This window comes from Sebastes fasciatus, chromosome 9 (genome assembly GCF_043250625.1).
Source record: "Sebastes fasciatus isolate fSebFas1 chromosome 9, fSebFas1.pri, whole genome shotgun sequence".
Classification (NCBI taxonomy): Eukaryota; Metazoa; Chordata; class Actinopteri; order Perciformes; family Sebastidae; genus Sebastes; species Sebastes fasciatus.
In genome coordinates, this window is record NC_133803.1 from 14,248,986 (window position 1) to 14,393,164 (window position 144,179).

The 144,179-nt window shown below is 40.7% G+C and overlaps 3 protein-coding genes and 1 long non-coding RNA gene across 19 annotated transcripts; 3 read left to right on the forward strand and 1 right to left on the reverse strand.

The window, feature by feature from the left end:
• The first annotated feature begins 4,744 nt into the window (after positions 1–4,744).
• LOC141773964 (pleckstrin homology domain-containing family A member 1-like) lies at positions 4,745–31,086 on the forward strand. Of its 16 annotated transcripts, none has more exons than XM_074646184.1 (14): positions 4,745–4,907; positions 10,303–10,523; positions 12,204–12,260; positions 12,393–12,438; positions 17,718–17,815; positions 18,328–18,459; positions 18,834–18,974; positions 20,068–20,136; positions 20,695–20,759; positions 20,912–20,975; positions 21,803–21,892; positions 23,869–23,942; positions 25,871–25,945; positions 27,474–31,086. In XM_074646184.1, the coding sequence occupies exons 2-14, from the start codon at positions 10,383–10,385 to the stop codon at positions 27,703–27,705; spliced, it is 1,284 nt and encodes a 427-aa protein (XP_074502285.1). In that variant the 5' UTR covers positions 4,745–4,907; positions 10,303–10,382; the 3' UTR covers positions 27,706–31,086. The 16 variants fall into 16 exon arrangements, 15 of the variants coding, with proteins under 15 accessions (XP_074502285.1, XP_074502291.1, XP_074502288.1 ...); XM_074646181.1 differs by lacking the exon at positions 4,745–4,907 and adding an exon at positions 5,636–5,742; XM_074646179.1 differs by lacking the exon at positions 4,745–4,907 and adding an exon at positions 9,853–9,994.
• A 6,729-nt stretch (positions 31,087–37,815) lies between these two features.
• On the forward strand, positions 37,816–71,023 carry LOC141773966 (serine protease HTRA1A-like). Its single transcript, XM_074646195.1, has 9 exons — positions 37,816–38,428; positions 49,160–49,259; positions 49,942–50,146; positions 65,292–65,486; positions 65,568–65,600; positions 65,952–66,066; positions 66,780–66,837; positions 66,992–67,087; positions 70,343–71,023. Exons 1-9 carry the CDS (start codon positions 37,966–37,968, stop codon positions 70,509–70,511), a joined length of 1,434 nt encoding a protein of 477 aa, XP_074502296.1. The 5' UTR covers positions 37,816–37,965; the 3' UTR covers positions 70,512–71,023.
• A 5,619-nt stretch (positions 71,024–76,642) lies between these two features.
• Positions 76,643–102,897, forward strand: wapla (WAPL cohesin release factor a). The gene is made up of 20 exons (XM_074646198.1): positions 76,643–76,959; positions 79,220–79,630; positions 79,832–80,549; positions 82,967–83,274; positions 83,467–83,597; positions 84,572–84,667; positions 86,182–86,343; positions 87,515–87,651; positions 88,941–89,052; positions 90,255–90,485; positions 91,831–91,942; positions 92,109–92,206; positions 92,508–92,584; positions 94,333–94,508; positions 95,009–95,124; positions 95,257–95,490; positions 96,068–96,284; positions 98,019–98,107; positions 98,237–98,332; positions 99,950–102,897. The coding sequence occupies exons 2-20, from the start codon at positions 79,249–79,251 to the stop codon at positions 100,013–100,015; spliced, it is 3,558 nt and encodes a 1,185-aa protein (XP_074502299.1). The 5' UTR covers positions 76,643–76,959; positions 79,220–79,248; the 3' UTR covers positions 100,016–102,897.
• LOC141773497 (uncharacterized) lies at positions 77,732–78,555 on the reverse strand. The gene is made up of 3 exons (XR_012595133.1): positions 78,318–78,555; positions 78,163–78,260; positions 77,732–77,799 (listed from the first exon to the last, which is right to left on the reverse strand). It is a non-coding gene; the product is annotated as an uncharacterized LOC141773497 (long non-coding RNA).
• Positions 102,898–144,179: the final 41,282 nt, after the last annotated feature.

The window sequence follows — 144,179 nt, forward strand, 5'->3', positions numbered from 1 at the left end:
AGCGGAACCTGGGGCGAGGCCACGGCAGAGAAAAGGGCTTCATCTCCTGGTGGGAGTCCTTGCCCTCCTCCTCCATGGTGGCTTCCTCTGTCAGCCCGCAGGGCTGGGGTAGCAGATTCACAAGGTGACGAGGTAAACCTCACATGAACCTCAGTAACATCAGCAGCAGCAGTCTGCATAGCACTCCTCCTCCACCCGCTCTAACTTTACTTCTGCAGCAGACAAACCCTGTGTGTGTGCGTGTGTGTGTGTGTGTGTGTGTGTGTGTGTGTGTGTGTGTGTGTGTGTGTGTGTGTGTTTCTGTGTTTCTGTGTTTGTTACCGCCCATCGGCTCTAAAAGACAGGTTGCTTATACAATGACCGTTTGAAATGTGATCTGACTACTAAGTGAAAGGTAATGCTGGCTGCACGCCCATTAGCCGACTGACTGCTAAACCTGTTCTTTTAAAATTTTCTAAGTTTGAGAGAAGGCTAAATTTCACATATTGGCTATAGCATAAAAATAAATGTAAGGTAAGGTCATGTAAGGTTGACCTCAGCTGTAGGCTATAATGTTTCTGTAACTACGGTCACTTTTGGCTCCCAAATTTAAAAAATCAACCTCTATGAATTTTAATCATCAGAGTATGTAATACATATAAACAGGTACACAAATTATATTGTTTTTGTTTATTTTTTATGGTTTTCATCGCTTGCTCTTAAACTAAATATCCTTACCGCAACAATACAATAATGTTAATTGGGCTTTTGTTCATTTCTATAATATTTTTAAGACATTTAAATTAATTGTCATCAAGCTTTGTGCATCATTGTAAATATTAATACAAAAACTTTTTTTTTCTAAATAAGGGATTTCATGATTTTTTTTTACACCCTGAAACAATTAGACAGTAACCATAGATGTCAGTCGTCATACACAAAAAATATAAAATATAGGGCTGTCAATCGATTCAAATATTTAATCACGATAAATCGCAAATTAATCGCACATTTTATATCTGTTCAAAATGTACCTTAAAGGAAGATTTGACAAGTATTTAATACTATTATCAACATGGGAGTGGGCAAATATGCTGCTTTATGCAAATGTATCTATATATTTATTATTGGAAATCACTTAACAACACAAAACAATGAAAAATATTGTCCAGAAACCCTCACAGGTACTGCATTTAGCATAAAAAAAATATGCTCAAATCATAACATGGCAAACTCAAGCCCAACAGGCAACAACAGCTGTAAGTGTGTCAGTGTGCTCACTTGGCTATGACTTGCCCCAAACTACATGTGATTATCATAAAGTGGGCATGTCTGTAAAGGGGAGACTCGTGGGTACCCATAGAACCCATTTTCATTCACATATCTTGAGGTCAGAGGTCAAGGGACGCCTTTGGAAATGGCAACATAAATTTGGAGCATTATTTAGCTTCCTTTGCAACAAGCTAGTATGACATGGTCGGTACCAATGGATCCTTTAGGTTTTTTAGTTTCATTTGATACCAGTATCTTCACTCTAGCTCTAAAACAGCCATCCTCCACCAGCCAAACAAAGCATTTATTTAAGCATCTGGATGCAGGGCCTATATTCTCTGTAGTCCTTGAAATGAAACAGATACAGAGGAACAGCAGCATTAACAGGATGATCTTCTTGCCATCATGTAGACAAAATAAAGTGTGTTTGCTTGAGAGTTCCTTTGTTGCGATGACAAAATGTCAATTATAACATTGAAAATAGACAGACCTAAGTGGCTGCAGCTTTTAAACGCTAGATGTCACTAAATCACCACTCCGGCAGAGATATTCTGCTCTCCCTATGTTCACACCCAATGCTTAAAACATCATGGAGCTCTCACTCTGATCTCATTTTCCAGGCACCAGAAATGTTGACGCTTGAAAGGAGCAGCTTACAATCATTAATGAACAAATGTTAACATCCTGAAGAGAAAAAAAGTTGTAATATTATGAGAATAAAGTCACAAGTTTAAGAGGAAAAAAAGTCGTAGTATAATGAGAATAAAGTCATAATATTGTAAAGTAGTAATTTGACATGTTATTTAAAAGGGGAAATAGAGCAACGTGCCGCCTGTGTGAAAATGAGGAACGTGGAGCATTTTGTGAAGTCATATTTTAGTATAGGTTTCACAAATAACGAAATACCTAATCTTTTGGCACATCAGTACCACATTATAATAAGTATCAGGACCTTGAAAAGATTGTGCAAGAAACTGCTTTTATTTCGAAGAAAGAACCACATGGTTCTAGGGGAAATTGCCTCTTTAGTGGAGGAGTAAATTACTTTATTTCTTGTTAAGTTATGACTTTATTCTCATAGTATTATGACTTTTTATTTTTAATACTCTGTCGTAACATCCAGACTATTATTATTATTATTTTTATATTGGCTAACAGGCCTTATCCATCTGGCTTCACACCACACTGATGCGTCACACATGCTGGCAGTTATCTACACTGCTTTGTGGTCATGGTCACCTTACATAATAATGTGGCTCAGTCTGTAGCACAGCTGCTGCTTGTAAGGATTGATCTGCAGTAGTGACTGTTGTTTCAGCTAGGGGAACTGAACAATGTGGTCAATTTCATGTGAAAATAAAAGCATCAAAATGCCCAAAACACTTCTGCAGCATAATTGACACTAAGCATGCTTGCTCAATACAGTGTGTTCCACATAGTCATGTTGTCAGTTGCAGAACTGGGAACTGTTTTTTCAAAAAGGTTTATGCATACATACATGTATGCATCATACTGCCATTAACGGCAGAATTTGTTTGTTCACACTAAGCCTACTGTGAAAAAGGAGATACTTAATTGTCATCCATCTGTATACAGTACAGTACATAGAGGAATGAAATTGTATTGTTCCTGGTCCCTAGTGGAAAACAAAAAGAATGAATGATGCAACATTCAGTGGGAGTGAAGCAAACATTCACACTACACATAAATTGCAAATGACACATTGGGTGGTGGCCCCGTTTATTATTTGCCATATAGTCATCAATGCATTGTCCTTTAAGGGCATGTGCTAATTGTTGTAGGGTTGTGCCTAGCAGCAGAACAAGAGCTGTGAGAAATCCGCTCCTGCTTCAAACGCTCCACTATCATCCTGGTCCACAAGAAACCCTCCATCACAGGATTAAATGACTACAGGCCCGTCGCCCTGACGTCTGTGATCATGGAATCCTTTGAGAAACTGGTGTTGACCCACCTGAAGGACATCACAGAATGCCCCTACAGGGAAAACAGGTCGGTGGATGATGCAGTCAACATGAGACTGCATATAAGAAGTGGACATTGTCACTGGGGTGTCACCCAGGTTATAAACAACTTTCATGAACTGAAAACACACTTGTTAAAGTTGTAAGACAAAAACGCAGACAACTCCCAGAACAGATAACGCCGTGGTAGCGACCTGTCAATCACAAAGTACCCACGCCCTAAAGCATACCCTGCTTTATGGTCTATTTAACTCTAAATGGGACCATAATTTACTAAATGAACATCATGGTACCGGTACGAGGCAGCAGCGGGGGGGGAGCAGCAGCAGGCCGATGACCCACTGTACGAAGCCGGGAATGAAGATTGGAGTGCAGCTAGCTGGCTAGCTTATAGTCGATCTATTATCTGCACTCTGACCAATATGCTCTGACCCCATGACACACGTTGAGTGACAACCCCCTCATTTGCATAATGAGGCAGAAATGCATACAGAAATGTAAAAATAAATGAATAAAGAAATGTATAAAGAAAGGAATATATAAATAAATAAGTTTGGGGAAATAAATAAGGGGTGAAATGCAAAGGGAAAATCGCGCAGAAATAAACAAATAAATGCATAAATACATATATTTAAAAATTACGACAGAGTGTTAGGGCCACATTGAGGAAAAAAAATTAATCTGAGATTTCCAAAATAAAGTCATAATATTACGAGAATAGTCACAGGTTTACAAAAAAAAGTCGTAATATTATGAGAATAAAGTCATAACTTTAAGAGAAAAAAGTTGTAGTATTATGAAAATAAAGTCATAATATTATAGAGTAGTAATTAATTTGTATGTGTTATTTTAGAGGGGAAATGGAGCAGCGTATATTATTCTCATTAAATTACGACTTTTTTCTTGTAATATGACATTTTTTTTTCGAAATCTCCGATTTTTTTTCCTCACGGGGATAAATAAGGTGCTATCCTATCCTATCCTATCCTATCCTATCCTATATTTATTTATTTATGCAGAAATGCATACAGAAATGTAAAAAGAAATGAGTAAAGAAATGTATAAAGAAAGGATTATATAAATAAATAAGTTTGGGGAAATAAATAAGGGGTGAAATGCAAAGGGAAAATCGTGCGGAAATAAATAAATAAATGCATCAATACATACATCTAAAAATTACGACAGAGTATTAAGGCCACATTGAGGAAAAAAAATTAATCTGAGATTTCCAAAATAAAGTCATAATATTACGAGAATAGTCACAGGTTTACGAGAAAAAAAGTCGTAATATTATGAGAATAAAGTCATAAATTTAAGAGAAAAAAGTTGTAGTATTATATATATATATATATATATTATTATTTTGTACGTGTTATTTTAGAGGGGAAATACATTATTCTCATTAAATTATTTATTGATTGATTTAATTTTGGCATGTTCCGTCCTCCATACAAAGACATGCTACCAACCAACCAACCACCTCTTTGTTTTTTTTTTCACCACAGAGTGATCATCTTCATTATATACAATCTCCGCTCCACTCTCACCAGCAGCAGCAGCAGCAGCTCTGATCAGCGGAGATGGGCTGAAAGCTCAGAGAGGACAGACAGACAGACAGACAGACACAACAACACCGACAGAAAGAGAGCAGCAGCACAAGAAGGGACGACTCGGGTAAGCTGACCCGTTGACGTTTAACTGAACTAGTTAACACTAATAAACTCTGTTGTTTCGTACAGCTAAAGTTAACAGCTATATGTATACGGGACTAGCTGTGACGAGTCGACAGCTAGGTAGCTGTGACGTTAGCGCCCTAGCTGTTTGGGATTGAAACGTGTGCTAAATGTTATTTTACTGTTTTCCAGCGTGGTATTTGAAAGGTGAAGTTGTTTGTTTAAGTGACTCAAGACACAGTCAGTCTCACTGGTTATTATTATCATCATTATCTAGTGAGCAGCTACATAATGTCCTGCTCTGGAGATACTAGCATGTTGCTATGGCAAACAGGACCCTGTCTAACGTTAGGACTGTGAAGGCCTGTCAAACCTGCTGCTGGCCTTTATGTGTGCTGCTTTCAAAGGAGTCTGACTACAGACATTACTCTGTTCAGGTGAACCAGAATGACCTGTCTCACCTTTGACCCTGTGGAGAGCCTTATAGTTAAAGCTGCAGTAGGCAGATGATTTTCTGGCATCATTGGGCAAAAGAATATCCATAACCTTTCAGTATATTGTAATTCAAGTGTTCTGAGAGAAGACTTCTGCTCCTCCTCATGGCTCTGGTTTCAGGCTTTAGAAAATCTAGCCCTTGATGGGAGGCTTTGGCCAATCACAGGTCATTTTAGAGCGAGAGCGTTCCTATTGGCTGTTCGTTCAACGGAGACAGCTGTCAATCACTCGCGAACTGTGATGCTTGATTTGTTCTCTCTGAGCACATAAATAGACGTCTGCCACTCAGTTTCCAGGGACATTAGTGGACTCTCCCTTTTGAATGGGAATAAGGCGTGCAGGTGGGTGTACTTTGATTATAGGCTCTCAAATACAGCCACTTTGTAGGTGAAGCAGTCTGCGAGAGACCTTTTCTGCACTGCTTTTTTCAATATCTGCCGCCAGGAGATAATGAGATCAGTTATGTGTGAGTGTGCGTGTGTGCATGTGTGCATCACTGTGTCTGTCCACGGCTAATCTCGCATGCACTAAACCGTTTAAAGCAGGGGTAGGCAGAACGTTTTTGGCATCATTGGGCAAAAAATCCATAATAACCATTCAGCATATTGTAATTCAAGCGTTCTGTGAGAAAACTTCACTTCTGCACCTCCTCATGGCTCTGTTTTAAGGCTTTAAGAAATCTAGCTCGTGATGGGAGGCTTTGGCCAATCACAGGTCCTTTCAGAGAGAGAGTTCCTATTGGCTGTTCATTCAATGGGGACAGCCTGTCAATCACTTGCAAACTCTGATGAAATGGTTAAACTAGGCAGCGCTGATCAAATATTAATTAATATTCTGTTACTGTAATGCCTATTGTTCGTGTAAAATGTTTTCAGAAAACATCTTGTAGTGTACTGTTTAGCTGTAAAAATGAGAAAGTTTGCTGCGGCTGATCAGCTGATCTCAAAAATGGCAGCCGGGGGTGACAAACTTTCTCATTTTACAACTAAACAGTACACTACAAGATGTTTCTGACAAACATTTTATGCAAGAAATAGGTATTACAGTAACAGAATATTAAGGCTGTCCCGAATACCATTTTTTTGTGCTTCAAAGCTTCGGTGAGAAATTTTAGAAGGTATTCGAAGCTTTGGGACAGTGCAGTGCTGCTGCATTACTGTACACACAAGCACCTCTACACATAAAAAAACGCGATATCCGTCTGAGAATAACTAATGATAATTACTGTTGAATATGAACAATGTTGTGGGATTATTCCTTATTTCATGGGCTAATTTGAGATTTATACATTATTATTATTATTATTACATACTTGTTACTGATTTGGAGGTCGATTACCATGGCAAAGGTCAAAGCATTCGGGTCAGCCCACCAGAATATTGATTCATATTTGATCAGCGCTGCCTAGTTTGACCGTTTGATCGGAGTTTGCGAGTGATTGACAGCTGCTCAGAGATGGCAAGGCTCCAGCTCGACTCTGATTGGTTGTTTTTCTCTGGTCTGTGAAATCTTGCAGAATAATGATTTTAATCACATTTGCTCCAATTCTACCCACTGCTGCTTTAAGTCCCTAAATTGCCTCTGGTCCGCTTGCACGTGTACCTCAATAAATGATTTCTGTCATTGGTCTTTCTGAAACTCAATGCAGAACTAGCGTTACCACTGTAGTGCACAATGAAATGTGATCTCCTAAACACCTAGATTAGTGATTTGGTAGGTAGGCATTAAAAACAACACAAGTGTTCTGCTCCAGTCGTTTACAGCTGTCGTGTGGCTGTCAGTGACACAGCAGTAGTCTAGCTAAATCATGGAAAGAAAATATTGACCCTCTGCCGGGGCAGTCCAGCTGGTCCTTACTGTTGTTTTATGACTTGTCCTCCTGTGTGACCAGTTGGCCGCCATGTGATGTGGACAAAGCCTTGCAGATAATGTAAAGAGTGAGTTTAACGTAGGAATGTTTGACCTATAAAGAAGTCAACCACAGTTATATCTCACGCCTTTGTCCTTCTTCAGAGTCAGACATTTAAACTTTCTTGTCATCTGGTTCTTACTTTGCATATTTTCATTTATTTTGTTAGTGTGTCCCTCTCACTTTCTCTTGTTCACTGTCACTCAGTCTTTTTACAGTATTACTTGCATCGAACAGGAAGACCTGCTCTCTAACCTCCCACTTGTCACCAGACAGAATGAGCGCATTTGTACATGCACACTAGTATCCTGGCAATGACCAGTTTTTCAAGTATCCTGGTTATGTGTTTGAGCATTTAAACATCATATCCTGGCTTTAGAAACCCAGATATGCTACCTAGACTACTCAAATAGAGGGGGTGCTGTGTGTTTGTCCTCAACACAATGGATGGGTTACACAAGTGATAAGTCTGTAAAAAGTGAAACAAATGTGATCATAAATAATCTGATGGTAATCTATACACTAAAATAAATGTAAAAGTCCAACAGTGTTATGCAAGTAAATAGTGTTGTCAGATACGATTGCAATAAATTGTATTTTCAGTTTCTTATTTAATTACTGGTGAAAAGCCAAATCCAGCACAGTGGTACATGCTAGGGGTGGGGGAAAATGGATACAGCATAGTACAGCAATATTTTGCATGGCAATATTGTATCAATACACGGACGTCAAGTATCTATCTTTTACTATATAAACTATTAACATCTTAACAATCTGGCTAGAGCTGACGATGCGGGACACACTGCAAAAAGTAGGCCGACAGACGCTCACCAACGGCCCCAAACTGTCCGACAGCCGACCGTCGGCTTGGTGTGTTAGGACCTTAAGGAATCCATTGGTATCAACCATGTCATGTCATGTGTTAGCTTGCGGGAAGAATGCTAAATAACGGAGAGAAAAGAACAAAGAATAAACTAGGGAGGTCAAAGTTAACGCGATAACACATTAATGCAAATTTGTTTTAACGCCACAATTTCTTTAACGTACTAACCCAACTTGCGATTTTACGATTGTAGCGAGCTCTATTGGTTCCAACCATGTCATACTATCTTGTCAAGAAGGAGGCTAAATAATGCTCCAAACTACCGCACAACTTTGGCGAGGCATGGACCTTTTCAAAGGGGTCCCTTGACCTCTGACCTCAAGATATGTGAATGAAAATGGGTTCTATGGGTACCCACGAGTCTCCCTTTTACAGACATGCCCACTTTGTGATAATCACATGCAGTTTTGGGAAAGTCATAGTCAAGTCAGCACACTGACACACTGACAGCTGTTGTTGCCTGTTGGGCTGCAGTTTGCCATTTTATGATTTTGATTTTGCTAAATGCAGTACCTGTGAGGGTTTCTGGACAATATTTGTCATTGTTTTGTGATGTTAGTTGATTTCCAATAATAAATATATACATATATTTGTATAAAGCAAGCATATTTGCCCTCTCCCATGTTGATAAGAGTATTAAATACTTGACAAATCTCCCTTTAAGGTACATTTTGAACTGATAAAAACTGTGCGATTAATTTGTGATTAATCGTGGTTAACTATTGACAATCATGCAATTAATTGCGATTAAATATTTTAATTGATGGACAGCCCTAGTTAAAAAAGAAGAATACCGGCCCATACATTATATATTTCCATCAGATTTTTAAAACTCAAATATCAGTATTGCTATCAACCTCAAAAATCCAATATCGGTCTCACTATAGTTAGAATATGTATTTTTCCACAAGAATGAAGTCATTGTATTAGAAGCATACATGATTGCCTGTTCACCTTGTTGGGATGTTGCTGTTTTGCATTATCTCTAACATCTTTTCTGCATCACTGAAATACATGATCATGCACGCAGATGAACTCGTGCGCATCACCTCATTTACAGGATCACTAAACTCAACAGAGACGTCTCTCACTCTCACATAACAATCACTATTTGTGTAGTGTTCAGATAGTCGCCTCTTGACAGTGTTGCTCCTTTTCTCGTGCCTGTGATGACTCGGGTAGATGCAGGGGCTAACTGAGATGCTCTCAGCTCGGAGTCCAGGCACAACAACCAGGCCTTTTGTCCCTGCTTTGCCCCCCATCCGCCCACACAGTGCTCATAATGTCCCGGAGAAAGAGCGTCTTTATCTTTGCTTTTCAAAGACTCATCTCAATCACATATTTTAGGCCCGGTCCAAAAAGACAGCAGCTTAAACAGGCTAATGCGACAATATGCCTACAGTAATGCTGCACCCGCCCACACAGGGTTTGACATTGACATGCGTGCATTCACGCTCGTCGGACTGAACAGATGTAATCATTTACTTTTTTTGATGATTTTCAGAGCGCTGTAGGTTTCAGGGACGTGTCAGGTTAAATATTGCACATTCTCTCCCGCGCCGCTCCTGAGGGTGTTTGTTGTTTCTTTGTGTCGAACATGGCTGAGCTCAGCGGCATTTTTTTTTTTTTTTTTTCGACCATGCTGAAGTGGGTGCTCAGCTGTGGAGGGAGGGAGGGAGGGGATAAAAGGGGCTGGCCAGAGGCTTGCCAAATCGGATGAGAGAGCAGTTGGGAGGAGATGGCACAGAAAGTGAGAGAGGAGAGGACTGCAAAAGAAGAGGGAGAAAGAGAGCAAGCCAGGGTGGGTGGAGAAGAGAGAGTGACAGTGTGTGTTGTGAGTGTTACAAGAGGAAAAAAAAGAGGGACTCGGCGAGAGAGTGGGTGAGGCTGATATAAAGGCGGGGTTGTGGTTTGTGTCACATGATCCCCTGGCAGGCTGTAGCCTAGTGAGCTCCAGGTGGCAGAGAGACCAGAGATACAGTAGATACAGAGAGAAAGAAAAGGAGGGAGTGGGTCACGCTAGCGAGGGCTCGCCACAAAGACAACCAAAATTCTTCACTACCTCCCGCCCTCCTCACACATCTCTCTTTTTTCCTCTCTGTCCTTCAGGAATTTTTTCCAGGTCCCGCTCGCCCCCTGCTCCTCTCCACTCCCGGCCCCAGCAGGCCAGGGAATGTCCCGGCGGCGAGATGCCTTACGTGGACCGACAGAACCGCATCTGTGGCTTCCTGGACATAGAAGAGACCGAGAGCAGCGGCAAGTTCCTGCGTCGGTACTTCATACTGGACACGCAGCAGGGAAGCTTGGTGTGGTTCATGGACAACCCACAGGTAATTACACAGGGCCACGTTAGCTTAGCTCTTAGCTTTATGTTCCATAAACAATTCCCCCAGGTAGCTGCACGGGCTAATGTTTAATTTGTTGATGGAAAATTTAGTGGACAATTTACAGGCAACTGCATGCAAGTGAGCTAACATTAGTTAGTGAACAGTGTAGATGATCAGCTCTCATGCAACCGCAGGGTAACTGCAGGCCACTTCCAGCGAAGCTGTCGTCATTCATTATGAACACAAAACTAAGTACAGGCTAAAATGTTTCCATCGCCAGACAGTCATACAGGGATGGGAGAACTTGTATTATGTAATTCTAGCTGACGGCAATTAGGTCCATATTACAGGCACAGGAGTAGGTCAGGGCTAGTGGTGTGCTGGTATTTTAGCTACCGGCAGACATTTGTGTTTGAGTTTATCTCTAAATCTCGGATTAGTTTTCTTGTCTTCTAGTCGTCATGTAGTGAGCACTCGTATATGCATTGACCTCAGTGGTCACGATTTTCGGCTCTGTGACCCTCGGTGTCACTGATATTACAGTGTAACTCTCTCCTCTTGGTTTGTACATCATGCTGGTTTGGAGATGCTGTATTTTTAAGTGCACTGTTACATGAAGTATTCATAAATCATGTAGTGCAGGAGAAATTTTAAATAATTCAGCGAGTCTCTTTCTTTTTATAGATTGAAAAAGCTTAAATTTTAATGATGTTAAATCTGGATCCGGTAGTTTTAAGAAGCACAGCAAGAAAACTGAAATAAACTATCATGGAGTGCATAAAGCATACCGTACTTACTCTGTAATATTGACTTGGCTCTGCAGAACTCTTCACCACATTATTTTCAGTCATTAATCCACAGAAAGGCTGGCCCACACTAAAAGATTTTTCAAATATTAACAGATTTTGAAAATGTGAGAGACCCCACACATGTTAAATTTAACAGTTTTGTTCCTATAGTGTGTGGTGTGCAACGATTTGGCCAAAACAGCACATCACACACTAACAGATTCATTCATGAACAACAAGAGTCCCGACTAAAAAAACGTAAATCTCGCTACTAAAAAAACGGAAATCTCGCTAAGTCTCTTGCGATCAAATGTGACTTCAGTGTAAAGAAACTTGGCGGACGATGCAATGTTAGTTTTTGCACTACTTTGTACTGAAAATTCACGAAGGATGGATGGATGAAGTCATGGAAACATGTTAAATAAACACTTGTGTTGTTGCCATAAATGAACAAGTTGGTCCTCCATTTCTGAGGTCCATGACGGCGGTGGTTGTCCTTCCTTCGTCAGTCAGCTTGATTCCCAATTGGCTATCGTTCTTTCTCATGTCACTACGTCATCAGTTGTCCTTGGGGTTCCCCACACACAACAGGATATCCAATTGTAAATATTGAACATGTTTAATATTTAGGACGGACTTCAGAGCCGATCGTGGGATGTAAAAATCACTCTTAACACACCTCACACCACAGGAATATCTGGAAAGATAATCTGTAGAACCATAAAAAAAATCAGGGCTTTGCTGATGATTGTCGGAAGGGGGGAATTGGCCCTAAAATCATCTTGATTCTTGTGTATTGTGTACCCGGCATAAGGCTCCTGCCTTAACAGAATGGGTGAATGGTTAGTTTTGGCTTTCACTTTTTGCATACAATATTGTTGTTTTTCTTCCACAGAACCTGCCTACTGGTACAGAATGTGTTGGCTCCCTCAAGCTCACCTACATCTCTAAGGTAAGAAGAAATCTTAACCACCGAAGCTTAACTGACACTAAAATGATACGGTTATGCATGTATGAATAGAATTTATTTACAGAATGTGGTTGAAATGGGAAGCTAACAATTGTGAGCTTTGTCTTCCTATAGGTCAGCGATGCCACTAAGCTGAGGCCCAAGGCAGAATTCTGCTTCGGTAAGAAACGGATCATCACAATCTTTCTGTCTGTTTTGAATTTCTCACTATTAGGAATACTAATTTGATAGCTTACTGGAGGAGTGGAAAAATCTAAACTTATTTATAAAGAATTCAGTGATTTCTCTACCCTTTTTACAGTTTAAATCCTTTTTTATGTACTGGCATTGAGTAGCTAATGTGTCTTGGACAGTATTATTGACAGTATGAATCCGAGTAAACGGTAACCCAACTTGTCAAATAAACTTAAATCTTGTTAGAGTATAGAACTTGCCTGCAGTGCTTTGCAAACATGAGCAGTGATGGTGTGATTAATAGCATGTTGACTAAGCTGAGTACACTTAATATAACCTAAGGGAGGAATGTTTGCTGTCCTTGTCTGCCCTTAACACATGGTCAAGCGCTGCTCTCCACATACTTTCTCCACCATTGACCAGGCAGCCTCGTTCAACATTGTCTGTTTAGCCAACACACAAAGATGCAGGAAGCCACAGCAGTTAATGATCCGAGTTTGTTTTGAGCAGGCTGTTTGTGCCTTTTTCAGATTTCATAACCATAATCAACCTGTGTTTAAATTTAATAAATTCAGAGACTCCGCAATTAGACATATCTCCCATCAGTCCTGTTGTTATAGTTGTCGTCCGTATTGTACTACAGAATAGCAAAATTAGTTTTTAAAGTTTTAAACCTTCATTGTTTACATGAAATCCGCTGTTATACTGGTTCATCACTAGCTCTTATCCCTCTGAGACCCACAATAGACCCATTTTTGTCTTTTTTAGGCGGGTACTTTAGGGGGAGATAGCAGGTTAACAGTAGATGTCACATAGCAGTGGTGTACATCATCTGAAAGCTGAGAACCCAAATATTAATTTTAGATTTAATTAAAATAAATTGTGAAAGTGTATAAGGGTTTAGAACATTATGATAGTAGTATATGATGGCCATTCTCATGCTCACTTATGTCTCATAAGTTGTTGCAACAATCTTTGGGTTGATACCATTTGTTACACAGATTTGGTGCTAAATTTAACAGTGTTTTACCACTTGAGAATTGATAAAAATTATCAATAATCTCTCCAAAATACCACATTAAGACACCAAGACCTTGAGGAACACTATAGAAAAAGCCAGGCTGTAATTTGGTTTCAAAAGCGTTTGACATTTGCAGATTTCTGCAAGAATTTCATTTTTCGGCAATTGGATGGCGAGCACTTCTGTTCTGGAAACTGTTCAGAAACCCCCTTATTGTCAATCTACCTATGAAAGCCGCACATCCCTCTGAATGCCCTTACTAGGTGTTTAGTTTGTGGTTGTAAAGTTTCATGAGACTGTGATTTTCCTAGAGGTCACCACAGGTCATTATATACAGCAAGGTCAAATTACAAAAAAATATGGGGACTAACACCATCACACATGAATACAATTGGGCTCATTGGATCCACAAGAGTCTCAGCTTTAGAGTGATACACCATGTATGTAATTCCAAGACTGTTTACGGACCCCAGTATGCAGAAATATTCACACATAATTTTTACAATAGGCGGAAATAACTTTAGGCGCAAATAATTTTTGCCCCAAACTGCATGTGATTATCATAAAGTGGGCATGTCTGTAAAGGGGAGACTCGTGGGTACCCATAGAACCCATTTTCATTCACATATCTTGAGGTCAGAGGTCAAGGGACCCTTTTGAAAATGGCCGTGACAGTTTTTCCTCGCCAAAAGTTAACTTAACTTTGGAGTGTTATTCGTTCCCGACAAGATAACATAACAGCATTGGTACCAATGGATTCCTTAGGTTTTCTAGTATTTTGTAGGCATGCCGAGATGAAATTTAGGTGTGCTTGAGCCCCCCTGAAAAGAGTCTCAAATCGCCTCTGTAGGCTGAACTATAGCCTACTGTAGGCTGGTATCAAACAGTACTGAAGTGGTACATTTGTATTAACAACTTTGGAGCGTTATTTAGCCTCCTTCCTGACAAGCTAGCATGACATGGTTGTTACCAATTGATTCCTTTCTAGTTTCATATGATATTTGTACCTTCACTCTAGCTTTAAAACTGAATCCGCTACAGCCTCTCAAAGATAGTAAAGTTAGTCTGGATCACCCGTGATCCTGTGGGTCTCAGGGGGTTAAGGCACATTACTGTCAACTAATGTTGATACACATATGCTCTACAAATTACTGAACCATAGGGTCGGGTTTTGCTTGAAGTTTGTGTCAGTTTGGGAAAGTTACAGAAATGGTCGGACAGAGTCCTCCCGGTTCCGACATCAGAGTGCGGGGAGAGGGAGTTTCTTAAGCTATAATTCAACCATCCAAGTCAAGTGGTTCTGATGAAGCATTATCTGACCATGCACCCTGATCCTACTAGTGAATTCTCTGCAACAAAGATATTGTTTTATCTTGACATTTGTACTTGTCTTCTCGCCCTGTGTGGTCAAGACAGGGATGAAATTGTTGCATAAATATGAGCCATCAGGTTATTTAGGAGTAAACCTCCATTCCATGTTATTACTATCCCTTCTCCTCCTCTTCCATGTGCTTCAATAGCAGGAAATACTAGTGTGTTGACTACCGTGATGGTGAGTGTGTCTGGCTGTGTGTGCGCACCATATGCGTTGTTGAGGTTTTCGACAGGATGCCGGCATCCTAATCGGAACCTGATTCAGAAATGTTTGAGAGTATTTTTAATCTGCCGTTTGTGTGACACATGTTTTGCTAATATCTACGAATCCTGCCGCTCCCACTCTTCCTGCATCTAGAAACATTGGGTGATGAAGTATTTAGAAAAGTTAAGTAATGGATGTCACACTTACAGATCTATTTACATTAAGAAAGTAGAGGTGAGTCAAAGTAGAGTTGATTGCGGTCTGTAATTGATGGTGGATGTATGGGTCGGTTCCTTGTGGTGAAAGAGATCAAGAGTGGTGCAATCGTGTGAACTTTAGTGCTTGGCTGCTTTTCTCAGCAGCACACATTGTTTCATTATGTGTAACTATGAGTCAGATCTGATACCCCTCCTCCCAGATTAGTCTTCCCAGGGCCCAAGAGACCACTACACTTTCACCACTTCCAAGCGGTTTGAAGACCGGTGAACACATTTGAAGGTTAAAGGGTGACTTTGTAATTCCTCAACCTGGACTCTATTTTCCCATGTTTTTGTGACTAAGGGGGCTTTCACAAGGCATAGTCCGTTTGGTTAGTCCAAATCAGAGTTAAATTGATACTTTTGGTTTGTTTTCTATTAGTCTGTACGGAGCGAATTTGTCTTTTTCGTCTCGAGAGCTGCCACTTCTATGCAGGGAATGGCGGACTTTGATGCTGTCAAAGTTTTTTCTCTTTGACTCGGCACTGATCGGCTCCGCACGAATCCCTTCTCCTCCAGTTTATGACATCATAATCATCACTGTTTTTATGAACTTTATTTAGCATATTCTGTGTCTTCTTTGGCCCAGATGTCAAGAAAACATCAGACTTCTGCAGACGTAGGTCAGTCCTCTCCCACTCATGTTAACCTGTCCTTTACCTGTTACCATCTGCGTTCATCAAGCCAGCGAGTTTTGGTTCGCTTGGAAACAGTCCAAGACCACCTCTGGCGAGCGGTCACAACTGCCCAAAGGAACCGCACCAGAGTTCAATTAAAACCGACTAAATGTTGGCTTGTGAAAGTGCCCTAAGTGACTAATGGGGACCACAATTTCTGAAATGGGTCCAGTATTGAGCTGTAACCGGCAGCCTGCGAAACGAGCTGCGAGGGCAAGTGAGCAGCGTCAATGTAACGTTACATTCACTAAAAGTTCCTTATTTTGCTACTGACAGACTCAGATTGTTATTATAAGTGTCTGACAACTTTATGGAAAGGACCCTAAAGAGAAATAAAACATTTTTCTTACCTTCCGCTTGATCCAGTCTGTCTCCATGTCCCGCTCAAGGAGAAGTCTTGTTGTGAAATCTGAATATCTGTATACTCTGGCTCAAATAAATAAGGGCAGCCATTGAATTTAAAGACCTCATCCACATCGTCAAAATCATCTAAATATTCAGCCATGACATTGAGAATCTTTTAGATAACACTAAGCTACGCTTTCTGTACTCCAACACAACAAATTCTGCCCGGCTACCACTCGCGTTTCCACCTTGGATGTATTCCACTAATCCACCGTTGTCTTCCGGCAACACGCCACCTCCCCAGATTTCAGGACGAGACTTCTCCTTGAGCGAGACTCTTTCCATAATGTCAGACAGTTATAATAACAATCAGAGCCTGTCATGGCAAAAACAAGCACTTTTAGTGGGTGTAAATGATGATGCCAGCTTGCCCCAATAGCACCATATTGCAGCTCGTGAGCAGCTGCCGTCTACAGCGCTCTCCCTCAATACTGACCAATTTTATAAATTGTTGTCCCTATTAGTCAGTTAGACACAAAAACATGGGAAAATAGGGTCCAGGTTGAAAAATCCCGAAATGATCCTTTAAATGAGACCAAACAGACAGATTTATTTACAGGGACGTGGAAAAAAAGAGCGAGATCTTGCATGTGTCTAAGAGCTGGACCAAACACACATTAAAAGGAAGAATGCTCCTCATTGTGCCAGAGAGTTTGAGCTCCCAGTGCCTTTTACAGCTCGCCCCCGCCAGATTTACCAGTCCAGCTTTAATGTAATTCATTCCCATGGTGTCGAAAGGAAATAGAGGAGACACAAGGATGGTTTGAGCCGCAGAAATTGAAGGATTTATGGCCGAGCGAGAGAGACAGAATGAGAGACTTGAGTTCTTTCAGCTCTTAAATCCTGATCCATAGCTAATCAGCATTTGACCCAAAAAAATTCTTTGTGATTAAAAAATGGGGTTTGCTCATGTTCACATGGGTGTGAAAATGTGCGAGAATATTTGGCGGTTGGTAGCCACGGGTTTTTTTTTTCCCTCCGTCATGGTGAGAAGTGGGTAGGTGGTGGCAGACTGAGGCAGCTGGGTCATCATGCTGCTGGTAGTGTGTGGGAGAGTCCCTTGGCCCAGATGTTTTTCACTTCCAGAGAAATCCGTGGCCGTGCTGACACTCAATCATATTTTCTGTACACAAAAGGCCAACAGCGCAATTAGTCAACACCACTTCACAGTACTTCTTTGTACTTTTAGTGCTTATTTGCGTGCGAATTTCATATTAAACTTCGAAGGAATTGGATGATGTAGTGCGGAGGATGTAGTCTGACTGTGGTCTGAATAAACTTACACTCTTTGTGTTGTTCCCACTGCTCTTTTATATCATCCATTAGTCATCAACGCTGGGATGAGGAAGTTCTTCCTGCAGGCCAATGATCAGCAGGACCTCGTGGACTGGGTCACCGCTCTCAATAAAGCCACCAAGATCACTGTAAGACACACACACACACAAACACACACACACGCACACAGCTTGCCTTGTGCAGATAAACACAAGACATACAGTCCATCCCTGAGTCAGCTGTACTAATCTGTTTCTTTTTAGCTCATGTTTTATCACTTAGAGAGAAACTTTGATTTCTTCCTCTTCTTTAACAATGAATGAATGGACTGTCAAGAAACTAGATAGGAGTGAGTCAGAGCATGACTAACAGGATGCTGTATTTTGTTGTATTGAGTGCTGGGATAAAGGACTGTTTCCATTGTTCTCCATGAGGCCTTAACCATCCAGAAAGGAAATGGATATCAAAAGTGTTAAACTGCTGCATACATAGAAGTTACATAATGTATTTTAACTGTGGAGAAAAGGAGTAGTTTCCATCCTTCAGCTGAATTCCACAAAATCCTTATTTCTGTTAAGTATTTGTGCGTTTCATTAAAAATTGTCCTCAAACTTCTCAAGTCTGATGTGTGTGTGTGTGTGTGTCTGTGTGTTTGCCCAAGGTGCCAAAGTTGTCCGATGGGCAGCAGAATGCAGAGAACCAGAAGGCTTTGCCGGATGTCGTAGGGCCCAAGAAACAAGTCTCCTATAAGACAGAGATCATTGGAGGAGTCCCCATCGTCACCCAGACACAGGTAAACATAACACACACATACTGCACCACATACTGTGTTTACATGCATGCACATGTTATTTCTTAAAGAGGACCTATTATTCTCATGTTAAGGTTAATACTTGTATTTTGGGTTTCTACTAGAACATGTTTACATGCTTTAATGTTCAAAAAACGCTTTACTTTTTTCATACTTGCTGTGCTGCAGCATCTCTTTTCGCCCTCTGACTGAAATGCTCTGTTTGAGGTCCTGAATTCTAACATGGATTGTGGTGGATGGATTTTGTGCTCAGAGAATCTACAACATAAATTAGCCCTTGGATCGTCCAAAATCTGTTTTTTGAAATGTTGTTGGAACTTGTAATTACAATATTTCCGGTGTCCTTTACCCTCAAGCATGACGGTGGTGACGGTGCAGACAGAGCGGAGCGCGAGGCCATGCATCGCTCCCACAGCCAGCTGCCGTACTTCCTGGGCAGGCCGACTCAGGAGCACACCGTCATCAAGTCAGGCTACTGCGTCAAGCAGGGAGCTGTGGTGGGTACCTGCCGCTCAGCTGGGTCGAGTTGATTTCACTTGGCCTTCTGGTCCCGTTCAGAAAAGTTCATGAATACAAGAGGAATTGTGACTCTTAAAACATCTTACAAATTAGGCATGGGGCGGTGGCCGGCATCACGTGCTGCATACAGTGCCACACACTTTTCTCCACTGCAATCCAAAGCCTCAACATGGCAATGCAACACCATTTCTGATTAATGGCACCGTTACAATTAAAGTGACATCCACTAAAATAAATCGCACCTTCATGCGGGAGGGAATATAAAGTCTTATGACTTGTGGAATGTCAGGTGATGAGATTTCTGCTCGATTATGATAAAGAGTTGCCTCTAAAGAAATGCAACTTTTCCAGTGTGTTCATTTCTTTACTTTGTAAATGCCTAAGGATAATTAACTTCCCCTTCTACGTATATAGTAGGGCTGTCCTCGACCAAAGAAATTTTTAGTCGACAAATACTATCACTATATATATATATATATATATATATATATATATATATTATATATATATATATATTATATATATATATATTTATTTATTTATTTATTATTGGAAATCAATTAACAACACAAAACAATGAGAAATCCAGAAACCAGGTACTGCATTTTGATAGAGAGAACCCATTTTCATTCACATATCTTGAGGTCAGAGGTCAAGGGACCCCTTTGAAACTGGCCATGCCAGTTTTTCTTTCACGATGAGCTAGTATGACATGATTGGTACCAATGGATTCCTTAGGTTTTCTAGTTTTATATGATGCCAGTATCTTCACTCCAGCTTTAAAATCGAGCCAGCTGGAATCTCTGAAAGACCCGTCAGATTTTTAAGAGGTTAATCAAAAATCGCAAGTTACCATAATGCGTTAAAGAAATTAGTGGCGTTAAACCAAATTTGCGTTAACGCGTTAGTATCGCGTTAACTTGGACAACCCTAATATAGACATTGTAAAATGTGTAGGGACTACAATTAAAATTGTGCTTTCAGTATTGTAGCAATTTGGCAAATGTGGCATCTTGTTTGCATTGAAATTATACAAAAGGTGTGAACATCTTTTCTCTTTTTTTTCCCCAGATGAGGAACTGGAAACGGCGATACTTCCTACTGGAAGAAAACTCAATGAGTTACTTCAAGTCAGATTTGGTAATTAACTTTGATTAACTTGTGTGAAGCCTTTTAAGGAATGTTTTTATTGATGAGGCATGTGGATTGGATTCACCCCCACAGTCTGAGGCAGAGCAACAGAAAACACACAGTCCCGAGTTCTAACATGTTTTATCTGCTGTCTGTGGAATTCAATGCTTTCACTTCACATGTCCTATCATGCCTTGTTCCCCCCTGGCCGTTCTTACATACACTCACACACACTTACACACAGACTGTCCTCAGGATAATACTGCACGTCCCATACCCCGTCCTTGTCCGGGTCTGCCCTTATTTGACAGCTCTATCTGTCTATTTGGCTATCAACAGGCCCCAAGGACACAGACTCTTTGGCTGCTGTAGCAAATGGCCGGGCCAAGAAAGTTCCCAACCATCAGGGTTTTTAGTTTACAGTCTGATACTTCTAGGAAAGTTCATGGTCTTCTGTTCCTATGAAAACAGAAAAACTTGTTTTTTGACAACATATTAGAAAAAGCAAATGGTAACATTTATCTGTTGTTAAGTTTTGGCTTATGAATATTATTCTCTTGGCTTTAGGAGAAAGAGCCTCTGAGAATGATCCCACTGAAGGAAGTTCACAAAGTCCAGGAGTGCAAACAGAGGTATTTAACATGTCCCAGCATTTTCCCGTTGCACAAAAAAAAAGTCTTTTGTCCAGGAGGATGGTGTTTACTGTACCTTTCCTGATTCAGATACAGATATACTGTATATCAGATAAATATGATCTGACTTGTTTTCCACTATTTTGTTGTAGTGACATCATGATGAGAGATAATCTGTTTGAAGTCGTCACCACATCAAGGACGTTTTACATACAGGTAGGATGTTTTCTGTGGTATGAACAGTCATACAATGTTCACGAACACTGTGTTTGCTCTCTTACTTGTCTCCATGTCTACCAACCGTCCGTATCGTCTCACTCTCCTCTCTTTGGCGCTGTTCAGACATGGCATTAACATGCGTCATGGGCGATCCGATCACAACTGGACAGCTTTAAGTACATCTGTTCACACCTGGCATTAGAATGCGTCTCCACATGCGTCTCGAGTGACCACTTGTGATCGGATCTCACTTCCCTGGCAAGGCTCGCGTCTGCCTGTCTATTCACATCAGAGATGTTCCGATACCATTTTTTCCTTCCCGATTTCGATACTTGAACTTACGGTATCGGCCAATACCAAGTACCGAGAAATAGACTGGCGTACTTGCTGATACCCAATACAAAATTTTGGGCAGTATCGGACGCATTTTCGATAGTGGTATCGGAACAACTCTAATTCACATGAGGAGCGCAGTGAGACCCTGCGGATCCAAGCGGGACGTCGGTTGAGTAGGCGGTCCTTAATGTGGCCCAGGACAGGGCATTCAGGTGGTGCACAGGGCATTTAGGTGATGCACAGACACCTATTAGGAAAGGGACTACATGATTACATAATAGGAATCATCTGTGGATGCATATGTGGCCCAGACCACCTCCGAATGTGGTCTGAGCGATCGGATCTCAGTGCGTCCTCAATGCATCAGTGCGTTCACACCTGTACTAAGAGCTGTCCACTTGTGATTGGATCACCCAGGACGCATGTTAATGACAGGTCTGAACAGCGCCTTTGTCACTCACTGTCCTTTTCTTTTATGTCTCTACCAGGCGGACAGCCCGGAGGAGATGCACAGCTGGATCAAGGCCGTCTCAGGGGCCATTGTGGCCCAGCGGGGGCCTGGGAGGTCTGCTGCAACAGTATGTATCTTGCACTACACTACGCCATAATGCTACCATAGTATGGATTCAAGTCATTATAAGTAGACCTTATATTATATTATTAAAGACCTCAAATGTACCTCTGAACGGGGGAAATTACTTCAGACTCGACTTGCATGTGCAGAACTTGAAACTTATTTACTGAGTGACATCTGGTGCGACGAGGAGTGAAGTCAAAACCGTTTACAAGACTTGTTTGTGTTGTTTTACTCGTGTCATTTATTGCTCTCTCAAGATCTCATACAGCAGCAACCTACAGAGATGCAGAGAAACTCCTTATTTGATTCCATCTTAAACAGATGCAGAATAGCAGAAACGGTAGTTTGGCAGTATGTTTCAGTTGAGTTTGCCCCATCACCTTATTATTGTACATTATTGTTACATCCAAAAACAAGACTGACGAAGCTAAATTCTGCTTTGTGTAGTCTACACCAGTGGTTCTGAGCTCCTAAGCAGCAGATTGGTAGAGGGCCTTGGGGCCATTGCTACCAGGCCTCAAGGAAATTATATTCATTATTACTAGGGCTGTCAATTGATTAAATATGTAAACGCAAATTAATCGCACATTTTTTATCTGTTCAAAATGTACCTTAAAGGGAGATTTGTAGTATTTGATACTTTTATCAACATGGGAGCGGACAAATATGCTTGCTTAATGCAAATGTATGCATATATTTATCATTGGAAATTAATGAACAACACAAAACAATGACAAATATTGTCCATAAACCCTCACAGGTACTGCATTTAGCATAGACAATAATGCTCCAATCATACAATGGCAAACTCAAGCCCAACAGACAACAACAGCTGTCAGTGTGTCAGTGTGCTGACTTGACTATGACTTGCCTCGAACTACATGTGATTATCATAAAGTGGGCATGTCTGTAAAGGGGAGACTCGTGGGTACCCATAGAACCCATTTTCATTCACATATCTTGATGTCAGAGGTCAAGGGACCCCTTTGAAAATGGCCATGCCAGTTTTTCCTCACCAAAGTTTAGCACAAGTTTGGAGCGTTATTTAGCCTCCTTTGCGACAAGCCAGTATGACATGGTTGGTACCAATAGATTCCTTAGGTTTTTATAGTTTCATATGATACCAGTATCTTCACTTCAGCTTTAAAACTGAACCTGCTACAAAATAAAATTTGCAAGTTGCGTTAATGCAGAAATCAGTGGTGTTAACTTTGACAGCCCTAATTATTAAATAACTTTATAGGATATTTTCACAGTATATACGTTGAACTTGGCACAGCCTGTTCTGCATTTTCTTCATTTCTCCATGTCACTTCCCAACAAAGCAAAATACAGATTTAATTTTTTATTGTTTTGGGCCATGTTGTGCCTTTTTATTAGACAGATGACCGGAAATGAGGGGGGGGGATGAGACAAAGGTCCCCAGCTGGACGCAAAGTGCGGATGTAGCGGTTCATGTTTAGCGCCTTAACCCCTGAGCCACCAGGCGCCACTCTACTGATTTTGAAGTGAAGTAGTTAATCACTGGACTGACACGTGGACTGTTTGTACTCCCACAGATCCCCAAATCTGTGTGAGAACGCTGCCTGAGTTTTAGTTCAGTCAGCAGCCTACAAGCATAGAGACAGGCAGCCAGACTTGAGCAGGCGAGGAGAGAGAAGTAAACCAGTTCCATAGTCCTGACTGCAGAGGAGAGAGTGTCCTCTGACGCAGTTGGTCCCTTCTGGTTAGACTGGAATTATTCTCAACACCTCTGCGCTGTCTGTTTCTCTACAGTTCCCTCTTTCTTCCCTCCTGTCTTTCTCTCTCTCTTCTTGCTTGTTTTCCCTCTCACCCCCCTTTTCCTCTCCTGTGATTCTTCTCTCTCTCTCCTCTTTCCCCCCCCCCCTTTCTTTGTCACATTCTCTCCACCTCCTCCTCTCCCTGTGGGCAGACAGCCCATCTGCTCTAATACTGCTTTGCACTGTGTTGTTGCAGATGCGGCAGGCCAGACGGCTGTCGAACCCCTGTATACAGAGGTATACGTCTCGAATCGGGGAGTGCAGCAGCACGTATGTCAGCTCGTCTAAATCCCCCCTTTTTAAACTTATAAGTTCAACTTTTTTTAATACTGTTTTCCACTCACTGGCTGGCCACTCTGTGGTTGTAGACATGATGAGAGCAGATCCGATCTGACGGCACATCTGATGCTCAAAGAAGCAACCACATCCTATGTCTGGCTGTGATAACCCAACAAGCGCTCCTCCCTTCACGCCCTCGTGCTCCGCTGCTTCTCTCATCCACTCCTCCTCCTCCTCCTTTGCTTTCCGTTTTCTTTTTTGCCGCACTGTCACTTTTAAGCTCAGCTCAAAGTTTGAGTCCATTTCATTCAGTGCGCTCAGACAGAGCCCGGTTAAAAAAAAAATCTTGTTTCAGGAATTTTAAGTCTTGAGGTGTGCTTGATTTAGCTTCTCTCGCATGTGATGCCTGTCGCCACGAGCATGGCAACTGAAATCAAGAACAACTCAAGCCGTTCAAATGCTGATTAGTAATATTTTTGTACAGAATGACTCCAAACAGCTGGAATATGACCATCTATCCATCGGAAAGACCTGCAGTCACTGCCTCCCTCCCTCCCTTATAGCTTCACCTGCACAGCTTACACCTGTCTACACCATTATTGATGATGCTTCAGTATAAAAAAATAGAAATATACATCATTTCATGTACAATCCATTAGGGCTGGGACGATACACCTCAGGATTCGATTCTATCACGATACTTGGGTGCCAGTTCGATATGTATTGCGATGTTTAAGTATTGCGATTCGATATTACGATTTATTTTGCGATTTTTTTGTTCACTTTTTTAACACTAGACCAAGGGGAACAAGCTGAATCATACACTTCCAGGACTTTCACTTGGGAAAATCTCTAAATTGATACAGTAAAAATGTTTGATTTTCAGCATGTATGTAGTCAGAGATATCCTGAAGTCAAATAAATTAGTCATTGTCAGGCATTATTTATTCATTTTTTTCCCAGCAACCCAAAAATAAAAAAAATAAAGACATTTCCCTCTCAATTTAGTGGTATTTTCTTTTTAATTTATAAGGGACATGTAATGTTTTATACTTCTGGTGAATATAATCCAATCAATCTTATTTCCATAGATGTATTTTGTATATACAGTTCCCTTTTGTTAACCGGACGTAGTCACACGTGTATACTAGTCCGTCTCTAGCTCTCCCGTCAGCTCCGTTCTCTTTATACATCCATGGTCAGCTCCATCGGGGCCGTTTGAATGCATTTAACATAAATGTCAGTATATGGGTGCTCTACAGTTGTAGCGTCGGCCGATTTGACCACGGTGATGAGAGTGACGGCTGGCTCGACCGCACGTTACCGCAATACGATAACGTTTCCTGTCCATGACAGAGTTAGCATGCAGCTTTAGCTGTGATGTCTAGCTCTGCTTTTCCTGGCAATGTGTGAAACCCAAAGTGTTTCCATACTTTACTGTATGTATAGTGTTTACCACTTTGGATTTAAAATGTGAGGGTGCAGGTCGTATCAACGCAGACCCTCCCCCGTTTTCTACTTTCTCGTTTCGGCTAGCTGCGGTTTGTTTTGGTTGAAGGATACGGAACGGATATGACGTCACGTTACTCAGACTACAACAATAAAAGCGGTTACTTCCTTCTACCTCCGCATAGACTCAAATAAAGCAAATACCTGTATTTATCCATGCTGGCATTAAAAGAAAAAATATTTTAAATTAATAAAAGAAAATAAAAAAATCGCAATACATAGGTGAATCGATTTTTATTTTTTTTTCCATCCCTACAATCCATGCACAAAGACACACTCACTGCATGACCTACCTGAGCAGTTTAGCTATGAATACCTTGAGCCTGTGTCTATCTCTGTCTTTATTACTGGGTACATGTGTCTTTCACACCTTGTGTTTCTCTTCCCTTCGTGCTCTGTTATCTCTGCAGTCTGCTGCAGCTGTGTACCTGTCTTAGATGTGTGACATCCTGCTTGTCTCTCCTCTTCCCTCCTGTTCGCTGCCTGTATGTTTTTTTCTCTTTCTCGTACACACGATAATAAGACACTTGATTCCATGTTCTTGTACCTTTGTGTGTGTGCTAAATGTTTTTTTTAACAGCTTTGAAATAAGGACTCACCAAATGCTGAATCCACATGTCCAGAGTCGCAAAACTATTGGTTTTCATAGTGGAGTGTTGATTTACATGTAAATATTTGGGTTAAGAGCTATTTAAGCATACAAGAGGCTAATGAGACATGTGCTCAGTAGGGCTGTGAATTGGTAAGAAGCTGGCGATACGATATGACACTATTTTTACTGCATGTTTTTGCCCCAAACTGTATGGGATTATCATAAAGTGGGCATGTCTGTAAAGGTGAGACTCGTGGGTACCCATAGAACATTCACATAGCTTGAGGTCAGAGGTCAAGGGACCCCTTTGAAAACGGCCATGCCAGTTTTTCCTCGCCAAAATTTAGCGCAACTTAGGAGCATTAATTAGCCTCCTTCGCCACAAGCTAGTATGACATGGTTGGTACCAATGGATTCCTTAGGGTTTTTTATGATACCAGTATCTTCACTCTAGCTTTAAAACTGAGCCCAATACATCCTAGAAATCACAAGTTGCGTTAATGCGTTAAAGAAATTAGTGGCGTTAACACGTTATTATCTTTGACATCCCTAGTTAAGAGCTATTTAAAGTGTTCAAGAAGCCAATTGGACATGTGCATAGTGTGGCATACTGTCTGATCTCCTGTTTAACTTCTGCCCCTAAAACCTTTGGACCTTTGGATTCAGCATAAAGCATCTCTTAATGTGTGTGTGGATCTCCCTAGGATTTTTAAGACATGTTCGTGCTAGGAGGAAACTGATTCTTAAATCTTGTGATGCTGAAGTGATACCGTGTGGATTTACTGATCAGAATTCTCCCAATCCTGCAAAGTCGCAGGGTGATACAGGATCTTGACGTTGACACGGATACTTGTTACTGGAGTCTTGATGCTTTATAGTCGGGATGTTTTTCTAACCAACACTTCACCAACTGCTCAGTGGCTACCCCTTTTTGCTTTCACTACCTCCGCTGTGTTTATTTCTTTCTTCCCATGCTTCTTGTTTTGTGTTTCAGAGATTGAAATCTGACAATGAAAAGCTGTGAAATAACGAGCAACAACCAACCACTGCTTCCTAAAGGCACTCTGTTCCTCCACCGCAACCTGTTGAGACTACCAAAACTAAAAACCCGCTGACACTACTACCACTTCTCCCGCTACCTCTACTACTACTACTACTACTACTACTTCTGCTACTACTATTACTACTGCTACTACCACCATCTCCACTCTCTAGCAATGCTACATTCTTCAAGCACCTACAACCTTCACTACCAGCTCTGCTAAAGCTGCATCAGGCGCAACACGCTGGTGCTAATTCCAAGTCTGTAACTCACTTCTCGGTCTCTTCCAAATAAAAAACCACGTCAGGATTTCACTTTGCTTACTAACAAACCACTCTCTTGTCTTCTCGCTTTTTCTCTGCTGTTTTTTCTGCTGCAGGAACACGGCGGCCGTTCCAATTTCTACCGCAGCCCCGCGGGTCCCCCCGTCCCTCGCTCGCCCATATCTGCCATGCCACCATGCTACCCAGAGTGGGGGGCTGCTGTCACGTGCGGCCCACGCTCGCAGCCTGGCTTGGGACAGCGAGCACTTCATGAGCCTGCTGCCGCGGCCCAGTCACAGCCACACGCCAGCACGCCTGTCCCTGCAGGAGACGCGCCTGGCAAAGTGACCCGCGATCCACCTGCGACCACCATTAACAACCCCGAGGAGTCACTATGGCGACGACGGAGCAGCTTTGAGCCCCACATGCCGGAGCCGCCCCTGGACCTGGATGACGCTGACCTGCCGGTGAGCGAGGTCTGAGCTGGACAATAAAAAACTTTCATCTGGTTGGATGTTGACAGAGATTCAAAGAGGAAACGGTGCGCAACAGGTGTTTTAAAAAAGGAAAAAAAAGAAAAAAAAAGGGCAGGCGTTGGTTCTTCAAACCAAAGCTGTTGGCGGATGACAATAACGTCACAAACTCATATTTTGAGCTCCTCCGTCAGTGCCGTCAGTGTGCTAAAGAAACAAGCCGGGTCACCACTGAACTGCACCCGCGTGCCAAAGACGACCCAGTCTTCACCCACAACCCCCTCCGCTCGCCTGCTGTCGCATTTACAACGATGTATTTATTTACCAAGAGTTGATGTTGTCAAACTAAACTACACATTTTAGTTAACGTGTGCTGATTAGAATTCAACGACAGAGCTTTATTTGAATCTGTACAGGCACAATAATGTGACGGAGGATTTTTGTAAACCACTTTGTGCCAAGAAAAATAAGGGAGCTTTCAAAAGGCTGCAAACTATTTCCTCTCGTCTGAGAGAGAGAGAACGAGTGTTCAAACTGAGGACTGGCTTTTCATCACCTCTCTTATCTACTCATTTAAACTGTGTGGTCCACTCATACACTCACTATTGCAACCCTGGATTTTTATGCTATTGTTGGGTCAAACCCATAGACTGTATATATAATAGACTGTCACCCGCCCGACCGTGTTAATTTCGTTAACAAATAACTATGACGAAATATGTTCGTCAACAACCTTTTTTTCCATGACTAAGACGAGACGATGACGAGACGACACCGAGGTCATTAAACACTAACGGTGACGATATCAAACATGCAATGTCCTTGACGAAAAAAGACGAGACTAAAATGTAGTTTAAAAACATAAAAACTTCACCAAAATCTCTCTTTATTTTTGTCACCTTCCACCTTCTCTTCCCCTCTCTGTCCAACACACACAGTCTACGCGCTGCAGCAGCACTCAGTCCGTCTCTGTCCTTCTTGTCTCACAGATCAGTCCTGACATTTGTGTTACTATAATGCATAAAGTCGGCGGTTTGCGGGTCAAGTCGGGTTCGGGTAATGAGATTTCAGATAATGAGAATATAACATTTTATGTTAAATAAGTTTGACTAAAATGACAGAAATGTTCAATATCATCTGATGACTAACAGGACTAAGATTAATTTAAAAAAAAAAAGTATAAAATATAATTAATAAATATTAAGAGAGAAAACATTTTGACTAAAATCAAATGACAGGTGACTAAAACTGGACTAAAATGTTTGAGTTGTCGTCTACTAAAACTATGAAGGCTAAAAATTAGTAAAATGTGACTAAGCATTTTCATTTTAAGACTAAGACTAAGACTTAATCTAAAATAGCTGCCATAATTAACACTGCCGCTTGAACCAATCACGCGCCAAGCACGGCTGCAGCCCGTCAGCCAGAGAGACTCACCGCTGTCAATCATGATGCCTCTTCCTCTTTTTATAGCATCAATAACGAATTAAAACCAAACTTATCAGAAAAATGAACACTTCAGCGTTATAAAACCTACATCAAATGACAGAAACCATCTTTGGGAAAAATTTGACGTGTACTTTGACTTTTTAGTTTGGCTCATGTTCCATCCATTAACATGGAGAGGGGCGGGATTTATGACTTATACTGCAGCCAGCCACCAGGGGGCAAGCCTTTTGGCTTCACTTTTGGGGAGCTGTCATGTCGTCCATCTTTATATACAGTCTATTGGTGCCTTCAAATGAAACTCGTGAGTTGTGTTTACAACAAGGGAAGTCGTGTACACGATATATACTTGGCGTTCAAGTGGTTAAATCGCGAGAACACCGCTGCTAAACAATGGCAGTAATAACGCTACTGTCGCAGTCTAGAAGCCACAGAAGCTAACAATTTAGCAAGTGGGTAACATAACGCAGGAAATGCAAAGGCATAATGTCAGAGGAAAAAGATGAGGCCGTTGGGAATATCAACATTTTCCTCTGACATATTATAAAATAATGAAGAAAACCAATATATACGACTAAAATTGCAATATATTCACTCATTATGCAGCTCTGACATTTCTGACAACGTCACAACTCGTGAACTCTGAGCTTTCAGAAACGTTCCACTTTCGAGGTCGTGACTACCACAAGAGGGGGGCGTTCATATGGACTCTTCTCGTGAACACGGTAAACACGACCCCATTTGAAGGCACCGTATGGTCAAGCCTATCAAATCCTCACTCAAATGCAAATTATAATTCAGAGATTCTGGACTTGTCTCGGACAAGATGCAACAAATTCAAAATATTTTGTATATGAACCATTTGTGTATGATAATGCCACACCAAATGTATTGCAGCCACATGAAGGCGGATCTTCTTTTTTCAAGTCTTTGACTGAAATTTCTCTTTCAGGGTTAAGTTAATTCAAACAAAGGTGTCCTCACTAGTCTGGAATTGACCACAACCTAAAGTAGTAAATCTACAGCAAATAGTTTTAACAGTTAATCACAGTTAATGGTAGTAAAGTCCGACGACTGCAAAAGCGCAACCTGAAAAACAAAAGCTATCGCAGTACATGCATCACTTCATAGCCTGAATCAAACTCTTTTGCGAACTACATTTCAGCACACCCGACTATGTGGACTCACGTTTGTGACACTGGATGACGAGGGGAGTAAACGCAGAGTACGCTTGTATGCATTTTGTAATTCCTAGTAATAAAAACGTCAACAATAGAGCTGTCAGTTATAGATGAGCTTGATGTCCTGTACAGACTCATGCTCACGTGAGTTTAACTAAACCTGCGGTCTGTTGTTTGTAGGTGAGTATACTGTATGAACATCATGCAAACATGGTTTACCAGGAATAACATTCAAGCTCAGACACTTCCGTTGCATGTTAACATTTTAATGATTCCTCCGATTTTTTGGTTTTGAACTACGGCCGCTCTGTGTGTGTTGTGTGTTTTGCAGAATAGAGCTGAGTGCAGCAGATTTATTTTTTATATGCTTTTAGATGTTTCCTGATCTTCTTCCGTGTACCTGTGTTGCCAACCCAGCAGCAGGCAGCTGCCTCATGGTTTTATTTAAAAACGTCTCACTGTAGTCCTGCTAAAATAATACACACTAATCTTTTTATTTTTTAAGTGCCTGCTTCATTTCAGCCCAACCAAGTCAAGCTGTTTCACCCTCTTTTAGTCTGGTGTAATTGGTTTGAATTGTCTCTATTTATTATGTGGATGACTTGAAAGAAATAAACACTGAAAATGTGCTCAGGTTCCCAGGAGTATCATTCAGTAATGTGTTTAAGCAGAACAATTAGTCTGCGAGGGGAAAGGGAGAGCTTTAGTAGCTCTGGAAAGAAAGAAAGAATTGATTATTTGGTGTAACTGCTTGTCCACTCATCAAGGCTCCCTCTGCCCTCTTGTGGTGGGAGAAAGAACGTCACTCTGGTCTCAGGACTGAATGAAAACACGATGCTGCAAGCATGCAAAACAATTAGTGTTGGTTGGACACACCAAGCTTCAACAACCTTCAAAGTATGTTTCTGCTGTACTTGGCATCTTTTAATTCTCTTTATTATCCACAACACATTAAAATGAAATACTGTATTTAACACTAGGACATGATATGTATTATGATTTGGCAAAAGTTCACAAAACCACAAAAAAATTTATGTTTAATTTAAATATATATTGATTAAAATATTCAATCGCGATTAATCGCATGATTGTCCATAGTTAATCACGAGTAATCACAAATAAATCACATATTGTTGTATCTGTTCAAAATGTACCTTAAAGCTGAAGTAGGCAAGATTGGAGCAACTATTATTAAAAATAAGTAATTTTTTTAAACGGTCGCTGTATCGTGACAGTAGTACATGAAACAGGTAACCTGAAAAAAATCATGTGCCTCTGTGTCCTCCGGTGCTCCTAACGGCATCTGCAAGATTTCACAGACCGGAGGAAAACGAGCAGTAAGAGCTGATCTGAGGTCTGCTGTCCAGCTGCCGTCTATGAGAGCCGGCCGTCAATCACTCGCGAACTCCGACCAAACGGTCGAAGGAACACCAACTTCCAGTCACATGACCGGAGCACAGCTAATAGGAACGCTCTCAAATGAAATGATCTGTGATTGGTCAAAGTCTTCCATCACGGGCTAGATTTTTTAAAGCCTGAAAACAGAGCCATGATGAGGTGCAGAAGTCTAGTTTTCTCTCAGAAAACTTTATTACAATATGTTGAAAGGTTATTATGGAATTTTTGCCCAATGATGCCAACAATATAATGCCTACTGCCACTTTAAAGGGAGATTTGTCAAGTGTTTAATACTCTTATCAACATGGGAGTGGGCAAATATGCTTGCTTTATGCAAATGTTTGTATATATTTATTACTGAAAATCAATTAATAACACTAAACAATGACACATATTGTCCAGAAACCCTCACAGGTACTGCATTTAGCATAAAAGAAATGTGCTCAAATCATAACATGGCAAACTGCAGCCCAACAGGTAACAACAGCTGTCAGTGTGTCAGTGTGCTGACTTGACTATGGCTTGCCCCAAAACTGCATGTGATTATCATAAAATGGGCATGTCTGTAAAGGGGAGACTCGTGGGTACCCAGAGAACCCATTTTCATTCACATATTTTGAGGTCAAAGGTCATGGGACCCCTTTGAAAATGGCCATGCCAGTTTTTCCTCGCCAAAATTAAGCGCAAATTTGGAGCGTTATTTTGCCTCCTTCGCAACAAGCTAGTATGACATGATATACTATATTATGGCTATACATAATATATAGGATTATTATTACTGAGTTCATCATATGTTTTGTAGAAAAATTTAAATCTTAATCTGCACTAATAACTACAGCTAAGTAACAATAAGTGCATCTCCCTCTGAATTGTAGTGGAGTAGAAGTATAAAGTAGTATGAAATGAAACTGGAATGGCACTCAGAGAGCGCAGACCTCCGCCAAGCTGCCCGAGTACGATTGCCCCCCCCCCCCCACCCCCCTCCTCTCCTCTCTCCGTGCAGCTTGAGTCATCATCCATGTGTATTTTTGTTTATGTTGAGATCAGCTGTACGCAGCAGAGCAGCGTAAAACACTTCATTCAAACTGGACAGAAACGAAATAAAACTCACATAAACCGTCGTCGTTACTCTTTCCAACGATCACCAAGTGTGCTTTGGTCGAACTCAACTGTAACTTAAGTTTAATGTTTAATGTAAAAAAACGCTGAATCTACAGGTTCAAATCCATCGCAGACTTTTGGAGTAATCCTCCAAACGGACAAACAAACCAACAAACCAACTCCAGTGAAAACATAACCTCCTTCCTAGGCCTTGGGCCTTGGCGGAGGCAATAAAGTACTAAGTACTTAAGTAGAGTAGATAAGTAACTGTACTTAGTTACATTCCACTGCTGCACATACAGTGTACATTTCCTCCTCGACACTGATGATTTAGTCATGCATGTCATCCTTCATCAGCTCGGTACACATGCAGCCTCTGGCTTTATACAGTGTGTTGATGGATCTGCAGAGTGAGCTCATGGAGCTACACTGAATAATTATTTAAAGCCTCTTTAATCAGTCCGATACCCGGCTGTGACATGTTCTGGGCTCCAGTCTTTGTGTGTGCAGTATATCACAATATACTGCATGTATAATAAGGATGATGTCAAGTGGTACATCTCAGCTCCTCATTGGAGGAGGATGCGAGACTTTGGTGTGGCTGCAGACGTGGAAATGAAGCCCTATGAAGGGCCTCGGTCACAGCCAGAGACAATCATTGCGGACTGGAGCGCAGACATCACACAGACCTCAGTGGAGTCCATCCTGGGTTAAACTCTCTGGCCTTGGTTGGAGAATGGGTGTTCCTCATACATGAGGTTGTTTTCATCTGCGGATTTTCCCACCAGTTCTGTCGCCTACGTCCTCGAGCTCCACGAGTATTGCCACATAATGGGTCTGGTGATGTTGTAAGGCCTTACTACTACTACTGCTGCTGTATGACTTTCATTCATTTTTAGATCAGTCGACGGCGCGTGCCGCTATGCATCAAAATTACATGGTGCTCTCATTTAACTGAGAACAATTAGTCTGCCTTGAACTCTCTTAGACTTACAAGTCTAAAGTGTACACCCCCACTGTTTCCTGTGCTGCACAAGGCAGTCAAGTCTCTGACTGCCCTCCATCCCTTTATGCCCCTCTCTAATGGCCTTTTGGATACAGAGCCTTGTGTTACCGTGATCTCTGGCGCATTGCGGGGGGCCTCGTCCCTCCATCCCCTCCGCTCCCAAGGTGCTCCCCTGCGTCCAGCCACGCCATTTAAACCAAGAGCCATTATTAATACAACCCTGTGCCCATAATCCATCACATTATATTGAGGTGAGCTTATTGCCTCAGTGTTTTACTGGATTCTTTTACAGCTCACAACCTAACAGAGATTTTTTGTTCACCAACGCTAGAATTTGGTCCCTTGATATTTGAAATGTGTCCAGGGCCGGCTCTTGCCCTTTTGGTGCCTTTAGGCGAAATTTGGATGTGTAGCCCCCCCGCCACCACTCTAGGGTTAGCGTTATGGTCCAACCCCCATAGAACCCTAACCCACACACATCAGACATCACAATGGCTTTAAGAAAAAAAAATACGATTTTTATTTTAATTTTAATTTATTATAATATAAATAAACTAGAATGGCACTCGGAGAGCGCATACCTCCGCCAAGGTGCGTGACTTTAAAAACAGATCACAACTCACAGCTGGCGGTACCATGAGGTGGTCGGCTTATTATTAACACGGTTGTTTCCGTGTAATGTATCGGCGGATGCCTCTCTCATTCAGCAGCGTTGTTGTGTCTGTATAACATTACACTACGTTGTGTCTCATCCCGTCATCTACTGCTTTTTTTCTTTCTCACCACGGACGGCCAGCAGCTCCCGCACACACATCCACACACGTATCTCTCTGCTCTCAGAAGGAGGCGGTGTCATGCGTCATCAATGCGTCATCAGTTACACTGCGCATGTGTTATACCCTTTGGTCTTAATGCTCAGGCTGATCGGAATCCTTCGAAATATTCCTGAATCCGGATCATGATCTGGATCGCCACCAAAATCTAATGTATAAGTTCATTGTGCTACACAACACCCATCCAAACAATTTCATTCAAATCCATCACAAACTTTTGGAGTAATCCTGCTAACAGACAGACAGACAGACAGACAGACAGACAAACCAACGCCGGTTTGTAACCTCCTGTTACTTCCTTCAAGGCCTTTGGCCTTGGCGGAGGTAACCATGGTCCCTGATATTGTTGACTTAAAAGTGTTAAGTCCGTTTCACTACAATTTACACTTTTATTAACAAATAAGTGTGCATGGGCAGATGAAGAAGTGTGAGAAAGAGAGATACAAGGGTGAAAAGTTTATTTATTTATTTAATTGTTAGCTAAATGCAGAAAATGAAGAGGGGCACCCACCGGGGGGCTCCAAATCCAAATTTCGCCCTGGGCACCAAAAGGGCCAGAGCCGGCCCTGTTTTCACTGTACAACCATAGTAGTTTTAAGCCCAACCATGTTGTTTTTTCCTAAACCTATAAACTATAGCGGTTTTATTGCCTATACTTAAGCAAGTGTTTTTGTTTACTTCACACCATTGGGCATATGTTTACTGCAACTGAAAAGTGACACTGAGGGTTCTGACAAAGTGTCAGTATGTCATGAGAACGTGTTGGTACGTGGCACAAACGGTTACTGAAAGACATATTTGGATCTTTGATTGATTTACACTTGAACTTGGGATGAAATAATTGCTGTAATTTGGATGAGATGTTGTTTATTCCCCTGCTAGCTGGGTGCTTATAAAGCTGGAATAAGATCATAAACGATGTTCTCTTGCAACTTTCCAATTAGAACAAATTTGGCTGTTTATAAAGTGCTACATTAACTCCACAAATCCCACAATCCACCCAAGTTTTTTTTTTTCCACCACTGATTTTCTTAATTAGCCATAGGGCTTGTGTGGATGCCAGGAGTGACTAATTCGTAAAGGGAGTAGTAAAAAAAAAAACAAGCAGGAAATAGGCCAGCAGGATGTGTGGAGGGCTGTGCAGCATATAAAACATCTGGGCTGCTGTGCGTGCTGTGGCTCCTTCCACTACTGTTGTTTTTTTCTTTCTATTTTTCTGTTTGTAAAGCAGTGATTCTCAACGTGGGGTCCGTGGCACTTTGTCAGGGGGTCTGTGAAATAATTTTCTATAAATTATAAAATTGTGCTGTATCATTAAAAAGTACATATCTACAGAAGAGGACCATTTGCAGCAACAAAACGAGCATATTGTGTCCATTACTCCCACCCACATTAGCTTTGGGCCAATAAAACCTCTGATATGATTGTGACGCACAGCAATAAGTTCATTATTTTTAAGTTGAAGCACTTTAGCAGCTTTAGACTGGTAAGTTTAAGTATCTGGGTTTATTAGGATTATGCCAGTCTTGCTACTGTTCATTCTCTGTAACTTTTTAAGATCAATTCATTAAAATGTAGGCCATAAATGCTGTCAAGTTGAGTCCAAATGTAATTTAAATACAATCACCCTCTGTTTAAGAGGTATATAAATGGTATTAACATTCAGTAACATTGCAAATTTCCCCAGATTATCTAATTGTATCTTAAAGCTTCAGTGGGCAGCAATTGTTTGGCATCATTGGGCAAAAATTCCATAATAACCTTTCAGCATATTGTAATTCAAGTGTTCTGAGAGAAAACTAGACTTCTGCACCTCCTCGTGGCTCTGTTTTCAGGCTTTAAAAAAATCTATGATGGTAAGTTTGACCGTTTGGTTGGAGTTCGCAAGTGATTGACTCGTGGGTCTCATAGACGGCAGCTGGACGGCAGACTCCAGATCAGCTCTGATTGGTTGTTTTCCTCCGGTCTGTGAAATCTTGCCGATGCCATTAGGAACACCGGAGGACACAGAGGCACAAGATTTTTTTTTTTCAGATTACCTGTCTCAGGCACTACTGTTCTACTACTGTCTCATACTTGCTCCATTTCTACCCACCGCAGCTTTATCATGATTTAAATTGAAATGTGTTTCTGTTTTATCACTATCAAACAGGTCTGAAGTATTTATGTTGAAGAATTTAAGAATATAAATAGTTCCAATGGCATCTAAGAGTACAAATGGTAGTAAACAATATACTTAATCTGTGTTACGATTATGAGGGGGTCCTTGGAAAATGTTCTACCCTTTAAGGGTCCCTGGCCCCAAAAAGGTTGAGAACATATCAGTGCCCATATCAGCAAACAATGACCAAAGAGTTTATTCAAGTGTGCTATTATTAGTATACTTCTTTTAAACTTCAAATGAGAGAGTATACTTTCAGTTTGCGTTTTACTTTTACTTATCAGAGATATAATTAACAAAAGTGTACATACTTGGCTCATACTGACAAGTATACAGAAAAGTCTAAGTATACAGTATAAAACAAGTATACTTAGACTTCTCTGTATACTTGTCAGTATGCTTGTTTTATAGGCCTACTTGTACTCAATCTATACTTAAGAAAAGTATAAGTAGGCCTACAGAAAGGTACTTGGCTTGTAGTTGTGCTTACTTTTTGATAGAGTAGCCTATTAAAGTGTGTGAGCTGAAATGTCCTAGAACTTTTCTCTGGGTGTCTACAAGAGCTGCTGTTAGATGACCTTGACCTTCTCAACCCCCCCTTAGAGGGAAGCAAGAGAAAGTGACTTTAAACACAACTCTTTTGCAATTCTCTTAGATACTTAAATACATTACACTGATCAATTCCATGCAGGCTTATTTTCTGCTCTTTCCTCTGTTTTGTTGTTGTATTCTATCCTCAGGCTTTCTGGAGACACATCAATAGCAGCTCACTACGTCACGTAAACGCACCAATCACCGTCTTGTTGTGATTATCCAGAAAGTGAGTTGCGTCTATGATGCGGTGCGTAATTGGTTACGTTGTGTTAAATGCCTCTCCAGCCTCTCCAGTGACTCCCTCCTTCATTACTACTGAGCTCTCCCTCATCCCATTACACTGCAAGCAGAGAGCGAGCTTATTCTGGGACTCTATTCAACTTTCTATTTTAAAGTTTAGTTTAGTTTCAGAGTCATGTTTTGGTCACTGTTGTGCGTAATCGGAGCCTTTGCGTCCGTGCCGGCTGATGCGCAACTCTCCAGTCGGTACACCGTCGGATGTCCCGCTCGGTGCGACAAGTCGATGTGTCCCCGGTTACCGGCGGACTGCCCGGCGGCGGGACAAAGCCTGGACGCCTGCCGCTGCTGCTTGGTGTGCGCGTCCAGCGAAGGGGAAGCCTGCGGCGGACTGGGGAAGCTCGGAGACCCGGTGTGCGGAGACGGGCTGGAGTGCTCGGTGCCCGCCGGGGTGGCCTACACCATCACAGTGAGGAGAAGAAGCAAGAGCGGGGTATGCGTGTGCAAAGCCGGAGAGCCGGTGTGTGGAAGCGACGGGGTGTCCTACCGGAATATCTGCGAGCTGAAGAGGGTCAGCAGCCGGGCGCAGAAGCTCCAGCAGCCACCTGTCCTGTTCATTCAGAGGGGAGCCTGCGGGAAAGGTAACAGCTCCAACCGGACACTATAGGGGAGTTTATGGTAGATGGTTTATCCAACACTATAGGAGGTTATGGTAGATGGTTATGATGATTATTTGGAATACTTTATGCTGAGTCTTATTTATAACATTTTCTATGTAGATGAATAATAAAAAAGAAATAATAATATATCCACAGAGCTTTTAGAAAGGTGTCGAATAAAAGTATGGCTTTTCCTAAAAAGAAAAACAAATCTGATAGTGAATTTTCAAGATTTTGAAAGTTCCAAAATTAATATTTTGTTTATCTCTGTGGAAGATATCTGACTGTTTGGTTCCCACTTCTAACAAGGTGTGACATCTAGTGGCTGAATGTTATCAATAGCACCTTTAAACTATTGTGAAACAAACTTTAAGATGTCCTTTTCGCAGGAAAGGTAACGCTCAAACCCAACACTAATGGAGGTTATGGTAGATGGTTATGATTGTTGTGGTATGATGATTATATGGAATATGCTGAGTCTTATTTATAACATGTTTTTGTAGATGAATAATAAAAAAGAAATAATAATATATCCACATAGCTTTTAGAAAGGTGCCAAATAAAAGTATGGCTTTCCCTAAAAAGAAAAGAAAAAAAATCTGTTAGTGAATTTATTATTTTAAAGGGACTGTTTGTGACTTTCAGAAATGCTTGTTAACAGCGACACCTGTGGCTGTTAAGTCAACGAAAGTCAGCGTCGGGCTCGCGCTTGCTCGCTCTAAATATACATGAACGAGCTTCGCTCAAAACAGTGAGGCGACACACGTCAGCTAAAACCACAAGATATCTGACGTTTGGTTCCCACTTCTAACAAGGTGTGACATCTAATGGCTGAATGTTATCAATGTTATCAATAGCACCTTTAAACTATTGTGAAAAACACTTTCAGATCTTTATGTCAGTCATATCATATCCAGATTGGCTAAAGTGTCATTTCCACCTTCACTCTTCTCAACATGACCCCTCGAGTCCTCACTGCTGGACGTCTGTGGTTTTGAACCACACACACAGATGTTAGAGCTTCAAGCTGCATTCAGTGGCACACAATCCCCATGTGTTTAGGACAACAAGAGCCACGATTCATTCAGCTGTGTTTCCCTCTTGTTCCTGCATTATAATTAGACTCCATCACAGAACTGTTCTTTTACTTTTGCCCTGGTTATGTGCTCTAACCCTGATGTAAAGCTCAACCGTGAGCCGTCACATGGCTCTAATCCGTTTGATTGTTTTACACAATACAGTTCATGCCAGTGCAGTCTGCAGTATAGCTGAGCAGAAAGGAATTTCCAAAGCCTGATAAGTAGGATGGAGGCCAGGGACGAGTCTAGGATCAGACCTTTAGGAGGGGCTCAGTCCTTAATGAGAATGTGACATGTGTACAGTCAAGGGCGTAGGTTTTGTTTCAACATTAGGGTGGACACATATTAATTTTCCTGTAGATAAACTTTTTTCATTAAATGTTATCCCGTTATAACCTATATCTATGGTAATAACGACCACTCTGCCCCAACGTTCTCTGTCAGAACATTTAGCAATTTCATTTGCTAATGTCTCAATTTACTAGTTTTCAGTCTGCACCATTATGAAATTCACTACCTACTTCTTCTTCTTCTTCTTTGTTTTTACTGGCAGACTGCCAACGTTAAAGGTGCATGCCACCCTACTGTAGCGGAGAGTGTGTAACATCATGACTTTATAGAGAAAATGGTTATTAAACCTGTTTAAACAGGCCCTTTGAACCTGTAATCGTGTCTCTAACAGACAAGTTTGCAAAATCTAAGGAGAATTTCAGAAAACGCTCTCTCTCTCTGAAATGACCTGTGATTGGCCAAAGTCTCCCGTCATGGGCTAGATATTTTAAAGCTTAAAAACAGAGCCATGAGGAGGTGCAGAAGACTAGTTTTCTCTCAGAACACTTGAATTACAATATGCTGAAAGGTTATTATGGAATTTTTGCCCAATGATGACAAAAATATTCTGCCTACTGCTGCTTTAAAACATCATATGAAATACCCAGGAATGAAAAAGCACACACGTGAAGCTACAGGTGGTAGAGACATTGTATCTGTTGTGTGTGTGCGCATGTGTTTTACATGTGTTTATCTGAAGTGTGCGCTACATCTGCACATCTTCAGCTTCAACACCTGCTGCCTCAAAGACCTAGAACTTAGCTCGAAGCTTGGAAACTTACCTCCTCCCAAAACCCCCCCAACTCCTTCCTCTGTCTTCTTTCTGTCTCTCGGTGTCTCTCTCTCTCTCCCTCCCTCTCTGTGTTTCTGTTGTCACTCATAAATCACACTTCACAGTCACATGAAGGAATGCCTGGCGCTGATTCAAAGCCATAATTCCTCCTCCCGTTGAAGACGGTTTAAAACAGGCAGGAGTCACCGAGGAAAACACCAAATTAGCAACCCGTATTTTGGGGAAAAGGTTTACATGTACATCAAGAGCACGTGTGGGCGCGGCTGTATTGCAACATTTGTTTGTCAGTCGTGTAAGCAACTTAAATAGTTAACTCATGCCTAGGCAGCTAACCATGTCTGAAGCAGAGTAAGACTGCGGTGAGTGGTGCCATTGGTTTTCCAAGGCACCCAGGGAAAATTTCCCCAGCTGCAATAAAACGAGTCATTTGATGAATCAGGTGTCTACGCTGATGGTGAATAATGCTGCGTGTAGTAGCATCTCTCCTGGTTTAAATTCACTTTAACATAAGGCTGTAAAATTGGACTTGACACTGAAAAAGAAACTCAACCCCCTCTGAGCGCCTCCTGCAACTTGGCCCCATGTTAAGAAAACATATGCAAGTACACTTTGCATGATGTCATTTCATGTCTGGACGGTAAAGACGTTGATTATGCAAGTTGTTCGTTTTGGCAAAGAAAATTAGGTCAAATATTTCTGTCACCTTGGGGTTATATTTGTTTAAAATGACCCACTTTTTTGATGTGTTTGGCATTTTCAAGCCTTTATTTATAGTGATAATGGAGAGACTGACAGGAAAAATGTTGGGATGACATGCAGGACATTGACGTTGCATGCGTTGCGTACGCCCCAAATTACCAACTTTCTTACACAGAACTGCATACAGGGGCCGCTGAAACAACCTAAACATTTGTGAAGAAGCGAATAAAGCTGTGAGCATGCAGATGATGCTTGCGGTACTTGATCTGTTTAGAGTTGAATCCAACTGTAAAACCAATATTAGTTTGTAGCTGCTGAGTGACCAACGCGTTCTCATCCCAACTCGTCACATACTGACGCTTTGTCAGACCCCTCGGTATCGCTCTTTGTGGTTGCAGCTAACACGTGCTCAAAGCTTCAGTAGGTAGAACGTTTTTGGCATCATTGAGCAAAAAAATTCCATAATAACCTTTCAGCATATTGTAATTCAAGTGTTCTGTGAGAAACAGTCAAACTAGGCAGCGCTGATCAAATATGAATCAATATTCTGTTACTGTAATGCCTATTTCTCTCCTCAAATGTTTTCAGAAACATCTTGTAGTTTACTGTTTAGCTGTAAAATGAGAAAGTTTGCAGCCATGTTGAGATCAGTTGAGGAAATACCAAGCACCGCCCACCAGCCGGAGTACAGCCAATAGGAACGCTCTCTCTCTGAAATTACCTGTGATTGGTCAAAATCTCCCGTCATGGGCTAGATTTTTTAAAGCCTGAAAACAGAGCCATGAGGAGGTGCAGAAGTCTAGTTTTCTCTCAGAACACTTGAATTACAATATGCTGAGAGGTTATTATGGAATTTTTGCCCAATGATGCCAAAAATGTGTTGCCTGCTAAAGCTTTATAACAACATTACCACACTTACATGGGTTTACATTGTAGTTAATGGAAAGCCTGATGTGTCTCCTACCGACACTAAAGGGTGCTTTAAGCGTTAGTATCACATGCCGATGGCCGTGACAAAGCGTTGGTATTTGATGCCCTGGGAATGGAGCGACTGTACTGCTGCAGCTGATGTTGCAGAATGCACTCTGTGACTCCGGCTAGTGACATGTGCTGAATATGCACATTCTTCCCCGACTTAACTCAGCCACTCATTATATTAAAAGATCATCCTCGTGCGTGTCTTTTCCCTTTTTTTTTAATTTGTTCTCTCAATCTGTCTCTGCTCCTGTTTCTGCACGTCTCTCTGTCTGTTTTTCTCATCTATCTTCCTTCCTGTTCACGATGCCTGCAATTCTCCTTGTCATTATTTCTTCATTTCTCTTTGTGCTGCATCCTCTTTCATAGACATACTTTGCTCTTATATGCTCTTGTGTATCTCATCTATTTCTGACCACAACATGTTTGTATGTCCTCTTCCCCAATGTCACACTGATAAGGCAAACAAACCTGATCCGTCTTCCCAAACCCACCATACCTCCCGTCTGCTTTGTCTGCCAGTATAGTCACTCTTTGAAAATGATAAATTTGCATTTTTTCTGTACATTTGACAGTGGGTCTGAGTATCTTCTTGTCCTAATTCATGTCTTCTTACCTTACTGTTACTATGCTGCTAAAAGTGTCTCCTCACTTACTCAGACCAAGCCCCCAGGAAGAGCATAGGGATTTGAAGCAAATTTTTGTAGTGGCCAAACGGTGGAATTACAACCTATGTGTCCATCACGTGATGCCATTGGGCCCAAAAAGACTTTTTCCCATAGACTAACATTGGGAAAGATACGTCTGTAACTCAGCGGATATATATTTTTTTTTAAGTAAATCAACTTTCCAGTGTTAACACTTGAATAGCCCTTATTTAAATCATTGGGTCCTAAAAGCTGTAAAATGCACTAATAGCCGAATCCAGAGTTATTTCCCTTCCTCCGTTCATGTGAATGAGACCGAGACCGAGGCTGGAGCGAGGGCTGAGAGGCAGGGGTTAAAGGAAACGTTATTGCGCCTGCTCTATGGGCCCAATGGATGCAGAAGATCGCCGGGTGATCCAGGTACTTTATCACTCGGCAGTCGAGCCATTTTGGCTTCTTGCGCCACTGAGCAACTCTAGCAGGAATGAACGGCAGCCTGCTTCCAACGCTGTATCCAGTTCTCTTTATAGATCCATGACTCAGATGTGTGTGTTTCTGGTTGTATTGTGTGCTGCCAATCTTGGGTGAAGTCCCTAACTAAAAAAAGATCTTGGAGTTAGAATTGGGTCAAATTGTAACAAAATTAGACTTGGAAAAATGAGGTTAGATCGAGTTACTCACACAGTTGCACAGTAGGTCATATAGTGTTGCCAATACGTCATTGTAATATTTTAAACAGCAGCAACTGTATATCTTCTTAACTTCTGAAAAGCAGCCTCATCAAAACTAAATGAATCCTGACATTACACTTTACTGCCCTAACATTCACATCTGTTGAGTCTTTAAAGATGTGTATTGAGCCAAAATCAATGGCTTACTGTAAATAATGTTATATAATGGTATAAGGGACCGTGGTTGTCATGATTCTCAAAACTTTACCCTTTTTACCAAAAGAAATATTTGCTTCCATTTCACACATTTAACATAAGCCTGGCTCTGGTTTTCCCAGTGTGTCAGTGCATGAAGTAGAGGATCTGGCCTTACTGTATTCACATCTAGTTTTTTCTAGTCTGGGGAATAAGAAAAAAACTGCTTGCGCCTGCAGGCGCCTATAAAACAGTGGGTGCTATGTATGGGAAAATTGAAAAAGAAAAGAAGCTGAGATCTTGAGCGAGGACCCGTGTGGTGAAGGTCAATGTGTAGAGACAGGAGGGGGTAATGGGTATACGGAGTGATGAGGATAGGGGGCCTTTGAGTGTGTGTTTGTGTGTGTGTGTGTGTGTGTGTGTGTGTGTGTGTGTGTGTGTGTGTGTGTGTGAGTGTGAGTGAGAGAGACAGAGAGAGATGCCTTTATGTGAACTTTCTTTTTAAAATGTTGTGTCTGAATGGTTCCCGTCACTGAATGCTTGATTAGACTCCAGAAATAATCATTTAGACATTAGATTATTGTTAACTGATCTAATAAAAGATTAGATCCTTTAAGTTAGAACCTAATGAAGTTAGGATAAAACCTCAATGTGGGGGAAATCTTTACTTTATTTGACTAAAACTTACTTAAGTTATTGCAGAGTAGGAATTTAATCAAGACTATATAGTCTTGAATCACTTTTTCATCTTTCTCCTTCATCACCTCTGTGCAATGGTATGGTCTCCTTAAAAATGTACTTACCATCACACACCATCAGTCAATGCAATACCTACTGCTCTGCCTCCCAGTAGAGTGGGTTATCCACCAATCTCAGGGTTGGTTCTTCGATCCCCTGTTGCCCCAGTTCCTTTTGTCCACATGTCGAAGTGCCTTTGGCCAAGACACATTGAACTCAAATTGTCAATTGTCAACCGCAGACCAATCTCTTAATTGAGTGCCATCTCCAAAATATTGGAAATTGTGGTAGTTGAACAGCAGTTATGTCTAGGAGGACCACGATACGTCAGAATCACAGCACTGAATAAACACTATCAAGTGATATTTGGATGTGTACTGATGCTGCTGAGACCTGAGTCTCAAGTGCTGACATCACAGGGGATTTTTTTTTAGCCTCTGTAAGGCATTCGGTCTTACTTTGCACGTCTTTGTTGTGGCGTCCCTCAGGGCTCAATTCTTGGCCCAGTATTGTACTCTGAGTCAATTTGGACCGAATCACCTGTAGTTTTGGTTGCATTTTCCTCTATTGTTATGTAAAGGCTAATGTGTCTCTCTAATGTAAAACAATTAGACAGACTAACTGACTGACAGCTTGGCTTGGTTTTACAAGGGTGCTTATCTGCTATTATTACCAATTGGATGGTGAACAACTTTCCTCAATTAAATCACAATGGAAGCCTTCAATGTATTAATAGCATCGCATCACTGAGCTTCGGGCCACTTCTTGCCTATATACAGTGATATTCTGAGAACAGGTTATTTTTGATCGCTTTGTTATCTTGTTCCTGTTTTACTGAGTTTGAAATAGACTATTTCCAAATGACTCAGTCAATTATTAATGCCTGTCTGTAACTTGCTCACATGCTTAAATGAATAATCAAACTGCAGCTGATGAAATACAACTGTTAAAATAGAGGATTGCTAAAACAAAACCTTCTTGTACAAACGGGCCTTGCTGTATTTTTATTTGTTCGGTTTAGTCCTGTTTATATATGATGATATATATGACAAAATCATATAAAATGGGGGTATGTGGTCTAATTTGGGTCAGATTAGGGGTCCTTGAAGTTAAAAAGTTTGGGAACCACTGCTCTATACGATATCTAGAGCACTAAGCAGCAAACAATAGGCCTATTTGCAATGTAAAGATATAGAGGAGTAATATCTACCTGAGCAGAGAATGAAGTCGCTCTTCCTCTGTCTGTGTTGTAATCCCAGTTTCTCTGTGCTTTTGTTGATATAGCTGGGCCGACTGCGCATGTCTTTTAGTGCATGTGAGTATGCCCCACTGGCTAGCTCACGGCCACCGCTTTGCACTGCTCTCATGCGGCGGTTAGAGCTGATATCTGTGTCCGTACAACGGCGCTGGCGCGGAAGTGTAGCACCCGCCTTCCAGTTCCCCCCCAGGTAAACACTGTTAGCTCTGTCAGCACTATAATATCCACATTTAAATATATAATTTTTGCACACAGTGGAAAGTCAGTTATCCGTCAACTATATATATATATATATATATATATATATATATATATATATATATATGATGCCTGCGGCTAAGACATTTTAGAGTCAGCCTCTGGCAACAATTCAATAGATGGAGAAATGTTATGAAAACAGCAATATGTGGATTAGACAATAATCAGAAAGCTTTACATGCAGACTTTCTCTCCACACATCAGTGACATTCAGGAGTTCAAAGTTAAGGATGAATTAGCAGGTTTGGGCATTTAAGGAGACATCTGCTCATAAGTCAACTTAATTGTACAACAGTAAAGCCTTTCTAAGCTTAGTTCAGCAGTGAAATAATCTCCCACAGTGCATAAATCAGACAACAATGGCTTGGCTGGGCTCTTTAATGTAACTGAACTGTGCACAACATCTGATTCACGATTTCCCATCTCTAGTAACTCATCACCAATGGGCCTATAATTCTACTATCATCACATGGCGTTGCAGTTGTAGCAGTGTGTCTCTGGAAATTAATTTCCCCCTGTGTGTGAGGAGGCAGCACTCATCGTAACAATGTAAAGTGAAAGAGACTGAAAGCCTGTATGGACGCTCCAGAAACAACACAGGTTCTGGACACTGGGCCTGCTCTCTCTAACTGTAATCCTATCAGAGCTGACCACGAACCCCCCGGGCATGAAGCAAGCATGGGGGAAATTACTGCAGTCTTTCCATTACTTCTTTTTCTTACTCTGGTGAGAATCTTGTGTGACATTTATCAGTTTAATGTTTGATTTGTAGCGTTAAAGTTCAACAGGGATGTGAAGTTTTGGAGAAAAGTGGTTCCATTGGTTTATGACCATCCTCTTTTTTTACTAGCGGCATGGCTCCCTACAACTATTAGATTGAAATACATTTTTGCAGAGACATTCATGCTTCCCAGATGAGGAAACCCACTGACTTCGGTGATCCCCTAACTTTTCCTCTAGTGTCACCATGAGGTTGACATTTTGGGTTCTTAGAGAAATGTCTTGACAACTATTAGATGCAATTAGGTACAGATAACCCACAAACTGTGTATAAGAAGTGGACAGTCACCGTGCCATCACCCATTGGTTTGTGGACTGCTGTTTTGAAGCCTTGAGTTCGTCATTTTTACCATTGCCATCTTGATTTTTGTCCGTCGCCATCTTGGTTATTTGCAACCAGAAGTGACACGAGAGGGTGGAGCTAAGCACAACCGAACGCTGAATAAGACATTTTTAGGAGACCAAAGAGCTTACAGTTAACTTTCATCAACTGAAAATACACTCTGAGAGGGTTAAAGTTCAAAGACGAAAACACAGACAACTCCCAGACCGCTGTGGTAGCCACCTGTCAATCACAAGGTAACCACGCGCTAAAGCATACCCTGCTTTATGGTCTATTTGACTCTAAATGGGACCATAATTCACTAAATGAACATCATGCTGTATTGAAGAAGACTTGAAACTAGCGATTGAGACCATAAACTCATGATTACAATGTTTACTGAGGTAATAAATCAAGTGAGAAGTAGGGTCACTTTCTCATAGACTTCTATACAATCTGACTTCTTTTTGCAACCAGAGGAGTCGCCCCCTGCTGGCTGTTAGAAAGAATGCAATTTGGAAGCCCTTCTGCATTGGCTTCACTTTTCAGATCTCAGAGTTGCCCACTGAGATAACCAGAGGATGAAACCAGTGGCTTTGGTTTTCCCTGACTTTTCCTGTGCCCCTCAGCAGGTCAAAGTTTTCAGCTATCCTCTGAAATATCTCAACATTTAGTGCCCAATGGATGTATCCTTTGACTTTTCCTGTAGCGCCACCATGAGGTTCACATTAATGGTAAAATTTGGTTCATTCATGTCCCTCTCAGGATGAATTTGAATCACTTTGGTGATCAAATACTTTGGTTTACAGCCAAATACCTGCAAAACTTCTGAGATTTCCATCAGTCTTAGCTGTACTTTGTGTTAATTCGCTAATAAGCAAATGTTAGAGCGCTAACCCAAACTAATTGGTGAACATGGTTATCACATCAGCATGTTAGCATTGTCATTTAGAGCATGTTAGCACTCAAAGCACCACTGTGCCTATAAGTACAGCATGGTGGTAGATGCTTAGTCTTGCAGATGGATAGACAGACAGAATTTGTCTGACAGTTTGAGTGATCATATAACACCAGAATTTCCCCCCTGTGGGTTGACAAATGTTTTCATACTGTATAATTTAGTGGCATTCAGTACGGCGAGATGGTGCTCATTCCATGCTTGTGTTAGCTTAAATGCACCTCAAGTGGAAAAGTCTCTTTCTCTTTCCTTAACTCTTCACTGCAATCAGTGATATCCCAGAGCTTATGGGCTTTTGACTTTCACAAAATCTGTCCTCTAGGAGAACGTAATGACTGAAAAATGTCCTTGTGAGACAAAATAGTTTGAGGTTCATGGTAAAATAAGGGTTTAGGCATGGAAGGATGAAAAGCACAGAGGGAAATGTCTTGATTCATAGCTTTGGTTAAACTGTCTCATGGGTAGACCTTAATTACCAGGTAAATCAGTCAGCATTTCCTGACTTGCCCTGGATAGATGGTGGTGGGATGGGTGATTCAGTGAATTTGGCAGTCCTCATACGTACACTGTCAGACAGTGTGTATATGTGTGTGAGTGAGTGAGTGGTATTATACTTCTGAGGAGCAGTTTGGTCTTAACAAAAGATCTGTTGATGGTTAAAGAGTTTAGAGTCTGTTTATACAATCAGCCGTGGGTTAAGATAAGAGTAAAGGTCAAGGTCAAGTATTTATTAGTGAGGTTTACGGCCAGGGTTAAGAGTTTGTAAATGTGTGTGTGTGCATGTGTGTCTGACAGGACCTAGACGGTCTCCACCGCATAAGAACTGCCATCTTCTCTTTTCCCCTCTGTGTTATGATAATGGGCAGTTTTATTTGTTGGTTTTCTATTCTCAACACAGCTCTTACATCATGCAGTATTTCAGTGCATCTTTTGTTTGCTTTTACTCGTCTCACATCCTGACGTACGTGCGTCTGTGTGTGTGTGTGTGTGTGTGTGTGTTGTATTTCCAGCTCAGGACAACCCAGACAGCCCAAGACACAAATACAACTTCATCGCCGACGTGGTGGAGAAAATTGCTCCGTCTGTGGTTCACATTGAACTTTACCGCAAGTAAGAGTCGTGCACCTGTGTGTGTGTGTGTGTGTGTGTGTGTGTGTGTGTGTGTGTGGGACAAATTGAAACACACTAGAATTTACAGCCCACCTGTGTACTTTCCCAGACCACACCAGTTGGTACAGCACCTTATTCTCCACTTCAGTCTTTCAACGTCTTTTCTTTTCAGCCTTTATGCTCTTTTATCTCTGCTCCTCGTCCTTCTTTGACACCTCAATTCTTCGTCTCCGTCGCGTCTGTCACTGTAGCTGGTAAAGTGGTTCTTTGAACGTCTGCCGCTCTCTGATTTCCACGTTTCCATCTTTCCCTCACTCAGATCTGTCCCTTTTTCTTCCCTCCTCCGCTGTCGCCGCCTCAGGTTGACTTGAAAGCTGTTTTTCCTTGAGGTTGTGCTGTATATTAAGTCTGCAGTGTGTGTTTGTTTCCTCTCACTGTTTTTATGTATATTTAATCTCCCCGGCTCACCTTTGAGTGCTTACCTACCTACTGTTTATATATTTACCTCCTGCACTCAAATGCTTTCAACTCACTTTTCTTTCAAATCCCGAGTGTTACACTGCTGTTACATCATGCATTGGTTTAGCTGTTTTCTCAGTTTGTTTTTCTAGAAGAAGAGACCTGTTGAAGGAGTGTAGAAGTGAATAGAAATACTTTAATCCCCTCCTCCTCCCTCCCACAGGATGACCTATTCCAAGCGGGAGGTGGCCGTGGCCAGTGGTTCTGGCTTTGTTGTGGCAGAGGATGGCCAGATAGTGACCAATGCCCACGTCGTGGCAAATAAGCACCGGGTGAAAGTGGAGCTGAAGAGCGGCGGCATCTACGAGGCCAAAATCAAAGACGTGGACGAGAAATCGGACATCGCCCTCATCAAGATCGAAGCACCGGTCAGTCAAAGTACCACACAGTCAGAAGGGCAGTAAAGTGACAGAACTAGTAGTGGCAGTTAGAGACATCTAGAAAGTGAAATGTTGATCAAACTAAGAGCTTGAACATGTTTTCTGTTCGCTTTTGTTTTATTGCCTATCTCAGCCAGGTCTCCCTTAGAGGGGGTGATTACCTTGGGTTAGCATCGACTAACTAAGACTTTACACACACCCCGTTGTATAAAGGCCTTAAGCGTAATACTCGCCTGTGAATATTACCTTATATGTCTAGGGCTTTTAATGTGAAGGCCCAGACACACCAAGTCGACATCAAAGAACTAGCAGCGATGAAGGCCGAGAACGGTGGATCTGGTCTGCGAAGCCTTTGTCAAGGTTGAAAGGAGTAATGAAGTTTGCCGTCTTGGTTCAGACTACGTGTTGTTGTTTCATAAATATAGGCACCACTCAACCCGTTCTGCACCACGTGACTGGTTGATTCCTTTATTCCCTTTTATTGCCATGTAATATTCGCATTCTGTGTGAAAGTACTCGTGACAAAAACAACAGTTTCAAAAAAATATATTGACGTGCACCCCCGGTATGTAAAGGCCTTAACTCAATGTAAAAACAGTTGCTAGCTGTTACCTTCTGCTTCCAGTGTTTATGCTAAGCTAAGCTAATCGCCTCCTGGCTCGTGCTCCATTATCAGCATACAGACATGCGAGTGGTATTGATCTTTTCATCAAAGTCTTAGCTGGACAGTGAATAAGGGTGTTTACCAAAACCATTCCTTAAAAGAGATATAATTTGTCTCATTGAGATGTGATTAGTTTAATTAAGGCCGGAGAAACAGGCTTATTAGAGGATACATTTCCTCCACTTTCCCACTAAACTTTCCATCACTTTTCTAATTCCTCCCCCTGTTGTTTGGTTCTTGACCCAAAGAATTACATTTACTCATCATGTCTAGTCACAACCACCAATGCACGTCACAACAAAACCACCATTTTGGCCATCCTCCAGCATGAGAACAATAAACGTTGCTTTCACAAAGTAGCGTTTTTTCAAAGATGTACAAGTCAATTGGAATGAGAACATTTGCAAAGGTACTCTTGACAAAGTTCTGTGCGCTCTCAACCAATGCAACAAGATCAAAACATTGATTCCTGTTTTGTAATTAAACTGTCTGGAGATTTGACGGCTGGGGGATTGAAGTCTGGCATGAAGGTTTTCTAAATCTAGATTATTCCGAGTGCAAGTGAAGTAAAGTGAGAATGCAGCTGCAGCCAAATGGGTCTTTAAAAAACAGCTGGCTGGCAGTCGGTCCAGATCCTGTTGGTGTTCAGACACGACAGGCTGCAAAAACAACCGACAGATATTACAAAACTCTCCTCACGAGCAACTTGCAGAGACTATCCCGACCTGTGGCCAGTTTAACTGAAGAGTTGAATATCTTTCTACACTTTGCTTCACAGGATATTTCCTACAGTTTTGTCCCTTGTTCCCTCCACGTCCCTATCTGTCTCTGTTTGTTTCTCCGTCTACTGGACTAAAGAGATCCAAGCTAGCGTGGCAGAGATCCAGGGTGTCATAACAGAGCAGAGTGCATTATGGAACTCACTCTCATGGCTGGGTGACACAGCTGAATAGATGTTCATGACGGAAACACAAGGTGGATTACAAAGACCTTCAAGCCTGAAAAGAGTTGAGTTGAAACATTCTGGTGTTTTGTTCGGCCGACAATTTTGAGCGAAGAATGCACAGAAAAGAGCAGTGACAGACGCCTTGTTTTGATTCATCCTATAATAAAAGCTGTTCCGTCTGTTGATGACAGGCTGATCTTCATGCGGGGGATTTGTTTGCATCACATGCTCAGTGTGTACAGCCTTTGCAGATTGCTGCAGATTCAGGAATTACTGAAGCATGAAAAATACCTTGTTGTGCTGCTCATCAACAATATATGCTTCATCATTGCAGAAGTCTTTTTATACAGTGCATGGAGAAATATTTTCCACCTTTCACCAAAATGACACCATGACTTAAGGAGAACCTATTATGCTTTGGTGGTTTTTCCCTTTCCGTTAGTGTGTTACTTCAGGCCAAAGGGAGTTACTCTCCTCCACAGAAACACTGCTCCTGAACTGCCTGAACCACCTTGCTTGAAGTCCTGCCTTTTCTTCCGTAACGTGGTGATGTCACCAAGTAACACACTTTGCCTAGCAGCTAGTTTGGGCGCCCTCAAACAGAGCTAGTTAGAGCAGAGCTGAAGCAGAGTCCGAAAAGTTTGGTTCGGTTGACCAATGACAACAGAGTGGTGGCAGGAGCTCAAACAGAGTGTTTCAGACGGAGGATGAAAAGAATTGCTGCAGCACAGCCGGTATGAGAAAAATAAAGCATTTCGCGAACATTAAAGCATGTAAAACATGTTCCAGTAGGAACCCAAAAGACAAGTGTACAAGTTTGCACCTGAAAATAAGCATAATAGGTCCTCTTTAACTGGTTGGTAAACAACATGTGTTTGTAATAAAGCAGGTCAGTTGTAATCAAATGACAGCCAGATGTATCCAGGGCGTCATACTGGTAGAAAACACACTCAACCATCATGGGTATGCTTGTTGTGATAAAGGGTGTAAGTCATTGTGTGATGTCGGAGCAGGTCATCCAGGCCATGAGTCAGTGATGAAGCCCCAGAAGACATGTGGTCTCTTTGGACAGGCAGATGGAACTGGCATTCCTGCTAATGAAGGGAGGTTGGCATGTGTGTGTGTGTGTGTGTGTGTGTGTGTGTGTGTGTGTGCGTGTGTGTGCGTGCGTGTGTGTGTGTGAGTGTGTGTGCGTGATGTGGAACCAGTGAGAGTTAATACAGGGCAAAATTAGAGGATGCTATAGAGGGTTATAATGAGAGAGTAGGAGGGCGTGCAAACTTGTCATTTTGGATTACATTTAAAAGGGAAAGTATAGTCATCCAAACCTATAGCTACAGGGTATTTAATTTCAGCACCCAAGAGTAATAACTGTAAATTCCAGCTTTGAAATATTCTTCCTTTATTCAAGGACAGTTCACTGAATTGTATAATTAACAGATTGCTGCCAAAGCAAGTCCAAGTCAAGTTACAAGTCTTCATAAGCAAATTACAAGTCAGTTGTCTGTCTATCGCGTTAGCTCTGACAGCCCTACTTTTTACACATAAAAACATGAAAACATATGATATGATGCAGTAGCATCATAGTAATATACCCATTAGTATACAAAGTATGTAAAATTAGATCCACATTGACGACCTACAACGTTAAAATGCTCTTACATGAATTTGTCAGTGATTAAAACGAATAATATAATATTCTTACTTAAGTAACATTTTGAATGCAGGACTGTTTACTTGTAATGGAGTATATTTAGAATGTGGTATATGTACTTTTACCTAAGTAAAGGATCTGAGTACTTTCACCACTGGAAACAGAAATGGACGCTCAAGTGAAAATAAAATATTAAATGAGCACACAAATATCTTTTCATCTCTAGGTTGAGGAGATTTTCAGATTAGAGTTTTAGTTTTTATAGAAATTGTCCTCAAGCATAAATTGGGCTGTTTTATAGCAAAATTACCATATGTGATTTTATAAATTCATATCCTGACTGGTGCTGAATATGTATCTTTAATCTTCCATCTGCTCCTTACTTTACTTTTCATCATCGCGTTCTCTTTTTTAAATAAAAGCTGAATGCTGTTAATGTCAGCACTCTAGAAGCAGATAATCAATAAACAATTGTACAAGTTTATGAGTGAGAAAGTTTAAAGTTAGGAGTGTAAAGACTCGCTTCTGTCTCATTTTTCTTCCCTTTCCTATGTGAAATTGGAGTTTATTGGTAGCGAGACCCAGTCCGTTCTCTGGGCTGTGGTCTACCCCTCAGCTCTGGGGAATACATTAGTCCGTCTACAGCAGCTGGAACTTCAGAGGGGAAGGGGATGGGGAAAGAGTGCCGTACTCACTTGTTCCTGTGTAGAGTATGGGGGGAAAAGAGAAAGCAAGAGGGACAGAGAAAGAGCGAGCGATGTGGTCAAGGCCTGGAAAATGGATCCATATGTCTGGAGAACAATGTGAGCTTATAGGCTAATGAGTGCATTGTGTGATGTGGCAACAGCACAATAATGATAGAACTCATTGTGCTTCAGCTTTTACAGCGAAATGCCTCTCATTAACCTCATTCTCTCACTCAGGACTTGGACACGGTCACATTCACTTGGAAGTGCTTATAATGATGGGTTCAGATTTACCTGCTTTCACTCTGACTAGAAGCTTGCTGACTTGGAAGGACATTTACTTAATCATATTGACTTATATTGACCCCCACGGACTTGGAAAGCAACCATGCTGACTTGGAATGACTTCAAAACACTCAAATGTAGCATGCAGGGAGTTTTCCATATCATTCCAGATCACTTTACTGCACGGCCTGTGCAGTCATTAACCTTGAGTTTTGAGTGCTTCATACTGCAAATGCAGCTGAATGCAGGGAACGCATTGATGCTTGGCTTTGTTCACACTGCAGCTCAAAAATTGTAGGCAAAGCAGGCCTGTCAAGCTTTGGATATTTTGATAAAACCAAGTTTGTAAGGAATAGTTTAATCTGTTTGTTTATTTGCTTTACTGTTAGCTGCAATACGTCTCCATGCCTGGCTCACTAGCTATCTTAGTGTTACTTCCAAAGGCCAAGAGTTAGCATATTATTAGCTATAACTACATTATGGAGTTACTAAAAAAGCCTTTTCAGGAGTTGAACTTTCACTAACGTTAGCGTCTCTCGCTCGCTCTTTCTTGAATTTATAGTGTACACACCAGTAACCGCAGCATTATCCTATTAGCCAGACACATCGGTCAGTCCCATAGACTATATATAAAGATGGACGGACGCGTCTCTACTTCCTCCCACTGTACAGAAGTGAAGCTAACTTGAGATTTTGACGTGATTTGGAGCCAGGGTCTGCACAGCTAGTAGTGATCGGGTGGTAGAGTCGCAGTATGGAGGTCACCCACCCGAACCAATCGCGAGCCGAGCACGGCCGTCAGCGAGAGAGAGTCACAGCTGCCAATCATGACGTCTCACCCCCTTTTTTTATAGCATCAATAACTTATTAAAACCAAATGAACACTTGAACATACATCAATACATCTTTGGGAAAATGTATTTGACGTCTACTTTGACTTTTTAGTTTGGCCTATGTCCCATCCGCTAACATGGAGGAGGTGGGATTTATAACCCATTCTGCAGCCAGCCACGAGGGGGAGATTGAGATGTTTTGGCTTCACTTTGGAGAGCTGTCATTTCGTCTATCTTGTCTTATATACAATCTATGGTTAGTCCTCATCCTTAGGCCTCATCCTCAAAGACTTTTGTCTTTCAAAGTATATATTTTTCTGTATTGCTTGTCCAGGTATGTTTTTGTCTAGTAAAAACACATTTACATTTCCCCTTATATTACCATCCTAATAACACTAGGGCAAACTGTACCCTGCAGTGCAAGTACATGCTTTTATTTGCTGACTTGTTGCTTAAAGAAAAAAGAGACATGACCTTCTCTTTCTTGTCTTTTAGCATGATATATAGCCACGAAGTTCATATTAAGAGCCTTTTACAGGGAAACAAGTCAGCCGGAGACAGATTTCAACCAATGACGTTGACGTTATAGCTTAGCTATATAACCTATGAAATATTCTAGCAACAGCTGTCATTTCAGCCGACAAAATCAACGTTTGCAGACTAAAAATGAGAAGCTTCTTTTGTCTACTTCTGTCTGAAGTCAAGGACTCATTGTTTCAAAAATGACTGCAAATGTTAATTTGCCACCATTATCAATGTGAACTGCATATACTGTATATCATACTAGAATGGAAAGCTTCCTATTCCTATTTTCAACACTAGAGGTGTTGTAATGATAAGTTACCTCAAAAAGAATTAAATCCCACTGAAACGGTTGGACGTAACTATAAATAAATTAGCCATTAACTTGACCCTCCTGCTAAAATCAGATTTACAAGATGTTGCAGTGTGGCAGAGAAAACTGGCCTCATGTTTCCCATACGGTCCCCTGAAACAATGCCACTGTCTGTCTCTGTATTACCCATCGCCTACTATTAAGAGTCCCAACCCGTCCCAAACCCATTTCCCCTCTTGGAAATTTGCCTGTTGCTGGTTTGGACTGGGCTATTATTGGAATATGTATGTGTGTGTGTGTGCGTCTGTGTTCATGAGCAGAGAGGAAAGAGAAGGAATGTGCCTCTCTGTAGCCATGTGCTCCTGCGTTTATCTATCTGTTTATCAGCAACATTTGCTAAATGCTTCCCCAGGAAGTAAGAGATATCCACATTCCCCTAGATGAACAGTACAAACGCAAGCTTGCAATCATGCAATCAATTATTCAAATCAGTGTGTGTGTGTGTGTGTGTGTGTGCGTGCGTGCGTGCGTGCGTGCGTGCGTGCGTGCGTGCGTGCGTGCGTGCGTGCGTGCGTGCGTGCGTGTGTATACATGGATGGGTTTAAAATGGCTCACTGTAGGGACTTGGAGAGGACACGCTCCATTGCCAGTGGAAAGACACAGCATGTCGTCCTTCAGAGACAGGCGGAGGGGAAATGAATCACATCCTCCTCTCCTCCTGACCTAACCTCTCTCCTTCATCTCTTGTCCCTGCAACCAAAATGGTTCCCATGCTTAAGGATGCAGTTGGGTGGGAGACGAGCCAAGGAAAACACACACTCACTCTTTTGCCCTGCTGGATCTTGATGCACTTTCTTTTCTTGGCTTTCTTTATTGCTGCGTAATTGTTTCCCAACCCCAGCAACCTTACCCACAACTGTTTCGGGTTATCAGTCAATGGCGTCACTTTAGATGCTTATTTAGAACAACCACAGCTTTAGTCAGAACAGAACAGTGTATTTTAGACATTCACTGACTATCAATTCATTTTATTTTTGAACTAAATAGAGGCTGTGATGCATTCTGTCACAACGCCTATTTTAAAGAGGATTAGGGGCGTAGATTATATCATCTGACCCTGCCTTTAAGGGTTAGTTCACCCAAATTTGGAAAAAAGGGCGAAAAACCATTGTCAAACATACTCTTACTGGCACATATCGGTGCAGATAGCCATACTTGCCAACCCTCCCGATTTTGCCGGGAGACTCACGGTTTTCATTGCCCTCTACCGGTTTCCTACCGGGGTCACAATTCTCCAGCATTTCTTTTTTCCTTTTTCTTCCTTTTCGTTATCTCAACATGTTTCTGGCACTATACAATGTTTATAAGCCCTACTGTTTCCACCTGGACGACAACAGAGCTACACCAAATGTCTTTTTCCGGTGAAGGAGAGCTGCTCGCAGCACCTCGGAGTGGTTTGAGCTGTGCTCGACGCAAATCACAGCATCACAGCAAAGCTGGCGTGGCGCAGCACAAGCCATTGGAAATAACGGGTTTCACAGTGCAGTGGTGCCATTGTCGTCTTGTGTCTGAAAGGGAAATGGAGAGTACCAAGAGAAAGAAATACTCAAGCAGGGGCAAAAAAAATTAATGAACGAATGGAAACTGATGAATATTAGCCTAGTTTATACCAGAGATTCACACGCCAGAGGGGCGAGTTATTCAGTTTTCTTTGCTGCTAATTAAAAGTCAAATTAAAAGTAGGCCTATTTAACAAAAATGCTGGTGCAGTGTACATATTATTTTATTTTCATTCTTTAAAAGTCATCAGAATACAGGAAACAAAGTCTCTGAAACTCTGAACATTTTTCTGGGGAGCACCCTCCAGACACCCGACTTTGGTTTTGAAATCCTCCCTATTTTGGAGATCTCAAGGTTGACAAGTATGCAGGTAGCTTTTTTTTTTTTTTTGCTAGGTACTTTGATCCTACTCTGAACTCCAATGCACTTGAAGTGAATGGAGCGTTTCAGACAGAGGGTGAAAAGAGGTGCTGCAGCACAGCCGATATGAGAAAAATATGGTGTTATTGAACATTAAAGCATGTAAACCTGCTCTAGTAGAAACCCAAAATACAAATATGCACCTGAAAATAAACATAATAGGTCATTTTTAAAACTGTTTTAATACTATGGGTACCAGGAACAAAATTCCATTCACCAGATTCTCAAAACCTGGAGAAATTAAACATTCTGCATAGCTAGATAGATATCACTAAGAGAGAAAATATGTTTTCTTGTAATTTAGCTAGTTGTGCTTTGTATTATACTAACTCATTTATTACAAGTGTCGTACTCCACAATTTGGGTGTAGGCTTTAGGAAAGTGCAACACATACAGGCAGGGCTGGGATCCAGGGACCCTCTGAGGTGCTTGAGGAGATTCCAGTATGCTCCCCCAGCCGTATAAAGTAGTCTGTCTAGACTACAGTATAACTGCCCTAGACATATAAACCTATAGAAATTAGAATTACAGTCAAAGTTTTCACTCTTGCCACTATTATCTCAGCGTGCAGTTAAACATCCATCCATTTTCTAAACCTATTCTCCCGTTCAAGGTCAGTGCAGGAACGTATCCTGGCGGTGAATGCTGAAAAGGTCGCCTGTCATCACAGAGCACGGTGAAACATTTCAAAACTATATAAATAAAAGCATGAGCTAATACTTTAGGTCAAAGAGAGTTGCAGTTCATATACTTTAGGCAGACTTCCTGAATCAAATGAAGACCTCATCTCCTCTCATCATTGTGATTTGTGCAGTTCAAAGTTGTTGTGGTGTCTAGCCAGAGCCGAGACGCCTCTGAAGTCCTCTGAGCTCTCGTGCAAAACTACACAGAGTGGAACATACACACGGAGCTCGCAGACATATGTTTGCTCTTATACACTCTACAAACCTTCCCAACAACATATGGAAACCATAGTGGTTTCCGTGCTGGTGTCAGCAAGGATATGGTTTAGCCTATGTGATTTGAACATGCTTGGAATTGCTCAATGGAGCAAAGACATAGTTAATGTACTTCTATGGCTCTGTGTGTAAAAATCGTAGTCATAACATCCACCTACATATCTATTTTTTATCTCAGTTTACCAGACATCGTAAACTATATATAAGAAGTGGACGTAGTTACAGTGACGTCACCCATTGGTTTGTGGACTGACGTTTTGACGCCTCGAGTTTGGCATTTTGGCCGTTTCCATCTTGAGCTATGTCTCAATTTGGATACTTCTGTTAGTATGCTTCCATGTAGTACACTTTGCACACTATGTACTTACTTGCGTAGTGAATTTCGACAGGGTAGTGTGGTCTCAAATCGCACTCAGCTGTAGTGCACTCACCGGAAGCTCTCTAGATCAGCTGGTGATAGTCAGCCATGGACATCACGTCGTATCGGCAGTAATTCAATTCAGACGGATAAATTAACCCAATAGCGGCTCCTATCCGACTACAATATAGTGGTACTTAGTGAAAAAATAATTTAGAGACCCAACAAGAGATCCCCCATGAGCATGCACTTGGTGCGACAGTGGCAAGAAAAAGCTCCCCTTTAACGGGTAGAAACATTGGGCAAAAGCGGGTCCCGGGTGGGCGGCCATCTGCCTCGACTGGTTGGGTTGGCTTCACTTTTCAGACCCACTGCCAAACATGCAAAAACAGGCATTCATCCACATACAAATGAGTCACGTACACACCATACAAGCAGATAAACACACACACATACCGTGTCCCCTCTCTCCAACCCCTCAGCCTGATCTTCTGATCCTCTGACTTGATGTTATGTATGAGCGTGTTGAATCCTGCCCCATTTTTATCTGCATTACAAGCCCGAGGGCACACGTTCAGACGTCAGCAGTAACAACCCTATACCTTTGTGTACTTATGAAGGTTGCAAGGTGGAACTTATAAAGTATGTTCCCTGCTTTGAAATCACTTGTGTGAAAGGAAGAGGAAAGCGTGAAGTGACCGTATATACAGTTCAGGGTCACACGCTGACCCAACCGAAGCAGCTTCCTAGTCTGAATGTGTGTATTTTTAAAGTGGTCTGTATATCTGAGCAGTGCCAGGTGTGTGGGTTTTAATTGACAGACTTGAGTTTGTGAGGGTTCATGCCCTGGCAGCCATCTCTCTCTCTGTGTGTGTCTGCGTGCCTCAGAGACTATTAAGCCACAGTCCATCCCAGCTTGACTGGAGTTAAAGTTTGCACCTGGTCCTCTATAGTCATAAAACGGTAGTTAGTGTAATGGTTTTTAAATGGGCCTTCAAACGAGCAAGGCCGTAATGTTAAACAATGACGCATCTCTATAGGAACTCTGCTGCTATTTTCAAAGCGATCTGATTGCTTGTCTGCCAGCATATCTGTCTTTTTGTCCCTTTGTCGGGGTGTCCCCGATAAACTAAATGTGCCTGTCTGTGCGCAGGAGGCTGAATCAAAACTCAACTCAGTGACAGAAAATAGAAAAAAAAAAGTCTGAACTTTTTTCACACCACATGCAACCACTTCTTCGGTTAAAGCTGTTTAGTCCTCTCTCCTTTAATCTGATGCCCCACTTCTCTCTCTTATCTAAGAACTTGGAAAACATGGTTTCCTTTGTGAGAGCTTTCATTTTCAGAAAGTAGATGCTATCCTCGTAGACTTTTTCCAAAACTCTGCAGCGCGTTGGTTTATTTTTTCTGACATACAGTATATATATATATACTCAAACTGTTGTTCTTATTTGTCTTGAACCCAAAATATTTCTCTGGTCATAATCTGATCTCTGCCAACCTGCGCTGCATGCATCACATAATATCAATAACAAGGCAGCATTTGACTCATTCGCCTCACATTCTCAGACTCTTTTCCCCGCGGTTTGTGGTGTTTGTTGTTCCCCTCTTTCACCTTGCCTCCTTCCTTTAAGTGTGGCTGTAGCGTCTTTGGGTGAAGTACGAGTGCAATCGTAACCTTCGTCTGAAATAGCAGGGTGAGTCACTTGGGTGGCCAGGAAGAGGCAGACTCACATGGCTGGATGATTTTCCACAACTCATTCCAGATTGCTGACTAGTCACGTTTCGTAAGTGATATGAAAGCGAGGAGTCTTTCAAAAAGTTGTGCATATCTGCATGTTCAGTGTTTGTTCCGCCATCTCACCTAGGCGTTGTTTGGCTGTCAGCGTATTGATGCATTTTGCACTCTTTTTACATGTTTTTGCTGAATGCATTGTGATTTTGTGTTGGTGTGTGTGTGTGAACTCTGCATTACTCGCGTTTATTAAAGGGATAGTTTGGGTGTTTTGAAGTGGAATTGTATGAGGTACTATTCAGTGTATTACCTACAACAGATGACAGATGACAGATGACATGCCCCCAGTTTGGAGAAACAGTTACCGCACGGAAGCAAATCAATGTACTGCTGTGGACAGTGCAGGCAGCAAAACATATTTTAGCCACCTAAAAGAAAGGCGCACCTAGAAAAAATCCATATCACTTTAAGCAACTGCTGTGTTTTGCGAGGTAAAATTATTGTTTTTGTCAATGGAGTCTGGTGGCTTTAGAGAAAGCATAGATAACGGCTTCAATTCCCCGTCGGAAACATAGACTGTATAGCTGTGTCAAGGTAAGGTAAATCGGCATAAATATTCTAAATAGAGTACACTTAAACTGATTTTTTTTGGGTGAGCCTTTCTTTTAGGTGGCTAAAATACGTTTTGCTGCCAGCCCCGTCCACAGCATTACATTACTTTGCTTCCGTGCGGTAACTCCTGTCTGCTTCTCCAAACTGCGGGCGTGCCAACATCTACTGTAGGTAATACACTGACTATGGAGAAGTACCTCAAACAACCCCACTTCAAAACACCCGAACTATCTCTCTACATTCTTTCAAAACACCTTATGATTAACTGGAGTCAAGCTGCAACCAAAGCGGCTCCTCAAAGCTGACATTTTGGAGATGCAAGGTTTTTTCCTGATGGCAACAGTTGCTATGACACCGCCAGTATCACTAACTGTTATCATAATCATGGTGACCGGCAAAGGCCGAGTCCTGGTTGTCTTGGCAGTGACTCACATCCACCTGACATCCTCTCTCTCTCTCAGCTGTGTGTGTTTCTCTTGCTTCCTCTCTCCATCTGGTTATACTCTTATCTCACATGGAGTGTGAAGGGAGAGGGGCGGCGGGGGGTGATTATACAGACCGCCACTCCTGTGTCAGGTGTCTGTTTGTGTGTGTGTTTGCACGCGCCAAACGCATGTTTCATGGTTTATGTACATACTGTACTACTACAGCCTATGTGTTTTTGTGCCATGTTTACTTTCCCCACGATGTTCTAACAAGCCCACAGGATTCATGAACACAGCCTTGGACATTTGTGTGTTTTGTATATGTGTATCTGTGTGTGTGTGTGAGGTAAGGTGGTAGAAAGGTTCTCTTCCTCAGTTACCAGCTATCACTATCTTTGTCTGCTTCTAATAATAACTTCACCTTAAGGGACGAGATTGTTTACAGCAAAGTATAACAAGACTGAATCAAAAGTGTGTCTTAAATGTTTTCCCACAATCCAATTTCTAATTTAATTTGCAGTTTTTTATGAATCAGGTGTCTGTTATCAGTTTATTTTGTCTTTATCTGCAGACATCCATGAACACAGAAATGCAAAAATGTATGCATGTAGCGAGGTGTCATGTTTTATGACTTGAGAATAGGGCTGTCAAATTCGATTTAACGCCACTAATTTCTTTAACGCATTAACGCAGCTGTTGTTGCCTGTTGGGCTTGAGTTTGCCATGTTATGATTTGAGCATATTTTTATGCTAAATGCAGTACCTTTGAGGGTTTTGGGACAATATTTGTCATTGTTTTGTGTTGGTAATTGATTTCCAATAATAAATATATACATATGTCTACATAAAGCAGCATATTTGCCCACTCCCATGTTGATAAGTGTATACCTGACAAATCTCTCTTTAAGGTACATTTTTACAATTGAGTTCCAATAATAAATATAGACATACATTTGCATAAGGAAAACATCTTGACAAATCTCCCTTTAAGGTACATTTTGAACAGATAAAAAATGTGCAATTAATCGCGATTAACTATGGACAACCATGCGATTAATCATGATTAAATATTTTAATAGATTGACAGCCCTACTTAAAGGCCCCATATCGTAAAAAGTAAGATTTTCATGTCTTTTAAATTATAAAGCAGGTTTAAGTGATATATAAATACTGTGAAAGTATCAAAACACTCAATCCACAGATAAATACACACAGCCCGTATTCAGAAACTGTGCGTTTGAAACAAGCCGTTTGGATTTCTCTCCATTTGTGATGTCACAAATCTACAATATTTAGACAATTCCACAGTTTTAAACGTAAACATTCAAAATGTGTCCCAGTTTATTTCTTGTTGCAGTGTATGTGAATGACATCAGCTGACAGGAAGTAAACATGAACCCAAACTGTTTCCTAGCAACGCAATTCTGTTGTCATTCTGTTGAAATGCACTAAAACGGAGCGTTTCTGATAGAGGGTGATTACGGGTATATTCAGACAGACAGTATGAGAGAAATAATGTGTTGTTTGAACATTAAAGCATATAAACCTGTTCTAGTAGAAACCCAAAATACATGTATGAACCTGAAGATGAGCATGATATGTCCCCTTTAAGAATAATATGACTTGTGATTTGCCTGCTGAGTTATCCTTTTGTCTGCGTGTGCCAACTTGTGTTGCTGTCTCAGTTACCTTGCAGCCTATTTATAACCCTGAGTAAACAAAATGGATACATAGGAGGAGCATTCGAGACAGGTCCTTTAAGCTAAGATGGTGCAGGGCGTTGGGTCTCTTCACGGACTCAACGTGATGTGGTGGCGCCTGGCCTTTGACTGCAGGCTGCCCGGCAGAGATGATTTCATTCAGAGAAGGAAACTGTCTCTGCGGATGGATAAATATATCCTGTCTGTCTGTAGAGGCCAGCTCTCAGTAGCCTGGTTTCCCTTGCCCAGCAGTGTAACAGGGTTAACCAGAGCAGCTTAAGGTACTCATTATTTACCGTATATCAGTACATTTTCCAGCATCTGTGGACCACACTCCCCATTAGGCATGATTTGTCAGCTGGGCTACACTTTCAGTTAAACAAAGAAGCTTTTGATCTTGATTATTAGCATTTCGAGTCGGGTTGTTTTGGCGTAAATGTCACTTTATTACTGCTGTGGAAAAGGAGTAATTGTTTTTGTATGGGAGCACTGCCATGCAGCATTGAGTGGGTTGTGTTTAGAAGACTGTTAGTGGTTTTGCTGTAATTATTTTCCTGCCGTCCACTCGTAAAACACATGATCATGAGAAGAAGGGTAATTGCAGTCGAAGCAACACTGAGTCTGTGTTTTTCTTTTAGAGTTGCACTCTTGGAAAAGTTGAAACTATGTTGCATTACATTGTCTTCCGTGATGACAGTGTATCAGTCACCAAAACATAACAGTGTCACCGTTCATTCAGATCACCTTCCACTAACAGGCGACATTAGATTTTCTACATAGGCATAAGAAGGAGCTGAGGGTCATCTTGGTGACGCAATAATGACACCTTTTCTGTACATATGCCAATGCATTTTGCATGCATACATTCATTTATACATTTATTTTTATTTATTTATAAACTATTCATTTGATGTTTTTGTTCCTACCTGCTGCTCCAACACAGTCTCACGGCAGTTTGTGAAATAATCACGAAATTTAATCTATTTGATTCGTGTACATAGACACAAATTTCCATTTTTCTCATGACGTTCAGCACGACTTTCAACAACATATTCTTCGTGCGTTTTCCTACAAATGTCCAACAACACGTGACGCTCGTCAATTTCCGCTCCAGTCTTTTCAAAATAAAAATATTTAGTTAAGTCTAGGAATAGATCGACATGGTTAGGTTTAGGCAACAGACTACTTAGTTAGGCTTAAGAAATAATTGACTTGGTTAGGCTTAGGCAACAAACGACTTAGTTAGGTTTAGAAATAGACCGACATGGTTAGGCATAGGCAACAAAACTACTTAAGTTTGTGGATTAAATACGAATTGGTTCTGAACTGCTGTGCGACTGGGCTGGCTGGTCTGCATGACCATTCGTTTTATACTGCAAAGCCTCATGAATCATTCTTTTTTCTCAGTAACGTTGGCCTCCAGTAATGTAACGTGTTGTCCCTCTGTGTTTCCTACTTGCAGACCAAGCTTCCTGTGCTGCCGCTGGGCCGCTCAGCAGACCTGAGACCAGGGGAGTTTGTGGTTGCTATCGGCAGCCCGTTTTCCCTCCAGAACACAGTAACTACGGGAATCGTCAGCACCACTCAGCGAGGGGGCAGAGAGCTGGGCCTTCCCAACTCCGACATGGAGTATATTCAAACCGATGCCATCATAAATGTAAGCGAACAAAGATGCATGCATACACTTTGTTTTTCTCACAAATACAAATATTAAGTGGTATGTTTGTTTGGCTTGCAGTACGGCAACTCCGGAGGGCCTCTGGTAAATCTGGTAAGCTATTTTTTATTTCGGTTGCAGACCCATTTTTGCTTTCCCATGACATGTTAAAATCATAGACTGTATATATAGATGGACAACGCGTCTCCACTTCCTCCAACTGTACAAAAGTGAAGCCAAAATATGGTTGTGTCAATAAGGTAACAGCCAAATTGCGAAACTCTTGCGAGATGGTTAAGGTTAGGTATACTGCAGCCACCCACCAGGGGGTGATCAAGATGTTTTGGCTTCACTTTTAGGGAGCTGTCATGTCGTCTATCTTTGCATACAGTCTATGGTTTAAATCCATATAATAATTTGCAGTTGTTCGTTACCAGAAACTAAACAGAGGTTTGTTTTTTTAAGGATGGTGAGGTGATCGGGATCAATACGTTGAAAGTGACAGCTGGCATCTCCTTCGCTATACCCTCAGATAAAATTCGAGAGTTCTTGACAGAGTCCTACGACAGGCTGTCCAGAGGTATGAGCTCTCGCTGACACAACTTACTGTATATGTTTTCATTTTATGGCTTCTACTCACTCACCAAGACAAACTGTAGGAGGCAAATTTTGAATAATTGGCCACAAGAGTTGGACCAAGATCCCATATGCACATACAGTAAAGGAGCATAATAATAATTCAACGTGCCAGTTTTTTGGTTATTTTTCATCTCAGTGTGCTCTCTTGAGATATATTGACTACATTTTTAGCTTTATGAATCCGTGCCAAGCATTACCCAACAGGATTATGACATTGTAAATATACTACTAAGATGAAAAATGACAGTACCTGTCAGGTTGTTCTTTTATTTTATTGCTTTTCACCCTTTACCTCATATAGCGATTTGGAAATAGCACACACTCACATGTATTTTATATGTGACTGCCAACCTGGCTTCTTGATTTGATTTGTCGATATGATGAAATAACTGAAAAACAAGATGATGAAACGTGGAAGATGGAGTGTATGGACATGTGCACACTGTCCTGAGAAACACGTGCAAGATAAGTGAGGCGATCTTATGATCCGCTGTCTGATCTAAAGTAATATGTCCATCACTCACATACAGAAAGAAAACACCTTGGAGGATTTTTATTTTCTTCGAGTTCAAAACAAATGCCCTCATAAAACCAGACTGTTGCAGGCGAGAGGCTGAATGATTGTATCTGTATTGTGTTGTTGTCCATCTCTAGGGAGACCGGCTGCTAAGAAGAAGTATATTGGTGTGAGGATGATGACTCTCACTCCAACGTGAGTTGCACACTTTTATACATCGCCAGAGGAATAGCAACAGTACAACCTTCATGATGCTTAGATAATGGGAAACTACAACATTTTAATTTCTGGTTTTAGATAAAAAAAATGGCTGTTAATTACTAAACTCTGCTCCCTTTTCTTTCTCTAGGCTGGCCAAAGAGCTGAAGACTCGACACCGTGACTTCCCTGACATCACCTCTGGAGCTTACGTTATGGAGGTCATCGCAAAGACACCAGCTGCAACGTAAGGAAGACGTTTTGTCCATATGGCTCCATAAGAGTGGGCTCAGTGTCAAATTATAACATCATGGTTTTCAGTGAGGTGTAAATCAGGGTTATTATACTTAACAAAACTGAAAATAAAACGAAAATAAGCAGTTGAAAAATAGTGTTAGTAAACTGAAACAAAATACAAACTATATCCTTTAAAGGAACAGTATGTAACATTTAGGGGGAATTTATTGGCAGAAATGGAATTTCTATAGTTAGTGTCTTAAAAAAGGCGGTTGCCAACAAGTGGCTAAATGAGACTACTAAAAGTTTACAGCCTTATTCTCGCGCTCATGTGACCATGGAGGCGTTAGTTTACAGCCTAACGTTAGCTTTTTACTTCAGGTGATTGCATTCACGCTACAAAAATCATAAAAGTGGTCTTCATTTGTGGAGATTATCTTGCTGAACAAAATGTGTAAGTATCATAAATGTTTGTTTGCAACAGAGTTTATTTTCTGCAATAATCCAAAACCCAATGAAAAAATCCCCTTGGCTTTTTGTGGAGGGAACCAGGGCGATGCTAACTTCCGGGGTTGGCCTACAAAAATACGTTGTTATAATTATAACCTTTTTGCAAATGCAAGTTCTCTGACTCTTTCTCAGTTATGGGATATTGTCTTTGTCACTTTATGCTACAAGTGCACTTTAATTCACTGTCATCACTCTCCATGCAGCTCCTGCTCCCTTCTCACAATGCAAATAGACCGTCCATTTCCTTCCTTCCTTCCTTTATTTGATTTCTCGCCTCTAACTGTCAAGTGTGCACACATTGACACACACACTCAAACACACACCACACAACTGTTTTAGCAGAACGTAAATTCATGGCTCACTCCGGCGTGCCTGGAGTGCCTGGCCATCTGAAATATCCCCCTCCTCCCACAATCGCAACCCACTCCAATCAGCCACCACCACAGCTCCAGTAGAGTGGGGCTCGGAAGACGCTGAGGTCAGCAATTTCCTTCAAACCTCATGCGGGGAGGTTACTAGCTGCGCTGTGGTTTTCCTGCGCCTGCTCACCCAGCTCACTGCAGAGCGGTGTCCCCTAGAGGGCCTCGACAGACTTTACTCACTACCTAAAAATCACCCTATTTTTTGCATAATAACATTTCTGTGGTTCCTTTTATGATCCGTGTTATTTTCTATGCTGCTCTTTCATGCTTTTGATCTCGCTCTGTTTTGTGTTGCTTTACTATGGCCTTTAGAAATCTTGACCCCGCTGTAGAGACCCATCCATTTGCTCTGTCGGAGGTGTTGGAGCAGCTGAGCGTAATGAGCTGCAGTTCTGTTTATGGATGCCGTAGCGAGCGAAGGTGTGGTGGTCTGTGTTTACATGTGGCTGTGATTAAGCAGCTGTGTGGAGAGTGAGCTTTTGATATCACTGCTGGTTACCGCCGGGGTCTGCGTCTGATTTCAGGTTTACTGGTTTGTTTTCTTTATTATTATGGGTGTACGTTCGGCCAATATGTTTTTATTTGCGTTCTAATCTCGCTGTGCTATCATTGCCATCCTGATCGCCTGATGTTCTTTAGATTTTACGTTGGTTCAGATTGTGCTCACGGGCCTGTAAACAAACCTCATTCTCATTTTACAACTAAACAGTACACTACAAGATGTTTCTGAAAACATTTTACATGAGAAATAGGCATTCCAGTAACATAATTGATTCATATTTGATCAGCGCTGCCTTTTTTGACCGTTTGATTGGAGTTTGCGAGTCAGCTGCTCAGAGACGGCAAGGCTCCAGCTCGGCTCTGATTGGATGTTTTCCTCCGGTCTGAGAAATCTTGCAGATGCCATTAGGAGCACCGGAGGACACAGAGGCACATCATTTTTTTTCAGATTATCTGTCTCATGCACTACTGTCAGGATATAGTGACCGTTTTATAAAAATAACTTTTTTAAATCACATTTGCTCCAATCCTGCTGCTTTAATTGAAACTGCTGTTTTAATTCTTTCTACTAAAATCTAAAGAGGAAATTATAGTAAAACATTATGCAAGCAGAGAGAAGGAATTGTCATAAAACCAACACATTTGATCATTAAAGCATAAGACTGATGATATTGGACATTTTTACTATTGTCAACAAATGAACAGACCAAAACCAATAATGTGTTATTCTGTCTCTCAGTACGCTCAGCTGGAAGCCCATTGGTTCCTAATAAAGATGTACATTTTAAAAAATGGCTCATGAATAATTTCACTTTTCAATTTCCTATAACAGCTGGGTACTGTCATTTTTAGCAAACGTTACTCAAGCAGGATTTAATAGTGCATTTGATGGGGACTATTTTTAGCGGTGGAAAAATACACATTTGGCACTCCAGTGAATATTTCCAGCTCTTAGCCACAGTGCCTGTGTTCATCGAAATGAAGGAATATGTGACCCAGGGCAACATCGTGGGTCATTCATCTGTTTTTAATTGTTTTTTGACAACAATGGAAGAATAAGAAGAAGAGGAATAAGATATGTCAAACTTTAAATACACAGACAATATTTGATATCAGTTCATTGATTTTGGTCCTTTCATGGGATTTGCTGATGATGAAAACATAGTATATCATATATCCTATCATATACAATTTAAGTTCTTACACAATGTATACTGACTAAGGCCACATGCGGAACAGCCAGGGCCCTAGGTGAAATTTAAACCCTAACCCTAGCCCCGTAAACCACAACACACACCAGACATCCCGATGAACTGTCCAAAAATTAAGATTTTTATTTTCAAAAATAACTATGTATTGTAATACGAATAAACAATTAGTCCCTGATATTGTTGGCTTAAAAGTGTTTAGTTAGTTTCACTACTAGAGTTAAAGGGGTGAAAAATGTCTTTATTTGATAATTTGTTATCCCAATACAGAAAATGAGGAAGGGCACCCACCAGCATTTTCTTTTTTTAGAGGGTGACCCCCTATGAGGATACGAGTGATGGGGGGTGACATGCAATAGCTGGACTTAAACTAGTGACCTTCTAGCCCCATACCAACACATTCTCACTCCCAAATTGTCAAATACCGCCGCTTGGTCAGTGCCCCTCGGCACAGGGTACCCCTCTTGCGTTACTTTTACCTCCTTAGTGGCTAAAACTGTGCCAGATTATCATTTCTAAGATAATCAGGCCCATAAAACTAAAATGGCATAATGTTTTGCTGTTATCCATACAACAAGTGCCATTTATGAAGCCATCTCTTCTTCTTCTTTTTCTCTCCTCCAGTGCTGGGCTCAAAGAACATGACGTCATCATCTCGATCAACGGCCAAAGGATCTCATCAGCGAATGATGTCACTTCCGCCATCAAGCAGGACGGCACCTTGAGAGTAGTTGTGCGCCGTGGAAATGAGGACGCCATCCTCACGGTTGTTCCCATGGAGATCGACCCTTGACCTTCCACAAAGCAGCACCATAGGAGCTGGAGCTAGGTTTTACTTATCACCAGTGGACCTTACATTGGAGAGGGGCTTCTACTGACACCCGCTCCTCCTGTGGCCAAAGGCCAGTGGCGCCACACATCCAGGAAAATTCTGGCTTTGCCTTGAAAGGAGCGACTGCACAGATGCTCTAAAAGCAGCGCTGACCGTTCTCCATGTGTGTTTTCACGTTTAGTCTTTAATACTTTGATCAATGCGTCTGCTGTTTGGTCACAAACATAAGAAGCTGGTTATCGGCATATTGTTTTTATCTGCTTTCTCTTGTTTTGTGTCTTTTTTAATATGGACTTCTGCTCAGCCAGGCCTTCCACTGCAATTTAGAGACTCGTTGGGCAAATCTGATTTGTATAATTATTGTTTTCTAAACTCCTTTTTTTAAAGTACTGTAGAATGTTCTTTTTTTGTTGATTATGTGATGTATACTGAGAAGAAAATAAAGGGTTTACCTTCTTTTGTTTTGACACTCACCATGCTGGCTGTCTCATTTTCTTCCCATTTCACTCACTCATAAACAGACACACACGTTTTGAGATGGACTGCACCCAGGTTGACATTACAATATTTTCACAACGGGGACATAAAACCAATCGGGATCTGGTTTAAATCTGATTTTATTGCCTTCATATGGACTTGATAGTGGTTTGGTGTGATTGTTGAGCCAGGGGCTCCGCAAAAGCTGACCTCAGAGACAGGAGTGCGCGCCAAACAGAGATTCGACCCACGATGCAGCGGCCACAGATGTGGGTCTCGCATGAATACACTCAATGTTTTGGTAGAGATTTTTGTTTACCACATACATTTTGGATGAAGATGATGAAGTAGACCTCATGAGAACACATTACACAATGCTTCAAGATTTACCATCATTAAATGTAAATAAATCTGCAATGGAAAAACTGCGCAGAAGCTTTGTCTTTATTGTCACCCACCATGACTGAAAATGAAAGGTCTGAAAAGTATATTTAAAAGACAGAGGGACATATTCTGTCATTCAGCAGTGTGGCTACCCAGTTTTTACATTTTAATTTAACACCATGCCTCTAATAACCAGTGGATGTCTATCCTTTTACACCCCATTTTCCATTCCCATACACCACATGGAAGTGATATTACAGATGCTTTCCCATGATGTTAAGCAGCCAACATAAATATATCATAAAAACACATTCTTTTCAGGATCTACTGGACAATATAAAATATTTTTACATGTTTCGGATAAATATTATCACATATGGGCCCCCAATTGATAGATGTATTACAGCTTTTTTCTCATTCCCTTTGGCTCATTTTTCGAAACAGTCTTTCTCTAAACTGTTAGTGAAATTGTCACAACTGTTTGATTGGACATCACAACTCTATTGCATGTTGGCAAAAGGTCGTAACTCACCCAAAACACTTCATTCATTCTTCAAAACCAAGTTATTGTGTCAGTAAATTAGCCAATGGCACCAAAAGTTGTTTTGTAATCGTCTATGTCTACATGTTTTCTCACCATGACAGTCAACCCTGGAAATGTTTCTTATATACTAATCTCTGTTTTGTTCTACTTTTCTTTTAACACTGACTGGTTACTGTACAATACCAGAATGTAACTTTTGTCTTGCCGAATGCTATTGTATATCACACTGAGTTGTTCAGATTCCCATTTCAACAGTTGGTCAAAGTTTACTGGGAAAAGTCAATATTGTAGTAACTACACAGAAAAAGGATATGTACTGTAAATAGAAAATTCTCTTGTGATCGTTCATGTAAAGTTATATACTGTGAACAGAAAATTTGTCACAAAATGACATCTATGCCAAAAAAACAAACATCCCTGCAACAATGAAAAAAAAAACTGCGGTAATTCAGTTAAAAAACAACAAATTGTACCTCCTCTTCGTAGATATTTATGGAATATACGATATGCAAGTCCGACAGATTTTGTGAGTTGAATGGATAATTTTTCATGTGATGGCTCAAACAATGAAAGAATGTTTAGAGGTTGTGAAGAGGATGACAGTTTCACTGAGATTCAACTCATCAGTTTTGATCAGCAAGCCATGTGCAAGTGGTTACTGTACTTACTCTTTTGCACATACGTGCCAAAACACGTGCAATTTGCTTGAATGATTGAGAAAATCGAATCTGTTGTGAACAACAAACTATTTGTTCAGAGATTTGAGCGTTTTGTTTTGAAAAAAATGATTGTCATTTGAGAATTAAACTAATAAGCCAATGAGAAAAACTGTAATTCGCGGTCAAAGGCTAAAGGTGCATTTTTGAAAAACAATCAAAAAAGCACTGAGACAGAAACGTGACAGCAAGTATTGCTGCCATCTCATGGATCTGCGTCAGTGTTGCAGTCTCTCTTCTTTAATTTACCGGTCTGACTATGTTGCAAATATTTCAGGCAGATGTTCAACACCAAATTCTATGTTTTTATTTCACTTGGCGCCGGCGCAGATTCCTGACTCATTTATTCCAAGACAGCAAAACATTCAGAGAGATTACAGCATACATTGGACCGTAAAGCTTGCCTGTTGAGAGAGGCAATGACTGCCAAACTGCCAAACCCTGGGCTCAAAAGCATCAGTCACCCAGGGCATGGCCGTATTACCTCACCACCTCTGAGCCTTGATGTGGACTGACAGTCTCTCTGTCACATGCAGATGCCAAAAAATCTGCATGTTGAACTCTGACTGAATATGATGAGTGATTTCATACTCTTATCTTTGTCCAAACGTTGCATAATGATGACGAAACCTTTGGTCATTTGGTTAATTGTGATCTAAAACAGGACTTTACCTCATCTGAAAAGAAATATTTTGATTTGCCATTTTATTGTTGATTTCATGGGATTACAGTACATATAGAGAACAGCTGTGGCCCCGTTACATAATAGGGGTATAGGATATAAGGCTAGGAGTTATTTTATTTACTTTGGGTCAGATGGAGAAGAAAACAACCTAAAAAGCATTTCAAATGCTTCCCATGAGAAATCAGTATCCCTCTGTTTCTGAACTGAGACCAGCCATTTCTACAGAGCTGACCCCATCTTTATAAGGACCTCCAATGCTTTGAAGGAGATGTTTTGATGTCGGTCCAGGCTGAGTAATGTTCATTTCAGTGTTGATACAGTTGGGACCACTTCGCCCTGCAGACCCAGGCTGTTTATAACGCACTATTCATTCATTTGACACCATCTGCGCCCCAGACCAGTGCCAGTGTTGGTGATCTATATGCTTTCTGTTTCCAGCATGCTGCAGGTGTTTGAACATTCAGTCCAGTGAGCACATAATGATCAAACTTGGCTGCATATTATATATAAATATATATATACTGTCAAAGTTAATGTGATAATAACGTGTTAACACAAATTTGTTTTAACGCCACTGATTTCTTTAACGCATTAACGTCAATAACATGACTGCCGTTGGGCACGGCCACTGTTTGATCTTTCAGAGGTTGTAGCGTGCTCAGTTTTAAAGCCATGTCATAGTAGCTTGTTGCGAAGGAAGATAAATAAAGCTCCAAATTTACGCTAAATTTTGGTGAGGAAAAACTGGCATGGCCAGGTCTCTTGACCTCTGACCTCAAGATATGTGAATGAAAATGGGTTCTATGGGTACCCACGAGTCTCCCCTCTACAGACATGCCCACTTTATGATAATCACATGCAGTTTTTCCCATGATATTAGTATGCTCCCAATACAATGGAGGCGAATGGAAATGTGCTTGTGGAGCCCTTGACATTAAAAACATTAGCCTACGTTGAAAAAAAATCAACAGCAACTTGCATGTCTGGTTACATGTGAACATAATTACTTTTTACTGAACAAACTGTTAATTTGAGTGAACTGACCCTTTAAATACTGATTATTTGAAATTGAATTTACTCTAAGATTACTGAGTACACATTAAGAAATAAACTCAGAAAAAAAAGTTTAGAAATTTGTGTTTGGTCAATAATTTCTCTGTTGTTACAATGCTAATGGTCATTGTATTTTACATCGTTGGAAAGCCTGTTTATTTACCTTCACAATGATGTCCAACTTGTAAGGATCATGCATTTGTGGGATGAGCAGCACAGCTGATTATGTGGGTAGCGCCCAAGAAAGATTTGCCAAAATTCTCTGCCAATGCCACACGTTGGCTGACCTGCAACGAATCCTGGTTGAGGAATGGAACGCCATCCCACAGCAACGTGTGACCAGGTTGGTGACCAGCATGTGGAGGAGGTGTCAGGCTGTTGTGGCTGCGTATGGATCTTCCACCCGCTACTGAGGCTCCTGACGGTGTATTAAATGAATAAAGTGTAAAATAGCCAATATGTCTTGTTTGTTCCTTGTTACTGATAGAGAGTTCAATCATCCGATCCACCAAACAACTCAAAACAAGAGTCACTTCCAACAGGAGAATACACTGTTTACCATTGGCAGAGCATTTTGGCAAATTTTTCTCGGGCGCTCCCCACATAATCAGCTGTGCTGCTCCAAAAATAAAATAAATAAACATAAATAATGCTAAATTGTTAGAGGTCTAGGACAGCACACCCTATTATCTAGGGCACTGACATGCATAAAACAAGCACAGGAGTTAAGCTGAAGAGTTGAACACAAAGAAAAATCAGGGGTCCTTCCAATGTTTCGTTTGAAATATTCCTGGTCAAATATATACACACATATACTGTATCCATATATATACATATATATATATATATAAGATACGATAAGATAAGATAAGATGAACCTTTATTAATCCCCGGAGGGAAAACCAGGTGTCAAAGCAGCAACATCAGCAACATCAGCAAACACAGTGAAACACAGGAGAGGTATAAAGGTATACAACAATTATAAAAACAATAAATAAAAATAATAAAAGATACAGAGTGAATGGGTGAACATAGTGTGTACAGTCTGTCAATAAATAAATGTAATATGTACATATGTGCAGTCTATAAAGTGGTATATAGGATGTATAGTGTAAAGTAAGTGTAAAGTGTGCCAGTGGTTAGAGTCCAAGATGGTTGTAGATAGTGCATGTTAAAGTTCTTAAAGTCCTCATAGTTCTCATATGGGGGTCATATACACTCACCGGCCACTTTATTAGGTACAAGGTGTACCTAATAAAGTGGCCGGTGCTAGTACCGGGTGGTCTTCTGCTGCTGTAGCCCATCTGCTTCAAGGTTGGACGTGTTGTGCGTTCAGAGATGGTATTCTGCATACCTTGGTTGTAACGAGTGGTTATTTGAGTTACTTTTGCCTTTCTATCATCTCGAACCACTCTGCCCATTCTCCTCTGACCTCTGACATCAACAAGTGCATTTCCGGCCACTCAACTGCCGCTCACTGGATATTTTCTCTTTTTCGGACCACTCTCTGTCAACCCTAGAGATGGTTGTGCGTGAAAATCCCAGTAGATCAGCAGTTTTTTAAATACTCAGACCAGCCCGTCTGGCACAAACAACCATGCCACGTTCAAAGTCACTTAAATCCCCTTTCTTCCCCATTCTGATGCTCGGTTTGAACTTCAGCAAGTCGTCTACCACCACCTCTAGATGCCTGAATGCATTGAGATGCTGCCATGTGATTGGCTGATTAGCTATTTCTGTTAACAAACAATTGAACAAGTGTGCCTAATAAAGTGTCCGGTGAGTGTATACAGTATATATATATATATATATATATATATATATATATAAGCAGATGATACCATCTGTACCGTTTTGTCTTTGGCACGTCTTCAAGTTTAAATCAACTAATATAATATTCAAAATAATAATAATAATAATAATAAATCAACTAATATATATGTATATATATATATATATATATATATATATATATATATATATATATATATATATATATATATATATATATATATATATATATATATATATATATATATATATATATAAGCAGAAGATACCATCTGTACTATTTGTCTTTGGCACGTCTTCAAGTTTAAATCAACTAATATGGACCTGCAGCGCCCCCTATCGTTTGTTATGATTCCAGCTCTTAACCAATCAAAGCCTCGCTTGCTGACAGAGTCTCAAAGCACATGACAACCATCCCCATCGCTGATTGGCTAGTTCTCCTCCTCGCAGCGCGACGACACATGGGGGTCTTCACCGAGGAGCGAGGAGCGAGGAGGGAGGGGATGTTTTAATGGCCGTCAGGAGCTCTACTAAACGCAGAAAGTCCGGATTATACTCCACATTTAGACTCTACTAGCTACAGTAGCGTTTCAGCCGCTTCTCTCTGACAACGAGCGTTTCCTTTGGGACACATTGGGGCTGGAGATGTGTGTTTGTGGTGTTGTTTAGACGCACTTTACCCGCTTGATCAGTGAGCGAGTTAGACATCAGGCCTCTAGCCGGCTGGCTAACAAACAAGCTACTCGTTGGAGTTGAAAGGTAACTAGCTACTGTTTTAAACCTCAATCTCTGTATTCAGAATGCGTATATTAAATGTACTGAGTCGTATTTAAAGCTCACATTATTTGATGCAGTCTTAAGTGAGATATAAACAGGTTAGCACGTTAGCATAGCTTAGCATGTTGAAGCTAACTTTATAGTAACTTTACCAGCAGGCGAGCTAGCTCGTGCTAACCTGGTGTTGCTATGAAACCAACAGTTTACTCATAACTTGTGATCCAAGTTAGTTATTCCAGCTGTTCCAGTGGTGATGGTTGAAGGAATGCTTATTCTATAATGTGGTACAATGCTGCTGTGTTTAACCTAAATGTCAGACTCACCCTACACTTACACTGGCGCACTTTACATTATACATCCTATATATACCACTTACTTTACACTATACATCCTATATACCACTTACTTTACACTATACATCCTATTTATACCACTTACTTTACACTATACATCCTATATACCACTTACTTTACACTATACATCCTATATACCACTTACTTTACACTATACATCCTATATACTACTTACTTTACACTATACATCCTATTTATACCACTTACTTTACACTATACATCCTATATACTACTTACTTTACACTATACATCCTATTTATACCACTTACTTTACACTATACATCCTATATACCACTTTACACTATACATCCTATATACCACTTACTTTACACTATACATCCTATATACCACTTACTTTACACTATACATCCTATATATACTACTTACTTTACACTATACATCCTATATACTACTTACTTTACACTATACATCCTATATACTACTTACTTTACACTATACATCCTATATACTACTTACTTTACACTATACATCCTATATATACCACTTACTTTACACTATACATCCTATATATACCACTTACTTTACACTATACATCCTATATACCACTTACTTTACACTATACATCCTATATATACCACTTACTTTACACTATGCATCCTATCTACTACTTACTTTACACTATACATCCTATATACCACTTACTTTTCATCCTATATAGCACTTACTTTACACTATACATCCTATATACCATTTACTTTACACTATACATCCTATATACCACTTACTTTACACTATACATCCTATATACCACTTACTTTACACTATACATCCTATATACCATTTACTTTACACTATACATCCTATATACTACTTACTTTACACTATACATCCTATATACCACTTTACACTATACATCCTATCTACTACTTACTTTACACTATACATCCTATATACCACTTACTTTTCATCCTATATAGCACTTACTTTACACTATACATCCTATATACCATTTACTTTACACTATACATCCTATATACCACTTACTTTACACTATACATCCTATATACCACTTACTTTACACTATACATCCTATATACTACTTACTTTACACTATACATCCTATATACCACTTTACACTATACATCCTATATACTACTTACTTTACACTATACATCCTATATATACCACTTACTTTACACTATACATCCTATATATACCACTTACTTTACACTATACATCCTATATACCACTTACTTTACACTATACATCCTATATATACCACTTACTTTACACTATACATCCTATATATACCACTTACTTTACACTATGCATCCTATCTACTACTTACTTTACACTATACATCCTATATACCACTTACTTTTCATCCTATATAGCACTTACTTTACACTATACATCCTATATACCATTTACTTTACACTATACATCCTATATACCACTTACTTTACACTATACATCCTATATACCACTTACTTTACACTATACATCCTATATACCATTTACTTTACACTATACATCCTATATACCACTTACTTTACACTATACATCCTATATACCATTTACTTTACACTATACATCCTATATACCACTTTATAGACTGCACATATTACATTTATTTATTGCACATACTACATTTATTTATTGATGGACTGCACACACTATGTTCACACATTCACTCTGTATCTTTTTTAAATCTCTATTATTGTTTTTATAATTTTTGTATACCTTTACCTCTCCTGTGTTTCACTCTGTTTGCTGATGTTTGCTGATGTTGCTGCTTTGACACCTGAATTTCCCTCCGGGGATTAAATAAAGGTTCACCTTATCTTAGACAACATGTGCGTTGACGGACGATTACAGGATTTACCTGAAATGTTAAATGTTGAATCATCTCTGCTTCTATTTCACAGGTGAATATGTAACATAAAGCAAACCAATCATGACATCCAGATTCGGTAAGACGTACAACCGCAAGGGAGGGGAGGCTAACTCGAAATTTGACGAGGTCTTCAACAATAAGAAGCCCACACTGACCACCAAATGGGGGGAGACCACCTACAAGGCTCAGTTGGGGGCCAAAAGGCCTATTTTAAAACCTGACGTTTCTGAGCTTTCCAAGAGGCCCAGGCTTGAGGACAGCGACAGCGATGAAGACCCATTTGGGTTTGACAGTGATGATGAGTCCAAGACTGTAACCACTCACAGTGTGTCGGAAGTCAATGAAGGGGCCTTGACAAAGACGACCACAGTGCAGGGTGGTGGGACAGCCACTGTTGTTACTTCTGCACAGGGTGCTGCAAGTTCAACAGCCACATTCACAAGTAAGTAATCAATACGTAAACTAGACTAACATACCCAACAACACTCCCAATTATCTTGACAGTTCATTTACTCTCTGTAGCCTACATTTAATTTCATTATTTATCTCCATCTGTTTATTTAACTGGTAGTTTCTGCTAGCCATTTTGTCGCAGTGTCAGCTGTTTCATATAGCCATCTGTGATGTTCTTCTCCATTCACAGCCAAGCAAACATCTGAAGAGAGGGTTGTTAAAAATAACCAGTCCTGGTACAAAAGTACATCAGATAGCAACCAAAAACCTGCATGCAAGGCCTCTTTGTCAAACACAGCCCCCTCTGATGATCGGAACTCCTCAGCGCCCCAGAGGCCCATCTCCTCCTCTGCTAATAAACTGTCCACTGGTGCACCAAGTGGTAGCAGAGACTTCCAAACCTCTTCCTCTTATGATGGACTGCCATCAGAAGAAATGAGAAGTGCTGAGCGCGAGCCTCCCACAGAGCCTCCACCAGAACCGGTGGACAACATTCCCGCTTCCCCATTTACCCTACGGGCCTCAAACTGCAAGAAATACCTGCGACCCACCAAGCCTGACAAAACGTCCTCTGAACCTGCTGAAAACAACCAGCCCACTGAAATAGCCAGTGCCCAAGATAAACCCAACAGCAACCTTTCTGCTAGCGCAAGTAGTACTGCTGCCAATGCTAAAACAGCAGCCAAGCCCGCAGCCAAGCCCGCAGCCAAGCCCCCAGGAAGGGGCGGCGGGAGGGTACGGGACTACACAGTCCTGCACCCGTCTTGCCTGTCAGTGTGCAACGTCACCATCCAGGACTCAATTGAGCGGAGCATCGATGAACTGGTCACCCCAGCCGCCCCTGCTGACCTTGGAGATGCAGGCCAGATGAAGAAGAAGTCAGACGCTGCCCCACCCAAATCCACCAGGTGAGTCATTAACGTTGTGAAGAACATTACTAAAAGGTTGTGGGTGATATGGACAAAAATATTAACATTTTCTTACCGTTTGACAAAATTGATTAAGTAGTAATATTTATCATGTTCCATACATTTTGTGTCATGTGTGAGTCATTCAGGATTTTGCCTGTGTGAAGTAGAAGAAGAAATATCTAGTACCTTGCATACAAAGCAAAATGAGTTAGCCACGAATAATGACCACTAATAATGAATCACTTTTGTATTGCACTTCATTGTGCACTTATTCACACACACTTTATAACACCGTGGCTATGAACAGCCTGTCTTCGGCTTCAGGACTGAATCCTATGAAATATAATTTGTTCAGCCGCCGAGGAGCAAAACACTCACTGTATTATAAGTATAGGCCTTAATATTGATGTCTGAACGGAACAATCTGTCTTCAGGCTTATGTTTTCAAGTATGGTATTGTCATACAGTCCCTGCACTGTTACTAAGTGGAGTAGAACTGGAAGCGGTATTCGGGTAGGTTAATCACTTGCTGCAAGGCTTTTATTCTAAAGGCATCTTGTGTTCTTGGAGATGTTACTCGCTGCCAAAGTCTAAGTTGTTTGAAATTTAATGCAAGAGAGGATAGCACCACGGTGGTATACTCTATACATCTAGATGGATGTTAACGTGGAAATGAAGAAGTCAACCAAGTTAAGCTGGTTTACTAAATGGATTTCCACTCTGATCAATAATCATATAACAAACATGACAAATGCAAAAAGAAAAAAATTAAGCCCCGTTTTATCTTTCGAGACAAGAGCGCCGCCATGTTGCAGTACTGTACCCTGTGACGTCACAACAATGGTTGGCTCGGATGGTTATACAGATACAACGGTAGAGACCGTGAAAGATGGAGACACGGGACAGAAGAAAACAAAAGGGAGAACACTATTGTATTGCTTCTGGATGTCAAAATTTGTTTTACAAGGTTAAAGCCAAGGGCAAAATCGTCTATTCTCATAAACTGCCGCTGAAATGGAGAACAGCACTGCAGCGCTGGCTGGCGTCAGTGAAGAAGAAGAGCCCTCCGATGGGCACTGAGTCCATCTGCAGCTGACTGTCTCCCCAGCTCCCATCCTCTCCCCTCTCTGACCACCTGTCTCTCCTCTTCTGCTGTCTCATTCAGACCAATCACAGACAAGATTGCTAAGAAAATAAACGGCGAAAGCACTACATTATTCTGAAGCCCGCGTTATAGCGTTTATTGACATGTAACTAGCTTTAGTAGCTTCTGCTAGCTACCGGCTCAACAATAGCATACCAAAACCAGCGTCACAAAGTTTTTCTTATATGTCACAAAACAATCATTAGAGACATTCTTGGCCTAACGTTACCTGTGTTCTCCTCTGTCTCTCCCTCTTGAACCCTCGGTTATAACGTTACTCCCAAGCCAACATGCACACGGACACCAGGGACTCAGTGGGCTGCTGTCAGCGGCAACACAGGGCAATGTGGGCGGGGGAGCCCCGGTAGTCGCACCGCTTCCGCCCAAAATGCTCCGCTTTCCGGTTTATCCCCTAAAACAGAGGCGACATACCGCTGTATATCCTCAGTACCATTTCGGTAGTGTCTTTAAGCTTTTCCTGTGGTCCTCCTCCTGTTTTAGGATTTCTTCTTTTGAACATTTCTCTCATTGCGTCTTGTATCATATAATTATAATGGTGGGATTAACACTGTTTACTAACGCTGAAATTTCCCCCCATATTAACTGCCGAAAAGGCGTCACACACGTCCAATGCAAATACAAAAAAATATCATAGACATCACGAACCAACGTAAAGCAAAATAATTTACTTTTGGAAAAAGATCTTTACTTTTTAAACCCAAAATGTTGACCGTCTGATCGTCCATCGATGAAACCAACCATGTTACGTATGCAATGATGGTTATGTAGAAATTACAAAATATATTTGTCATATCTGTGGTTTAATCAACCTTTTTAAATCTGGGCACTACAAGTGCCAAAACATGCACGTTTCGTGTTCTCTTTAATATCAATATCATTGCATTTAATGGCACATCACCCACAATGAATGAATTGACTTGAATGATAGTAAATAGAAAATAATTACTTTCAACTTGATTGTCGAAGTCAGCTCTTCCATTAGTGTATGTAGTATGTGTCCTCTATTATAGTTATGCAATTACTGCATACATCAATCGACTTGTACGCATCATGTTTTAGTGGTTTCTAAACAGTAACATTGTGGTGTGTTTGCTGTGAACAGGTTTTCTGTTCATTGAGTTGTATAAAACTTTGGACCCCTACTCTTGTTTTTTTTCATTTGTTTATCTTCAGTGGGTGCTTTTAGTTTCGCTTCTACAACAACAGTGCAAACAAACAAGAAATACATCCTCTCCCTGTATCTTCGCAGGTACAGACCCACCCAGACAAAGACCAAGAAGACCAAGACTGAGACCAAGCTGGAGTTTTTCGGCTTTGGGGACAAAGAGGACCAGGAGGACGAGGAGGGTACAGAAGGTGGCATGGCAGGCAAGAGTAGCTACAAGATCAAGTACTTTGGCTTTGATGACCTGAGCGAGAGTGACAGCGATGAGGAGAGTTCTCAGGCCAAAGAGAAGAAGGCCAAGAAGGCGGCTGCGGCCTTAGCTGCTCTGAGTTCCGGTGTGGACAGCCCTCATACCAGTGACTCTCAGGACAGCCAGGCCAGCAGCAACACAGGTGAGCTCATCCTTCATTTATAGAGATATGGTCATCTAACTACTCTTAATTACCGTAAGAGTTAGCCGGTAAAAAATACACTTAGCCGGTGGATTTTTTCCAACTACTAATCAATTTAATTAAATTAATTTTGGACACTGTTCACACACTGATGCTCGTTTTTCGCCATCAACAATGTGGTTTATCCAACAGATACGCTTGACTTCGCTGATGACCCCGGTCTTGGCGGCGCTGAGGGGCAGAATAGACGCTCGGGGAAGCCAAGTGACAAATCCAAGGACACTGGTAGTGGATTCAAAAAGATCTTCAGTGGACCCAAAAAGGTACACGAGCATGCTATAAATATCTGTCATTCTCTGCCTGCTTTTACTCAAAACTTATTTTTGTCATCTAACCTGCCTTCACGACCTTCCTCCTGGCTAGGGTTGATCTCGGGTCTGTCGCTACTTGGCTTTGAACAGGGACTTTTTTTTTAATGTTATTGGTGTTTAAATGACATTTACATAACAGAATTCACAGCTTGTCAGAAAATAGACAGAGATAATGGGATAGAGCATCAGAGAAAAATTAATGAAGGGGGGCAGGAACTTTATTTGGTTCTCATTTTATGTATTGTATATGTATTTTATTCAGCTGTAATGTGTGCTAGAAATACAGTTGCAGACTTGAGGCTCTGAATGGAGATGCCCAGGGATTAACCTTTGACAGCAGTCACACATGAATGGGTTAAATGCGTGTTCAGTAGTACGCACCCCACGTGGTCTTCCAGTATGAAGGGGGTCGCAATATTACCTCTTGGTGAGGTTCATATTTATCTAAACAACTCCGCTTTGATTTGTGGTATTTTGCGTAATGCCCGTATTCGCTCTGCTTATCTAGATCATGTTTTGCAGTGGCTTTGGGTTATTTGTGGTCTGTCTTCCTAATTCTTTGTCTTTACTGTTTCTATATCGTCCACAAAACTCTGCACATTGTCTTTTGCAATATATAATTGAGTCACACTCGTGTGTCATTTTCAGGAAATGTTTTGTGCTGCTTTGGGACTGTTAGGCTCCACACTGAGGCTGCTGTTGTCTCAGTCTATCATCATGATCGCAGCATGCAATATTTATTTGTTCAGTTGTGCTAATTCACAACAATAACTTAAGCTTTGTGCTAGAATGGTTTATGGAGATGCAGTTATCCATCAGTAAATGAACGAATGAGTAACTGACTAACTGACTAACATCATATCAGGTGTTATGCTTTGTCTCTGTTTAGATATCTAACCAATTTTTGAATTCTTACTTTGTTCCAGTCCCCTGCTAAAGCCGTGTACAACGCTCGCCACTGGAACCAACCTGAGCCTGAAGAGATACCTGTGCCTCCACTCTCTCGATCTCAAACTGCTCCGGTAAGATATCGACCCCTTAGTGGTTATTGGTATTGAGTTTCACTTTGTGTTGTGTGGTTAGTTGTTGCTGTGTTTTTTTATTTTGTTAGCCCAATAAAGGCTTTTTGTCAGACTAAGTACAAGTACAACTACTTATATTTGGGTACTTGTCGATACTGAGTACCGATATGCGTACTTAATAATACCATTACAGTTTTAACATTGACTTTTAAAACATGTTTTATTTTGATCAGATGTTCTTCACTTTCTGACTGTGACAAATTTAATATACATGATGCTGTTGCTGACATTTTAACATTCAACTCTGTGTTTTCCTGATAGAAACAGCATAGTTTGCAGTCGGGATGTTAATATTTAACCGTTTCAGTGTTAAAAATAGTTTTTTAAAAACTGGACAAAACCACCTTAAATGTCAGCCCACTTTAAGTGTGCCTGAGCTGGAGTTGTTGCTATCTCCAGGGCTAACCCCCTTCACTTTAATCAGCAGGTGGCAAGCAAGATACAGGACCTTGGCTTGGGTCTTTAGGCGTTGTAGCATATATTCACCAATAGGCATGTCACGTTAGTCGATGTTACACGGTGGTGTGGCACACACCGATTACATTACGTACCTACTGCCCCCACCGTCGTTTTGCTTTTTATACAGAAATAAAACCCATTTAGTTCATTTTGGCATATCAGCGGCATGTTATCAATAGATTAGTTTAGACAAACTAAAAGTGAATGCATCTCATCCTGTGTGTGAAATATGACACCTGCTACCCTGAGCTGAGACTCCGTATGGAGCAGAACGGTATGGTTCTCTTATAGCATTGGGTTTAAATCTGAAATATTGGCGCGTTGACAGACCGAGAGATCGCAGAGGATTTGGTGTCGAAGTGAAAAGCAAACATGCAAGGCACTGATCTTGTTGGTTAACATCACATTGCCGTACAGTGGTATCGGGTGCAGTTGCATCAGAGTAGTTTCACGAGTACATGAGCACAGCATCAGACCCTGTACCTGGTATCGGTATTGGTGCATCCTTAGTTTAAAGATCTCATTTGAAATGTTTGCATTCATTTTGCACAGAAAGCAGGAAAATAATATTACAGGGTATTATGTTAAGCGATTGTTAATAACTAGCACCATTTGTTTACAGAATTCCCCACTGTTCACAACGCAAGATATTGTTTATTGGTCTCTTAGTAGTCAACCGTTTTGTTTAATTGCTCAAATTAGTCTCTCTGTTCACAGTTATTTTCCTAGGCAAGTGAACCTGGCTTTATTTGTTTATTCTGCGCTGAATCCCCCCCATGGAAATAAATGTTTGTTCAGAGACAAGCTAATAAGAGAGAGGATTTAAAAGTAGTTTTTAACTTTGCACTACCTCATCTGACATATGTTAACAACACTTATTAAAGACTTGTGTGTTTAACAACCTATTCAGCTGTGGTAAATCTGGCCGACATGTCGTTAAACAGATTTTGTTACTTTGGTTTGAGCCCCAGTTCTCCGCCTCTTTTCTTCCTCAGGCAATTTTATCGAGCAGCAGCAAGGACAGCAACTCCCATAAAGATGATGGCTTGTTCAAAGCCCCTCCGCCGCCGCCCAAAGTCATTAAGTCGGAGACCATCCCCACACGACTCAACCAGGATATTGTCACTGCGCTCAAATGCAGGAAGGAGCACAAGGAGGTGAGTCCGGAGCACACAGATGTTTTTAGACGTCTGGCTGAGGAACGGGGTGGGGGAGGAGGAGGCACTGTCTTCCGCAGCTAAAAGCTTATTTGTGTTTCGTTTTTACTACATTTGTTTGCATGCTGCTATGATTTGAATATCTCTTTTTTATACTCAGCCAAGCTGCTTTTACCCAGTTTGATGCAGGTTATACAGCAAAGGCAGAGCATTCATTTGATGCATGTCAAGCTCACTGTTGTTTATTTGAAACCCTTTGTGGATTGGAGGTAGCAATAAGGACTGCAGTTGTTAATTTAAGGCCCTGACGCACCGAGCAGACAGTCAGTCGCCGGACAGTTTGGGGCCGTCGGTAAGCGTCTGTCTGTCTTGTTTTTGCGGCGTGTCCCGCACCGTCGGCTCTAGTCTGCCCAAATCGGCGGCGAAGAGAAATCGGTGAAAGAAATCACTCTGATTGGCTTTTCAGCTTTAACGACTCAGTGAACGAGAAGAGAAACGCTGGCAAACGCTGCTTTGTTTCATGTACGTATAACAACGGCTTTTATATCCGCAGTCCTCAGTCTTTCGGTTTCCCCTCTTCGAATGACGAAATCAGACTACTGCCGCTTGCTGGTGTGGAGAGTTATTTCTTCTCACGCAGGTGCAGAACGTACGTGCTAACTGGCTGTCGGCTGTAGTCTTTGCGGTGTCTTCAAATGCAACTTGTCGGCCTTCATCGCCGCTAGTTTTCTGATTTCGGCTTGGTGTGTCTGGGTCTCTAAACTCCCCTCCAGCTTGTGTCATTTTCAGATGGGCCTTCTGGGCCCCAGATCAGGCTGTTAGCTGCAGATCCCCTGAGGTAAAATAGCTTCAGCTAAGCTGTCACCACACACTGGTGTTATCTTAAACCCTGGTCCTCCCTCCTCTGTCGTGCTAAGAGCACACACAGCATGACTGTTGATACTGGTAAACATAGAGAGTCAACTGCTGATCAGGCCCTAACTCCACATGCTGAGCTTTTATTGATGAGAGGGTATTAGCACAGTCAGCTATTGCTGGTAATGGAACCAATAGAGAGGAATTAAACAATGAGAGCAGTTCTCTCGCTGCGTTTGTGCGAGTTGATTGTGACTCAGGACAGATGCACTGCTTCCAAATTAGCTGTAATTAACCGTTATTCCCCTTTCACCAGCTGTACACGGTGGTGCAGCATGTGAAGCACTTCAACGACGTGGTGGAGTTCGGAGAGAATCAAGAGTTCACAGATGATTTTGAGTACTTGGAGACAGGGCTGAAGAGCAGCCAGCCACTCAACACAAGATGCCTTAGGTAAGTGGAATGAACCACTAGGTGCTACCTTTTTTTGTGCAGTTCTACAGAGGAGCACTTAAATGCTCAAAGTCTGCTTGGACATAGACTTTATTTTCTAGTGGCATGCTGATGGTACTGATTTGTATGAGTACCAAGTACCTCACTAAGTTGATTGAATGGAACAAGCACCTGTCACCCAAAGCTTGTTCATGTATTAGCCTAGCCTATTTATAAAACAATTACATGAACAGCTGCTTTAGTTGATCAAAGCTTTTAAATTTGTATCCCTCATTAAAGAAAAAAACCCAATGATAATTATTCTAACAGAGAGCAGCAGGAGGTAGCGATGCAAAGTAAATGTCTGTAAAGAGACCTCAGAGAATGTAAAAATCGGTTTTCAGGTTTCTTGTTCACATGCGATATACCAACAGTGACCGTTTTTGCACTACTTGATGAAGAACCATCCTCTTCTCTTCCACTGCTTGAGGGCCCTTGGCTGACTTTACTTTTTTCAGAGGCTGTAGCAGGCAAAACAGGCAACCGAGTCCCCAGTTCTCCCAGTTAGCAGCCACGATGTTGCGTGCATTGTCATGGACACATGCAGCAGTTCTTGCAGAAATCTCCAAATGCCAAAAGTTTTTGAAACCAAATCACAGCATGGCTTTTTCTACGGTGTTCCTGAAGGAAATTAATCTTCAGGTTCCCAGCTTTCAGATGATGTACACCACTTCCTTGTGACATATGCTGTTGATGTGCTATCTCCCCTAAAGACACCCTGTACCCCCCCCCTTAAAAAGGAGTGGAGTGGAAAAGGTTAAACAAATGTTGTTTTTAAATTAAGACACAAAATAATGAGCCCTATAGAGGCACGCTGTGTACCTATATTTTGCTTTCCCCTCTGCCCTTTTCTGTTTAATGCATCTCACTTTTATTCCCACCATCTGTTGGGGTAATGTGCTGAGATAAAGCTCATGTTTTTCTGTAGTCTGATAAAGCACACAGCCATTCTGTTGTGAAAATGAAATCCACTCAGGAGAGACAACCTTGACTTCCGAAAAAGCTGCATGGAGTCCGGCCTCCTTGTATGCTTTAGTATTTTTTGTTAACACATACAGAGAGAAGAGGGTGAAAAGACAGAGTAGAAATACAAAACAGAACATGTTGATGCTGATTTGGAAGTAGGCTTTGCCACATTCTGTCTCATTCATTTTAGTTTTTTAGCACAAGAGTGATAAATATTTGACCCAACATTTCTGTAATCCATACTTTCTCTCCCTTTTATTTCTCTACTTCTCTCACTGCTGCAGTATAATCAGCCTGGCCACGCGGTGTGCCATGCCCGGTTTCAGGATGCACCTGCGGGCCAGAGGGAAAGTGGCCCAGGTCTTCAAAATGCTCAGTGATGCTCCACAACACCCGGTCAGTAAAACTCTTTCCTTCCATCCATGGTCAGCGCCATCGGGGCCGTTTGAATGCATTTAACATAAATGTCAGTATATGGGTGCTCTACAGTTGTAGCGTCGGCTGATTTGACCACGGAGATGAATGACGGCTGGCTTGACCGCACGTTACCGCAATCCGATAACGTTTCCTGTCCATGACAGAGTTAGCAGGCAGCTTTAACTATGATGTCTAGCTCTGCTTTTCCTGCCAATGTGTGAAACCTAAAGTGCAGACCCTCTGCTGTATTCTGCTTTGTCATTTCGGCTCGTTTGTTCGTTTTGGATACGGAACGGATATGACGTCATGGTACTCTGACTACACCAATAAAAGCAGTAACTTCCTACTACCTCCACATAGACTCAAATGAAGCAAAAATATAGATTCTGGCATTAAAAAATATATTTCAAAATCTTAAAAAAATTGCTTTTCCCATCCCTACTGCTTTTGTTGTTTTCTTTTTCTTTGATGGAAATGTATGCCCTTAAAGTTCAGGTCCAAAGTTTTGAACCAATGAACCTTAGCAGGTGAACTTGGCTACTGAATAACTCAAAAGTAACAAAAACGACATACGCATACTTACTCCGAGTAAAGTTATTCCAGAAACTAACTGCCAAGTTTGCTAATGCATATTTGTCTTTAATGTAGTGTTTTTACAGTTTCACAAATGCACTATATATATCATGCTGTGATGTTTTTTTCTGACCAGACATGCAGACCTGCATTGTTAGTCTGTACTGTCATCTTTCTTGCTAAATTGTCTGTATATTTATAACCGGCCTGGAGTAGCTTTATAAAAATACTACATTTAATCGCATAAGGGGGATGTTTGTTTTAGTGTCTTGTACAACACCTCCGCAATATTTGCTAATGAAGAGGATATTTAATGTCTACATGCCTGCAGTTATTTAAAAGTCATAATTTCTGTTTTAAATATTATATTCAAGCCAAAGCATTGAGGTCTTCAGTACAGTTTCAGTTATCTTCAAAGTGTAACCTTCTCTTTGTGTACAGCATCTTTTCTTGGTTTGCACAGAATGCTGTAGTAGTGATAGTGGACAGGTATTCAGATTTTTCCAGCTTCTCCAGTGCTTTAAAACCGTTGACCACCATGTCTCACCTCTGTATGCTCCACACCACCTACACCACTTTGTTAAAGCCTGTCTCCGTCGTCCTATCAGAACCTTGGTCTGTGCACGGCCTCCCTGATGTACATCCTGAGTCGGGATCGTCTCAACATGGATCTGGACAGGGCCTGTTTGGAGCTTATGATCAAGCTGCTGGAGCTGGACCAGGACTACACGGCCACCCAGGATCAGCTCACCCCAAAAGAGGTGGAAAAGGTCAAGGAGAAGATCAGGAAGCTGTGCGAGACCGTGCACAACAAGCACCTCGACTTGGAAAACATCACGGTACGTTGTCTTTTAAATAATTAAATAAATACAACAAAAAAAGCTTCACCTCTGGAGTTCAAACAAGTAACCACCTTCTCTGAGCTTTCTAATGATTCCTTTTTTAACAAGCAAAACTTCATTAATACTTAAATGGCTTCATTGGAAATGTTTTATTGAAAGCCTAATCTGTGAAACTGAGCATAAAATGTTAATGTTGACTAATTTGTTTTTAATGTACCTCACTCTCTTCTACTCCTTTTCCTAAAACACTACTAAGCACCTGTTTGTGGAAGATATATTGTGTTATCTGTAAGAAATGGTTGCATGCAGATGCACTTATCCTAGTGATGGTGATGTTTTGAACATCACAGTTTTATTATATGGAAGTTGATGTGAAGAATGACGGGTGTTCCCATGAAGATTACTCCGTTGAACTGCAATGATGTTTTTAGAGTCACAAATGAATTGCTCCAATAAAGGCATTAGTGCCTTTTGGTGCTCTTGTTATATTAAAGTTATGGCACTATTCACATTTGCTTCTTTTATATTCCTCATCAGCAAGCTTAAATTGATAGAAGTAGATTATATTTTGGGCGGAGATGATAATTTAACAACTTGACAGGCAAGCATCCATGGCAATATTATACAAAAATCTAAAATGTGTTCATGTTCTCATTCAGGGTTTACGCTAGATTTTTGTTTTTGACGGCCAATATGGCTGTTTATATTCCAGAATTCCAGGCATAAAGAACAAACTACTGGACACATGTTTTAAATAGTCATACAATAGCCTACATTTGGCATAACTGGGAAATAAATTAAATGAAAAGGCGGTCTAAAAAAATAAAATAATTGGGTGGTCGGTCTGATATCGGCATTCGACAAATTCAAAATAGTGTTGTGGAGCAACGCAATTGGAGCAAATATGATTTAAAAACAGTTATTTTTATAAAACAGTCACTATATCCTTTAAAAAAATCCTGCCTCTGTGTCCTCTGGTGTCCTCCGCTGCTCCTAATGGCATCTGCAAGATTTCACAGACCGGAAGAAAACAACCAATCAGAGCCGAGCTGGAGCCTTGCCGTCTCTGAGCAGCTGTCAATCACTCACAATCTCTGATCAAACGGTCAAACTAGGCAGCGCTGATCAAATATGAATCAATATTCTGTTACTGTAATGCCTATTTCTCGCATAAAATGTTTTCAGAAACATCTTGTGTACTGTTTAGGTGTAAAATGAGAAGGTTTGTGACAACTGCACATGATACCGAATGCAAATGTGGGGGAAAAAGGGTGTCGTGCCAGATAAAAAAGTGTGTGCAGGATATCTCAGATTTTACATGTTGGTGTTTTTTCTGTTGTAGACGGGCCACCTTGCCATGGAGACATTGCTTTCTCTAACCTCCAAGAGAGCCGGGGATTGGTTCAAAGAAGAGCTGCGACTACTGGGCGGTTTGGACCATATTGTTGACAAAGGTAGGTGTGTGGGATGCATAGTATGCACGTCTTTAGTCTCTATGATCGTGTATATGTGTATAAAGTAAATTTGCTTTCCAAGATGAAAAGTCACAGCTGTTGAAGTTCATGTGTCTGTCAGGATGTGTAATAGTCATATGCCTTGTGCTTTTTTCTGTTACCACAGTGAAAGAGTGTGTGCAGAACCTGAGCCAAGAGGATGACAAGGAGAACCTCGTAGCATCTTTATGGGGGGCTGAGAGGTGTCTGAGAGTACTTGAAAGTGTAAGTACTGCTCTGTCGAGTTCCTCTTTCATCCGTAGTCCTACAGAGTGACACTCGAGGACAAGAGTAATTGGGTACTGTGAAGCGGATGATAACTTTTATTGTTACCTTTTTATGAAAGGCTTTGCTTAAAAAAACAGAATGTTTCTTATCAGCTATCTCACTTTAAAGTGTCACTGATCAAAAGTCTGACCCAAACTAAAGGGTCTCCCATCATTTTCTGTATCTTGGCTCCCTTTTGAGCCCTTCAGTGTGCTTTCCCCTCTATTGATTTGATTTCTCTTTCATCTCCTGCCAACAGGTGACAGTGCAGAACCCAGAAAACCAGGGTTACTTGATTGCCTACAAAGACTCGCAACTCATTGTCTCCTCTGCCAGGTGAGCACCAGATACAGCTTGGAGCTATTATTGACTGGACATGAACACATACTGAGGCACTGACTAATATAACAACACTTCATTCAGTTTACTTTATGGAACGCTATTGTAGCCATCATATTAAACCGTGTCCTCAGGGGTGTTACGGGTCTTTTTACTTGTGTGTCTGTTAATGAAAACATCTTCACCTTATTGAAGCAAAGGAATAATTAGTAGAGGACAGACCTTACAGTTAGAGTTGTTCTGATAGTTGTTCTGAAAATCCAGCAAGTAAAACGGCGATATGTACAGTATGTAAGTAAGGCTTCTGTTTCGAGGAATGGCACTAGTGTTGCCAATTTCAACTCCAGCAATCTTATAAAACTTTTGAAGACGCATCACACGAAAGAGCACAACGGCTTCACCGAGGCAAAGGGGGGAGAACAAGACGAACTGCAGCAGCAAATGTTGGAAATGAGAATCTATGCTTTTAATTCTCCTGCTCCTCGTTTCTGTTGATGTTCACTTCTTCCTCCTCTGTTCTTCACCCTTGTGCTTGTTTTTTGCAAAATGTACTGAATTTCTGCCGTATAACTTTGCTCTTTAACCTCTTCCACTCCTCGAGAGCATCCTCAGCTGACTTTACTTTTTTCCGAGGCTATATAGCAGACTCAGTTTTAGAGCTAGAGTGAAGATACTGGTATCTGTTGAAACTAAAAAAACCTAAGGAATCCATTGACCTCAAGATATATGAATAAAAATGGGTTCTCTGGGTACCCACACGTCTCCCCTTTATAGACATGCCCACTTTATGATAATCACATTCAGTTTGGGGCAAAATCCATGCAGTTTTATGAATGCAGTATAAATATGTAATTTCTTCCTATTCTAAAATGGTATATTTGAATATTTCAGCATACTGGGGTCCCTATACGGTCTGAATTACATAAATTGGGTACCACTGTAAAGCTGAGACTCTTGTGGAAACAGTGAGCCCAACTATTCATGTGTGATGATGTTAGTCCCCATACCAGCCATTTCATTGTAGTGAGACAATTTTTTTGAAACTTATAAAATGAAATATAAATGACCTCTAGGATAATCACAGCCACGTGAAACTTTACAAACACAAACTAAAGACCTAGAGCATTCAGAGGATGGATGGCTTTCCTAAGTAGATTGATACTGAGGGGGTTTCTGAGCAGTTTCAACAACAGAAGTGCATCCAATCCGGAAAAAATCAACTCTTGCAGAAATCTCCAAATGTCAGAAGTTTTTTTTATATATCAAATCACAGCATGGCTTTTTCTGTGGTAGTCCTCGGGGTCTTGGTGTCTTAATGTGGTATTTTGATAATTTTTTATCAATTCTTGAAAATTGTTAAATTTTGCACCAAATCTGTGTAACAAATGATATCAACCCAAAAATTGCTGCAACAATTTATGACACATAAGTGAGCATGGGAATAGCCATCATATACTTCCACTTCCATATACGTCCTTATACACTTTCAAAATGTATTTTAATTAATTAATTCATTCATGTTTATTTCTGATTTATGACTAGAATAACTTGACAAACAGTGCTGAGCTGCATCTCAAATGAATCTTCAGGTTCCCAGCTTTCAGATGACGTACACCACTTCTATGTGACATCTACCGTTGACCTGCTATCTCCTCCTCTCCTAAAAATGGGTCTATGAAAAAGAGGGGGGGGGGAGTGGAAAAGGTTAATTCCTTTCATCATTATGTTTTTCTTACTTTCACCAGAGCTCTGCGGTACTGTGAGGATATGATTCAGCGATACAGCAGGGCGTTAAACAACAGCTCTCTGTCATTGTCGGGTGCAACGCTGCCCCACTGCAGCTTCAGTAACGTGGGCAAGGCTGTGGAGGACTGCATGAGGGCCATCATAGGAGTGCTGCTCAACCTTACCCACGACAATGGTATTCTCATTTACTACTTGATATTTTTGCTTTTATTTGCCTTTGTTTTGTGTTTGTTGCTTTTTATCTGGCATTTCTGTGTATTAGGGGGTGGGCAGTGACTCAGTATTAGGGCTGCTGCATAACAATGAGTCACAGTTTAATGCATTAAACAGCAGTTTGATTGTGTTATATGTGATATTTCATACTCAATATTGTGATGTATAGTATTTAGGGCTGTCAAAGAGATAATAACAAGTTAACACAAATTCGTTTTAATAAAGCAAGCATATTTGAATGCTCCCATTTTGATAAGAGTATTAAATACATGACAAATCTTAACAGATAAAAAATGTGCACTACGATTAATCGCGATTAAATATTTAACTTATTGACAGCCCTAATATTCGTAATAATGTGCTCAAATAGACTGTATCAACCGTATCCCTCAGGCTTCAGGTGCTTAACAGAGTATATAGACTAGTATAAGCGGAGTTTAATAATGATATTTTTATCTGCAGAGTGGGGAAGCACTAAGACAGGTGAGCAGGAACAGCTTACCGTAACTGCTCTGAATTGCGTCCTCCGAGTCCCACGCTACATCCCCCAGGAGCAGCGCTTTGACGTGCGAGTACTGGTAAGGTGTCTTGGAACAAAACAAAACACCACATAATTGGTTAAAAGATATTCTGCCAACCTGCGTTTTGCTTGTATGTCTGTGCCCGTGTGTACATGCGTCTTTATTTGTGTATTTTGTTGCGTATTCCAGGGTCTGGGTCTACTAATTAACCTTGTGGAGTATAGCTCCAGAAACCGCCACTGTCTGGTGGACATGGAGTACATAGTCGACGACACCTGTCTGGAAGACAGCCTGATGCAGCCTGCTGACCCAACACAATCAGACACAGCGGCGGCAGCGTCAGCACCACCGAGCACAGCTGAGACTCAGGGAGACGGGGCTGTCAAGCCCAAGCCCTCCGGTGCTTTGGCTGCCCTGGTGCAGGTAGGAATTGTGCCAGGACTCATTAATAAATATTTTAGCAGTCAGTATGTTTTTTTTTTTTGTCTTGGCTACAGTTTTCTTTTGAAGTCAGGATGTGAGCAGAAACAGTGATGAGCAAAAGAGAAAAAAAAAAATCATCAAGTCTGAAGTTGCATACATTTGACCGTCTGAACACTAAGTTATACGCAAGTGCAAATCAATGCACACTGTGGATTTGGATTTCATGATAAAAATGTGATTTTTATTAATGTTTTTTTTCATTATTGATATTACTTAAACCAAACTCTTTGCCCGACCGACTCATTAGCGCAGTTTTCTGAAAGCCTGAAAGGAACCATGGAGAGTAAAGTAGTGATTAACTTTAAAATTTCCTTTCACTGTCAGTGAGTTTTTGGCATACCCAATTGCTTTCTGACCTCGCCCTGAAGAAATAACTTGGCTATCATGCTTAACTGCTATCCCTTTATTCCCTTTAAATTATTAAAAATCAGCTGTGTTACTTGGCTCCAATTTATTTAAAAAAAAGAAAAGGTTTGTGTTTGGAGTTCACATCCGTTTATTTCCTTCTAAATGGTAGCTTTTCCTGGAGAGGGAGCGCGCTGCCATCCTGGCTGAGGCGAAGACTGACGACCTCATCAGCGAAGCGCCCAAGCCGGCACTGGACCAAAGCGGAGAGTGGAAGGAGACGTCGGGAGAGATCCAGTGGGTGGCAGCCGAACCCAACGAAAACCAAACCGAGAAGAAAGAGGAGGAGAAGAAAGAGGAGGAGGATGAAGAGTTGGATCTAAATAAAGGTAGACGTTTTGTGTGTGTTTTGAAGTTGTGCGTGTAAGAGGAGCTGTTTTTAGCCTCGGCTAAAATCATAATCTAGATACATGTGGTTAATGATTACTCTGTGGCAACAACTTCATATATGTTTTGCTTCTCAACTAATTCAGTTTGGAGCAAGAAAAACTTGCGGGGCGGCGTTTCTTTCTCTTCCATAAAACTGCAGTAATTCCACTGGATTAAAACGCCTTTAAACAGAGTATATACCCACTAGAGCTGAAGCACTAAGTCGATTCATCAAGCAAAATGTACCCAACATTACCTAGTTCCAGTTTCTCAACTGATATTTTCCACCACTTTCTGTTATTCTCAGACGATGTATTGAGAAGTAATCGACAGACGAATCTATATTTAAAATAATCATTAGCTGCGGCCCACATTATTTATCTGCAATTCAGCTGTTTTATGCTGTATCGAAAATTGTGCAGTAAGGTTGGGCGATGTTTGTCGTTTTATTTTGCTAATGTATTGGTCTGCCTCCCGAGAACGAGAGCTACTCAGACGCCGAAAGAAAGTGAAACAGCAGGGGAAACAGTGTGTAGAGTCGGCATATTGTCACATCTAACTCTGTGAAATAGGAGCCACACACACCCGCACAAATATATCAGCAATCGTCAGTTGTTGGACTAATGGTGGCCTATTGGGAAATTTTAACGTATCGCCCAACCCTATTGTGCCGGCAAAGGAACATCACTCTTTTTAGCAACAACAGAATGTGCACCAATTGTATCTTCACAGCAGCTCGTGTACTGCATAGCTATGTTATTTATATGGTTGAATCACTAGCATAGACTGTATATAACAAGTGGGCATAGTCACTATGACGTCACCCATTGGTTGGTGGACTGCCGTTTTGAAGCCTCAAGCTCGGCATTTTGGCCGTCGCCAATTTGGTTTTTGGCCGTCTAAGTACAACCGAACACTGAATAAGACATTTTCCGGCAACCAAAATGTTACAATCAACTTTCATGAACTGAAAACACACTGTGAAAGGGTTAAAGTTGTAAGATGAAAACTCAGACGACTCCCAGACCACACAACACCGTGGAAGCGACCTGTCAATCGCAAGGTAGCCACGCCCTAAAGCATTCCCTACTTTATGGTCTATTTGACTCTCAATAGGACCATCATTTCCTAAATGAACATCATGCTGTATTGAAGAAGACTTGAAACTAGCGATTGAGACCATAAACTCATGTTTACAATGTTTACTGAGGTAATAAATCAAGTGAGAAGTAGGCTCATTTTCTCATAGACTTCTATACAATCAGACTTCTTTTTGCAGCTAGAGGAGTCGCCCCCTGCTGGCTATTAGAAAGAATGCAAGTTTAAGGCACTTCAGCATTGGCTTCAGACTCCGGAGGTTGCCGACTGATCACTAGTTGAGAAATGCAAAAGTGTTTACATCTTTGCTATTCCGTTGAATGTGGCTACCAAACAAGCACAGTAAAACAGTGAGGACATACAGTATTTGATCTATTAGTGACGTTCCCTGTATGTTTTAGCCACAGTACAGGCTGTTGGGTAACTGAGCAGTGAATTACAGCTACAGGTTAAGTCCTTCTCACAGGGATGTTTCCAGCCAACCGTTCTATTCAGCAGCTCTAACCATGAGTAAGAAAATAATTTGAACCGCTCTCCTCCAAAAGAGGCATTGTATGTATCTGAATCTTTTTCTTTCTCCCTTGTGTTCGCTGTAGCTCTGCAGCATGCAGGCAAGCATATGGAGGACAGTATAGTTGCCTCCTACACCGCTCTGCTGCTGGGCTGCCTCTGCCAGGGAAGCCAGGTGAGAATACCAGACACACACACACACACACACACACACACACACACAGACAGAGAGTATGATTTAAGGTTATTTTTCCTACTCAAAGATATTCATGTCGTCGCTCACCCACCTCTCTGTCCCTCTCAGATAAATGTGACTACTGTGAGAGAGAATCTACCTACAGGGGATTTCTCCATCATGACAGAAATGCTGAAGAAGTTCTTGAGTTTCATGAACCTCACTGTGAGTATGAATGTCAAGACGGACCTTCTGTCATCAGGCTGTCACTATTATGATAAAAGAAATATAGCATTTAACTATAGTGTAGTGCTATAGTGACACACTGAATCGACTTCCTTACTAAAGAATAAGAAATCATTTTCACCCTGACATCAGAGTAAACACCTGAAAGTGTTGATGCCATCCTAGCTCCAGGCAAATTGTACAAAAGGCCGTTAAATTTGACTCATTGAGGAAGAAGCACATCTTTGTGCAGTGTTTTGGCCTGGATCAAATAAACACTTTTGGGAGCCAGTAATTCCACATTTCCTTTTAGTTTCCAATATAATTGCATTTCTTTCCCTGCACCTTCATTCAGCTCCTTTCTTAAAAAACACTATGATTTAGATGAAAATGGAAGCTTTTATTTCATTAACGCAGAGCTTGAGGAATGCATAATGTCCGGAACGGCTCTAAAAACCAATATATGAAAAGGCTCGGTGATTGTCGCTCATGTAACATATCTCAATAGCTTCTTAGCCCAGTCTAAAACACAGCCTCTAGTGGCACTTAGCTTTCGTGGCAGTAATGTGCCATTATAATACAAAATGTGCCCAATACATTGTCATCAATTAAATATGATTCTTTGTGTATCCAAGCAGCATAATTCAAGTAGTGATATGAGGATAATTTAAAAATAAGTCAAGCATCGATATTAAACTGAACAGTTACTGCATCCCAGATGTGCATTTTGTAGCAGCTTTGAAAGTGACTCATCCCGTCAGAGCTGGAGACCGGGCCCATCTGTTTCATAAATATCGCCTTTTTCGAGTGAACAGAAGTTAAAAAATCCTCGCTGTCTGTGCCTCACAAGTACAGTGGTACATGTCAGCACTAGGAGTGTCACGATTCTCCAAATCCTCGATTCGATTTGACTTTCGGATTCGATTTTCGATTTAATCATGCCATGTTTTGATTCGTAAAGATCAACAGATCATTTGTTTTATGCCACTCTCATTTACACTTTTTAATTCTTCTTTAAAAAGAGAACTGACTCCCCTTTTATTTCGAAAGTGTTTAGATAATTGGACTACAACAGTCTACAATATAAAAAGAAAAAACAAAACATAAATCCTTCTGCAGTGCATTACAAGTCTCCTCTCTTTTTTTTTTCTCTCTCTGTCACCCATGGTGTCACCGAGGGAGGAGGCGGAGCTTGTGTGTGCAGAGCAGAGAGACGGCACTCAGCGGTCAGCTAGCTTGTTGCTTTTGCTACCAATCTCAGCTGCTCTGATTCAAACAATGTGGAGCAGAAATAACGTGCATGTAGGCTGAAATTCAACCCAGGTGTTGTTCTGTCGGGAGATGCAGTGAATTTGCGTTACACCAAGTGAGAGTAGAAGAGCTATGAGTAAGGAAAAATAACTAAGAAATGTTCAATATAATCTGATGACTAAACAGGATCAAGATTAAATAAAGAATATAGCTGACAAAATGAAGACACTAGACTAAAAACCATGAAGGATAAAAATGACTAAAAATGTGACTTAAACTAAAAAGCATTTTCATCTTAGTCTAAACTAGCTATCAAAATGAACACGGTCACACTCATTATTTTTCTTATTCTGTCTCGGCACACAGTGTGCGATGGGCACCACAGGACAGAAGTCCATCACGCGGGTCATCGACTACCTGGAGCACCTTTAACAGACGGCCAGACAGGGAACTCACACTCTGCACATTAAAAGGGATCCGAGGCTATTCTGGTGCCCTGTACCCGACAGGACTCGCAGCATTCCTTTGACTTCACCAGATCACCCAATGCTGCGAAGAGAACACTCTGAATTGAATTGTTTGTTTGCGTGAAGACACAAATATAAAAGTTTCACTCCCTCTCTGGAGCACAGCCTGAACCAAAGCCCTGCTAGCCGACAGACGAGCAGATCCACTCCACTAACAGAGTCAGATGGAGATTCATCCTCAGGTTACTGGGAATCGGGCAGAGGCTAGGCTAAAGTTTCAAATTACCCCGTGGAATGTCGAACACGAAGATGGACCCATAGCAGACCCTCTTCTCGAAGGCCGCTGAGGTGGAGTCTCCTGTCCCGCCGCCCTGCTCTCGATTCCTGGTCACTTAGCTGGAGCGTGAACCTCTGAATCAAATTTTCCGGATCATTACATTTTAATCTCAACTCATCCACATCAAAGCCACGGATGTAATCATCGATTAGTATGGAAAAACAATCATTTTCATGGATGTTAGAATGACATCTCTATGTGTAAACTTGTGTGGAATGATTTTGAATGCATACCTAAATGTTTGCAGTTGGCTTGAATGTTTAAGAGAAGGAGAGTATTTTTAATCTTTTTGATTTTTATGTTCTCATTGTGCCCGTTAATTTTGTAAACTGTGTTAGCAAGTCGCATTCTCTTATGTTTTTAGATTTTTCTTTTTTTTCTGAGAGGGCATTTTTTTTCTCACCCAAATTGTGAATTATTTTGAAAGAAATCAGGACTGCGTGGCACGCCGACTTTGATAGGATGTCCTTTATTTGACTGATAATGGCACTTGGAAATGACATGCTATTATGAATTTTCAGCTGATTAGACTGTTGTCAGGGTATTAAATAGGCGTCATCAGTCGTTATAAGCCCCATAGATGTGGGTCAATATGGGCCTTCTACACCCACTAGTAGGTTTCGTCATCTTTTGACATGGTAGATCACCGAAAGACGGTATAAAAGAACACGACAGCGACCTCTAGCGACCGTAATGATTATGACAGAAGCAGAAGTCAGGCGCCGTATGTGAATATCGGGGACGATGGATGGGACATAAAACACAGGAGAATGAAGTTTGCATCCTGTGTGAAACCAACAACGTGTAGTTGTCTTTGTGTTTGTAGTTATTTTAACCCAAATGTTTTTCCCTAAACTTAACTGAGTGTTTTTTTTGTTGCCTAAACCTAAAGAAGCCTTTTTGTTTGTGTTCGAAAGTGACATTTCATTCAGTTTTACAACATGTTAACGTAGTAGGGGTAGTAGGCCCCTATTGATCCACATCTATGGTGCATATAGTGACTGATAACACTTATTTAATGGCTTTAATGAATCAGGTGGAATTTTAGATTTCCTTCTCCCATTATCAGTTTGGTCATGTTTTACTTTGTTTAGCTTATTTCAATTCCAATTAATTCAAGAGTATGTAAGTACATTATGCATTGAAACTCACAGGTATAACAGATGTGATGAGTTACTCAAAAAAAATTTGATGGTTGTGCTTCCTTTTGAATTTGTAATGAAGTTAATTTTTCAAAATGTATTTAATTTAATGTTTTCTCCTCCTTTGTAAATGCAAAGTCTTTACCTAGTGAGATGCCATTTGTGTCTAAAATGTTCATGTTTTATTAGAATATATCCCATTTGACGCAGCTCAGTGGCTGGACATAATAACATGGATGTTACAGATTTAGATGAATTATGGCTTTGGCTTGAACTCGCAAAAAATTCATCAAAACTTGCTGCATTTCATAAAATAGGTTTAAAGCCGGGGGTAGGCAGAATATTTTTTTCGCATCGTTGGGCAAAAATTCCATAATAACCTTTCAGCACATTGTAATTTAAGTGTCGTGAGAGAAAACTACTTCTGCACCTCTTCATGGCTCTGTTTTCAGGCTTTAAAAAATCTAGTCTGTGACGGGAGACTTTGGCCAATCACAGGTCATTTCAGAGAGAGAGCGTTCCTATTGGCTGTTCATTCAACGGAGGCAGCTGTCAATCATTTGCAAACTCCGGTCAAATGGTCAAACTAGGCGGCGCTGATCAAATATGACTCAATATTCTGTTACTGTAATGCCTATTTCTCGCATAAAATGTTTTCAGAAACATCTTGTAGTGTAGTGTTTAGCTTCAATAGCTTTTTTTCAATCACATTTGCTCCAATCTTGCCTACTGCTGCTTTAATTATTAGGTTAATCGACATAGGGGATTTCCTGATTGCTTCATGTTTTTGTATGTCCAGCCACATGTAGCTTCATGTTTTTACTCTCATTGTGTCTGCATCGGACAACATTCACAAGCTCCCATTTATTTATTCTTTTTGGTGTCATTTTCCCTGTAATGATGCACATGAACCTTCACAACGCCTCTATCTTGTACTGCTCACATGTACGAACACTGATTTGAATGACAGCCATACCTGTATAAGCAGATTAGTTTAATCTGGTTTTGTAGGGCTGCGGTGGAACACGGTCGCAACCGTGTTTTGCCGTTAATTACTTTGCAAAATTCTGGTCTCGGATGGAATTTTAGAATGTAAATACTCCTGTACATAGCGGTTAACGGACATTTAAAAATGCTTAGACTACTTTTTTTCCCTGAAGCTGATATTTTTATTTTATATAATATTTCTGAGTTGTCATTTGGAAAAATCGCAGGAAGAGGAGAAAAACAAAAATGTTTGTACCTGTTTCAAGGACATTGTCTTTGGTTACATGTAAATAGTTGTATCTCAAAAAGAAAAAAAAAGTTGCTACTTTCAGTACACCCCCTTATGTGTTTTCTTCCTTAAAGAAATGCTTTCTTTCATTTCCAGACTTGTTTGGTTGAATGTTTTTGATGCATTCAGTGCTCAGGAGGTAACCGCTTTACCAAACAGAAGTGATGTTTGGTTTCCTTTTGGTATTCATGCATGAGGCAGCCACTGAATGCTTAACTTTGTATTCTAGCTTTCCGCTGTGCCTGTAACCCTTCAAGGCTTAAAGTGAAAGGGTGTGTGTGTGTGTGTGTGTGTGTGTGTGTGTTTTGAGGGATGTCTCTCTACGTGCGTGTGTCTCGTGTGCGCAACCCCTGTTTCTTTCCCATCCCTGACAAACTGGCTGCGATGGAGTGAGAGTCCAAAGCGTGGTCGGTATACTTAACAGCACTCAGCGGTGACAGTTTGTGGACACGACCCCTCAGCTTGAATGACTGCTGCATAATGGAAACAAAAGATTCTTGTTGCAGTTGCTCGCCGAGATTCAAACTTACAAATAGCTCGGGGGAGTCTGGGGAATGTAGTGAAATACTATCTGGCAAAACTGATTTCACGCGGGCGACAGCTGTGTCAGCCGTGATACAACAAATGCGGGCTTTAAATCCGAAACGTCAGGAATTGTCGGCTAACACGTTGGGTAAACAACGCAAGAAACAACATGTAATTATGTCTTTTATGTCTCGCCGCTCCACATGTAAATACATGAGGTGGTATTGCTCATTTAAATTCCAAAGAACAGTTATGTAGATGACACCTCTGCCTTTCCTCCGCCTCTATACATTATACATGGCGGCTCTTCAGTTGTAGGAAGTCAAAGGCGGAGAGTGCGCGTTCCCCTTGTGATGATCAGTGGCAAGGAGGTGGATGAGGGTAAACGCAGCGCTTCTTATAGGTTTACGATGTTGATAAGATGTCGTCCACGGAGGGCGTGAGTGATGAATGAGGAAGAAAAGGATGCAGAACATGGGATTAACGTTTTCCACCTGCCAGTCAAAAAGCCTCTCGGTGAAGCCGCACAGCCTACGGGGGAGAAACGACTGATGTTGCAGCCTCCCCAGCATTCATCCTTTCATCTCCCTCCGTCTTCCGACGCACTTTTCAGCTTTTGCCTCTCCCCTGTGTGCATGCTGTTTTACTTTTTCATAACCTGTTGTTTCTGTGGTGTTGTTTATTGCAAAATCTACTCTTCTTTTTAACTCCACGCGACTCCTTTTTGATGTTCTATCTCATGCTTGACTCGTTTGTGGATGGCTGGTTAGTCTACAGGTGTAAATATTGCTTTGTTAGTCTTTTTCATCTTCCTGCCGTTTCCTCTGAAGGCAGAACGATGCAAGGCCTCAGTGCCACTAGGTGGTGTGAGCACTCAGCCTCTGACCGCAGTGCCTGAACAGCTGAAGTGAAGTGCACACACCCACATATATTTTTGTGTACCAGCGCACGCACACACAAACACAAGTGTCTTCTCATCAGTGGTGTTGCCTACTGATTTCCCCTCAAGCTGTAAGAACTCTGCTGTCTTTGGAGAGATAAACGCCCTCGCCTCGCTGATGCAGTCTCTCACACAGACACACACACACACACTTGTGCAATCCCTGCAGAGTGGTGAAACATTTATGAAGAGGCTCAATAGTTACTTTACTGGACACCCTTATTCAGTACATTTAAATCAAGCTGTCGCATGGCGGAAACATTTCAGCGCCTGTGTACCAACACATGAAACAGACGGGAACGTGGAGAAGCATTCATCTCTTAAATCTGCAGAGCTATGTGTGTTTTTGATGATAGTTATGTGGGTGAAGATTTAAAAAAAAAAATATATATATATTACTTCAATCTGGCTTTTTACTTTCAGAAGTTTTATTCATAGCGCTGCATATTTAACAGATGTAATTCTTCAAGGATACCTCTTTTTAGAAGTTCAACTGGAGCATTTAGGGCATAGAGGAAAGCAGGCTTTTAAACAGTACTGGAAGAAGTATTCAGATTCATAAAAAGTAGCAATACCACAGTGTCAAAAATACTCCTTTACAAGTAAAAGTCCTGCATTCAAAATGTTACTTCAGAAAATGTACCAAAGTATTGTCAGCAAAATGTAGTCTGTCAATACAGACTTGCCCAAGTCTGCCTGTTGCTGTAAAGCCACGTTCACGTCATGACGGAATGATGGGAAAGGTTTCCATGGTAACGAATGTTAAGAATTCAACTCTCGTCAACTCAGGACAGTTTTGTGTGTTAGTCATGTGAGAGTTAAAAAGTAGTGTGCATTAACAATTTAACTCTATATCCAATACAATTTGGGTTTAATCACATCGAAGGCGCTTCAGCTGAAGTGAGGTTTCCATGTTTGTTTGTTTTTCAGGCACCTCAATATTACTAAGTTCCAAGTGGGATATCTGAGTTTTCAGAAAAATCTGAGTTTCCCAGTCATAATTATAACTTTGAAGTTGATGTGTATGCTATTTGCAATTCGGAAGCTGCTAATTATGATAACTCCGATATGGGATGAACGCAGCATAAGCCCTGAGCCCATTGGTTCCTATACTGAGGATGTAAATATTTAAAGGGACTGTTTGTAACTTCTTACACGTATAAATCAATCTGGGTCGGTGTCCCATGCGCGCTCGTGTGTTGCTACGCTGTTCAGACAAGACTCCAACACAAACTACACGGAAGCACCAAAATCGCAAAGTTATATCTAGTGAAGCCCGTCTTGCAAAACAGTGATGAGACCGTAGCTTTGGTCTCCAGGGCCGGAGTCTCTGCTGTACTCTGCTCCTCTGCCTGCCTGCCTTCAGTCACACACCGCGCTCATTCTCGCTATTTCGCTCCATATTCACGTGCATGAGCGCACACTACACACTGCAGAAGAGTTAGTTTAGCTCTGAGAATATCTAGTGAATGTACAGTGGACGTTTGTGCAGAAATAAATGCTGCAGCTCCTCCAGACCAACAGAGGTTTCCTTTGTCTTGTGAAGTGACGGGGCGCCGCAGCGAGAAACGTTATCGTCTCCGACACAAAACTCCGGTGTCTCCCCTGTTCTCTCCGGCCGCGGTCGGGAGGCTGAAGCAGGAAAAGCCAACACTAGGATCAGCATTGATTCATGGAGAGACCTTCGTCTGGTCAGCTAACATTACTGCCAAGCAGCTGAAATATAGAGTGATATTGTGGTTTTAGCTGACGTGTGTCACCTCACTGTTTTGAGCGATGCTCGTTCATGTCTGTAGAGCGAGCACAAGCGCGAATCTGACGCTGACTTTCGTTGACTTAATGGCCACAGGTGTGGCTGTTAACAAGCATTTCTGATTCTTACAAACAGTCCCTTTAAACACTTCTTATAAATCTTTTTTTCTTTTCTTTTTTTAAAGGCTAATTTCTTAAACAACCTGGGCACTGTAGGTTTTTGCAAATGTTATTCAAACAGGATTAAATAGTGAAATTGTTGGGGACTATTTTATGTTGCAGGTTTGGTGCACTAGTGAGCATTTACGGCAGCAGGAGGGTATATATGTGGGATTGTCTCAAATAAACTACAGTGCCATGTTCAACGTAATGAAGGGACATGCAGCAGTGGGTTTTTAATGGTTTTGACAACAATAGAGGTCTATGGCACAGAGAAATGTAACTTTAAAATACAATACTTGTTAGTAGGATCAGTTCATGGTTGGTTGTGCTCTTTTCATGGAATTTATTTATATACTGTATATATGTATTTTTTGAATAAGAAAAATATGGAAAATCTCACATATAATTTATAATGTCTATGAAATGGAGTAAAAAAAGTTCAATGTTTACCTTCTGCAATGTACTGTAGTCAAGTATGTATAAGTATAAAGTATCTCTGATCTTTACTTAACAGTGTTTGAATAATTGTACTTGGTTGCTTTACACCACTGCTGTTAAAACCGAGAACAACTCCTTTCCCTCTAACTCCTGCTCTTCAATTTGTACGTCAAGACGGATTAAGTCAGAGGGTAAACTGAGGCTGAACTGAGCGCATTATCTTGAAACTGCAGGAGAACTTAGAGCCAAGCCTGAGCATCACGCTGTCAACTGAATGAAGAACTTTGCACTTGACCACACTGCAGCGCGGTGATGGACCCGGCGCTCACTGATTTGTGTACAAGGCTTGGATTATTTCGCTTTTACCACAAAGGATTTATTCAAACAGTTTGTCCACTAGTGCTGCCCTGTTCTGCTGCCACAGCACACTGCTCTGCAGCCCAAATGGATGTTTCCGCTGGGGTCTTGTTTACGCACACACACGTACACATTTGCAGGTTATATACACACAATCATTAAGGCATATGAAAAAACACACACAGGCCTGCAAACACCTCGCAATAAAAGCAGCAAACAAAAGCACGACAACATGTGCGTTTCAGCGTCAAATGTGAAACCCTGCAAAATGCATTCGCACATCCTAACAAAACAAAGCTGGTACACATAGCTCACTGCTCATGCACGTGCAGGTAGCTCCTCTTGTTTAATCTCACCCCTTAAATCATTGAGTGGCAGGACGGAAAGACTCAGCAGCCCATCTGTATTCCTGGCTGTGCGTGACCTGCACTCTAACGGATGGGCTTTGTCCACGGGCGAGCCAGATGAGGAGCACAGCAGAGTGGTAGTACTACTACTACTACCCTACACTGCCTCTGCCTTTTGCTATTCTCCACCTCCAGGCTCAGTCTGCCTTCTTTCTGTCAGTGGTGGCTGGGTGGAGGCTGGTGAGTGTTGTGTGGGGTCAGCAGGGTTGCTGTTTATGTGCCTGAGTTTATGTCTGTCCATCTGTGTTGTGCATATGTTGTAGGGCTGGAAGCAGTGTGTGTGTGGTCTTGTGTTTCTGTACTTGTGGGGTCCGAACACTGGAAGCCCACTCACGGTGTGGGGTCTGACAACTTTGTGGGGACCAAAATGCTATTTGCTATTTAAGGGCATTTTCATATTAGGTACAATTGATTCGTACTGTGCCCAAGTAGGATTCCCCCCCCCCCCCCCCCCTCTCCATTTCGCCGCCACTCAGCTTTCGTATTAGTAAAGTTGTTGTGTCATTATCCATGTGTATTTGTTTATGTTGAGATCAGCTGTTCCAGTGGCGGACCATCATAAAACACTTCATTCAAACTTCACAGAAACAAAATAAAACTCACCAAAACCGTAGTTGTTACTTTTTCCTTCAATCACGAACTCTGGTTTGGTCGAAAAAAAACATTATTTCACAGTTTGATGTGAAAAAAGCCTGCCCTTTCACAACTACTGGCTGACTGCTAACGTTACCCACGTTAAATAGCGGTCCACTTCCGTGTTTTGGTACAATTGGCTTTAACACCTGATGCAAACCGTACCCGAGTACACATGAACTGTACTCCAGATCACCTTTTCAAGTGGACTCGAGTATGGATCGATAAACCGTGCCGAGTACGGTATGGAGCGTTCACACTAATCAAACGAACTGGACTTTGGGGTCAAGTGGAGTTGGATCTGGGGCTGGGTCTCCTGATGTGAAAGCACCCTAAATGAGTTCTAGAGACTCCCCTGATGTGCCTGGTGGCTCTCACAAAAAAATCTCCACAAAGATAGAAAAAACAGTCTGTGTGTGTGTATTTGAGACAGAAATCATTGCAAGCTCCTTCACTTGAACCTGAGTGGAAGTTCTTGGGTCAACTGCAAATAGATTGTTTCATTTCAATGCATAGGCCTAGCACAAATCACTAACACACATATATATAGGCTACTGCATATTGATAAGAAAATTCCCACAACATACCCAAACACCTTCAGAATACATAATCACAAATCAGACACTGAATATTATAATCTTATCTTTCCTTTACTTTTTTTTATTTATTTTTTTTAACACTACTGAATGTGAGACTGGTTGCTGCTGTGTGAAAGCAGGCTAAATGTGTGGGTTGGGTTGTAAGAAGAACGTTATGAGGAGCTCAGGGACACTTGCTCATTCACAGTATCTGTGAATGAGCCTGGGATCATACACCGAGGGGGAGACGGAGAGAAATTGGTCCAACAGAGGGAATAAATTAATAGCAATTAACGCGACACATAGATTTCTCCTGCTGTGCACATTAACTGTTCCATGCTGCAAAATTGGAGCCAACCAAGCAATGCATGCAGAATGTTTGCTTGTACTTATTACTTTTTATTACTTACTTATTATTTTGGCATTTTGCCTAGTTATTTGAAGGGCGATCATGGAGACTTAGAAAGAGGTTGATGACATGCAAACAAAGATTCCTGGCCTTTCAGATTTGAATCAGGCAGTTTTAGTGTATCTTATCTTAGATATCATTATCTTCGTTGTATTTTGGATCCATAGCCCTCCATTGTGCCCGCCTATACTATAGACTGTAGGCTATATAAAGTCTATGGCCTGTATTTATAATTCATCCTTCCATGTTTAACTGCTGAAACACATTTATTTTCACAGTAGATAGTGGATAATGGGGTAAAGCACAGTTCCAGGTTCTCTTCAGTGGAAGTTTATTTCTGTCTACTGGGGCTATCGGTTTTTAAAGGGGTACTCCAGTGATATAGTATTGCATTTTTATAAAGTTGAGGGACTCACAGGAGACATGTTTTTAAAAAGAGTGGTAAAAATCAATGCAGCAGAAGCCGAGATATCCTGACCTTTAGTTGATCCCTTGCAGTGTTTCCCATGAATCTACTACTTTGGCGGGCCCCAAAGTATATTTGGTGACCCATTTTAATCTTTTTTTTTTTTTCATCTGTCCAAGACAACGACTACTATCTATCCGCTGTCAATTAACTAGTAGGGCCTATTTCTGCAGGGGTTCTCAACCTTTTGTAACATAAGGCCCACTTGTGATTGTTCAAAAAATTCTGAGGACCACCGCCCCAAATAAATAATAAAAAAAACATAACATGACAAAAAAAGGATTAAAAAAAAGAAACTGGGCTGTAACATTACTATTCATGCATATGCAGAATAATTGCATTTGTTGAAAATGGCAGTAACACACTAAGAGTCGTTTCTGTACTACATTTATTGCAAGCAAGAGACACCTTATTACAGCTAGGTTAGACAAAAAGGCATCAAGGATGTTCAGTATTGAATACAAATCTGAGAATAGGCCCTATGGATTGAATACTGAATAAAATGCTGAGAACTAATTACTTTATATACAACAGAACAATGACCACATAGGTCATTAGAACACAATAAACACATTAAAAACAATCCTGTCAGGGGCGCCAGTCGGATGTCCGCCTAATCATTTATCTGTTGGGCATTGCGGAGCCACATTTTTACTCCACTTTTGATTCCATGGCCTGGCTGTTGCTAGTCACAGCATCTAAGTGAGAAAGAAAACAACAATTGAAATGTAAAAGATAAAACAAAGGTTGTGCATGTGCACAGTATAGTAACACAAATAACAAAATAGATTATTGAAACAAAATTATAATTCTTCCTAGTATGTTGTTGCCACTGTTGCTATTGTCAGTCGTATACGCTTGACCTCCTGTTCTACAATTTATTTATTTTTACTCTTTTACGCCTACATTTTCAACATTTTTTAAGTGTAATTCTTGCTGCTCATTCTGCTTTCTACTCTCTGCTTTTCCCCACAAGACACACAAATAGACCATGATTTCTATAACTAATCACTGACACATTTTTGATAAATGCACAAGTATAAATTCAAGAGATGTCATGTGATTGAATTCAGATGTAGTAAAACATATCTAATTAAAAAAAAAACAGAAACAAAAAACAGCTTCAGGGTGAAAAGGACACAATCCAAAAGTAGGCATCAGTTAGGAAGTTTAGTGTGACATCACATCAACAAAAAATGAATTTACTTGTTATCAAACTACTTCATAATTTATTATATGACTCTGTTAGAACTTCTCACACTTTAACCTCACTGAATGTGTTCCATTAACACACTCTCAAAAAAATATAATAATCACTCAATTTCCTACAAATGATGCCTTAAATATTAAAGTTTGGAAAGTCACTAGCTTACCATCACACACACTCACCCCAACTGAAATAAAAACAGTAATTCAGATTTCTGTTCTGGAAGTGCATTAGTGCATATTTAATAAGATAATGCCTCATTTTAATTTTTAAACATAAAATTTTAGAAAACTTGTAATACAAAAAAGAATTGCCCTAAAGGTATAATATGTAACATTTTCACATTAAAATGTCTAAAAATGACTCTACCTATGTTATAAATATTTTTTAGTAGTGTACTTACATTATTTCAAATGTTTCCAACAATGTTCAAACCCAGAGAAATCCTCAATTTTATTTTTGGTAACGGGCTGTTTCATTTTGAGGCGTGTCAATGACGACATATCCATGTTGCCTCTTCTAGTTCATAACTATCTGCAAACAGTTCCTCTTGTGTAAATGTCTTTTGTTTTCTACCATGACACTACATACTGTAACAGACTGGGTGACTTGTTTATATGAGTCAGTGTTCACAGATGATAGTTCAGTTAGAGAGCTAACCCACAGATAAAAATCTGTTAGGTGCAGCTATACTGCAATTTCCAGGGTGCCAGTCAACATGTCAGTTATATGCTGTGAAGCCTGTCAGTCATTTCAGCTACCTAGGAGATTTATTTTTGTTAGATAGCGTAGGCCAACATGTGATTGGCAGAGATAAATGGAGGTATATATATACTGTATTGGCAAGGAGCCTGTGTACTGTTAACTAATGGAGTGTTGATTGTCAGCAAAACCAGGTCTTGTCGTTCGCCTTCTTACTGAGGATATGCTACAATATAAAAAACAATTTTATGTCGAAAAAATATATATATTGAAAGAAAAGAAAGAAAAATCTGTTTGCAGTACCCACATTTTTTTTTTTTCGTAATAATTTTTTGAAAGTTACATCAGGTGTACTGAAACATACAAATAAAGCACAAATGTGAATGATTATCACTCCATATTTTGGTATTTTCACCCCAAAGGACCACCCAGCCCTCACCCATTGCCGATGCAAAAAAGGATAAAGAACAAAAAACAAAGTTACATAGTAAAAAAAGAAGAAAAAAAAGACAAAAATGAATAATAATAAAGTTCACATCGACAGTAATAACAATTATAGGATAAATCCCAAAGCCCAGATAAAATAAGCTGATAAACTTGACATCAAATACTCAATGCTCCAAATCAGATGCAGTCATTTCATACTGTAAGTACCAAGCTCAGTGACATTAAGTACAAAGCATCATGAATAGACAAATTAACTGTTAGTGGTCATTTCTGTTTACATGATTCAAACTGTATGATGATATACATTTTAGCTGATGGAGAAAAATACATCTCAGATGTCACAGGTCTATTAGTCTGCACAAATACACTAGGTCCAATTAAAATATATACTAAATAAAGATACAAGTGGTTTTAATCATACGGAAGTGGCCACATATCACTACATTACTTTCTTTACCTATTTTTCGGCACAATTTCCCCTCTCTTTGTTTGTCTGTCTGTCTGTCTGTCTGTCTGTCTGTCTCTCCCCCACTTCCCCCTGTCACGGCTTTTCCTCTCTTATATATTTCTTTCTCACTTGGTCTGGCTGCTTTTTTGTTGCTGGGGATCTAAGTGATTAACTGCCAGTGTGAAGCATTTGAGGGCATGCCAGCCCAACTAGCAGAGACCCCTGTGGCTTCAGAAAAGCAAACCAAAACATCAGCAGCCTATAAACGGAGTTCGAAGACCTCCTTTTTTCCGATCTAATGGTCCCTGTGATACCTCCCCAGAGGCTGGCGTTCAGCTAGGCAAAACTTTCAATGCAGCACTGAGAGATGTCAAGGCGAAAAGGGCTTTTACTGTTGCTGCATTTGATGGCAACGTTTTGATTGCATTACACAATAGCAGTGGCAACATCTCCCAGATACCTTACACCAGATATTTCACTGACACAGAGAGGAAGCCAGCTCACTAAAGGTGCACAGAACAGCAAATAGCTGTGTCAGACAATGCTGCTCCAATTGGCAGATTTTATTTTTTTATTCTTTTGTGTGTGTAGGAAGTAAATCAGAACTGAAAGACTCAGTATTTGCATTATCTTGCATAATTGAATCTCTGAGTAATTTGGAAGGAATTAATATTAATCCTTTCCTGTGGCAGGGTGCCCTGAACGGCTGTAGCGCCTGGGGGAGAACAGAGAGACACTGGGAAGAACATGCCAAGATCCTCTTCAAGTAAAACATTCAGCATCTCGGGGAAGGTGTCTAAACGGTGCTTTGCAGGGTTTGACTTAAAAGCTCTCAACAGTCTAGGCTCTATGGGGGGTGTGAGCTTCACTCCATCCTCCAAATCTGGAGCAATGTTAGTTTATCCGTCCGACTGTTTTACAACAGCAGCAGTAAGTGTAAGTTGCCACATGACAGGGAAACTCGTATACCTAGGCTGTGAAATGTAGGCTACAGATTTTGTTTTGTTAGCCAATTTTGTGAACACTGCACTCCTGGGACTATACTATAGCACTTTGCTCTGTAGTCTGCAGAGGGAATTAGATTTCCCAGAGGATTTGCTGAATCGTTTCAATGTAAAATGTGTAAAGGAAATGAGAGGGAGCCATTATCACAAGCCTGGGGACTCCCACTTAAAGAAGTTTTTTTGATATTCACTCTCTATTAAGATCAGCTGATAAAGCTTTAAGGTAACACTTTAACGCTGCAATTTATCTTTTTTTTTTTAAAATAGTGGTCAGAAACTCCATAATGTGCCTTTTAATACTTGAAATAGTGCCATTTTCCCATACAGTTCTCTTTTCTCATAAACATTACATTATTCTTGTAACATTATGTAATATATTTCTAGGAATTACCATTTTAACCTCATAACATTGAGATCACAGGAAAAAAAGAGACTTCTTCTTATTGCTTCCAAATTTACAATCAATGACAAAGTAATAAACTAGATTGAAAACCTGGAAGAAACCACTATTCATCATTTTTAAGCAGTCTTCAAAATTAAAAATTGTTTATGACATAATCTAGTTGTAAACAGATATAAGGACTCTTGTAAGTGTTTATTAATGTTTTTGTCAACAATTAAAACTCTTCCAATGAAATATCCATAACTGGTGTATGAACAGTTGATAACACAGTATAACATAGCTGTAATCGTAATAGCATATGAGTACACACGAGCAAATCCTAACATTGCTATAAAGCATTTATTAGTTGCTTATACATATGTACAAATAATTCACAGCTGGGTTTAGAACTGTTTATACCATGATCTGGGTGAATACTTGATTCTGATTGGCTGCAGGGTGTCCATTAAAACCTGATAATGCACACCGACAAAGTAGTTACAAAAAGCTAAAAAAAAAAAATCAGAATATCTTATTCACAACACTGAGTGTAACGTTAGTCCTTCAGAAGATTTCCTGAAAATCTTATCAATATCAAAATCTTGATATTGATTTTGGGACAATGACATGGCTGGCTAGCTAGTGTTGTTGTTAAACATACTGTCAAAGTATGTTAGTTCACAGCTCACATTAAATGTTAATCTTGCTCGTAGCTGAGCCAAAGGGTTCTATGAGTGAACAACGTTATTGCATAAGAACTTTATGGGATGGTAATGATTGTTCCAGGTGTTACCAAGAAACAGAGTTATGGATTGTGAAACACTTTAGATATTGGTCGCAAAATGCATGAAAGTATAAATTAATGGCCTTCTATTTTTTTTTCTTTGGCAAGTGACCATAGTAAAAGTGGAATAATGCCCTTCGTGGTGTCCATAATCAGGAACTAATGGACTTTGCGGAGGTTCTGGCCTCCCCGTTGTCCATTTCTTGATAATGGACCTTGTCGGGCATTATCCCTTACTTATAAATATTTTTAAAACTCATGCAGACATGTTGAGCTCAAGGGTTCATTATTGACCATGGTAAAAGTAGTTTGACAAAAATGTTTTTATCTCAAGGTCCACTTAATAGAGTATTCCTGGAGCTTTTTGCAGCAATCTCATGACCTTCATCAGCAGATGGAGTTCGTCCACTTGAAGTATTTATAAATAGTGAATAAAAAATTCCCGCCATGGGTCAAGAAACTCAGTGTTGGTGATGTTGAAATAAAAAAATTCAAGTGTTCTTCAAGGATAGGGAGAGTAATCAAGTACAAATAAAAAAAAAAAAAAAGACTTTTTATTTGTATTTTTAAATAGTGTTTATAAATGTTAAATAGGTTGGGTTAAAATAAAGTCTTACAGGTTTGGTAAATGCCTGCATGAAAGGATGAAGATGGATTATTGGTGAATTACACTGAATGAATACAATGAATAGCTGCCAATATGAATATATGAAATGTGTTAACATTATGGAAATTGGGGAAATATAGGTAAACCTATTCCTTGTTGGTGGAGGACAACGATACTCCAGAGATGCATGTTGTCGGCTACAAAGGTAGAGGAACATGAAAATAAAGAAAAAAGGAACTGTGAAACTTTTAAAAACACCTAAGCCCCTCGAGGGCGAGGAAAAGTTTGTGGTTATGCTTTTAACAAAGGAAAGCATCGATCTGGGAGTATTTTGTCTCCTCTGTCGCTAAGTGGAATATGTTTAGCATTTTATTTTGCCTGAATGGATTCGCTGCTGTGCTGCTTAGGATTTTCTTCACACTCTAAACTGAACTAACCTGCGGAGAGCTTTTACTCGGGGAAACTTTTTCTTTCAGGACCCTGTTTTGGATTTTGGATTTCCCTTTAAGCTGATGACACTTGCACACAAGCAGTTAATTCCCTGTGAGAGTGTTAACAGTTTAGAGCGAGGCAAACTTTCAGGCCGGTATCTCCCAAGTGTGGTATTTTGCTTCTAGCTTTACTGATTACAACTTCATAGCTGCATGACAACACTAGAACTTATTCAGATTTCTACAGTATGTGAGCCCCACTTCTTATCACTCCATTTCAAGTCCTGCAGACTTCTATCTCTTTGCATTCATCATCAAAATCCAAATGTCTTTGAGGTGTGTAATAAGGAATCCAGGGAGAAGGTGCAGTGTTTTTTTTTTTAATTAGCACAAATTTGTTGTTGTGCACATTGTACATTGTATACTGAAACTTGTATACAAGTAAAAGATTGGTGTGTTCACCAGAGCCTGAGATGATAAACACCCTCTAGGCATGTTATACTTCAGCATTGTTACCATCTGTGTCTTCAGGTAACTCATTTTCCAGTCTTCGCTGTATGGTCAAGAGCACATTATGAGGAAATTTGAATTTCAGCGTTGGCTAGAGAGAACTCCCTCACCATCATAATTAAAGCACAGATTCATTATAAATAAGAATGTCTCATGCTTATTTTATGACCTTGGGCAGCTGTAATTCAAATTTGTGAACATGACTCAAGGCTAAAAATGAAAGATTCAAGATCATTTTAATCTGTGATGTAATTTACCAAGATACAAAATCACGAATCTCCTCAATTCATAATTTTTTTGTTGATAGATGTGCTTTACACCTCATAATTTACATTTTAAGCCATGCTAGTATTTTAAACGTGCCAGTTCATGAGCAGGAAATAGCAAAACAAATGGCACAAAATGTGTAGTCTACTTACAGGAAAATCTTCTTAATGGTGTTAAAACAAAACTATTGAATGCAAGACATTTTGTTTGTAGCTGTAGTGCTGAAGAAAATGCATTTTCAGTCATCCAAAGCAACATAATGATAAGGTTTTGGGGTTATTTAACCACAACATTCTTTTTTAGACTCGCCGGTTTGCACCAGCAGTCAACAACCATGCAGGGAGAAACCTATCATAACCACAGACTGTATATAATAGATCATAACAGAAGCAGAGCTGCCAGTTTCTCCTCCAGCAGCACCTGTAACAGACCATGATGCAATTGAGAAGACGTGTAGTGTTTGAGCATAAAAAAAATCTCACTTTTTCTTTATTGGAAAAAATAACTGTCACTGTCTTGATCTCATTATGCCATTACTGCACCTGTCTGTTCTCTCTCCACTATAACCCACAGCTAAATTCAACAATTTCACACATTTTATCCACAAGTTCTCAAAAGTCATTGTAGGAAATGTTGGAAGTCTGAAGTAAAAATGTAGACAAGACTTTTTTAGGGAACGTGAGGAAAAAGTAAAGTCCATCCTATAGTATAATAAGCAGATTGTGGTACTTTCTCTGCAGTGGTGAGAGATCATTTAAATAATGTTCACACTATGCAAAAAAAATGGAAGAGCTGTTGTGGATGGTTGAGTAGATGGCCATTTGGTCATTTTCAATGAGAGAAAACACAAACATGGTGGGAAACTTGTTATTTCCAGTTTGTGGACTGTACAATGAAGTATAATCAACAACTCCAACTGTGGTTAATGTGCTGGTTGCTGTGTTACTCAACCATACAGATACATATATTTTAAAGGTGCTCAATGCCAGATTGGGAGCATTGCGTCCGCACGGCTCTCAACATGGTGGCGGCTCGCAGCTGACGGTGCTAACATGGATGTCTAAACCAAATTTCATGGCAATTCATCCATTAGGCTACTTGTCATTTCACTCAAATCCAAAAATGTGAACCTCATTGTGGCGTTAGACAAAAAGTCATGGGATCCAAAGTCATTAGGATAGCCTACAAACAGTAAATGTTTGTACAAAATTCCCTGGCAACCTTCTCCAAAGTTGTGATGGTCTATTTCAATAGTGACCTTCATGCTGTTGGCCTTCATCCCATCATGAGCTGACGAACGACAATATTACATAAAGATGGCCTGATCAGCCCAATACAAGGAAACATATCACAATGTATTTCTAATGCGCAGCAGCAGGCAAAGAAACTGTTTAGACAAGCTGACAAATGATGAGAAGCTGAAACACATTTGTTTTTGGTTGCTGGCTGCGTACGGAGTGATGAACAACCAACCAACCAACTGCAGCTGTGTCAGTGTCATATACTGTCCTCTCTTTGAATACTGTAATGCACACTTGCTAATATCTAATATATTTACATTAGGGCTGTCAAAGTTACCACGATAATAACACGTTAATACAAATTAGTTTGAACGCCACTAATTTCTTTAACGCATTAACGCAATCGATCTTTCGGAGATTGTAGCGGGCTCAGTTTTAAAAGCTGGAGTGAAGATACTGGCATCATGAAACTAGAAAAAAACTAAGGAATCCAACCAAACTGTCATGGCCATTTTCAAAGGGGTCCCTTGACATCTGACCTCAAGATATGTGAATGAAAATGGGTTCTGTGGGTACCCACGAGTCTCCCCTTTACAGACATGCCCACTTTATGATAATCACATGCAGTTTGGGGCAAGTCATAGTCAAGTCAGCACACTGACACACTGACAGCTGTTGTTGCCTGTTGGGCGTGAGTTTGCCATGTTATGATTTGAACATATTTTTTATGCTAAATGCAGTACCTGTGAGGGTTTCTGGACAACATTTCTCATTGTTTTGTGTTGTTAATTGATTTCAAATAATAAATATATACATTTGCACTAAGCAGCATATTTGCCCACTCCATGTTGAGAAGAGTATTAAATACTTGACAAATCTCCCTTTAAGGTACATTTCGAACAGATACAAAATGTGAGATCCATTTGCGATTAATCACGACTCAACATTTTAATCGATTGACAGCCCTAATTTACATACTTTCTGTGCATTGCATCTCATATTTTCTTTAACAAATGTACATAAATAGAAGATTGGAACACTGGAAGTGACTACAAATTAAGCAGAGTGGAGAGTTTCTATTCACCTTATAGCATGAACATGAAAAATATTAACATACTCTGCTCCACTGTTACATCGCTCCATATACAGACTACAGCTCAGGGGATCATGAACCGTTGCATTGAACGTTTTGATTGATAGGATCCTGGTCTGAGCCATGAGACCTCAAGGGGCGAAGAGAAGTCTACTTAACATCCTGATCATATCTCTGGAAAAAAAAATATCAGGAAAATAATATTGCTTTTGGTGAATCATTAATGTTGAGGGAAACTTCAGTGTTTCCATCACTGATAAACAGAGAGAAGCATGATCATTGCTGACTCTTTGCTGTACCTTTTTAAGAGTCGAGGGGAGTCTGCCAGGCATGCAGACACTTTAAACTGAGGTTGCCGGTGTTAAAGTGGCTTTGTTGTTCTTATCCACGCGTGACTAAAAACATTTGCATGGTAAAATCCAGAACAACAATGTGTGCCTCCCCTGCTCTCCCTAAGCCTCTGCTTGCATTAAAAAGAGCCTGGTAGACTTTGCAAAGTTCACTTAGAGTTTCGCCATCTCTGCTCTGATTATCCTCGCTTGTCCGGGCAAATGAACCCCCAAAAGATCTGTCCTTACAAACAAATTATGCACTGGGGGAAGAATAGATTTTTTTTTACCCTCTACCTCTCCTGCTTTCTGACTACCTCGCACATTCTTATTCATTCTCACAATCACACTGTCCGCAGTGTTTCCAATCTCTTTTTTCATATTCTGGTCTTGCTGTCACTCTGACAGCACACAGACAGAAAAAGTATTGCCAAAGGGTGCAGAAACAAGAATCCATAAAACATATCGGACAGAGAAAAGACTTGCTTTTTTTGCACATACTGTTTCCTACTGTGCATGCAATTACACGTCCTATTGATGTGAGCTCCTTTTGTAGTGTGTCATCTCTGTTTTCTTTGTTTTCATGTGAATGTGCTCTGTGTTTCGTAAGTGTGTGTGTGTGTGTGTGTGTGTATATTTCTGGGTGTCTCACTGGTTGCCATGGAAGCAGCGGTAGTGGAGGGTGTTAATGTAAGACAAACTACCCTGCATGTTACTCTGACTGACCCAGCTGACCTGTCTTTCACAAGTATGGTTTATGAATGGTTGTGTGAGTGTGCTTCAAAATTGGAAGCCTTTTGTATGTTCTTACATTCACATGGATTTGGATAGAGAGAAATAGTGTGTCAAACATGAGATCCAGATCAACGTTATACCCTCCTGCTCTCCTTTCAACCTGCACACATACACACACACACACACACACACACTGTCTCATGCACATTTAATGCTCTCATCTCTTTTAATTACCCTCTCCATCAGAGCTTCAGCTCAGCAATCAGCCAGGGGACCACATGCTTCAGGGGATCACCAGCCAGACCTACTGCTGGGATGCTGCGCTTAATTCCAGACCTGCCGGGCTGCTCGGTTGTTGCGATGATGACTGCGCGCGGTGCGTAGACTCACACTGTAGCGAGGGTTTGGTAACAGCGATAATGACAGCAATGCTGTTGACCAATGGATAGTGCTGTGTGAGCCCTGCGGATGAGATATCAAAGGTTCTGACGTGCTTTGACGTGCTAAAAGCGATTTGGATTTTACATACCCGGGCAACACCTGGGGTGGATATGCATGAGTCCTCTGGTTCGGCGGAGCAGTCGATTCATTAGCCTTTAATGAGACAGAAACAGAATGTACACTGCGCCGCGTGAAATCGCTAATCAAACAGCTAATTTCATTAAGGTCGCCTCAGGAATGTCATAATCATCCCCACGAATTAAAAAATAATTAGATCTCATTTACTTTACTCAAGTGTGAGTACTGATGGACTGATGTAAAGGGAAATATGTAAAATTATGCAATGCTTTTCAAGGGGTTCTTGGCATGTTTCACTTTCATACAACAGCAACGTGGAGGTCAGCCTTAATCAATAGACCCTGTGCATCCTTAAATCTGCAGTAAGCAGAATGTTTTTGGCATCATTGGGCAAAAATAACCTTCCAGCATGTCGTAATTCAAGGGTTGAGAGAAAACTAGACTTCTGCTCCTCGTCATGGCTCTGATTTCAGGTTTTAAAAAATCTACTTTGGCCAATCACAGGTCATTTCAGAGAGAGAGCGTTCCTATTGGCTGTTCATTCAAGGAAGCAGCTGTCAATCACTCGCAAACTCTGATCAAACGGTCAAACTAGGCAGCGCTGATCAAATATGAATCAATATTGCTCCGGCTGGTTGGTGGTGCTTGGTATTTCCTCAATTGATCTCAACATGGCTGTCGGGTCACAAACTTTCTCATTTTACAGCTAAACAGTACACTGCAAGATGTATCTGAAAACATTTTACATGAGAAATAGGCATTACAGTAACAGAATATTGATTCATATTTGATCAGTGCTGCCTAGTTTCACCGTTTGATTGGAGTTTGCGAGTGATTGACAGCTGCTCAGAGACAGCAAGGCTCCAGCTCGGCTCTGATAGGTTGTTTTCCTCCGATCTGTGAAATGCCATGCAGATGCCATCAGGAGCACCGGAGGACACTGGAGGACACAGAGGCACATGATTTTTTATTACTGTCAGAATATAGTGACCATTTTATCCATTTTTTTAATCATATTTGCTCCAATCTCTCCTACTGCTGCTTTAAAGGAATCGTGTGTAACATCTGGCGGCATCTAGCGGTAAGGTTATAGATAGCAACCTTTCAAGCGTGTAGAAGAACTAAGGAGGCCAACGTGAAAATGCTGCAGCTCCTCAAGACCAACAGAGATTTCCCATGTCGTTATTGACTCCGGCCCAAGCAGGAAAAATTAGCACAGTGGTTTGTCCGTTCTGGGCTACTGTAGAAACAAACCTATGTAGATATAAACGGTTCATTCTAAGGTAACTAAAACTCTTATTTTCAGGTGATTATACACTAAAGAAAACATCCTTATTAGTATTATATTCCATTTCTGCTAATAGATCCCCCTAAATGGTACACACTGTTCCTTTAAAGACAGGTACTGTAACACAAAAAGTGATTTTGAGTAACTGCAAGCAATTTGAAGTGTACCATTTTTGCCACAACAAAAATCTATTGCCCTGACTCATTACAGAGTTGATGCCTAGGGTTATAAAAGAAGGATTGGTAAGTGCTGTCATGCTGCACTTGTTATGTTTCTGGTAAAGGATGTTTTGCACTCAAAAGCAAGACTCAGGAACAGAGTGGGTTCATGTGGTTGAAATTCAAAGCAATATTCAACATCAGGCAGGCAAATCCAAAAAGGGAGCAGGCAGGGAAACAAGAACAGAAGCTGGAGCGCTATGGCTACAGCGGCACATTAGACAATCTGGGAGCCGGTGTTTTTGAGCGGTTATGTACTGTATGCTGGGAATCTGGTGAGGGTATTGTGAGCAGGTGTGCAGGCAGGTGGTGGTCTGTTGAGGATAGGCAGGGAATGACAAAGTCTGAAATGAAATGTTCGAAAATTGGCAGGAATGGGAAATGGATAGAAAAATGCAAAGTTATAATGATAAGGCTGCTGCCGTGACAAAACTGGTAGACAAAATTATATATTCTAGCAGATAGATTCAAAATCTCAAAGTCAGACTAAACCAGGAACACACCTCTTTATGTCAATATCCATATATATATATATATATATATATACAGTATATATATATAGAGAGAGAGATACAATCAATCGATTTAAAATGTACTTTGAAGGGAGATTATTCAAGTATTTAATACTCTTATCAACATGGCCGTGGGCAAATATGCTGCTTTATGCAAATTCATGTATATATTTTTTATTGGAAATCAATTAACAACACAAAACAATGACAAATATAGCCCAGAAACCCTCACAGGTACTGCATTTAGCATAAAGAATATGCTCAAATCATAACGTGACAAACTCAAGCTTAACAGGCAACAACAGCTGTCAGTGTGTCAGTGTGCTGACTTGACTATGACTTGCTCAAAACTGCATGTGATTATCATAAAGTGGGCATGTCTGTTAAGGGGAGACTCGTGGGTACCCATAGAACCCATTTACCACTTCATCTTGAGGTCAAAGGTCAAGGGCCAGTTTTTCCTCGCCAAAATTTAGCAGAAGTTTGGAGCGTTATTTCGCCTCCTTCATGACAAGCTAGTATGACGTACCAGTGGATTCCTTAGGTTTATTAGTTTCATATGATACTAGTAACTTTAAAACCGAGCCCGCTAAAACCTAAAATTAGTGGCGTTAAAACAAATTAGCGTTAACGCATTATTATCACATTAACTTTGACAGCCCTATATATATATACATATATGTACATATATGTATATATATATATGAATACCAATATGTGTATGATCAAGATCTGTAATGCAGATAACAAGGAGTTACTTGAGAATAGATTGTATATAGACACTGTGTTAATGAACCATTTTTTAAATTTCTAAATCTTCTGACCACTTTCTTAAGTAATTATTCCTAATTAGCTCTGAATCAGCTGCTTAAGGACTACACACAAGGAATAATTATGATTTCCTTATTACGCACAAATATGTTCTATTTTCGTGCCTCCTCAAATATAGCAATGCGTCATGAGTTTTTAAGGAACACGTCATTACTTTATGGTTACCTCACCGTAACGAAACATTTGTGTTTCCCCCTCAGAAGTGCATCATCCAACCAAACTAACAAATTAGCTCCTGATTGATTTTTCTTTGTCGTGACTGCTCAGGATTTTGTTTACTTGATTCTTATAGTGTTACCAAACCTCTTGCAGAGTTCAATACTAACAGGCTCTCTATCAAGATGGATCGTTGGATTTGTCTGTGTGATTGTTATTTTTGGCTGCATGCCGTATCTTCTCTCATGTTTATAATTACATTTTAAACCTCTCACTAATTTTCTCTCCGTCTCCTCCTGTTTTATTGCTGTGCCGTCAGTCGGTATGCCGATCACACCAACGCTCAGTCTGGGCCTCACCTGAAGCCATCTCGCTCTATAAGACCAAAATAGCGTTCAACCGCACAGGGCCTTTGAAATATATTGTGAAAATCCAATGGCCATCAGTGATGGAAAAAAAAAACTTGAGCTTTCATGTTGAAGCTTCAGAGGCAGTGATGATAATTTCCACCCTGCGGTAAAGTGAGATTTGATTCAGAAGAGAGATAGAAAAAAGGCCCCAGACTTACTTAATGTTGGAGTGGAGAATCAGGGTTTAGGGGGACATGCGGTGATCAAGAAGCAGGATGTTCAATCAAACACCGACTGAACTCTGATGAATCTATCATGAAATTGACCTGGATATTTTGGATTCTTTGATGCTGTGATTGCAGTGAATTGGTGCATGGTTAAAACAAACATCTGCCTCACTGCTATTTCAACTCCTACGTTTGATAAATTAATTAGAAGCTCACCCGTCATGCTACTGTTGCAATACAATAATGCAGAAAACCAAAGGGCATGAAATTTTGTTGAAAAAAAAATGTGTTTTAGTCCAAATATTATTATTTTTTAATATCCTTTATTTTAAGGTATACGATATTTATTGTATTAAATAAAATGGCCCTTTGCACTATATTTTTCAACCAACATTTATCCCCAGAGGGTTATGGCTAGAAAGGATCAGTCTTGTGTAAATATGACGTCAAGTTCTGTTGTAATTGGAGCGACTATTGGAAAAAAAAACTGGTGGGCGGGATGCCCTTCATGGGGGAGAAAAGACTTCTGTTGTATGTTGATTTTTCACCTACTTTTAACTGGTTGAAACAGTCTCAATGTAATACTGATGTTTCTATATGACCTACATAAGTAAACAAAACCATCAGCGAGAAAAATTGGCTGTATTATTTTTTCCACCGGGTCGGATTCCGGTGAAATCCGATGACATTATGCAGGTTCACTGTAGAAACTGCTTCAGCTCACTTCAGCAGGGCCTCCGGCAGTGACCAACCCGCCGCGGAGAGACCCAGATCTGGCTTCCGGCAGTCGGAGCTTCAGCGGGAGGTGGAGAGCTACACGCCCGGCAGCAGCGGCTCCTCCTATGGCCAGGAACATGGAACATGGAAATGAGTCAAATTTAACAACTTAATGCTTCCTCTATAAAAACTTGTCACAGCGTAGGAAAGCACATCGCTATCGCTAAATGAGCAAACACTTCAATGACCCTTCTACTTCTATTTTATTTTTACGTCTAGAAAAGCTGTAAAAGCTGAAATATGTTTCTGTCTATGATCTACGCTTCATGGGAATCTGCTACTACTAGTGTGTACTGATTAGTAAAATTCAAAGATAAAATTATGAAGTGTTCAAATCCTATGACTAGTACTACGACAGAGTATTAGGGCCACATTGAGGAAAAAAAAAAAAATCGGACGTTTCGAGAATAAAGTCAGAATATTGTAAAGTAGTTTTAATTTTACGTGTTTCTTTAGAGGGGAAATAGAGCAGCCTGTGTGAAAATGAGGAATGTGGAGCATCTTGTGAAGTTATACTTTAGTATAGGTTTCACAAATAACAAAATACTTAATCTTTTGGCACATCACCACCACATTATCATAAGTATCAGGACCTTGAAAAGATTGTGCAAGAAACTGCGTTTTATTCCAAAGAAAGAACCACACAGATCTAGGGGAAATTGCCTCTTTTGTGGAGGAGGAAATCATTTTTTTTCTTGTAAAGTCTCCAATTTTTTCCCCCCTCAATGTGGCCCTACTACTCCGTCGTATGGTACAGACAGTAGCAGATATCTATATTCTTTTTTCCCAGAAAGTGGTCCGGAAACACTAATGTTTCAGCTAATCATCTATGAGCTGATATGATTGCTCCCGAAGGCAAAGCCATCAGTGTGTGAATGAGTATTTAGATGAGATCCTGATGGCCAAAGTTGGCACCTTAGTAGCCTCTGCCATCAGTGTATGAATGTGTGTGTGAATGGGTGAATGCTGACATGTAGTGTAAAGCGCTTTGAGTGGTCGGAAGACTAGAAAAGCGCTCTATAAATGCAATTCCATTTACCATCCATTTACTCATTATCCATTTACCTTTTCTGGGACAAAGGTCATGTTATCGTCTAGGATTAGACATTCAATTATTTACAACACCAATGTTCCATTTTAATGAGGTGAGTAGCTCTTGTGTTTACCATGGGCTCATTACTGAGTGTGTCTGTTGCTTTAAGAGAGCAATGAATTATGGGTACACCTGTTTGCTAGGTGTCTGCTTGAGGTAGTGATCCCAGCATGTGTTCAATTAACACCTGTCAAAATATTTATAAAAGCTAATAGTTACAGGACATATTGCAGTGGTCAAAAACAAGGTGAGTTGTTATACTTTATGAAACAATTACAAGACAAAAGGCTTCAAGGATGAGGGCCAGCTGGCTAAATTAGCAAATGTGTCTTGTAAACTTTCCCACCTCCAAAAACCACAACTAAGTGGAAAACACATAAATAGAATCCACTTGTCAATGGTGTTTCTCTGAAAGAGTAAAATGTTAGTGGTTTGCTGTATTTTTGTGTGTCACTACATTTGAAGTTCTTGCACACACACACAGGTGTTTTCATTTATCATAGCTGGTTAAGAAAAACTCCTGTGAGGTTGTAACATGGATGTGCACCGACTTTAAAAGACGTTAACTTATCTTGTTTTAGTCAGTGTTTCTTATCTTTTAAAAAGTCTTTATCCAACAATATCTGGTCTCTTTCTGAAAGAGAAGGCAGGACTTTGTCTCTCTGCCTTTTATTCTGAAGGTTTTTCCTGCTCTCTCTACCATTCAGTGCTTGTCTGCTGAACACAGATTCATACTGTCAAAATGTTCCACATCTTTATCTGTCACTGCAGCTTGTTGTTGGCTTCAAGGAAAGTGTCTTAACTGCCTTGACTAAGCTCACTCTGCGGTGCTCTTCTCAATGGGCTGTTTCCTAAAATATTGGTTTTGATTTGGTTGGCTAGGTGATTCTTGTTTACCTCCCAAAGTCCCCGTGAAACCACTTGCCAATACTCCCATGCATCATTTGCAAGTATGATTTGCCTACGCTGCCTGTGTGCATTGCAAATAAGTACAAAGAGAGAAATCCTGTTGAAGCATCCTGATGTCAGCTCATATTTAAAGCTGCAGTAGGGCAGATTGTTTTTGGCATCATTGGGCAACAATTCCATAATAAACCTTTCAGCATATTGTAATTCAAGTGCTCAGAGAGAAAACTAGACCTCTGCACCTCCGCATGGCTCTGTTTTCATTCTTTAAAAAAATGTAGCCCGTGACAGAAGACTTTGACCAATCACAGGTCATTTCAGAGAGAGAGAGCATTCCTATTGGCTGTGCTCTGGCTGGTGGGTGGTGCTTGATATTTTCTCCAGGTCACAAACTTTCTCATTTTACAGCTAAACAGTAAACTACAAGATGTTTCTGAAAACATTTGAGGAGAGAAATAGGCATTACAGTAACAGAGTTTTGATTCATATTTGATCAGCGCTGCCTAGTTTGACCGTGTGCGGTCCGAGTTGCAGAAGCTGGACGGCAGACGCCAGCTCGGCTCTGATTGGTTGGTTTCCTCCGTTCTGTGAAATCTTGCAGATGCCATTAGGAGCACTGGAGGACACAGAGGCACATGTGTTTTTTTCAGATTACCTGTTTCATGTACTACTGTCAGGATATAGCGACCGTTTTATAAGAATAACTTTTTTAAATTATTTTTGCTCCAATCTCGCCTACTTCAGCTTTAATGGCAGCTTGCCATCATACATCATGTCCTCATTAAATTGGTCCTATAGTCATTATCCGACTTGTTCAATGTTATTGGCTAAAGCTTGAAGTCCCGCGTACAAACACTCAATTTGGGGAAACTGCTTTTGTTGCTGCAAAAACTTGGAACAGTTTACAAAACACATTAAAAATTAAATTAAACTAAACTGTACCTATACATTCTTTTAAATCCGTGATTACAAACTACTCCGCTCTTGAATGTAACTGTTTTTAACCATGTTCTGTTGTTGTCTGGCTGATTGCTTTTTGTAATTCGTTAATTATGTTCTTGTGTGTGTATTTATTCTGTTTTACTCTTGACATCATTTTAAAATGAGGATAAACCCTTAATGATACCTCGAGATTTAAATAAAGGTGGAATAAATGAATGAACATGGCGGCCGGGTCACAAACCTTCTCATTTTACAGCACTAAAATATGTTTCTGAAAACATTTCATGTGAGAAATAGGCATTACAGTAACAGAATATTGATTCATATTTGATCAGCGCTGCCTAGTTTGACCGTTTAATCAGAGTTTGCGAGTGATTGACTCCATTGATTGGCTCCAGGTCTGCTCTGATTGGTTGTTTTCCTCCGGTCTGTGAAATCTTGTAGATGCCATTAGGAGCACCGGAGGACACAGAGGCACATGATTTTTTTCAGATTACCTGTCTCATGCACTACTGTCAGGATATAGTTTATAAAAACAACTTTTTTTTAATCATATTTGCTCCAATCTGCCTTCTTCAGCTTTAAAAATAGATTTTCAGCTATGGCATGACAGTAGAGAGGACACAGTGTGTTGCTTGGATGTTGTGTTGCCGCTAATGTTGAATACACATCAGGGCCCTGCTAAAATGTAGAAGCAGCCAGCTGTATCCTCCTTCTAAAACGTCTGTTTGTTTTACTTCTCATTCCAAGGCGCCGCGGCTTCGCCCCTCCGCTCTCACTCCCGGATCCCGAGCTCCCAAAGTGAAAGCGGCACAGCAATCTCTGGGCTCATTGACTGCGGGGCCTGAGGGGGCTTCGTGGTAAAAGTCTAGGCACGTATTAGCTCTGCAGTGCTGGCTGACCCAGACTGGTCCCTGGCCACATAACCGCCGTCTCATGCCTACTCAAAGGGCCTCTGTGTTGGAATGCGTTGCCACGGAGAGCCCGGCCCCTCTGGAACATCATCCGTGGGATATGCAGAGCTGGCAGCTTGACTGGCAGGTATGTAAGAACAAGGTGGCTGGAAGGCCTTCGCGGATCATGTTTAAGAGGCCTGTGTGGGGATTTTTTATTCCCCTCCATCATTCCCTCAATCTACTCTCATTGTCTTTTTTTTATGTGCAAATTTCTCTATCCAATCTCTTTTTTGTGCAAATCTCTATCCATGTACAAATCTCCATGTACTTCTGCTTTTCTTTCTGTCCCAATCTCCCCATCACTAGCGAATCCTTCGCCGCATGCTATTCCTATGGCTGTCTCTAGTCGCCTCGGCGTTATAATTAATTGATAAGTCCCCAGTCTTCCTGTCATCTTCCGCTATTTTTTCCTTCCGTCTTCCCACCTCTCTCCTGTTATTTGCTTCCTCTCTCTTCATTCCCCAATCAGCCCCCTCCTCCACACTTCCTCCAGTATCCTCCTCCCTCTCATCCCATCTTCCACTCGCAGTGTTGTGTCTGTTTCCTTACCTAATTAGAAATCCCCTGTAGGATTTGGTTACAAAGCAGAATGTTTACTGTGAGCAGTTCAGCCACGGGTTTCTGGTTCACGTAAGGGGAAGAGGGGAGTGATCAGCCTGAAGATTGAGGTTTAACATCACTAATGCATTACTAAGTGTTCATGTGATCATATTACTCTCCTTACTAATAAAGGAGTGTAATGCATTATGGTTTAATTTTTGGTAATCGTATTTAAGTGCCGAACTAGCGAAAGCGACTCGCCTTACATATAGGATTCCTTAATTTAATAGGCGATTCATTGCACACTGAATATTGTTTTGATACAAAACTTAATATGCACATGCAGGCGTGAACTGTTACCTAGCAACAGCTGCTGTAAGTGGGTGAAGATGGATGAATGCGGGGAGGACAGACGCTGGAGTTGGCAAATTTAAGAATGGCAGAGGAGATTGGGTGCTTCCAAATGTGGCGAGACACTCATTATTTTCAATTGACTTCCTAGAGAGACAATCATTTTAGCTGGAAGTTGTACAAAGTAAGCTATTTCTAAGTCAGGGAGGCTTGTGGTAGTTCTTCGATGTGAACTTTATTATACACTGTATACTTTTATTGAAATATCTGAGGCAGTTGCTTGAGTCAGTCTTTTATTCTGTGTGATGGTGGCGATATATAGGCTACATACTATTTATACTGTCTGACTTTCTACTGACTCTGCGATGATTTACTTCCTAAAAGTTCCTAAAAGTTTCCTAAAAAAGTTATTTTCATTTTGATACATACAGTACATTAATGGCTGAGCTTCAAACTTCATTCTTGACCTTGGAAATAATGAAACCATAAGGTCCATTTAGAAGATGTTCTGGACTTTGCACAATTTTTATGAAAAGGTAAATGTGCAAATTTCCATAGTTTCTGAGCATGTTAAGGACTTCTAGTCCAGCCTTGAAATACATACTGTGAGCAGAACTTTTTGGCTGGACCGCAGAGGGCCAGCCCTACAAATTCAAAAGTCTGTCAGAGTGATGAAGTAACATAATTGGTCGGTCAGTTTCCTCACTGGCCGTTGCTTTTTCAAAATGAAAAGGCGGGAACAGTCCTTCATGCTAATGAACCCATCCAGCGCAAAGCGTCCGGCTCACAATACTTGGACCAAGCTGTGAAACTAGGTGATCTAGTTCTAAAATGCAATGAGATTCAGCAGTGGCACAGCATATTTCTCGCTTAAAATGTTTATACATAGCGCAGTGTAAATATGCGGCGCCCCTCCCATTGTAAAGAATTCAAAAAAGAAAAAACTTGAACGTAATGGTTGGGGCAGTTGCCTGCCATCCCCTGCGGTCGGCTTGTTAATAGTGCAGTTATTGTGACAGCCCTAGGATACAAATCATCACCAAGTTGTTGATTGATGAAACCTCTATATTGATTATGTACACAATGTTGAAATGGTCGCATATGATGAAATGTATCGAAGCTAACTGTATACATACTGGTGAGAACGCAGCAAATAATGAATCATTATTGGAAATTGTTCCAGCAAGCCCGTTCCACCCAGCAAGAGTTCCCCTGTCGGCATTCCTCATTATCCGCAGTGTTTAATCAGATGAGTGACAGGTGACAGAGGTTAAGCACGGCAAAGTTGATTGACACAAATGGAAAGAACCGCTCATCTTCCCGAGGGGATCGGAGTGTGTCATGATTGCCGAGTGATGCAATTAAAGGATTCCCAGCAGAGGACTTAACCGCTGCGCTGGAGGCACTTTACAGGAACTGCTTCAGGAGCAGCACCTCCAAGGAAATGATAGATTATAAGCAAATCAGTTTCATGTCATGGGTGTCTTGCAGCGTACCTGTCATACCTGAAAATAGACCTGGACATGTTAAAGCCGTGCACAGTGGTGGTTATAGGTATGGAAGAGGCCTGAAGAAAGGACACGTTCGTTGCACATAAAAGAATCAGATGGCTGGCACTCTGTGTTGTAACATGTTAACTTCAACCTGTAGACTTGTATTTGGTGAAGAACTTGCATCTTCAATATTGACAATTAGGGTACAAACCTGATATGAGGGTTGTTTGTCTGATTAAAGAAACAGGTGGTCCAACCTATACAGCTTTACATTCCCATGACAGTGTTTTGGTTACTGTACGTAGTTGTTGCTTTGCCTTGTGTGTACAGACAAAGAGCAACATTATGATCAATTACCGTTGAGATGTCCAATATTAAAGGGGAGATATCCTGAAAAACACACTTTTTCAGTGCTTGTGCACATACATTTGTATGTGGGCTGCCTAGATCAGAAAACATGTGCCTCAACAAGCCATTCAGATCTGGCTCCCCTTCCTATGTCACATGCAGGCTCATTAGAATATACCACCCACAGCTTGAGAAATACCTTTGCAAAGGTGCACCATATTTTTTCTCACAAGCCAATCAGAGCAGACTGGGCTTTTTCAGGAGGGGGGGGCTTAATGAGACAGATGCTAAAACAGAGCGTTTCAGACAGATGGTGAAAACGGGTGTATTCAGACAGACAGTAAGAGTTCTGAACATTAAAGCATGTAAACATGTTCTAGTAGAAACCCCAAATGTAAATATGAACCTGGAAATGAGCATGCTATGTCCCCTTTAAGATCAGCTTGATGGTGGTATTATTCGCAAGATTGGATTGCAAAATGAGAGAAATCTGCAATATTAAGAGTAGAGCTGTGACTAACAATCATTTTTATTGTCAGTTAATCTGTCAATTATTTAATTTTCTATCCATTTCCCATTTAGTTTTTTACTTTTATTTATTTATTTTTGCATTTACTTTTTATTAATTTATTTATTTTTGTATATATTTGTATAAAGGAAGAGTACAGAAATAAATAAGTTTGGGGAAATAAAAAAAGGGTGAAATGCAAAGGGAAAATTGTGCATAAATAAATGCATAAATATTTAAAAATAAATATTAAATAAATGAAAAATAAATGCAGAAATTAATGAATTAAAAATAAATAAATAATGGAATAAATACAAAGATAAATGAATAAAGAAGCAATTTAAAACTGAAATATCAATTTATGTCACATTTTATCAATTAATTAATGACTGCATTTATTTTTATTTTTAATAAATTTAATGACATATTTATTTAACAAGTCATTTATTTATTAATTTATTTATGATTTTTAAAGGTTACATCTCCCATATAAGAGAAGTTGAAACGCTGCATACTTAATCACCTTCACACGCATGGCCAATCACTGCATGAAGTGGCTGTAAATACTGGATTTTCAGTTTCAGAAACTTACAGAAATTGTCAGATGCAGATCCCCCCAACTCCAGCTTCTTCTTTACGCTGATCCAAGTTCTCCAATGTGATGACGTTCTTTGCATCCTCCTGCAGCTTCAAAATGTCCTTCTCTTTTTCTTTGATGAATTCTTGCTGCTCTTGTTTTCGCGCTGAATAGCAGCTTCAACCCACTGGTGCTCAGCTTCCTCCTTTTCCTTCTGGAGTCAGGGAGGCAGACGCTGTTTGACCATTCGACACGGCACTTAACGAGCATACTGATGCCTTCGCTCTTACTTTGGAGTACGGTATATGTCAAAAAATATTTAAATGTCCCGCTCTAGAACTGGTCTTGTGTTGTTCCCTAATGCAGCATGTGATATTGGGTTTCTTTTATAGGGTTTTGCAAACATGGCTACGTGATTTATTCCTGTATATATGATAGACGCTCCTCCTTCACATCTCTGTTGAGAGCATGGCATTGTGTTTGATGTATAGTAGTAAATAGGTCTTTATAGTTTGTCCCATATCAATACGCATTCCCCCTCTTTCACAAAGCCTAGATGTTCAATTCGTCATCTCGATATGAAAGCTTCTGTGCTGATGAGAAAAATGAGAGAAATGGAACAAGTGTAATTTATGAAAAGATCCTCTTGTTTCCTTCTCTATTAAGGATTGAACCTATTTTCTATGGAGTTTCACTTCTCAACACAATGGGCTCTGCTGTTCTGTTCATTATCTGTGTGTTAACGCTGTGAACATTTGCACAAGACCTGTTTTCACACATGAACGCCTGCATTGGTCGAGAAAACCGATTTTTTCTTTATAGAGAGGCAGCCGGAGTGTAGGTGTATCATGTCAGATGTATGCCTTGTCTATCAGAGATGGAAAAGGTGTATTCATGCTGTTCACCAAAACCCACTGCAGACTCATCTCGTGAATAATGCAGTGCCTTAGGTGGAAACACAGCCTTGGGCATTTTTATTTTCCCTTGCAGTATGGATCTCCAGAGAATTTGCATTTCAGCCAGTTTGTTTTCATGTGGATTTGTGAGTCATGCTACAAATTGGAGTACTCGAATGTGCCTTGTTAAGCGTTCTATAATGGCATTCATAGTTTTTTAAATTACTCAAATCATCGGCATCGGCAGCACTGAATAGTGATGGGTGCTAAAAACAAACAAACAGATTTTCAAGTTCAGTCAAGGCAGGAAAAACTCTCTGCTCCTGTGTAAAAAGCATCGGCCCTGCCCTAAAACGGTTCAATCACAAGTCTCACAATGAGAGACTGGATTCAAATCAAAGGCTCTTGAAGTCCTCTCATCTTTTGTGTACTGGCCAGCTCTATCGGAGTCTGCATCTAAAAAAAAAAAAAAAATGTTTCTCTCCTCCTCTTCTGATGCAGAGAAGAACATGCCTTCAGCGCTTCCTCAGAATTCAGAGGAGATTTCCGCTGAGCAGCTCGACCTCACAGCCTAATCACCAGATCTAAAACTCCAGCAGAGCTCAAGGCCGCACCAAGAGGGATAAAACCCCCCTCCTGCTCTCGCTTCCTCCGGCCCCACATGCCAGGACACAATTAATTCATACTGCTGGCAGCCTTGGACCATCCCAATAGTACAACTCTCATCCCTTGAGCTCATTTTTTTGTCCGTATTTGCATAATATCAATTTGGTTTGTAATGGCCTGTTTTGGAACACAGTCTGCAAGTTTGCATAAATAAGAGAGAGGAAAAAAAAAAAGCATACGCTTCATTCAAGTGATGTTTATGGTCAAAGCACAAAACTACAAATTCTGCTCTTACAGTGGAAGCGGTGAGGGAGTATATGCTTAACTGGGTGAAGTGTAGACTTTCACTGAACTTGATGTAAAGACAGTTTGTGTGTGTGAAGCTATTTCTAACAACGTTGCCATCAGAGGTCTCTTTCTCTGAGAAGAATAGTGTGTGTCTGTGTGTGGAAAGAAGATGGTTGGGTAACACTTCATTTTACAGGTTCGCAAATTTAATGGTAATTAGGTGATAAGTAACCTATTTGAAATTTCTTTGGAATTACTGCCAAATTAACCCCAAATTTACATCAAAATAAATCGAAAATCACTCAATTATAAATATTATTTAATAATTATATTCCGCTATTTCTCAATAAATGGTAATTTATTTAATACATTTCGAGGAAATACAAATACAAAGTTAATTGATATACTTTATTTCCATGTCTGCTGATAAAAAGATGATAATTATCAAATAACTTATTAGAAATTTCTTAAAAACCTCCCTGAATCATTACATTAGCTACCAGGTTACATTTGTGTAGAGAATAAGTCACACAATGTTGAGATTTGTGCCTGATCAGAAGTGTCTTCTATTAGTTTTGGTTTTCCACCTCCGAGGAAGAGCAGCACAGTGCCCTATTTTAATGATTATATGCTATTTTTGCATATAATTATTAAATAATGATTATAATAAAGTAATTTTCGATCCATTTTGAGGTAAATATTGGGGTAATTTGGCAGTAATTCCAAAGAAATTTCAAATAGGTTACTTGCTAATTATCACCTAAGTACCATGCAATTTGAGAACCTGTAAAATGAAGTGTTACCGAAGGTTGTCGATGAATTTAATCACAGGTAGGCAAACTTGGCTGTGGGCTGAGTAGGTGAGTGAGTAAGTGGAAAAAGCTTGCTGGATGAATAATCATACAGTCCTGCCACACTCCTCCTCCGCTGGCTGCTTCTGAGGAACACACCCACAAAAAAAAAGAGAGGGAGTCGCAGTCAGAGAAACAGAGAGATAGACAGACAGGAAGAGAGAGATGAAGAGAAATAGAGCGAGAATGATGAGATGGGATGAAACAGTGCAACAACCCAGAGGAGAAGATTAGGTGAGGGCCAAACTAAATCTAGAAAGCAATCCCCCCCCGGCGGGCATTTACAGTGGAGCCAGAATCTGTGTTAACAAAGCTCGTAGGAATGAGTACTGATAGGATCATGGTATGACTAAATATAAATCGGCAGCTCGGTTCGGTATACCAATAGGAGACAGACGAGAGGAAGTGGGACGAAGGGAGATGCGTTTGATTCTCTCCGGTTTTCATTCTCCTTTTTAAAGCCAGAACTCGGGCATCTGTGTGCCAAGTGGAGGTGTGGATGGTGTGCGTGGATCGTGATGAAACCGATCCCCCCCTCGGGACCATCTCCGCAGGCGGAGTAATGAAACGAGCGTGCCCCTATGCAGAAAGCATTTACAACCCTTACATTGCAGCAGGACGTGTTTCTGCGGTCGTGTGTTGACACCCGAAAGGGAGAATCCTGTTTTCACTTGTCCATCCAACACAGGGAGGTCAGGGATCAAGACCGACAAACTAGATGTAATTGAAAGGATAACTGCTGTAATTTTCAATCTATTTACCCATGTATTTGTGTCTAACTGACTAATGGGGACAACGATTTCTGAAATTGGTCCAGTATTGAGGGAGAACGCTGTAGAGGGTAGCTACGAAACGAGGTGCGGGGGGCAAGTAAGCAGCATCAATGTAACGTTACGTCCACTAAGGCCATGTACACGTATACAGATTAAGGCTGTCAATCGATTAAAATTAGTTTTAGCCCAACTAATTTCTTTTAACGCATTAAAAGCAATCAATCTTTTCAGAGGTTGGCTCAGTTTTAAAGCTAGAGTGAAGATACTGGTATCATATGAAACTAGAAAAAACAAATGTTAAATAACGCTCCAAACTTGCGCTAAATTTTGGCGAGGTAAAACTGCCACGGCCATTTTCAAAGGGGTCCCTTGACCTCTGACCTCAAGATATGTGAATGAAAATAGGTTCTATGGGTACCCACGAGTCTCCCCTTTACAGACATGCCACCTTTATGATAATCACATGCAGTTTGGGGCAAGTCATAGTCAAGTCAGCACACTGACACACTGACAGCTGTTGTTGTTGTTGGACTTGAGTTTGCCATGTTATGATTTGAGCATATTTTTTATGCTCGATGCAGTACCTGTGAGGGTTTCTGGACAATATTTGTCATTGTTTCGTGTTATTAATTGATTTACAATAATAAATACAGTTCATACATATGTTTGCTTAAAGCAAGCATATTTGCCCACTCCTATGTTGATAAGAGTATTAAATACTTGACAAATCTCCCTTTTAAAGTGCATCAAACATGTATTCATTACTGTTACCTACGTCTTTCAGCTGCTCACTCAACTAGTTTTCATGCACTCTCAGCTGTAGCCCGTATGTTATTTACTACTAGGTGTAAAATTAACAATTATTTTCATTATTGATTGATCTACATATTATTATCTGGATTCATTGATCATGTAGTCAATGAAATGTCAAGGAACTGTAAGAAATCACAATTTCACCTTAAGAAATGTCGAATAAAAGCAGCAAAATCCTCAAAGCTTCTGAATATTTGACACTTTTACTTGAAAAATGACTGAAATGATGAATAATCAAAATAGATGTAGAATGATTTCCTGTCCATCGACTGATGGATTTTTTTGCTGTAGTGACAGCTGACTCGGGACGGTGGGAGGTGTGTTATGATATGAATCATAATTCCTATTTTTACATATTAGCTAAGCTACTCCACAGTCTTTCCATGCTAATAAGCCTCTTATTCTCTTGTGTGTTTGAAAGTGGACTCCCAACATCCTAATCAAACAGTTGTAACCGCCTCCTAATACAGTTACAGAAAGATCAGATGAAGGCTTTGCTTGCAGATTCTAATTATGTAAATAAGAACAGTGTGGTGGTGCATTTTAATTTGAGAATTTGCCTGTGCTTATTCAATTACACAAGTGTCTGCACCACAAATACATGATGACTAAATGAATAAAAAACATGTATAAACTATTACATTTAAAGACTTATTTATTAACATATTGTACGCATTAAAAACAACTTGTATCTTTTAAATTTTGCTCAAAGAAGATCCACTATATAATTTGCAGTTGTGATAAAATGTGTACAAATTGGAACATCTCTACATGTCTTGTCATATTTTGCCTGCAGCCTTGTAGTCTGTTGTTTAAAGGCCATAGTTTAATATGGTTTATGTACCTCAGTATTCAGTAAACACTAATACTTGATAAGTATTCACATGATGGAATTAGATATGCAGAAGTGGGCCACTAACAAATTAAACTTAAATAAACAAGTCATATATGTTCAAGGTTGCAAATTATCAAAGTTATGTAGCGAACTGCTGCTTATAAGTCTGAGTTGCGGAATCTTTTGAAATGTCAAATCAAAAGCAAAAACAGAGTCATGCAGGAGATCAGAGGGTAGAAACTCATGAGAGACGACTCACCTTGAATACAAGTGAAAATATGAAGAAACGAAGCTCATCAAAACATAAAAGTAGGACTGTGGGAGACGAACATATCAAAAGAGAAATGCAGAAGACATAAAGCTCATTAAAATAAATGTCCAAATATTTTTCTATTACAAACTAACACATTGCACATTGCTATGGACAACAGGGTTTATGAAACAGAACAATGTTTTATGTTGGTCCAGTGAAATGATGATTTCTAGCCATGGCTCCATGGAAGGCAATGTTGGTCTGTCAGTTGGTCTGCCGCTTTGGTCCACACTGAAATATTGCAGAAACTTTTTGATGGATTGTCATGAAATTCAGTCACCATTCCCCGGTTATGAATCCTGATGACTTTGGTTTGCTCCTGACTTTTTGTCCACTACTTTTGTTCATGACCAAATTCCTGCAAAACTAATGACATTCCCATCAGCCTCTGCTGTACTTTGTGTTTAGTGCAATGACAAATAAACAAATGTTAGCATGCTAAAAGATGGTGAACATGGTAAACATTATACGTTCTAAACATCAGCATGTTGCATGCATTGCCACTAGGGTTTGAAAAAAAAAAAATTAACCTATGTATTGCAATTTTTTTTTTTTTTGTTACGATTTTGAAATCATATCTTTTATGCTAGAATCGATATATTTGCTTTATTTGAGTCAATGCAGAGGTAGAAGGAAGTTACCGCTTTTATAGCTGTAGTCTGAGTAACATCACGTCATATCCGTTCCGTGTCCGTCAAAAACAAAATAAACCGCAGCGAGACGAAACGAGGAAGTAGAAAACAGCAGAGGGTCTGCGTGGATATGAGCGCACCCTCACATATTAAATCCAAAGTGGTAAACACTACACATACAGTAAAGTATGGAAACACTTTGGGTTTCACACATTGCCAGGAAAAGCAGAGCTAGACATCACGACTAAAGCTGCATGCTAACTCTGTCATGGACAGGAAATGTTATCGTATTGCAGTAACATGCGGTCAAGCCAGCCGTCACTCTCATCTCCGTGGTCAAATCGGCCGACGCTACAACTGTAGAGCACCCATATACTGACATTTATGTTAAATGCATTCAAATGGCCCCCGATGGAGCTGACCATGGATGTATAAAGAGAACGGAGCTGACGGGAGAGATAGAAACGGACTTGGTGAAGTTAGCGGAAGTATACACGTGTGACTGTCTGGTTTTCAAAATAATGTGTTAACAAAGGGAACTGTATATACCAAATACATATATGGAAATAAGATTGATTAGATTATATTCACCAGAAGAATAAAACATTACATGTCCCTTATAAATTAAAAAGAAAATACCATTAATTTATACATTTTTTTTCTTTGATTTTTGGGTTGCTGGAAAAACATAATAAATAATGCCTGACAATGACTGATATATTTGACTTCAGGACATCTCTGATTGCATACATGCTAAAAACTAACATTTTTAATGTATGAATTTAGATATTTTCCAAAGTAAAAGCCCCTTGAAGTGTATGATTCAACTTTTTCCTATGGTCTAGTGTTACAAAAGTGAACAAAAATCGCAATAAATCGTAATATCGAACCGCAGTACTCGTAGAATCGCAATACTTAAAAATCGCAATACATATCGAAACGGCACCCAAGTATCGTGATAGTATCGAATCGGGGGATAGGTGTATCGTCCCAGCCTTAATTGCCACTGTGAGCATATTAGCATGCTGTTATTAACATTTAACTCAAAGTATTGCTGTGCCTTAGTACGGCCTCACAGAGCTGCTAGCATGTAGACTCATTGTGTGGGTTAAAAAACAAGAGAGCCACCAAAACTGTTTTTTTTAGCATCCAGCAGGGACCATGTGTAAACCCAGCGGTCACTTTTAAAGGTCATGGCACTACCTTGGTCCCTCACCGTTGCACTGACCCGACTCTGCAATGGCCTTTAACGTTCTACACCATTCTGCTGCACCTCTGAGACCAGTTAGTGACAACAGGACCATACATTGTTACCACCGCACCAACAGAGGTAACTGTGACTCTTCCTGAGTTGCGTCCAGAGTCGTTGTATTGCACCCTGCTGAGCAACATAGATCCCCACAACCTCTCCTACACACACACACACACACACACACACACACACACCTACTTTGCAAAGCCCTTACTGTTTTATTCAGTACAGATCTTTGTCCCCTGGCACCTCTCTTGTCTAATCCTCTTGTCGTGCTCTTGCTTTTGAAAATTTCTATTCTGACCAGGAGTGATGATGATGTTAATAATAACCCCCGTGTAGCATTAACCCTGGATAGAATACTGGAGGCCACAGACTCCCTCTCCTCCTGTCCAATTTCTTTGGTGTTTTTTAAGCAATTTTGCTACAGGACTCTGCAGGGCAGCACACTAGAGAAGACAGGCGACAAAATGGACATAATGACTGGCCTAAGGGGGGGAGGCAGAGACAAAGAGCACCGGGACTGTGAGACAGTTTTAACCTCATCAACAGTGAGGCCACATCTGAGGGCACGAGGTGACTTGAGACTGATTTAAAGGATAAAGGTTAGTAAACAACTTTAGTCGCATGTGACGCTTACCTGTGGAGACTAAACGGAGAGAAAATAGGGCTTAATTGAGAGAAGAGGAGCATCTTGATGCAGATGGCGGAAGGGAAATGATTGTCATTCACCTCGCCGCTAATTTGATTAAAGTGTGAAATACGGCATCCGTGGAATGCACACCCACAGCCCCCGGGTGTATTGCTCAGCAACATCATGGCCTTTTTGATAAACTACTCATTTTGTTTTATTCCTCAGTCTGACATATGGAACCACTTCATTTGCAATGCACTTTATGAATCCCCCGCATGCTGCATTATGCATAAACTCAACTTGAACACCATATAAAAACATTGCGGCTGACACATATATTAATCAGAACATATGAATTTGAGATGTTTTAGAACATCAAAACATGTACCGCCCCCTGTGCGTGAACATGTTTTTTTCTAACTTTATGGTGACCAGCATTTTCTATTTTACAGTCATTTCATATTTTTCTAACTCCAAACACTGCAGCCAACACCAACATTAAGCCTTTGGATAACACCCAACCCAAAAGCCTAAAGCTGAACCTAATTTGAATGCCTAACCTAACACTTAACCTTAACACTAAACCAAATCCAATTGTTGATTGGAAAGACATCTGGTCCTCATAAAGATAGACAATGCATTACTTTTCGTAAGTATAGCTGCGAACGGTGTATGAGAACAGCCTGAAAGGGTGAAGTGAATGAATGGCTTATTACATTTACTTTTACTTTTGCATTCACACTCAGACACCAGAACAAATGGGTATAGGCCTACATGAAGTGTATATTGTATATGCAGTGGTACATTCAAGAAGCTGATGCACTCACACATTCACAACTGAATAAATATGAATAAATAAATGTGTTTGAACATCAGGTGAATGCATCAGCTATTTACATGTAGATATGCATTCAGACAGCACCAAAGCACACTCTATGTATTATGCACATTGACTCACTGAAGCATGCACACATTGCCCCATACGCACACACGTGCTTGTTCAAACAAACGCATGTTGAAATGGAGATACGCTCTGGATTCAAAGCATCTGCTTAAAAGGCTAAAGGCAGCAGCGTGCAGTGAGTGATGTTGGGGAGGAACAGGGCCATCTAGTCACACACTTATTCTCCTCACAGTTTCATCTATCTGCACTTTCAACTCCACTCACCCACTTGGTTAACCCATTAAATAACCACAGGGTTATTTTTTTATGTCTACTTCAAGGGTGATATGGTGAGATGTGTTAAAGAACACGTCTACCTTTTAAATAAATGTAGTTCTGAGTATCAGGATGAAGCTCCCTGAGGCAGTAATGTTAATTACACATCAGTCAACAATTGTTGGATGGATGAAAGACGCAAAGACAACTTTGCTGTTGATAGATCCTGACCACTAATGGTGCAGAAGATGTCAAGTTTGACCTGAGGGTGGCACTGAAGCGAAGAGAAAGTTGTGACCTGAATCAAAAGAGTTTATCATCTGTACTGTGGCCGCTTTAGGACATCTCAGACACGAGCATTACAGAACAAAAGCTCTATTAGTAAATTGTTTTCATGCTATTCATGTGTGCGGGTAGCCAGCAGGAAGTCAGCCAGCTCGGCCTGAGAAGGACTCTAAAGGCCCAGACACACAAACTCGACATCAAAGAACTAGCGGTGACGAAGTCCGACCTTTGAGTCACCTCACGCCGCCTTTGCCTTGGCCAAAAAGTTGCACTCGAACACACCGCAAAGACTACAGCCGACGGCCAGTTAGCACGTACGTTCTTTGCCTGTGTGAGATTAAATAACTCTCCATACCAGGACGCGGCGGTAGTTTGTATTCGGCATTTAAAAAGGTAAACCGGAAGACCGAGGACTGCAGATATACAAGCTGTTGTTATGATACGTATGCGTCTGCCGACCATTTTCACACCACTCTCACTCACCACTTCATTCCAGATGGCCATGTCGTTGTGAAAATATCCGTGTATTGGAATGATCAGATGAGATGAAGAAGAAAAAAATGACAAGAGCCCTCTGTGTGTGCCCTCTTGACTTTACTCGTTGGCTTGCTTTCCTCACTTCCGTTTCTCTTCTCGTGCACTGATTTGTTTAAGCTAAACAGAGCCGACCATAGCTTGGCTATTTAAAAACGACGGGTTTGTGCAGGAATTCTCGTGTCACGCTTGTGATGATTCTCTCTGACCAATCAGGTCTGCTGTGCTTTAACTCCACCTTCTAGCAGGCTCAGCTCGCTTGGCACCTCGACCCAGGTGGTACCAAGAATGGAGTGGTTCTATTGGTACCGTCCACAACTTTTGTACATGGAAATGCGAAAAGAAACTGTTCTAATGTGTAACGAACTGAACTGAACTGGACTGCTTGGTGGAAACACTATTTAATGCTCTACTGGCCACGAAATTATGAGCAAAGTCAGAAATTTAAAACCCTACACATACACACATACTTTCCAATAGCCTCTTTTATTTTGCCCTGAAAGACTAATAGATACTGAGCTAGTGGCAATTTATATTACTCCAAGGCTGCTGTTCACATTAATGTAACCAAATTAACTAACTGGTAATTGAACAATGTGGTCCGGTCCTGCAAAATATACTGTAGCACAGCATAGAATGGCATAGCTAATGGGTCCTCTTTGTTGTACGAAAGGGGAAAATGAAGGTTATTGTCTCTGGCTCCTTTCTTTAGTTATAGCAGTAATAAATATCATGTAAGCAGATATATAACACGAGCAAGAGTAGCTCAATAACTCTGGCTGGTCTCTGGGGAGGCATTCCCTCAGCCAGGTCTTGCTTTAGGCTTTATATCAGGCATACTGTAAGAACTGGGAAACATATGCATAGTCTGGCACTCATTCCCTACACTGCTTTCCCTGTGGCAGTGTGCATCTGGCAGAGATGGATAGTGGTTTCTTGTATATATTAGTGCTCATATCAAGGACCAGTTATTCCTATAAACTGGGTTTTCTCATCAAAACGTATTGCACTTAGGCAAATTTCTTTTTCATCACCAGTGTTTTTTTTTGCCATCTGGGAACCCTGCTGACGTGGATTTTAACTCACCATTGAGTGGATTCTGGTAAACCCTGACCAATACTGGATTTTAAGGGTAGATGCAGATATTTCCTAGTCCTAGAAATTACATTACATTTATATAGGCTACTACTCATTTGCAACAGCAAATACATTTTGAGAGAAGTGTAACGCCGTCCGGATTGATTATTCAACACATTCTTACTCCCAACTCGTTAAATACCGCTGCTTGGTCAGTGCCCCTCAGCATCGGAGACCGATGCACGGGTTACCCCTCTTGCGTTACTTTTAGACGGACCGGGCACGGTGTGTCAATATACGCTCATTACATGCATAGTGTCCTTTCAAAATAAACTTCCGTTTTCACAGGAAGTTAGGTTTAGGCAACCACTTAGTTAGGATTAACTAGTTAGGATAGTGGACCGTGGTTGACGTTAACTTCACTGAATAGCGACTCACATGACTCACGGGGGTGACGATACTACCGTCTCACGTGACTCACAGGAGTGACAATACCGACGAGTCACGTAACTACAGACTGACGTGACAAAGCAAGTCAACGTTACTTTTAGTTTCAAACGATCCACCACCCCTCCTGCCCACACTTAGCGGATTCCTTAGCGGGATACTACATCACTTGCTCCGACCATCGAATAACGCCTCAGGTGGGTTTACTCGGTTGCTAAAGGGTGCCTCCGTGTGTCAGTTTCCGATACCAATGGACCTGGTGGACATGTACCGCTGGATTTAACATTATAGACATGTCCACTGACTATTTGTATGAAAATTTAGCCACAAATTCACAGACTGACCATACATGGTCCAGACATATTCTCAGATTTGACCAAGTCTTGTTGATATATTTCCTTCCTCGTTTGCCACTTGTTTTAATATTTTGGAGTGCCTGGATTGCCTTCCTGTCTATCTGATTTTCCCATTTTTTCAAGAGCACCCGACACGTTGTTGCCTTACGGTTGAGTGCACAGAGCAACCAGTTATAT

Coding starts and splice junctions, on each gene's coding strand:
- LOC141773964 (XM_074646179.1), top strand. CDS start 9,910: ATGAGAGAGCAGTTGGGAGGAGATGGCACAGAAAGTGAGAGAGGAGAG. Junction 10,524..12,203: donor GGTTCATGGACAACCCACAG/GTAATTACACAG, acceptor TTTCTTCCACAG/AACCTGCCTACTGGTACAGA. Junction 17,816..18,327: donor ATAAAGCCACCAAGATCACT/GTAAGACACACA, acceptor TGTTTGCCCAAG/GTGCCAAAGTTGTCCGATGG.
- LOC141773966 (XM_074646195.1), top strand. CDS start 37,966: ATGTTTTGGTCACTGTTGTGCGTAATCGGAGCCTTTGCGTCCGTGCCG. Junction 38,429..49,159: donor GAGGGGAGCCTGCGGGAAAG/GTAACAGCTCCA, acceptor TTGTATTTCCAG/CTCAGGACAACCCAGACAGC. Junction 65,601..65,951: donor GAGGGCCTCTGGTAAATCTG/GTAAGCTATTTT, acceptor TGTTTTTTTAAG/GATGGTGAGGTGATCGGGAT.
- wapla (XM_074646198.1), top strand. CDS start 79,249: ATGACATCCAGATTCGGTAAGACGTACAACCGCAAGGGAGGGGAGGCT. Junction 83,598..84,571: donor TCTTCAGTGGACCCAAAAAG/GTACACGAGCAT, acceptor ACTTTGTTCCAG/TCCCCTGCTAAAGCCGTGTA. Junction 87,652..88,940: donor CTCAACACAAGATGCCTTAG/GTAAGTGGAATG, acceptor TCACTGCTGCAG/TATAATCAGCCTGGCCACGC.